We start from the raw sequence: 144,179 nt of genomic DNA, 5'->3' as shown, positions 1-144,179 counted from the left end.
TCTTGGAGAGATTTAGGTAGGAATGAGGATCCGTATCCCAGGTCAAACATTCTGCCCCAAATGTTGTATATCATTTAAACGCCCCAAAATAGGATCAAATTGCCTGATATAACAAGCAGTAAAACGAGAGACTTCCTCCGGCTCTCCATCTCTGGGTCTCTGATGTTCTCCCCGGTGCTGGAGGACCGCAGCCTTCTTCGGGCTCTGCTGGTCACGAGTACGTGTCTAATCGTAAAGACATTAAGCAGCAAGATAAGACAAAATGGAACTCCCGGGGTGAGGAGAAAATGGAAGCATTCGATCACTGCCCAGACTGGTGAGCGCAGAACACCGTCTCTTTCCCTACAAAACCAGGGGTGATAGTACAGGTGGTATTCGCCTGTGAACATAAAATACCAGAAAACATTTTTTAAGCAGCTCAGCACCATCACTGACCCCAGAGTCACGGCCGCCGTTCTACCGGAGCAGTATTTTGTTCTCAGCTTCTGACAACAAATGTGCACGAATCTATCAAAGGTGAAAGCGACCGTGAACCAGACAGAACAGTCGGTGGCGGCGTAGAGCAGGACGGCGTGAATGTTACACACATGGACGTCCAACAGGAAGCTGAACTGTTCCCGGTAGGCCATGGGTATCTGCTTCAAGACCAAGTCGAGGACAACGACCATTAGATCCGCCGCTGCCATCGACACGAGGTAGTGAGTGACGCTGGTCGAGAGACCGCACCTACCCCGGGACAGAACCACAATCGTCAGCACGTTCACTGTGCGGAAGGAAAGCAACAGGAAAATTAATCTTCACGTTGCGATCAAGGTCATCAGATTGGTTATTGACGAATCAGGATTTACAGGTCTATCTGGGTATACAGTGACACAAAACAAAAACGGAATCCCGTGTACCAATTCGATAGAAATTTAACTTCGAGCTGGGATTTGCCATGGCGGGGGTGGGGGTAACGGTAGCCTAGCTCGGGGCGTGGGATTCGGGGTTCTCTTACGGGTCCTCTGCAAGGCGGCTGTACGTCCTTGTGAACGTACCGGTCATTAGGTTAATTGGTAATTGTAAATTGCCCTCTGATTAGGCTATTGTTAAACATGTCTTTTGAGGGGAACTTTACTTTGGGCCATGCTGTATCTCTAAATAATATAAAATAAATCGAAATAATATTAATGAACATTAACTTGCAATAACTCGAGCTGTCTAATTTATTATAAGCTGTCTCCATGTTGCACATAATATTTCATCGTCCCATGACATAAGGAGCGTAAAAGGCAGTAATGACAATATGAGCAATGTTTCAGCTGGAGCTCAGTCCGAACTCAGCAAATGACGAGGAGTGTTGATAGAGGCTTATCCAAAAGGAACACTGAAGTGACTCTTAAGATGTCTATATTAACAAGAGATAAAAACGGCGAGTTATAGGGTCTGTTCTATCGAGGTGCTAGATGTTCTCTGGTCGGCAAAATATCGTGGACTGAACGGACTGCACGGTGTTGTAGCGTTCTATGTGCATTATGGTATTGGGTCTGCCGCTCTGTGTCACTGTATCACTTTCTGTGCCAGCTGGTTCCACGAGAAGTGAGAGCAGAATTAAGTCATTTGGTCTTCCGTCATGCTGATGTTCATCCGTCTTAACACGAAACTGTCATACAAACAAAGCGCACTACATGTGTCAGATTTAGAGTCTCTATATAAGTTTGACTTCCACGGGGCGGGGGGGTGGTTGACTCTGTAAGGGCGATGGTAGCGTAGCTATTTTGTCTCGTAACAATTGCCGCCCTGAATAATTGGAGTTATTACCAATAACACCCTTGATACCGATCTCAGACTCTTTTCGAAAACAGGCAAATAGAGTCTTACTGAACTGATGTGACCGTGGCAGCGCAGACCTATTGTAATTTTACCATACGGCTCGTTTTGATTAATTCCACACCGGACTCTTCAGAGAAGCATGTTCAAAGAGCATGCGATATTCAACCGCGTAGCCTGATTTGTGGGAGCTGAGTGTGTGGAATTTAAGGCAGATGGGGAATTTACATTGAGGAAGCGATCGAGATCACGTCTTGCGGATAGTTCACAAAAAAATGGTCCACGTGGTCCATTCGGAACCGCAGAAAATATTACACTTACAAACAGAATACACAGTCAGAGAGAGAGAGAGAGATGACTGTATATTTAAGCAACATGCAGACGATGGATGGGAGGGCTTACCAGGAACAGCAACCAGAGCCACGATGGGATAATATACGGGCTGTATTGTGAGGAGTACATACCAGACCCTATCGTCTGGTGACAGCCAGTAATAATAGGCAAACAAAAATTCAAAATCCGAGAAGATATTTCTCTCCATTTCTCTACGACTGACCAAGTTCGAGAGTCCAATCATTCTTCTCCGTTTCTATAGAACTGTTGTTTGATTTACCAATGGTAGCCGCTGCCCTCCTTACTGCAATGGTTTCTTTCTTTCTTCCTTTTTCTTTTTAAATCTTTTTATTGAATAAGTATACAAAAAAGGTAAGCCATATAAACATTAATACCATGTTAAAGTATAATAAAATTCCAAAAGGTATCAATACCAAAAAAAAATACTACAAACAATGTAATTTAAACATAAGAAACCAAGATAACATAATAGTATACTAAATTTTATATATATCAATGGAAAAAAAAAGAAAAAAAAAACCCAAAAAAACCCACCGTGCAACTAACTAAAAACAAAGCAAAGCAATGGGCTAACTTGAAACCAAACAGAGTTAAACTTAAAATCACGTCCTCAATCCCGACCTCCATTAAAAACAGTAAAAAAAAACAAGAAGGGTAAATATTACATTAAATGAAAATATCGAATAAAAGGTCCCCAAATCTGTTCAAATTTAAATGAAGAATCATAAAGGTTACTTCTAATTTTCTCCAAATTCAAACATAAAATCGTCTGAGAAAACCAAAAAAAGGTATTACTGCAATGGTTTCAATCAGTGGAAGTTATGCCTCATTAATAGAAAGAGAGAATTCTCAGGTGTTAAGATCGGAATCCAGGGAGGCTTATGTTTGTTATACTCAATGAACAGACAGGATGAGTTAACACCTTCCTGCCCAACACCCTCACCAGCACGATACAATGGATTATTTACCATTGTTGGGCGATGGGAGTGAAGTTTACTTTCGAGATACACACAGTGGACAGAGAGCAGTGTAGCACAGAACGAGACATTCGCCCAGGATGTTGTGCCAAAATACTTAACCTTCCCCACAATCAATCATAAGACCATAGAACGTTGGTATAGGAGAGGCCAATCATCCATCGAAATTGTTCCGTGGTTGATCCCTCATTGTTGATCCAGGATCGCACTCAACCACATACACCTGCCTTCTCGCCATATACGTTGATGTCCTGATCAACTGCCGCTTTAAGTATAGCCATAGACTTGGTCTCCACCCGAAGCTGTGGCAGAGCATTCCACAGATTCAACCTTTCTGGCAAAAAAAAAAAAAAAAATCATCCTTGCCTCTGTTCCAAAAGGTCGCCGCACAGTTTGAGGGTCTGCCCTCTAGTTCTGGATACATCCACCATAGGAAACGTCCTATCCACATACACCCTATCGGGTCCTTTCAACATTGGGTGCGTTTCAATGAGGATTAGCCACATCCTCCAAAATGTCAGTGAGTGCAGGACAAAGTGGACAAACGTTCCTCATGTGTTAACCCCAATCATTTCCGGAATCATACTCGTGAACCCCCTCCGGAATTTTTTGTGTGAAAACGCATCCTTTCTGAGATGTGGGGTCCAAAACTCTTCACAATACTCCAAGTGCGGTTTGACTAATGTTTTATAAAGATTCAGCATTATTTCCTTGCTTTTATATTCTACTCACAGTGCAATGTATAACAACATTGATTTTCCTTCTTTACCCAAGTCTCAGCCTGTAAGTTTAATCGTTTGGGAGTCTTGCAGGGGGGCTCCTACGTTCCTCTGCACCTCTAAAGTTTCACGTGGATAATAGTTCGAACTATTATCCCTTTTACCAAAATGCTTTATCATGTATTTCCCAGCACTGTATTCAATCTGCCACATTTTGCCCATTTTTCCAGTTTGTCTAAGTCCTCCTGCAATTGCAATGCTTCCTCATCACTAGCTGTCCCTCCATCTATCTTAGCATCACCCACAAGTTTTCTCACAAAGTCATCAATTCCATATTCCAAATGTGAAAACTAACAGTCCCAATAACGACCATTGAGAAAGACCACTAGGCACAGACAGCTAACCAGAAAACGACCCTTTCAGTTCCACTCGCTGCCTCCTGCTTGTCAGGCATTTGTCAATCCACACCAATCTAACTATCACGGCATTCAACGACAATACCCCTCAATCTTCTTCCATCTTTTTTCTGATGTAAGAGTCATTTAAATAACTCTCATGTACGAGCCTCTAATATTACCACTGGAAATGCATTCCAAACTCTTGCCACTCTGTGTGTAAATAGCATCTACTTCTGCTATCTCCACTGAAGTCCATCCAGTTAACTCCAAGTGATGTCCTCTGCTATTAGCCATTGCTGCCCTTGAAGCAAAGATTTTGGCCGTCCACTCTTTCCGTATCATTCCTTATACACCTCCTCGAAGTCACATGTCATCGTCCTTCGCTCCAAATAAAAAGCTAGCTCGCTGAACCTTTCCTCATCGGGCATGCTCTGGAATCGGCCTCGGTATGAACATTCACGTTGATTGGGTCTCATTAGACACTACGCGATTCCTGTGCATTTTCGCTATTTCAGCGGCAATATACATTGTTTCGCCGGAATATGTATTGCAAGAGCATTGTGTTCAACACCCAGGAGCATACGGGCATTAGGGGTGCTGTCCGTGTTTACAATGGAAGAGCTTGTCATTAGAATACGTGTCTTCCTGCGGGATATAGGAGCATGTTACGAGTCATCTTCTTTAGAGATCACCACGTGCATAAACTCCAAATTTCACAGATGCTTTGCGATAGGTTATCAGGGGGTACAGAAGAACATTCGACTGTACGTTTTCCTACAGCGTGATGTCGAAGTCTGTTGAGCAAAGCTACAAGCCCTCCGCCCTCAACGTCGTGTTGCAACAATTAAATTTGTGTCAAAGCAAAATTTTAACAAACCGGATCCTTACACATAGACTTTTAACCAATCCTAATCCATACCCTGTTGGGGGTATTCTATAGGCCCTCCTGGTAGCCGCAGAGATACAGAGGAGCAGATTGGGAGGCAGGTTTTGGAAAGGTGCGAAAATAACAGGGTTGTTATCATGGGTGACTTTAACTTCCCTACTATTGATTGGCACCTGACTAGTTCCAAGGGTTTAGATGGGGCAGAGTTTGTTAGGTGTGTCCAGGACGGATTCCTGTCACAGTATGTGGACAGGCCGACTAGGGGTAATGCCATACTAGATCTAGTACTAAGTAATGAACTGGGTCAGGTCACAAATCTCTCAGTGGGTGAGCATCTGGGAGACAGTGACCACCACTCCCTGGCCTTTAGCATTATCATGGAAAAGGATAGAATCAGAGAGGACAGGGAAATTTTTAATTGAGGAAGGGCAAATTATGAACCTATAAGGCTAGAACGTGCGGGTGTGAATTGGGATGATATTTTTGCAGGGAAATGTACTATGCATATGTGGTCGATGTTTAGAGATCTCTTGCAGGATGTTACGGATAAATTTGTCCCTGTGAGGAAGATAAAGAATGGTAGGGTGAAGGAACCATGGGTGACAAGTGAGGTGGAAAATCTAGCAAGGTGGAAGAAGGCAGCATACATGAGGTTTAGGAATCAAAGATCAGATGGCTCTATTGAGGAATATAGGGAAGCAAGAAAGGAGCTTAATAAGGGGCTGCGAAGAGCAAGAAGGGGGCATGAGAAGGCCTTGGCGAGTAGGGTAAAGGAAAACCCCAAGGCATTCTTGTCATAAGGGCGTTGGCTAGGAACGGACCCAAGTGCAAGACATAGACACTGAAGTACTAGGGGTAGGACTAGGATACAGGGCGATGGCAAGGACTTGGACAAGAAAACCAGGAACCTGGAACAGGACTGAACAAGAGAGGTAAGAGCCCGGGCTTGGACGCCCAGCCAGAGACTGGACAAGGACCCAGTACCTGGGTCTTGCATCTGGCTCGGACCCCAGAACTAGGCAAGGACGAGGTCTGGCAGGCAGGCAGGACGAGGCTGGAGTCTTCAGGCTAGAGACTAGAGACTTGGCTTGGCTTGGTAAGAGGCTAGAGGCTAGAGACTAGAGTCCACAGGCTTGAGGCTAGGCAAGAAACGAGGCGAGGCTTGGCAGGAGGCTGGAGACTTGAGGCGAGGCGAGGTGAGGCTGGAGGCTGGAGACTTGAGGCGAGGCTGGAGGCTGGAGCCTTGAGGAGAGGAGAGGCTGAAGGCTGGAGGCTGGAGACTTGCGGCGAGGCGAGGCTGAAGGCTGGAAGCTGGAGACTTTAGGCGTGGCGAGGCTGAAAGCTGGAGGCTGGATACTTGAGGCGAGGCGAGGCTGAAGGCTGGAGGCTGGAGACTTGAGGCGAGGCGAGGCGAGGCCGAAAGCTGGAGGCTGGAGACTTGAGGCTAGGCTTGGCAGGCTCCTCCTAGGCAGGGCGTGGATCACCTGGGCAGGGCACCGATGACCTGCGAAGGGCACGGATCACCTGGGCATGGCGCGGTTCACCACCCGACAGAGGCAAGGGACAGAACCAACCCCAGGTAACGGCAAGACAGCCTGGCTTACCTGGACGGAGGCAAGGGACAGGAAGGGACAGAACCAACCCCAGGTAATGGCAAGACGGCCTGGCTTACCTGGGCGGAGGCAAGGGACAGGAAGGGACAGAATCAAACCCAGGTAAAGGCAAGACGGCCTGGCTTACCTGGGCGGAGGCAAGGGACAGGAAAGGAACTAGGTACAGGGTGGCTCCAGGACCAGACAGCAAGACAAGGCAAGGCTACTAGGCCACTGGCAAAGCAAGGCAAGACGAGAACTTCAGGTGAGGCGAGCGTTACCGGCAAGACAAGGCAGGGCTTCTGACAAAGCAAGGCGAGACAGAACTTCAGGCGAGGCGAAAGTTACCGGCAAGACAAGGCAGGGCTTAAGGCGAGGAAACAGAAGGCAGAGGAAGGGATCCAAGGAGTAAGGACAAGAACAATCCAGCAGCCATGCCCTGGTCTCTGAAGGTATTTATGCAACCTGACCCAACTAGCATCAGCTGCCTCAATTATCTCAACAAGGACAGAAACAGGGTAGATAGGAAAACTCGGAGCAAGGGTCGATGGACCGGACCATGTACCGGAATATGGACTTCATGGACCGGACTATGACAATTCTTCAATTATGTGAAGGAAAAAAGGATGACAGGAGTGAAGGTAGGACCGATTAGAGATAAAAGTGAGAAGATGTGCCTGGAGGCGGTGTAAGTGAGCGAGGTCCTCAATGAATACTTCTCTTCGGTATTCACCAATGAGAGGGAACTTAATGATGAGGAGCAAAATATGAGTGAGGTTCACGTTCTGGAGCATGTTGACATTAAGGGAGAAGAGGTGCTGGAGTTGTTAAAATACATTAGGACGGATAAGTCCCCGGGGCCTGACGGTATATTCCCCAGGCTGCTGCACGAGGCGAGGGAAGAGATTGCTGAGGCTCTGGCTAGGCTCTTTATGTCCTCGTTGTCCACGGGAATGGTACCGGAAGACTGGAGAGAGGCGAATGTTGTCCCCTTATTCAGAAAAGATAGTAGGGATTGTCCGGGTAATTATAGACCAGTGAGGCTTACGTCTGTGGTGGGAAAGCTGTTGGAAAAGATTCTTAGAGATAGGATCTATGGGTATTTAGAGAATCATGGTCTGATCAGGGACATTCAGCATGGCTTTGTGAAGGACAGATCGTGTCTAACAAGCCTGATAGAGTTATTTGAGGAGGTGACCAGGCATATAGATGAGGGTAGTACATTGGATGTGATCTATATGGATTTTAGTAAGGCATTTGACAAGGTTCCACACGGTAGGCTTATTCAGATAGTCAGAAGTCATCCGATCCAGGGAGGTTTGGCCAGGTGGATTCAGAATTGGCTTACCAGCCGAAGGCAGAGTGTCGTGGGGGAGGGAGTACATTCATATTGGAGGATTGTGACTAATGGTGTGCCACAAGGATCTGTTCTGGGACCTCTACTTTTCGTGGTGTTTATTAACGACCTGGATGTCGGGGTTGAAGGGTGGGTTGGCAAGTTTGCAGATGACACAAAGGTTGGTGGTGTTGTAGATATTGTAGAGGATTGTCGAATATTGCAGGGAGACATTGATAGGATGCAGAAGTGGGTTGAGAAGTGGCAGATGGAGTTCAACCCGGAGAAGTGTGAGGTGGTACACTTTGGAAGGACAAACTCCAAGGCAGAGTACAAAGTAAATGGCAGGATACTTGGCAGTGTGGAGGAGCAGAGGGATCTCGGGGTACATGTCCACAGATCCCTGAATGATGCCTCACATATAGATAGTGTAGTTAAGAAAGCTTGTGGGGAATTAGTTTTCATAAGACGAGGGATAGACTTTAAGAGTCGCGATGTAATGATGCAGCTCCATAAAACTCTGGTTAGGCCACGCTTGGAGTACTATGTCTAATTCTGGTCGCCTCACTATAGGAAGGATGTGGAAGCATTGGAAAGGGTACAGAGGAGATTTACCAGGATGCTGCCTGGTTTAGAGAGTATGCATTATGATCAGAGATTAAGGGAGCTAGGGCTTTACTCTTTGGAGAGAAGGAGGATGAGAGGAGACATGATAGAGGTGTACAAGATAATAAGAGGAATAGATAGAGTGGATAGCAAGCGCCTCTTCCCCAGGGCCCCACTGCTCGATGCAAGAAGACATGGCTTTAAGGTAAGGGGTGGGAAGTTCAAGTGGATATTAGAGGAAGGTTTTTTACTCAGAGAGCCGGTGCTGCGTGGAATGCACGGCCTGAGTCAGTGGTGGAGGCAGATACACTAGTGAAGTTTAAGAGACTACACGACAGGTATATGGAGGAATTTAAGGTGGGCGTTTATATGGGAGGCAGGGTTTGAGGGTCGGCACAACATTGTGGGCCGAAGGGCCTGTAATGTGCTGTACTATTCTATGTTCTATAGCCGTCCAATTTTCTCACATTCATGTGCCTATCTAAATGTCTGCTAAAAGTCTCTGATGAATCTGTCTGTCGCACTGCAGCAGCAGTCAATTACAGGCACCCACCAGACGCTGTGTAAAGAACTTGCCCGCCACCCCCTCCCCCGTAATTTCTTTGAACTTTCCCCCTCTCTTAAATACAAGTCATGTGGACCTAGACATTTCAATCCTGGGGAAAAGATAGTTTCTCCACCCTGTCTATGACTCTCATAACGTTACAAAACTCTTTTCGATCTCCCACTGCTTCTGTCGACCAGAGAAACAACCTAGGTTTGTTGCCTAAAAGCACTTGCCCTATCATCCAGGCAGCCTCCTGATGACCCTCATCTGCACCCTCTCTAAATCCCCAAGATGTTTCCTCTAATGGAGTGCCCAGAACCATTAACAATGCTCCAGAAGCCGCAAAATTAGTATTTGCTTTTTAAAGTTGCAACAAAACCTCCTGATATTTGAACTCAAAGCCTTGAATAATAAAGGCAAGCCATTCCTATAACCTCTTAACAACGCTGTCAACTTGTATAGCTACTTTCAAGGAGCTGAGAAGTTGGACCCCAAGATCCTCTCATCCTCAGCACTGTTAAGGGTTTTGCTTCTCAGATATACGGCTATGGCACAATACGGTATACAGATTCATTGGCAGCAGACACTTTGGAAACCAAGTGCACTCTGCTCAGGACACTTCCATAACAGCTACATTCTCTGTCTCTCTCTCTCTCTTTCTCTCTCTCTCTCCTCCAACCATCCTACCATCTTCCACTACTGTCACCAACAATCGCTCCCTAATCCTCCTCTTTACCGAAGCTCTCTCTAGCTCTGTCACTCTCCAGCTCTCTACCTCCCTTTCTCCCTCCCTCTCTTACAGTATAAGGTCCCTCTCCTTCTCCCTCTACTCCTATCCTTTTACACTTCCAGTCTTTCTCACATTCTCTCTCTCTCTCTCTCTCTCTCTCTCTCTCTCTCACACACACACACACACACACACACACACACACGTCCAGGACAGGGAAAATTACTTTCTTTCTTCCCCTTCCCCTTCCATATCCCGCCCTTCTCCGCAACCTCACCCCCCCCCCCCCGTCACGGCCTCGCTGGATTATTTTGTCTAAGCTTGTCTGTCTGCCTGTATCTCCCTCGCAGGGCAGGTCACGATGTATCTGTGCTTCCCTCTTTCTTCACAGTGAGGGGTCATTGACTCTCTCTCTCTCTCTCTCTCTCTCTGTGCTTTTACAGATAGTGGAGAATCTTTCTATGTCTCCCCAAGGAGGGGAGTGTCTCTGTGTCTGAGTTAATAGTCACGGTCTCCGTCTCTTCCTCAGTCACGGATGTCTCAAGCAGAGATCAGGAAGATCGTGTGAAAAAATGACGGACATACACGGGAAAGTGCAAGGCGCCTGGCTTCTGGCAGGGGGAGTGAACCCCGCAACTCAGTGCAGCAGCAGCGGACGAGGCGCCAGGTTTTTGTCTTTAGTGAGACAGATGCGGGTATCAGAGGAGAGCGGGTGAGTGAGGAGGCGGGCTGCGAGATGAGACGGGAATGAAAAGAGCGGTGGGGTCGAGTGGAGAGGAGAACAAGAGGGGTTGGAGGGGAGAAAGTACAGAAAACCTCCTACTATTGGAATTATACACTGCATCCGCGTCCTACAAAATTCGATATGCTTCAATGAGATTCTATTTTATTTTTTCTAAACTCCAGGGTGTGAAACATTCCACACACGTTACCGTTTTCATTCCCCTGGTCAGTCTTGTAAAACTCCCCTGGGTCCTCTGCAATGCCAGCACATCATTATTTACTTACCGATCCCAAACCTGCTGCAAGAGCCGTCGACACAATGTCTTGTTAAGCGTTAGCATTGCATTCGTGCTTTAGAGTTCTAATCTCTGTGAATAAATGCTAACTTTCATTTGTCTGACTTTCTGTCTCAACCTGCAAGTTTACTTTGAGGATATCCTGTACTTTTGCACCTTCGATTTTAGAATTTGCTCCCTGTTTAGAAGATAGACTCCGCCTTTATTCCTTCTACCAAAATTAATTACCATACGTCTCCCTACATTCTACAATGCTGAATTGCGTTGCTTTTCATTATATTAGAAGCCAGTTGTGAGTCAGTGATGGGAGTTGGTCAATGGTTAAGTTTCAAGTTGAAACTTCGAAGTGAATAACTATATTATCTAAGTCCGCACATGTATGTAAATGCAAAGGAAAATTGCGGAATTAATGAAAAACCGCCGACAACAAAACGGTTAAACAAAATTCTGCGTGGGCGATACCCTGCATTAATTTTAAAACAATTTATATCAAGAACGTTTGAAGAATAACATTCGAAATGCGTGAGCCCAGAGTTTGTCAGAAAAGCTCAGGTTGGGGTGCGTGAAGGTGAGTGAAGTTATACCCTCTGGTACACTCAGGTTGCGAGTGAGGGTCGAGAATGAGTGAGGAATGCGGTTCACTCTGTCAAGGTCCGGTCCGTGAATTCCTCATTCCGGTTCACGGTCCGTTCCCTGATCCTTATTCTAGGTTTCCAGATTTCCCCAGTTTCTTTTGAGGCAGCTGATTCTCGTTTGTGCTTGTTTCATAAATAGCTTCAGGATTCAGTGTCTGGTTCCTGGATTGTTCCCGTCCATAGCCCCTGTCTGAATCCCTTCCCTTCCCCTTCTTTCTGTTGCCTCGTCTGTAGCCTTGCCTCGCCTGTAACCCTCACCTGCACCGCTGTCAATTTCAATCGCCGGAGCAAGATAAGGAACAGTCTATCGTTTTTTTTAACTTCTCTGTGTCCTCGCCTTCGCTAGGTAGGTCTGGCTGTTTGCCGCTACCTAGTGTTGGGAACCGTCTGTGTCCACACCTTCGCTAGGTAGGTCCGGCCGTCTGCCGCTACCTTCTGTTGGGAACCATCTCGTCATATTATGCATTCTGTGTAATGAGTCCCGGCCCTACGTCCTGCACCCAAGTAGGGGTCGCGGCTCTGTGTTCTGTGTATGAGTCCCGGCCCTATGTCCTGTTTCCAAGGAGCGGTCCCGGCTCTGTGTTCCATGTCCCTGTGTTCCTCTGTCTCATGTACAAGTCTCAGTGTTCCCGTGCCCTCGACCAAGGTTTTGCGTTCCTGTCTCTCCCTCGACCAAGGCTCTGCGTTCTTGTCTCTTCCTCGACCAAGGATCTGCGTTCCTGTCTCTCCCTCGACCAAGTGAAGACTTCCTGCTTGTCTTCCGAGCTTCTTGTTTTCCCGAGACCACTTCATGTCTTCGCCTAGTTCCGGAGTCCAAGACCAAGTCAAGACCCAGGTTCTGGGTCCATGTCCAGTCTCTGGCTCAGAGTCCAAGCCCAGGCTCCTAGTTCCTAGTTTCATGTCCTGGTTCCGCCAGCCTAGTCAAGTCCTAGCCCAGGCCCTGAATCCTTGTCTCGTCCAGGGCCTGTGTCAATGTCCATTGTCATTTCTTCCCCTCTTCCCTTGCTTCCTTGTCACGCCTAGTCTTGTTCCTAGTGCTTCAGTATCTGTGTCTTGCATTTGGGTCCACGTCCCAGAGCCCCCATTATGGCACACATTTCATTGCAGTTTAATGTTTGCCTGGTAGTTGTATGCGGTGGCATGCCCTTTTATCCTCGCAGCTAAGCTCCGTCATAGAGCAGGAGTGACCGAGACCTTTGCCCCACCCAGAGTAGACCACAGAAACCGGGAGATCGACAACTGTTGCTTCAGACGCCTATGTTCCCGTTGGCTTGTCACTATGACTTTGTGGACATGTAGTGTTACCTGATGCTCTGGATCCGCCTGCACCACGTGACACCATCAGAGCCAGACTATTCGACTTCCCGATGACGTATTTCAGCAGGTGTTGAAATGCTAGGGGTCTGCAGCAACTGTCCCACTGTTCAGTGAAGGATCGGAATGGTTTTGGAAGGTAAAATGAAATGTCTGGACAGTGATCAGGCACTGCTCTCTATGAACGTGTCACGGCACTCCGTAGGTCTGTGTCCTACATGGACGTTGTGTCCCTCCTCTCTACGTTTTACGCAGGCCAAGGTAGTACGATATGGAGAGCAGGCTGTTTCCCGAGGCGCAGTCCCCCGCTCTCCACGCACCTGATGAATCCAACGGAAAGGCAGAGACCGATGTAGTTTGGCAGCAGCGGCATTGCAGAAGTTGCTTGGCACCATTGAACCCCACATCTGACTGTCTTGTATGATCCAGCTCCTTATTTTTCCTCGGTGTTTATTCCCAAAGCCTTACCCATGAGTGGGTAGAGGAACAGTGCAGTGGAAGTTTGATATCAGAGATTCCATTCCCCAAGATGAGCTGCAACCACGGCTGGTTAGCCCCATCTGCCTGGTTTTATGTGCCAGAAATCCGCCCTTGCTCCTTCGCCTGTCAGTGGAAACGATTCCACCGGGATAAGTAGCAAAGCCAGTCGTAACAAAAGCACTGAGAACTTTTCCCCACTACACACCCTCCGGGCATAACGAACTTAAGCAGACATCCCATCGGTCACGGTTGCGGATTCAGGAGCAATCACTTACTGGCACAGTTCTCTATCTGAGTCATATCCCAGACCATTCGTCGCGGGTGCAAAGACAGGGAGGCAATCAGTCCCTCTTTCATTCAACCAGATGTCAGAGGACATGTATCAAGAGCAAAAAGCACTCGACCCAACCATCATACCCCACCCAGTCAATCGCACCGCTCTTCGCTTCAGAAACCGAGATCGGTAGACAGAAATTAGATTCTGGAATGGAGATGGATTCAGATATTTAAAGGCCTAGATACAGCGTAGAGGTTGTTTTCAGTCATGAGCGAGTCTGGGACCAGGTGGCACAGCTTCAGAAAGGAAGAATAGAGAGGAGGAAGAGGAATTTCTTTAAAAAGAGAGTGGGTAATGTGTGGAATTCATTACCAGGCGGCCGTGGAGTGTAAGTCATTGGGTATATTTAATGCGGCGATTGAGAGGTTCTTGATTAGTCAAGGTGTCAAAGGTTATTGGCAGAAGTCTGGAGAATGGGATAATAATTCATCCTTGCTAAAAATAGTGGCAAGCTGAAGGGCCAAAAAGCATATTTCTGCCTCTATGATTTATGTTCTTATAGGTTTGGCTTCCCTAATCTCGGGACCAGAAAGTGACCACCGCTAAATCATCTTCTTCTGTGAATCCATGTGTCAGAATTTCAAAATCACTGGCACAGGTTGCTTAAACCCTTTACTACCAACCTCAGGTATCCCGGAATAGGAACACAGGCTGACGTTATCCCCGCCCTTAACAAATCATACAGAGAATTGAAGGAGGAATCCGAGCAGGGTTCCGTGCTGCCGTTCACGGAAGTCATTAGGAAATCGTAGTAATAACCCTTACAGAAAAACGTCCTTCCCTCCACTTCTGAAACGTATTGCATACAAATTATAATACACAAGAATGACCGGCTTCTGTGCTCTTTACATCAACTAATCTCTGACTACGTTTAGTTTGGCGTGAATCTCGGTATCTTTTCCCTACGCTGGAAACAGCAAAGTCCACGATATCTTGAAGTGGGAAGGTGAACAGCCAGAAGTCGTGGTGCATATTGGAACCAACGACATAGGGAGGAAAAGGGAGGAGGTCCTGAAAACAGACTTTAAGGGAATTAGGAAAAACGTTGAGAAGCAAGCCCTCAAAGGTAGTAATCTGGGATTACCCCCTTGCCACGTGACAGTGAGTATAGGAATAGAATGAGATGGAAGATGAATGCGTGGCTGAGGGATTGGAGCAGGGGGCAGGGATTCAGATTTCTAGATCATTGCGATCTCTTCTGGGGCAGGTGTGACCTGTAAAAAAGGACGGGTTGCACCTTAATCCCAGGGGGATAAATATCCTGGCGTGAAGGTTTGCTAAGGCTATTGGGGAGAGTTTAAACTAGAATTGCTGGGGGGTGGGAACCGAACTGAAGTGACGGAGGAAAGAGAGGTTGGCACACAAATAGAGAAAGCTTGGAGACAGTGCAAAGGGGCAGATAGGCAGGTGACGGAGAAGGGACGCGCTTAGACCAATGGTTTGAGATGTGTCTGTTTCAATGTGAGGAGCATTATGAATAAAGTTGATGACCTTAGAGCGTGGATCAGCTCTTGGAGTTATGATGTAGTGGCCATTACAGAGGCTTGGATGGTCCAAGGACAAGTGCCAGGATTTAGATGTTTCAGAAAGCTTAAGGAGGGAGGCAAAAGTGGTGGGGGCGTGGCACTGTTGATTAGAGATGGTGTAATAGCTGCAGAAAAGGAAGAAGTCATGGAGGGGTTGGCTCCGGAGTCTCTGTGGGTGGAAGTTAGGAATAAGAAGGGGTCAATGAATCGACTGGGTGCTTTTATGGACCACCCAATAGTAGTAGGGACATCGAGGAGCAGATGGGGAGACAGATTCTGGAAAGGAATAATAATAACAGAGTTGTTGTGGTAGGAGATTTTAATTTGCCAAATATTGATTGGCGTCTCCCTAGAGTGAGGGGTTTAGATGGGGTAGAGATGCTGGTGTGTTCAGGAAGGTGTCTTGGCACAATACGTAGATAAGCCTGCAAGAGGAGAGGCTGTACTTGATCTGGTCTTGGGAAATGAACCTGGTCAGGTGTCAAGTCACTCAGTGGAGGAGAGCATTTTGGAGATAGAGATCACAATTCTATCTTCCTTACTATTGCATTGGAGAGATATAGGAACGGACAAGTTAGGGAAACGTTTAATTGGAGTAAGGGGAAATATCAGGCTATCAGGCAGGAATTTGGAAGCATAAATTTAAACAGATGTTCTCAGGGAAACGTACGGAAGAAATGTGGCAAATGTTCAGGGTATATTTGCGTGTGCGTTCTGAGTAGATACGTTACAATGAGACATGGATAGGGTGGTAGGGTACAAGATCCGTGGTGGACAAAGGCCTTTGTAAATCTAGTCAAAAAGGAAAGAAGAGCTTACGAAAGGTTCAAAAAACTATCTAATGATAAAAATCCAGAAGATTATAAGTCTAGCAGGAAGGAGCTTAAGAATGAAATGAGGAGAGCCAGAAGGGGCCATGAGAAGGCCTTGGTGGACAGGATTAAGGACCCTCCCCCCTACCCCCGCCCCAAGGCATTCAAGAAGTATGTGAAGAGCAAGACGATAAGACGTGAGAGAATAGGATCAATCAGGTTTGACAGTGTGTATGGAACAGGAAGAAATAGCGGAGGTACTTAATGAATACTTTGCTTCAATATACACTACGAAAAAGGATCTCGGCGATTGTAGGGATGACTTGCAGTGGAGGAAAAGATTGAACATGTGGATATTAAGAAAGAGGATGTGCTGCAGTTTTGGAAAGCATCAAGCTGGATAAGTCACCTGGACAGGACGGGATGTACTCCAGGCTACTTTGGGAAGCAAGGCAGGAGATTGCTGAACCTCTGACAATGATCTTTGCATCATCAGTGATGACGGGAGAGATTCCGGAGGATTAGAGGTTTGCGGATGTTATTTCTTTATTCAAGAAAGAGAGTTGGAATAGCGCGGGAAATTATATGCCAGTGAGTCTTATTTCAGCGGTTGGTAGGTTGATGGAGAAGATCCTGAGAGGCAGAATTTGTGAACATTTGGAGAGGCATAATATGATTAGGAATAGTCAGCATGGCTTTGTGAAAGGCCGGTCGTGCTTTAGGAGTCTGATTGAATTTTTTGCTTCTTTCTTTTTCAATATTTTTATTGATCTCTTACAAAAAAGAATACAGAGTACAGTAGCATATGTAATATATATCTATTACGATATATTGGAATCACAATTATATTCTTATTACTCCATATCCATATAAATTAAATTTAAACATAATATTGAAAAGAGATAATTTCATTATACAAAAAAAATCTCAATCCACGACCAGATAAAAAACTGTTTCGTTACAAAAAAAGAGAAGAAAAAAAATCCTTATCATATAGTACAACATATTATTAGCCAATATCTGTGCTTAATAGCAAAACAAAGATGTTAAAACTAAATCAAGAAAGGTCCCCACGATGTTAAAAAAGAATCTTGTCTGGGTTCAGAAATTGAACAGCGAATCCTCTCTAAATTTAAGCATGACATAACATCATTTTAACCAATGAGTATGAGTAGGCGGACTGGCATCCTTCCACTTAAACAACAATGCCCTCCTGGCTATAAGAGAAATAAAGGCCAAAATGTGCAAATCATGCGTCTCCAAAATAATGTAATTTCCTCCAACAATACCAAATAAGGCCGTCAAAGGTTTAGGTTTAAATGTCACTCTTAAAAAGCACCGAAAACGTTTGGAATATTTCCTTCCAATGTTTTTCAAGACTGGGACAAGTCCAAAACATATGAATTAGTGAGGATTCTCCATGATTACATCGATCACATTAGGGAGATAAGTCCGAATAAAAACGAGACAGCTTATCTTTAGTCATGTGGGCCCTATAAACCACGTTAAATTGTAGAGGGGAATGACAGGCACATAACTATGGGGTATTAACCAACTTAAAAATTTCATTCCAAGTATCCTCAGAAATTGGAATCTGTAAATCTTGCTCCCAGACATTTTTAATTTTGTCTAAAGGAATATTTCTGATTCCCAACAACATACCATAGATATTAGATATAGATTCATTACGGAAACGTTTCAAATTAAAAATTCCATCAAGTAAATTCTTATCTGGATTTTTAGGCAATGTATGTACTCGAGTACGCAAAAAGTCTCTAATTGGTAAATCTAGAAAAAAGTGCGTTTTGGGTAGGTTATACTTAGCTGACAGTTGTCAACTGAAGAGAGACTATCTCCATCAACAAATCCTCAAAACATTTAATACCCAATCTATTCCACTCTTTAAAAACTACATCAGTCATAGAAATGTTAAAAATATAGGAGGAGATTTTTTGGGTGGGAGGAGATTGCTGAACCTCTGGCAATGATCTTTTCATCATCAATGATGACGGGTGAGGTTCCGGAGGATTGGAGGTTTGCGGATGTTATCCCCTTATTCAAGAAAGGGAGTAGGGATACCCAGGAAATTATAGGCCGGTAAGTCTTACTTCAGTGGTTGGTAAGTTGATGGACAAGATCCTGAGAAGCAGGATTTATGAACATTTGGAGAGGTATAATATGATTAGGAATAGTCAGCATAGCGTTGTCTAAGGCAGGTCGTGCCTTATGAGCCGGATTGAATTTCTTGAGGATATGACTAAGCACATCGATGATGGTAGAGCTGTAGATGTAGTAAATATGGATTTTAGCAATGCATTTGATAAGGTACCATCCAAGGCTTATTGAGAAAGTCAAGAGACATGGGATCCAAGGGAACATTGCCTTGTGGAACCAGAACAGGCTTTCCCACAGAAGAAGGCAGCATACATGAGGTTTAGGAAGCAAGGATCAGATGGGTCTATTGAGGAATATAGGGAAGCAAGAAAGGAGCTTAAGAAGGGGCTGAGAAGAGCAAGAAGGGGGCATGAGAAGTCCTTGGCGAGTAGGGTAAAGGAAAACCCCAAGGCATTCTTCAATTATGTGAAGAAAAAAAAGGATGACAGCTGTGAAGGTAGGACCGATTAGAGATAAAGGTGGGAAAATGTGCCTGGACGCTGTGGAAGTCAGCGAGGTCCTCAATGAATACCTCCTTTCGGTATTCACCAATGAGAGGCAACTTGATGATGGTGAGGACAATATGAGTGAGGTTGATGTTCTAGAGGATGTTGATATTAAGGGAGAGGAGATATTGCAGTTGTTAAAATACATTAGGACAGATAAGCCCCCGGGGCCTGACAGAATATTCCCCAGGCTGCTCCACGAGGCGAGAGAAGAGATTGCTGAGCCTTTGGCTAGTATCTTTATGTCCTCGTTGTCCACGGGAATGGTACCGGAGGATTGGAGGGAGGCAAATGTTGTCCCCTTGTTCAAAAAAGGTAGTAGGGATAGTCCGGGTAATTATAGACCATTGAGTCTTAAGTCTGTGGTGGGAAAGCTGTTGGAAAAGATTCTTAGAGATAGGATCTATAGGCATTTAGAGAATCATGGTCTGATCAGGGACAGTCAGCATGGCTTTGTGAAGAGCAGATCGTGTCTAACAAGCCTGATAAAGTTCTTTCAGGAGGTGACCAGGCATATAGATGAGGGTAGTGCAGTGGATGTGATCTATATGGATTTTAGTAAGGCATTTGACAAGGTTCCACACGGTAGGCTTATTCAGAAAGTTAGAAGGCATGGGATCCAGGGAAGTTTGGCCAGGTGGATTCAGAATTGGCTTGCCTGCAGAAGGCAGAGGGTGGTGGTGGAGGGGGGACATTCAGATTGGAGGATTGTGACTAGTGGTGTCCAACAAGGATTTGTTCTGGGACCTCTACTTTTCGTGATTATTAACGACCTGGATGTAGGGGTAGAAGGGTGGTTTGGCAAGTTTGCAGTCGACACAAAGGTTGGTGGTGTTGTAGATAGTGTAGAGGATTGTCAAAGATTGCAGAAAAACATTGATAGGATGCAGAAGTGGGCTGAGAAATGGCAGATGGAGTTCAACATGGAGAAGTGTGAGGTGGTACACTTTGGAAGGACAAACTCCAAGGCAGAGTACAAAGTAAATGGCAGGATACTTGGTAGTGTGGAGGAGCAGAGGGATCTCGGGGTACATGTCCACAGATCCCTGAAAGTTGCGTCACAGGTGGATAGGGTAGTTAAGAAAGCTTATGGGGTGTTAGCTTTCATAAGTCGAGGGATAGAGTTTAAGAGTTGCGATGTAATGATGCAGCTCTATAAAACTCTGGTTAGGCCACACTTGGAGTACTCTGTCCAGTTCTGGTCACCTCACTATAGAAAGTATGTGGAAGCATTGGAAAGCGTACAGAGGAGATTTACCAGGATGCTGCCTGGTTTAGAAAGTATGCATTATGATCAGAGATTAAGGGAGCTAGTGCTTTACTCTTTGGAGAGAAGGAGGATGAGAGGAGACATGATAGAGGTGTACAAGATAATAAGAGGAATAGATAGAGTGGATAGCCAGCGCCTCATCCCCAGGGCACCACTGCTCAATACAAGAGGACATGGCTTTAAGGTAAGGGGTGGGAAGTTCAAGGGGGATATTAGAGGAAGGTTTTTTACTCAGAGAGTGGTTGGTGCGCGGAATGTACTGCCTGAGTCAGTGGTGGAGGCAGATACACTAGTGAAGTTTAAGAGACTACTGGACAGGTATATGGAGGAATTTAAGGTGGGGGCTTATATGGGAGGCAGAGTTTGACGGTCGGCACAACATTGTGGGCCGAAGGGCCTGTACTGTGCTGTACTATTCTATGTTCTATGTTCTATGTAAATCAGTCAACATCGGGTTTCACCGATGTAGAGACCGCAGCAGGAGCACGGATACAATGGATGGCCCCGGAAGATTCCCCCATGCAGTGTCGCCTCACCCAGAAGGACCGTTGCGGCCGTGAGTATCATTGAAATGGGAGGTAAATGAGAAGGGACAAACGCCAGAAGGGAGACAAGTTGGGCGGGACGACTGGACAAGAAAGTGACAGAGAGAGCGATTCCTGCGGTAAACCAAGAGTGAGTGAGGTTACCGGAAAGTCATAGCCATCAATTCTCCAACAATGGAAAAACAGACTCTTAATTTAATCTGTATCTTAAAAATAATTTCCGATGCACAATGACGGGATAGTGTGAAATTCAAGTTAAGTCTCGGATTTCAAACAAAGTTTATTTGTGGCTCAACGGAACGAATTTGTACATATAATACATTTTTTGCAGGAACCTGCTACTTCCGCGACGCAGTTAACTAATATGAATGTGACACAGCACACGGGAGTGATGGGGTGGAGACTACCGGGAAAATAAATAGCGGGAATCCAGTTCAACATTGCGGTGCAGATAGTTACCAGAAGATCCGTCTCCGCCATGGACACGAGATACCGGCTGATTCATCTGGACACGCCGCAGTCTCTCGCATCAAGATCGCAATCGCCACAATATTAACAGTGGTAAAACATTGGAGGTTAGTGACAGAACACACTTGCAGCAGAAGCAATGCAACAATTTGAATTTGTTTCGGTAAGTCACCAAAAGTACTTAGACCAAATTCTATAGTGCTCAACATTGGAGATGATCCCAGTTGGTTGTATCAGGACCTGATATGGGAACACCAATACACCGGAACGAAAACAAGCAGCGAAACAGCCTTGTGTGCTTGATTATTTTACGTGCGATATTCAAAAATACTCTCTGGGGCTACCTTATTAGGCATACCTTTACGTCTGCTCATGGATCATGTGGCAGCAACTCAATTCATAAAAGCGTGCAGACGCGGTCAGGAGGTTGAGTTGTTGTTCAGACCAAATATCACAATGGGAAAAAAAGTGATCGAAGTTAATTTAACCGTGCAATGAATCTTGTGACAGAAAGGGTGGTTTGTGCATCTCAGAAACTGCGGATCTCAAAGGGTTTTCACGCGCAATAATCTCTACAGCAGAGTTCCTATCCTTTTGATGTCATGTACCAATACCATTAAGCAAGGGATCCGTGGACCCTAAGTTCGGAACACTGAAGTATACAGTTTATAGAGAATGGTGCGAAACAGAAAAAAATAAGTGCACTGAGCAGCAATACTGCGAGTGATAACGCCTTGTTAATGAAAGAGAATAGAGAAGAATGACCAGACTGATTCAAGCTGACAGGAAGGCAACAGAAACTTAAATAACCACGCGTTATTTCAATGCACTCAGATATCTGTTAAGCTTCCGTACCTTTTTAATTTTGACAATGTTTTTCCCGAGTATCCCAATTTTAAAAATGTCTGTGAAAAATCCTCAGTGGCATGCAAATGTTTGGGCACCAGTGGTCAAAATTTCTGTTACTGTGAATAGCTAAGCGAGTAAAAGATGACCTAATTTCCAAAAGGCATAAAGTTAAAGATGACACATGTTCCCCGTGCCACTGGTTGCAACACAAGCCCAAAGCATGATCGATCCACTCCCGTGCTTAACAGTTGGAGAGGTGCTCTTTCCATGAAATTCTGCACCCTTTTTTTCTCCAAGCATACCTTTGCTCATTGCGGCCAAAAAGTTCTATTTTAACTTTATCGGTCCACAGGACTTGCTTCCAAAATGCATCAGGCTTGCTTAGATGTTCCTTTGCAAACTTCTGATGCTGAATTTTGTGGTGAGGACGCAGGAAAGGTTTTCTTCTGATGAGTCTGCCATGAAGGTCATACTTGTGCAGGTGTCGCTACACAGCAGGAGAGTGCACCACCACTCCAGAGTCTGCTAAGTCTTCCTGAAGGACTTTTGCAGTCAAACGGGGTTTGCCTTTCTAGCAATCCTACGAGCAGTTCTCTCGGAAAGTTTTCTTGGTCTTCCAGACTTCAACTTTACCTCCACCGTTCCTGTTAACTGTCATTTCTTAATTACATTACGAACTGAGCAAACGACCACCTGAAAAACTTTATTATCTTCTTATAGCCTTCTCCTGCTTTTGCCTGGTGCTCCTTTCCTCTTTTTTTTCACTCTAAAACTGTACAAAACAAAAATAATAACCTAATCTTGCTTAAAATGTTGAAAAGAATTTTTCATCTTTAACTTTATGACTTTTGGAGATCAGTTCATCTTCTACTCGCTTAACTATTCACAGAAATTTGACCAGAGGTGCCCAAATTTTTGCATGCCACTCTATAAGGCTTTAAACTGAATAAATATTTGGACCAAATATCAATACTGCGTAAAGACAGTGAACTCATTCGCAATATATTGAAAATAACTTATTTACTTCATTACCCGCCAAAACTAATGCATTCCGATCACACTTGCCATTCCTACCCTGTGCGCCTTGCCATGCCGTTTCAATTGACTTTGCTATGCCAAATATAGAGCTATGAATTTTATAATTTTAATATACCAGTCATATTTATATATTACGTACGGTACTGTGCAAACATGTGAGACACACATGTGACGCGCTGTAAGCTTTCAATGCTAATGTAATGGTGCCTCCGCAGCACCAATGTTTGGGCTATGACTAGAGATAACGAAAGTTTTGGAATGTGCGCCATCGAATAAGAGGCGTGTTGTTCTTTCTTGTGGGTCTGAGAGCAGGGATTTCGCCGTCTTTTGTCGGCTAGAATTGAAGAGAGAAGACGCGAGTGGAGAGAGTTGATAGACTGCCGAACGGAGTGGACTTGGAGCGAGGATCCGAAGGTCAGCGACGCTCGGAGGAGGTCGATGGGGAACGAATGAACGGAACCTTGAGCTCCAACGTGCGCATTAGATGTTTCATTAAAATAGGCCCGTTTTCTTTTCATTTTCTATCCGAACCCTATAGTCAGTTTAAGATTTATAAAATTCAATCGTTTGCATGTGTGTACTGTCTGATATTTTGCGGTTCGGATTTGTAACCAGACAACACATCACAGAGCATCCAGAGAAACTAGATTTCTCAGTCTGGCTGGGTCGCAGGCTGTCTTCCTCTAGAGCAACACATGTTGTGCGAACCTGAGGGTTACAATTGTGGGGGCTGGTCCAAGATTGATTTCGTTGGCTGCTGCGTGAGTTGGTATCAGCCCTTACCTCTCTGGCGAATAAGTGACCCAGTACACAGGCAGATGGTCTCCTCCAAAATTATCTAGGGTTACCCATAGCCCTCTATTTTTCTAAGCTCCACGTAGCTATCTTGGTGTCTCTTAAAAGACCCTATCGTATCCACATCCACCAGTGTCAAGTCAGCCTATTCCACGCACTCACCACTCTCCGCGTAAAAAACGTACCCCTGAGATCTCCTCTGTATCTAATCCAAAGCACCTTAAAACTGTGCCCTTTCGTTTTAGCCATTTCAGCCCTGGTTTAAAAAAAAGCCCCTGACTATCCGCACGATCAATGTCTCCCATCAGCTTATACACTTGAACAGGTCACCTCTAATCCTCCGTTGCTCCAAGGGGAAAAGGCCGAGATCAGTCAACCAAGTTCAAGGAAGCTGGGATCATCACCGAGTCCGAAGCCCCTAGGCGTCCCCAATAGTAGTGGCCCGAACGAAGAATGGGAAGATACGGATGCGTGTGGACTATAGGGCTCTGAACAGGCGTACCATCCCTGACAAGAATTCGGTCCCGAGGATCGAAGATGCGCTGGCCTGTCTGAATGGTGCGAAGTGGTTCACTGTGCTGGATTTGAGGATTGGATATTACCAGATACCCATGAATGATGCTGACAAAGAGAAGACGGCATTTGTTATGTCCCCTGGGATTAATCTAGTTCGAAAGGATGCCCCAGGGCATATATGGAGTCCCTGCCAACTTCGGCGTGTCATGGAGAAGACCGTGGGAGATATGAACTTGCATGAGGTATTAGTGTACCTGAATGTCTTCATAGTGTTTGGGTCCACCTTGAAAGAACATGAACGGAGATTACTCAAGGTGCTGGGCCGCCTGAAAGCTGAAGGGTTAAAACTTTCCCTGGACAAGTGCTAGTTCTGCAAGACGTTTGTTAGCTATAATAGGCACGTATACTCACGGGATGGAGTAACTACAGATTCGGTTAAGTTAGAGGCTTTGACCACTTGGCTAAGATCTCAGACTATGAGGGCTCTGCGCTCGTTCCTCGGGTTTTGTTGTTAGTATCGGCGGTTCGTGAGGGGCTACGAAAAAGTGAGTCACTCGTTCAATCAGTTCCTATGCAGTAACCCTCCCTTGGGGAAGAAAGGGAGGGGAAAATGGACAGGAAGGTGAAGAGTATCTTAGGCTGTCGGAGCCCTTTGGACCGAGGTGGGATGCAAAATGAGAGGAGGCCTTTCAGTCGCTGAAGGAGCTGCTGACCCAGGCACCTGTGCTGCTTTTTCTGCACCCGCAATTGCCGTATGTACTGTACACGGATGTCAGCCGACAGAGCTTTGGGGAGCTCTCTATCACGATCAGAGCACCGGTCTGAGATCCGTTGCGATTGTCAGCCGGAACCTGTGCCCTCCGAGAAAAACTATCCCAGGCACAAAATGGAAGTCCGGCGATGCAATGGGCGGTGGTGGATCAGCTGAGTGACTATAGTTATGGGGCTGTTTGAGGGGAGGACGGACAACGACCCCCTACCTTATATCCTGACCTCCGCGAATCTGGATACCACAAGCCATCGGTGGTTGGCGGCGTTGTATGCCTATGATTTCAGCGTGAAGTACCGAACGGGACGCAGGAACATTGATGCTGATGCTTTGTCTCGACTGGCGCATTAGGGACTGGACGGGGACGAGGAGTGGGAGAGCTTTCCTGCTCCAGGGATGAAGGCCATGTGTCAGTTTGCTCTCACCGTGAAGGCAAGAGAAAGGAGGGGCTTGATCGAGCGGTCGGTCAATTGGGAGCTTCTGAAGCCGCCATTCCCCACGTTTACAGTAACCGACTGCTCTGAAAACAAATCAGCTGCCGGAATTCAGTTCTGGGGAAGTGGCAGCTGCTCAGCGAGATGACTCGGACATTGATACCATTTGGTCACTGGTTGAAAACGGGGCTATGGCTCAGGCACAGCAGACGAAACACGCACCGACGCCACCATGACTGAGAGAATGGCCTCGGTTAGAGTTGCGGAACCAGATCCCATACCGGGTCACGTCATCTCCGGACCGACCTCGGCGTTGCCAGCTGGCTCTGCCTGAGAAGTATCGGAGGATTGCGTTGAAGTCACTTCATGACGAAAGCTAAAAAGTAGGACTAAGCAGAAGTATCTGGATTACTGCTTGTGCCACGTTCTAGTGACGGTAAGAATAGAATGATTTGGAAGATGAACGCTTGGCTGACGTACTGATGCAGGGACAGGATTTCAGATTTCAGGAAATTTGGGATCTCTTGGGAAGAAAGTATGATCTGTAAGTAAAGGACAGGTTACCACTGAACCCGAAGGGGACCAATATCCTTGCGAACAGATTTGCTGGAATATTTAGGAAGGGGTGAAACTAATTTGGCAAGAGATGGGAACCGAAGTAATACGCCCGAGGATGGCGAAATTGGTATGCAAGTAAATTCAATGTGAGGAAAGACAGGCGGATGATTAGGCAAAATTGCTGTCAGTGAGATGAGGTAAAGTCATAAGGCGACAACATCAACAAGTTGATAAGCGTAGTACTGAAAGTGCTATATCTGAATGCACGCAGTATATGGTAAAAGGCAGATGATCTTGTACCGCATTCAGAGATCGGCAGGTACGATGTTCTGAGCATCTCCAAGTCAGGGCTGAAAGAAGATCGCAGTTGGGAGCTTAACATCCAAAGATACTACATTGTGTGGTAAGGACAGGCAGGTAAGCAGAGGGGGTCCGGTAGCTCTGTTGTTAAAAAATAAATAAATAAAAGCGCAAGAAAGAGGTGTCATAGGGTCGGAAGATGTAGAAGTCTTGTGAGTTGAGTTCTGAAACTGCAGGGGTAAAAAGACCCTGATGCAAGTTATATATAGGCCTTCATATACCAGCTACCTTGTTGGCTACATATTATAACGGGACATAGAAAAGACATATAAAAAACGCAATGTGGAAGTTATCTGTCAGTTAGCCTGAAGGATGTTGGAATCTATTATTAATGATCAGGTTTCGATGCACTTGGAGTCACATCAAATATGGCAAAGTCGGAGTGGTTTTCTAGGAAACTCCGCAGTTGCCCCGCAGGAGAAACACAGAGCGACCCGGAGATGGAAAGCCGCAGAAAGTCGATCATCCTGCTCTTGCAATCTCGGGATGTTTCATCCTTCTCTGGATGCCGTATGTTGTTCAATTCTTTGTAGAGCGATTTCAAGTTGGTTATGCAGTTAATGACTACAGCGATCCCAGATTCATCCTGATGGAAAGTGCCAATGTGCTTCAGATGTTGAGCTGCTGCACAAACACGTTTATCTACGCAGTGACTCAAAATAAATTCTGGAAAGAGTTGAAGGTTCTGATGAAATTTCCGTAGTACGTTGCCCGTTCGTTGGCTAAGTAGAGGATGTAGCAGGTTCCTTGAAAAGAAAAATTGTAAAATTGAATAATCGAAAATTAAATGTGTCAAATTGTTCTGTTTAGGCCAGTGATCCCCAACCACTGGGCCGTGGACCGGTACCGGGCCGCGAGGAAACGATATAATTTGGCGATATGAGTCAGCTGCACCTTTCCTCATTCCCTGTCACGCACTGTTGAGCCATTACACATGCGAGGTCATTACCCGCGCGTCATCCATGTCAGCGTGGGAAGGAGATCAACTCCTCGAGCTTGCAAATGACGGTGGGCTGAAAAGTATGTTTGACATAACATCTCTGCCGGCATTCTGGATCAAAGTCAAGGCTAAATATCCTGAGATAGCCACGAAATACTGAAAATGTTGCTTCCATTTCCAACATATCTCTGCAATGAATGCAACGAAAACTAAATTGCGGAATAGACTGGACATAAGGAACCCCCTTCGAGTGTTGCTGTCTCCCATCACCCCTCGATAGGACCGTCTTGTTGCAGGGAAACAAGCCCAGAGCTCCCACTGATGCAGCGATATTGGTGTGTTGCAATGATTTTATATGTTCATACAGGGAAAATATGTGCTGTGTGTTTAATATCCAAACGTTACTTAAAATGTTATGAAGCTATTGACTTATAAGTGAATTTTATAACCATAGAACAATTACAGCACGGAAACAGGCCATCTCTGCCGTTCTAGTCCGTGCCGAACGCTGCTCTCACGTAGTCCCACCGACCTGCACTCAGCCCATAACCCTCCATTCCTTTCCTGTCCATATACCTAACCAGTTTTTTTTTAATGCTAATATCGAACCTACCTCTACCACTTCCACTGGAAGTTCGTTCAACACTTGCTTCAAGCTCCGTTGTCCTCCCCTGATAATTGACTTATCACTATATTCATGCGAGGAAAATATGCGCTGTGTGTTTAATATTAAATTTGATAGATGAACCCTTTTAGAAACGAAATTGAGTGTATTAGCCACTTATCACCTATATTATGGTCGTGATTATGATTAACACCCCCCCCCCGAACAGAATCGCCAAAAAAGATTTATGGGGTGGGGGGGGGGGAATCGGCACGTACACGCATGCGCAATGGTGCCCGCGCAAGGCTTCATGGTCAATGTAGTCTTTCTCGGGGTAAACCCAACGTATTTGACTGCTATTCTTGTCCTTTGGCAACTCTACCCCCTTCCCCCCGCCCCCGCCCCGGTTGGCCCGTCCACAAGAATATTGTCAATATTAAACCGGTCCGCAGTGCAAAAAAAGTTGGGGGCCCCTGGAAAATAGGATTTGTCTCTATATAATCCAAATAAGTCTTCATTTAAGGCTGCTCATCCCAACAGGGGCGAAGGCCACCGACAGCAACCCGCCAGAGTCCTCTGTTCTGAGCGAGACTTCCAAGTTATCCCCAGGTGTAACCCATCTTTTTGGGATATCTTTCCTCTTCCAGGTATGAGGTTTTTGGAGCTTCTGTCGGCGTTTCCTTATCTCTGGGCTTTTACGGGATGGGGTTGCTAGCCCCATGGCCAACCTTCCTCCTTTCTCAGCCGGGCTTCGGACTGGCCGTGACGGAGTTAATCCAACTACTCTGCATCTCGTGTTCTAGATATAAATTGCTTCTAGAAATAATTATTTATTATTATTTTTATTATTGTGTCTGTTTATTTTTCTTGTGGTATTTGTGCAATTTGTTATCTTTTGCACATTGTTCGTTTGTCTGTATTTACTTTGTGTTGATTTTTCCTTGATTCTATTGTGTTTATTTGAATTTGCTGCTAATGCCTTCCGGGTATTATAGAGTGAACATACTTTGACAATAAATTTATAATAAATTTACTTTGATAATAAATTTACTTTGAATTTTGAAATAGGTAGTCTACTTAAAATAAAACAAATATATCTACTGATTGTGTTTCACAACTTGATTCCACTGTGGTTGATCTATGCTACAAGGTACAGTAATGTGCTTAAGTCTATAAGACCATAAGATACAGGGGCAGAATTAACCCATTTGGTCCATCGAGTCTGCTCCGCCATTTCCTTGTGGCTGGTCTATTTTCCCTCTCAGCCCCAATCCCCTGCCCTCCCTCAGTATCCGTTCGTACACTCACCAATCAGGAATCTATAAAACTCTGCCTTAAAATAGATAAACGTACAGCTGTCTGTGGCAACGATTTACACTGATTCATAAAAACATAGAAACATAGAAAATAGGTGCAGGAGTAGGCCATTCGGCCCTTCGAGCCTGCACCGCCATTTATTATGATCATGGCTGATCTTCCAACTCAGAACCCCGCCCCAGCCTTCCCTCCATACCCCCTGACCCCGTAGCCACAAGGGCCATATCTAACTCCCTCTTAAATATAGCCAATGAACTGGCCTCAACTGTTTCCTGTGGCAGAGAACTCCACAGATTCACCACTGTCTGTGTGAAGAAGTTTTTCCTAATCTCGGTCCTAAAAGGCTTCCTCTCTATCCTCAAACTGTGGCCCCTCGTTCTGGACTTCCCCAACATCGGGAACAATCTTCCTGCATCTAGCCTGTCCAATCCCTTTAGGATCTTATACGTTTCAATCAGATTCCCCCTCAATCTTCTAAATTCCAACGAGTACAAGCCCAGTTCATCCAGTCTTTCACCACTCTCTGGCTAAAGAAATTCCTCTTCATTTCTATTCTAAAATGACGACCTCCATTTTGACGCTGTGTCCTCTAGTCAGACACCTCCACTATAGGAAACATACTATCCACAGTCGCTCTATCAAGGCTTTTAATCATTCGACGTTTCAATTAGGTAACTTCCTGGAGACATTGTCCTGAATCTTCTTTGAACCCTCTCCAGTTTTAGCACATCCTTGCTTGGATAAGTGGCCCAAACATGCTGACAATACTCCAAAAGAGGCCTCTCCGGTGCTTTATAAAGTCTTAACATCATATTCCCTGCTTTTATATTCTAGTCCTCCTGAAATGAATGTTAACATCGCATTTGCCTTCCTCACCAACCTTTCAATTCGTAAGAGGCCCAAAACTGCTCCCAACACTTCAATGCACTGTAACCAATGACTTCTAAACCTTCAGCATTACGTTCCTGCTTCCGTATTCTATTCTTTTCAAAATGAATACTGACATTGCATCTGCCTTCCTTACCACAACTCAACATAAAAGTTAACCTGTGTGGAATCCTCTACTATAACAGTACTATTCCCTCCACCTATCTTCATATCGTCAGCAAAATTGGCATCAAAGCCATCAATTCCTTTATCCAAATCATTGACATATAAGGTGAAAAGAAGCAGTCTCAACAGTGGCCCCATGTGGAACGTCACGAGCATCTGCAGCCAACCAGATAAGGCCCCTTTCGTTCCCATCTTTGCCTTCCGACGTTCATCCGACCTTCTATCCATTCTGGTACCCTTCGCGTGGGCTCTTATTTTGGTATGTAGCCTCGTGTGCAGCACATTGATAAAGGCCCTCCGCCAATCCAAATAAACGACATCCACCGTCTTCATTGTCTCCCCTGCCTGCTACTTCCTCAGAGAATGCCAGTAGATTTCTTAGGTAAGAAGTCCCCTTTGGGAAACTCTGGCCTATTTTATCATGCGTCTCCAAGTACGCCGAAACTTCGTTCTTAATAAACGATTCCAACATCCTTCCAACCACAGAAGTCAGGCTAACTGGCCTATAATTTCTTTTCTTCTGCCTCTCTCACTTCTGAACGAATGGAGAGACATTTGCAATTTTCTGTCGTCAGAAACTATTTCAGAATCTAGTGAATCTTGAAAGATTATTTCCAATGCCTGCACAATCTCTTCAGCTAATCTCTTTCTTAATACTGGGGTGTCGTCCATCTAGTCGAGGCGACTTACCTACCTTCAAACTTTTCAGTTTCCAAAGCACGACAATCACTTCTGTCCCCTAACACTCTTACATTTCCAGCAATCTGCCAGTGACTTCCACAGTGGAGACTAACGCAAAATTCTTGTTGTTATTTCGCCATTTCTTTGTCCCTATTTCTGCTTGTCCAGCGTTATTTCTGCGAGATTGAATATCTACTCACGTCTTTCATTTACTGCCTATATACCTGAGAAAGACGCTGAATCTTTTTTGTATATTATTCGTTACCTTACCTTCATATCTCATCTCTTCTCTCGTTATGGCTTTTTAATTGCCTTCTGTTGGTTTTTAGAGACTTAGAAACATAGAAAACCTACAGCACTATACAGGCCCTTCGGCCCACAAAGCTGTGCTGAACATGTCCTGACTTACCTCAGAAATTACCTAGGGTTACCCATAGCCCTCTATTTTTCTGATCTCCATGTACCCATCCGCCTCCACCACCGTCGCCGGCAGCCCATTCCATTCATTCACCATTTTCTGCGTAAAAAACTTATCCCTGACATCTCCTCTGTACTTACTTCCAAGCACCTTAAAACTGTGCCCTCTCGTGCTAGCCATTTCAGCCCTGGGGGAAAAAAGCCTCTGATTATCGACATGATCAATGCCTCTCTTTAAAAACTTCCTACTCATTTTTGCAATATTATATTCCATCTCTTTAGCTTTTATGCTCTCTTTGATTTCCCTTCATTGCCTCATCCTCCCTTTAAAACTTTTCCTCATCTTTGGGATGTTCCTTTCCGGTGACTTCCGAATTTCTCCCAAAACATCATCAATTGCAGTTCTGCCGTCATCCCTGCTAGTGTCCCCATCTAATCAAATTTGATCAGCTCTTCTCTTATGCTTTCCTTTCCTCCACTGTAATACGGATATATCTGATTTTCAACTCTTCTCAAACTCCAGGTTGAATTGTATCATAATATAATCATTAAGGGTTCCTTTATCTTTAGCTGTTTAATCAAATCTGAGTCATTACGTAACACTAAATCCTGAATTGTTGTTTCCGTAGTGGCCACAACCACAAGTTGCACAAACAATGATCTCCTGCAGCACATATCGGATTTTCCAATCTACCTGCATATTCAAATGTTCCATAATTAAAGCAATATTGCCCTATTTACTCACCTTTCAATCTCCTAGTATAATCTCTTATCTACTCGCTAACTACTGTTCGGCGGATGATATATAACTTCCATCAGGGTCTTTTTACCCTTACAGATTCTCAACTCTACACACAAGGATTCCATGTCTTCCGATCCTATGTCACCTCTTTCAAAGGAGTTAATTTCATTTTATACCAATAGAACCACCCCACCCACTGCCTCTCCTTTCAATGCAATGTATATCCTTGGCTGTTTAGTATGCAACTATGATCTTTTGTCAGCCACGACACGAAGATGCCCACACCATCATACCTGCCCATCTCCTTCCTTCTGGTAGGCCCTTTAGATCACTGTATGCCAGGACAAATAGGTACAAAAACAATTTCTTTCCGTATGCCATCAGTCTTATGAATACTATTATAAACCAAGTCCACCTGTACATACACAGGTATACCTTATTGTATAAAGTATTTTGTTTGCTTTTTGATTCCGTACAGCGAGAGCTCAGGGAAACCGGCATCAAATTCCCTGTACTTGGCGATAGTAAAGGATTCCGATTCTGATTCTGTTTCTGATTCTGATCTCTAATTTGCGGCACAAATTCAAATACCTTGTTCCGTAAATTGCCTGCATTCAAATATAACACCTCTAATCTTGTATTTGTCACCCTTTTTAATGTTGGCCGCCTGTTACACTTTAACTCATCCCACTGACTGCAATTTTGCCCTTTCCTCTGTCTGTTCTTCCTCAGTCTCACTACACAACGCACTTGCTTGTATACCAATCGCACCATTCTCGTATTTGTGCCTCCAGTTCCCATCCCCGGCCAGATTAGTTCACACCCTCACAAACAGCACTAGCAAACCTGCCGCAAAGATATTAGCTCTCCTCGTGTTCATTGTAACCGGACCTTTTTGTAAAGTCATATTTGTTCCCAGAAGAAATCCCAATGCTCCCGAAATCTGAAACCCCGCCGCCTGCACTATTTCTTCAGCCACGCGTTCACCTGCCAGATCATCCTATTCCTACCTGCACTGGAGCGTGGCACAGACAGCAATCCAGAGATTGCTACCCTGGAGGTCCTGCTTTTCAACTCTCTACCCAACCCCAATTTTCTGCCTTCATGACCTCCTTCCTGTTCCTCCCTATGTTCTTGTTACCAAATATGTACAACGACTTCTTGCTGGTCGCCCTCCCCCTTTAGGATGCCGTGGACGCGATACGACACTTTCCTGACAACGGCACAAGGAGGCAACATATCATCCAGGTGTATCACGTGCACAGCATCTGCTGTCTCTTCTTCTAATTATGAAATTCCCCATCACTGGTGTACTCCTTTCACCCCACTTCTTTTTGCATCGCAGAGCAAGACTCAGTACCAGAGACCTGGTCGCTGCGACTTTCCCTCAACAATATCCATAGCAGTTTACTTAGTATTGAGGGGAACGGCCTCAGGAGGACTCTGCACCGGCTGCCTACTCCCTTCCCCACTCCTAACAGTCACCCAGGGTCCTGCCCTCTGCGACTTAGGGGTGACTACCTCCCCGTAGCTCCTATCTATCACCTCTTCATTCTCCCGTATGGCCTGGAGGTCATCACGCCGCAGCTCCAATTCCTTAACAATGTCTCTAAGGAGATGCACTTCGTCGTACTTTGTGCAGATGTAGCTATCAGGGATGCTGGAGTTTTTCCAGATTTCCCTCGAGGAACGCACCACTACCACCGGATCCATTCTCAGCTCACTGGCTATTTACAAACAGAAAGAAAGATAACATGGAAGTCAATGAAACCTCTAAAGGGCCTTTCTTTCTGGTTAAAATGCACGTTGAGCATTTGATGGATTTGGGCCTGTAGTCGTTGGAGTTTAGAAGAATGAGAGGGTATCTCATTGAAACCTATCGAATATTGAAAGGCATAGATACAGTGGGTGTGGAGAGGATGTTTCAGAACATAAGCAAGTCCCTTTAGAACAGAGTTGAGGACGAACTTCTTGAGACAGAGGAAGATGAATCTCTGGAATTTATTGCCACAGACGGCCGCGGAGGACAAGATATAGGGTAATTTAAGCAGATGCCAATAGATTCTTAATTGGTCAACGGAGAAGGCAGGAGAACTGGATTGAGAGAGTTAGAAAATCCGCCATGATGGAATGGTGGAGCAGAATCGACGGGCTGAATGGCCTAATTCTGCTTCTATCTCTTATGGTCTTATGGTACTTTTGAATTGAGTTCCTATCACATGAATGGCTGATTGGATATTTGTATTAACCAGCAGGTCTACAGATGTACCTCACGAAGATGTGGCCACTAAGTCTATGTATACATTAAATGTATTTTAAAAATGTAATAGCCATTTTATACATATAATGTATAAGTATGATTTGAATTAGTGTCATATATAGTCATACCCGTGTGTTCAACAGGACAAGGCTGGAGAAGCGTTAAATATTGAATTCTGAGGTTTGAAAATATGTACAATACCTTCCCCCTCCCCTCCACCACCTCCATCTCATCAAAAAGCGAATGGAATTACATCAGTTTCCAAATTTGCGAAGTCACTCTAATTGGATTGTTACCAAATCTGTTTGCTCGTTAGCTGCTAGCACTGGTAATTGTGACGTCAGCTATTATTGTTGCTCAGGGACTGCATCTTAAATTAATGGCATTCCACGTGATTGAGTTGCAAACAACATGACATTATCTAACTGACTTTCAGTGTTGGACACCAGGTATATTAACTACTCATTTCAAAAACAACAAAAGCGCAGCTGGTGTTAGGAACAGGTCTCGCAGACCCTCGCGGAAAATGCACGCCCCTCCTAGAGGCTTGGTGTTTGCAATTTATTACACGGCTCTTGCAGCGATCGCGGTTCCAGGTAATGCACTTCTTACTAATTAAATGTCGGAGCTGTTAATTCTAATGGTCTTATGATCTTTATGAATTGAATTGCTGCCACATAATTGGCTGAGGAGATATTTGTATTAACGAGCAAGTCTACATGTATCTAATCAAGTGGTCACTGAGTGCATATATACCGCACTTTGCAAAACAGTTCGCACACAGTATCTACCAAGTATTTACCATTATTAATAAAAATTTAAGACCAACAGATACTGCTGTTTCAAAGGCAAATTGAATTAGAGATGAATGTCCTTCCAGGTTGTGTCCCGAATCAAATCAAAATCAACCCACGCAGGAAATGGCATATAAAACAGCTTACATGGTTGCGAAAATGTCTTACGTACCGTAGCTATATAGAAAAGTGCCTAAGACCTTTGCACAGCTCTGTTCATAATGTATAAATATGACTTATGCATTAAGTTATATAAATTCATACTGCTGTGTTTGACGTTACAAGGTCTATAAGAATGGCATGACAATGTGTAGGAGGTAGGAAATGAAAGTGTGATCTAACTGCATTACTTTTAGGTAGTTAACTGGACGGATTTCTTGACACAGTAAAGGTGTAACAGATATTTGGCAGAGAAGAAAATAATTAAGTCACATTTTTAAATGTTGCTGATCTTCCGCAGCACGTGTAACAAGAGTGAATGGGTTCACTGTCTCTCCCACTCTGTATTACCGTTTGATCCAAATTTTAATTCTACTTATCCACGGATGCTGCCTTATTTTGGACGAATGCCGACATTTTCTAAAGTTGATTACCCAGGGATCAAATATTCTCTGCCTTTGATAGACGCAGCGCGTCTGGCTGCATTGTGTTAACGCGTGGTTATTTGAGCAGGTGGGAAGGAATTTCCTCCAAATTATTCTGTGCCTTTCCTTTCACTCCCTAGCCTCAGTTCTTCCCCTCTCCAATCTCTCCTGTCTGTCACTGTTGTAACGCGTGGTTACTGTCGCATTCCTGTCAGACTGAACCTGTCTGGTCGTTCTTCACCGATCTCCCTTATTAATAAAGCGTTCTTCCTTACAGACTGCCGCTGACTGGATGGTTAGTTTTGTTATTTCTCGTAACATTCGCTAAAAATGCTAGACTCTAGAATTCCCAACCTGGAATCCACGGACCACTTGCTCAATAGTATTTGTCCATGGCATGGAAAAGATTGGGAACCCCTGTTCTAGAGACTGTTGTGCGTGGTAAAACCCCGGGAGATCAGCAGTTTCTCAGAAACTCAAACCACCAATCTGGCACTGCCCATCAATCCATGTTCAAAGTCGCATTTCTTCCCCATTCCGATGTTTGGTCTGAAAAACAACTAAACCTCTTGACCATGTCTGCATGCTCTTTATGCATTGAGTTGCTGCTACATGAACAACGAACAGATGTATAGGCGTTGCTGATGAAATGGGCATTGAGTGCATATTTGATTATCGTGTGTAGCTATTCAAGCCCAGAATGCTTTTTCTGTTCTCGCTTTAGTTCCTGAGCATTGGTGTTCCCATACAGGTCGAAATACAACCATCTCGATCACCTCAATTGTAAAGCAGCTATAGACGTTTGTCACAGAGTTTTGGTGACATGCCGAAATGACACAAACTTCTGAGTTTAAGCTTCTGAATAGCATCTGCTCCATGTGTGTTCTATCACTAATCTCCAGTGTTTCTCCCACAGTTAATATAGTGGCCATTGTGATCCTGTCCCGAGGAAACTGCGGTCTGTCCAGATGTATCAGCCGATACCTCGTGTCCATGGCGGCGACGGATCTTCTGGTAATTATCACCGCCGTGATATTAAACCGGATTCCTGCTATTTATTTCCCCGGTAGTTATCTCTCCATCACTCCCGTGTGCAGTTTCAGCATTGCATTAATTTACGCCGCCAGGGACAGTTCGGTTTGGTTAACGGTCACGTTCACGTTTGATCGATATGTCGCCATCTGCTGGCAGAAACTCAAAGCAAAGTACTGCACCCACAGAACTGCCGGCATTGTTGTCTCTGTCGTCTGTATTTTGGGCTGCTTGATCAACATTCCCTGGTACTTCTTGCATGAACCAATCTACATCATTGACAACGTGCCCTGGTATTGCAAACGGAGGGATATCCGTTATTCTTTTCTGCTGTGGACAATATTTGATTGGACCGATCGCGTTCTGACTCCTTGCCTCCCGTTCCTGCTTATTATCTCGTTCAACGCTCTGACTGTCAGGCACATTTTGGTGGCCAGTCAGGCCCGTAGGAGACTCCGCAGTTGCCCCGCAGGAGAAAAACAAAGCGACCCGGAGATGGAAAGCCGCAGGAAGTCGATCGTCCTGCTCTTTGCAATCTCGGGATGTTTCATCCTTCTGTGGATGCCGTATGTTGTTCAATTCTTTGTAGAGCGATTTCAAGTTGGTTATGCAGTTAATGGCTACAGCGATCCCAGATTCATCCTGATGGAAAGTGCCAATGTGTTTCAGATGCTGAGCTGCTGCACAAACACGTTTATATACGCAGTGACTCAAAACAAATTCCGGAAAGAGTTGAAGGTTCTGATGAAATTTCCGAAGACCTTTGCACTTTCCTTGGCTAAGTAGAGGATGCAACAGGTTCCTGCAAAAGAAAAATTGTAAAATTGAATAATCGAAAATTAAATGTGTCAACTTGTACTGTTTAGACCACAAATAAATTTTGCTCGAAACTCTAGACTTAATGTGAATTACACATTATCCTGTCATTGTGTATCAGAAATCATTATTTAACCTAAAGAATTATTTAATAGTCTGTTTTCTATTGTAGAGAACTCAGATATCTATGACCTCCCATTGCCCCAACACACCGCTTCCCGCAGGGATCGTTCTCACCGTGATTTCCTTATCAATTCGTCCCACCCACTGGTCTCCCTCCTCGCACTTATCTCCGTGCGTGGAAGAAGTGCTACACATGCCCATTCACTTCCTCCCTCATCACCATTCAGAGCCCCAAACAGTCCTTCCCGGTGAGGCGGCATTTCACCTGCAAGTCTGCCAGAGTCATCTACTGTACCCGATGCTCTAACTACAGCTTCATCTACATTGGTAAGCCACGGCATAGATTGGGGGGCCGTTCACTGGGTCGGCAACGAACAGAATTTCCCGGTGGCCAACCACTCTAAGTCCACTCCCCATTCACATTCGGATATGTCGATCAATTGCTTCCTCTAGTCCACGATCAGGACACTCTCAAGTTGCGGAAGGAGCGCCTCATATTCTGTCTGGATAGCCTCCAGACTGAAGGCGTGAACGGATTTCTCTAACTTTCTGTGATCTCTCCCCATTTCCCGATCCAGTTTCCCTCTTCCCTCCGCTTCTCCTCACCTGCCCGTCACTTCCCTCTTGTGCCCTCCCTCCTTTCCGTAGTTCACTCTCTCCTCCTATCAAATTCTTTCTTCCTCAGCCCTGTACCTTTTCCACCTATCACCTCTCAATTTCTTACTCCATCCACGTCCGCCATACTTGAGTTCATCTATCACCTTCTATCCTGTGCTCCTTTCCGTCCCCAGCCTTTTTATTCTAGCTTCTTCTCCCTTTCTTTTCAGTTCTTATTAGGGGCCTTGCCTGATGAAAGGCCGCGTCAACTATTTATTCCTTTCTACAGATCCTGCTTAACCTACCTACAGCATTTTGTGTGCAGTGTTCAAACTTTCCAGCAAGTGGGCAAACACATGGGTTTAAGAACTACTTATTGATGTTCGAACCCAATGAAGTATCTCACACAGTCGCCGGATCATAAAGCAGCCGGTGAGCACACAGCGTCCGCACACAAAATGCAATTGGACGATGATAGCGTGACAGTTGGTATGATTCCAATTTCAGCATGGCTACTCGGCATCTCTGATCTAATGCCTCTAGTCTGACATTTCCACCCTGCGAAAGAGATCCCATAAGACCATAAGACCATAAGACAAAGGAGCAGAAGTAGGCCGTTCGGCCCATCGAGTCTGCTCCGCCATTTTATCATGAGCTGATCCATTTTCTCCTATTTAGTCCCACCCGCTCGCCTTCTCACCATAACCTTTGATGTCCTGGCTACTCAGATACCTATCAATCTCTGCCTTAAATACACCCAATGACTTGGCCTCCACTGCTGCCCGTGCTAAGCTAAGCAAAGACTATTGGAGTAGTTACTACCAGGAGCGCAGGAACAGACCAATATTGCCTTTATTAATTTTATCTGCAGTATTGCGCTAAATCTCTCAGAAACACACACACTGAATGGCGAGAGTGCAGCGCCGCAAGAGGGGTGTGGGACAGGTGGCAGTGAAGGTATATCGGGGGCGGGTGTGGCGCGGGTGTCGACTGCTTTATTGATCGTTGTTTCTCTGGTGCTTCCCACTCCCTCCGCTCTTCTTTCCGCTTTTCCCAACCATGATTTCCCTCTCCGTGCCGGCTCCACACACCAATCCACGACAGAGACCCATATTAGAATTAGGTTCATCATCACTCATGTACGTCATGTTCATTTTTTTGCGGCAAAACTCTTTTATTTTATTGCCAAACTCTCTCATTCAGACAGCAATCCGACGAACATCTTTTTCCACATTCTCCCTCTAATGGGGTGGTTAAGACGTACATTCGACGTTTTAGGAACACCTTTCCCCATCCTTTCCTCCCTGACATCCGCCATCAGATTTCTAAACGAAGGATGAACTAACCCATAAACAAAACCTCACAATATTTTGTATTTTGCACAGCTTGGGACGTCCAAGTTCAGAGTTCAAGTTCGGCGGCCTCTGCAGTGAGTCCCTTTACGCTTTCCCCATGTGCTCAGGTTTCTTCCTACAGTCTAAGGACGTAGCGGTTCGTAGGTTAATTGGCGTTTGCACATTATTCTGTAATTGAGCCAGGTTAAGATTGGGGTTTGTCTGGGATTGCTGGGTGGCGCGGCTCGGTGGGCTGGAAGGGAATACTCCTCGCTGTATCTCTAAAGAAAATAAATAAATTCTATGCACTGTACATAACTTAAACTTTATACAGTTAAGCATAACTTCCTGACCCTTGAACTGAATGCCACGTTCAATGAATGCAAACGTGCCGAATGCCTTCTTTACCACCCTATCTGCTGAATCCTACCTTTCGGGAGAGGTGTGGGCCCCCCAAGCTCCCTCTGTGTTATTTACTTATTACTTTTTTGCAGTTAGTTGTCGTTGGATAGATGGATATATTGACTGAACGATAGGTATCACATAGAATGCATAAAATAATAATAATTCAACAATTTAACAAGTAAAAAAATATAATATTCAGTAAATGTCCAAGTTGCAATGAAGTGCACATCGGACATTTGGCTGCCACGGTAACGTAGCCGACAGCGCCACATTATTGCAACACTGGAGTTCAGAGTTGAAAACCGGCGCAGTCTGCAGGGAGTTTGTACGTTCTCAGTTGGGCCGTGTGAGTTTCCTCCCAGTGCTGCGGTTCCTCCCCACCCCCCACCCACCCCCCCCCGACCCCTCCACCTCCATATCCCCAACTACAGTTCAACAATATGTGGATTAGCACGTAAATTGGTCATCTTAAAGTGTCCTGTGACACTAACGTTGAATAGGTGGGTTTTCATGGCTGTGTTCGCCGCTGTGTCGCTAAATAAATTCAATAAATAACCGACATACAGTTAAACATACAACAGGATAATGGTTCTGGTGCTGACATAAGAAATGGCGGGTAGCAAGGCGTTCACGGCCTTGCAAAAAGCTGTCACCCAACCAAAGAGTGTTTATTCTTATACTGTGTTAACTTCTGCCTGACGGTAGGAGGTCAAAAGTTTGTGGGACGGATACGACGGGGTCCTTCACAATGCTGAGGGCTCTGCGAACGCAGAGCTTCTGATGCACATCCTGGATGGACACAAGATTTCGATTAAATGTTGTACTATAAACTCTGTTCGGACATAGTGAAGTGATTAAGTGTTGCTCAGTGGTCCTCGCGGTCGATGATGAATCGTTGTTCTAATGTCAAAAAGCGGCGGGTGATGTGCTTGCAGCAAACTTCCAAAGTTTGCGAAGGAGCGAGGTCAAGAAGAGTAATTGAAATCTCTTCCTGTATAACATATTACTGGGAGATATTGTAAGTCACCATAGCCTGTCGATTCGGTATTTGTTTAATGACCGGTCCAACAACACAGCACGCCAATCCTACCCAAATTCTCATCAATTGTCCTCATTCAGAAGTTCAAAGTAAATTTATCATCAACGTTCGTATATGTCACCATATACAACCTTGAGATTCATATTCCTGCCTAATCGATGAAAAACTGCACACCAACAACAATTGTCAAACACGCTGGACGCAAAAAAGAATGCAAACTACGTAAATACAAAAAAAATGAATATATAATTTCCAGATCATATTGAAAACATGAGATGTAGAATCGTTGAATGCGAGTCCACGATTCATAGCTGATGTGTTGGATTGGGTTGAGAATAGGATTTGTCTCTACATAATCTAAATAAGTTTTCACTTAAGGCTTCTCAACCCAACTGGGGCGAAGGCCACCGACAGCAAATCGCCAGAGTCCTCTGTTCTGTGCCCGTCTTCCAAGTTGCCTCCAGGTATAGCCTATCTTCTTGGTATATCCTTCCTCTCCCAGGGATAAGGTCTCCAGAGCCTCTGTCGGCGTTTCCGTACTTCTGGGTGTTTACGGGATGGGGTCGCAAGTCCCCGTGCCCAACCGTCCTCCTTTCTCAGCCGGGCTTCCGAGTTAATACAACTACTCTGCGTCCCATTCTCTAGATATTTATTGCTTCATTATTTATTGTTATTCTTATTGTTGTTATTTTGTGTTCTTATTTCTCGTTTTGTATTTTTGTATCTCTGTTTGTTATCTTTTGCACATTGGTCGCTTGTCTGTCTTTGCTTTGTGCAGATTTTTCCTGGATTGTGTTACATTTACGTGAATTTTCTACTAAATCCTTCCGGGTAGTATATACTAAACATACATGCATTTGAAAATAAATTTGCTTTGAACTTCGAAATAGGTAGTGTGCTTAAAATTAACCAAATATATCTACAGATTGCATTTCGTTAATTGATTCGAATGTGGTTGGTCAATTCTGCAAAGCACAGTAAAGCATTGAAGTCTCTATGACCACAATACCATAAAATACTGGAGCAGAATTTGCCCATACTTTCCATCAAGCCTGCTCCGTCATTTCATCATGGCTGATCCATTTTCCCCTCTGCCCCAATCTCTTGCCTACCCCCAGTATATCTTCATGCCCTGACCAATCAGGAATCTATCAACCTCCGCCTTAAAATACCTAAATGTACAGCTGCCTGTGGCAACGCATTCCACAGGTTCACTACTCTCTGGTTAAAGAAATTCCTCCCCATCTCCGTTCGGGATGACGCCTCTCTATCCTGAGCCCTCTATCCAAACCCACTTTAAAGTCTGGCACACTCCAAAAGAAAGGCCGCTCCGCTTGTAATTGAACCTGATTTTCATATGGGACCCTACTGTCGACTGAGCACGGGAAGGGTGCAGGGAGAGTTGGGATCGTGGTTGGGAAAAGGGGAGGGGAGGAGGAAGGAGCGGGAAGCACTAGAGAAACATTCTGTGATGATCAGTTAATAAGTTTGGTTGGAATCAAATTATTTTGCCTGGTATCTCAGGGATGGCTGTTTCTGCACTCGCGCCAGCCCCCGCTTCTGGCATTCCTTCTCCGCCAGTTCTGCCTTCGGCGACGCCCCACCTTCGGCATTCTGCTCCCTACTGATTTACAGACTCGCTCTCCGCTCTCCGTTAACAAATACATGTCCTGTGCAAATGTTGTAGGCACCCTAGCAATATATAAGAGACTTTTTGCACAGTAAGATAGACTTCAGGATCTGTTTCCATAACAAATCCCACAATAAATTTCTACTACCCCACTAGAACGGGCATGGAAATTACGCGCACATGAGTGCGTGGCGGAATGCCGTTTACAAATTCCAAGTTTGGTCCTAAATTTTAGCTTTAAAGATGGAAAGGCAAGTTTTGAAACTTGGCATTCAATAAACTGCATGTGCGTCCAAGCTTCTGTGAATTCGAGAATGGTTCCGACATGTTGGAATATAGTTCATGTCTCCCTATTACTTAAATAACGATGAATGTGAAGGGGAAACGACAGCAGAAAGAACCAGAATCGGAAACGGCGCACGGTGGCATAGCGGTTAGCATTAGGGCACCAGAAAACCGGATTCAATTCCAGCTGCAGTCTGTCAGGACATTTTACGATACGTTCTCCCCGTGACCGAGTGGGTTTCCTCCGGGTGCACCTGTTTCCTCCCATAGTCCAAAGACGTACAGGTTGATAGGTTAAATTGGTCACTTGGGTGTTTCGGGAGTGGACATCGGACCACTGAAAAACGATGCTGAAAAGGTACGACTGGGGCAAAAGGAAATGACGGACGAACTGATTAAGTATTTTTGGATCAGTCTTCCATGTGAAGGACACTAGCAGTATGGAGGAAGTTCCAGGTATCAGGGGACATGAAGTCTGTGAAGTTACCATAACTGGAGAGAAAGTTCTTGGGAAACTGAAAGGTCTGAAGGTAGATACGTCTTCTGGACCAGATGGTGTACACCTCAGAGTTCTGAAAGTGTGGGCTGAAGAGCTCGTGGAGGTATTAGTAATGATCTTTCAATAATCACTAGATTCTGGAATGGTTCTGGAAGACTGGAAAATTGCAAATACCATTCCACTCTTCGAGAGGCCAGAGAGGCAGAAGAAAGGAAATTATTAGTCATTCGGTCTGACCTCAGTGGTTGGGAAGACGTTGGGGTTGATTACTAAAGATGAGGTCTCAGGGTACTTGGAGGCACTTGTTAAAATAAGCTATAGTCAGCATGGATTTCTCAAGGTAAAATCTTCCGTGACAAATCTGTTGGAATTATTTGAAGAAATAACAAGCAGGATTGACAAAGGAGAATCAGTTGATGTGTATTAGATTTCCAGAAGGTATTTGACAAGATGAAAACACCTATAGCTCAACATTTAATACCATCATTCCCACAGTCCCGATTGAGAAGCTGCAGAACCTGGGCCTCTGTATCTCTGCAACTGGGTTGTCTACTTCCTAACCGGAAGATCATAATCTGTGCAGATTGGTGATAACATCTCCTCCTCGGTGACGATCAACAATGGGGCACCTCAGGGGTATGTGCTCAACCGACTGCTCTACTCTCTATATACCCATGACTGTCTGCACAGGCATAGTTCAAATGCCATCTATAAATTTGCTAATGATACAACCATTGTTGATAGAATTTTAGGTGGTGGCGAGAGGACGTACAGAAGCGAAATATGCCATCTAGTTGTGTGGTGTCGCAGCAACAACCTGGCACCCAACGTCAATAAGACGAAAGAGCTGATTGTGGACTTCCGGAAGGGTAGGGCGAAGGAACACATACCAATCCTCATAGAGGGTTCAGAATTAGAGAGAGTGGGCAGTTTCAAGTTCTCTGAGGGTCTAACCTGTTCCCAACATATCGATGCAGTTATAAAGAAGGCAAGACAGCGGCTACTTTATTTGGAGTTTGAATAGATTTGGTATGTCAACAAATACACGCAAAAACTTCTATAGATGTACCGTGGAGAGCATTCTGACAGGCTGCATCACTGTCTGGTATGGGAGGGGTTGGGGGCGGGGGAAGCTACCGCACAGGACCGAAAGAAGCTGCAGGGTGTTGTAAATTTAGTCGGCTCCATCTCGGGTACTAGCCTACAAAGTACCCAGGACATCTTCAAGGAGAGGTGTCTCAGAAAGGCAGCGTCCAATGTTAAGGACCTCCAGCACCCGGGCATGCCCTTTTCTCACTGCTACCATCAGGTGGGAGGTATAGAGGCCTGAAGGCACACGCTCACTCGTTCAGGAACCGTTTCTTCCCCTCTGCCATCCGATTCGTAAATGGAGTTGAACCCTTGTACACTACCTCAAGTTTTCAATATATATTATTTCTGTTTTTTTGCACGGTTTACATCTATTTTATACGTATACTGTAATTAATTTAGTTACTTATTTTTTATTATTATTATTTTATTTTGTTTTTTTTCTATATTATGTATTGCATGGAACTGCTGCTGCTAAGTTAAAAATATCACGTCACATGCCGGTTATAACAAACCTGAATCTGATTCTGATTCTGATGAGGCTGCTTAACAAGCTACGATCTCAGATTATTACAGTAAAGATTATAGCATGGATAAAACAGTGGCTGATAAAGAGTTGGAATAAAGGGGACATTTTCTGGTTGGGAAGATGATACTTCCTATGGTGGGACAGACGAAGACCACAGCCTCAGAATAGAGGCGCTTCCTTTAGGAACAGTGATGAGGAGGAATTTCTTTAGCCAAAGCCTGGCAATTCTGTGGTATTCTTTGCCAGGAGCAGCTGTGGAGGCCAAGTCTTTGTGTATATTTAAGGCAGAGATTGACAGATTCTTGATCTATCAGGGCATGAAGAGATATGGGGATAAGGCAGAGACTAGGTCTGAGGGGAAATCGGATCAGCCGTGATGAAATAGCGGAGCATACTCGATGAGACAAATAGTCTAATTCTGCTCCTTTATCGTATAGTCTTATGGTCATTTGTCCTTAATGATGGATGCTACCTTTTGAAGCATCGTGTTTTGAAGGTGTCCCTGATGCTGGGGAGCCCAGTGAACGTGATGGAATTGGCTGTAATTGCAACACTCAGCTGCTTTTTCGGATCCTGTACAGCCAAACCTCCATACCAGACAGTGCTGCGTCCAGGCAGAATGCTCTCCAAGGTACGTCAGTAGAAATTTGCTGGAGTCTTTAATGACATACCAATTCTCCACTAGCTCCTACTGAAATACAGCCGCTGTTGTTCCCTCTTCGTAATTGCATCAATATGTTGGGCGTAGGATAGACCTTCAGAGAAACTTGAAGCTGCTCACTCTTTCTACTGCTAATATCTCGCTGACGACTGGTTCGTTCGACTTCACTTTCCTGAAGTTCACAATCAAAAAGGATATACTAGGATATTTCACAGCATTTATCAACTCACCTAAGAAGGAGTAAAAATCGCTGTGTATCTATGGAAGAGTTGCCACGTTTGTTGCAATTACGGAAGAATTATGGAAAAAAAATAATAGTGTCCTCGTGGAAGCAGAGTATTTGTAATTTCAAATAGTTAGTAGTTTTGTTTGCTGCCAATACGTCGTCACTGGGCATCACCAGCACTGTCTTAAGCCGAAAACTGCTTACAAAACTACATATATCTAATCCCTTACAAAATGCAAGTAATAATCAGGGATTTACAAAACTATTTATAATTTCAAATTAAAATACGATTACTATCATCTCTAGTACAATTCCTTTGGGAATTGCACTATTCACCCGAGCTAAAAAGGGGTTAGGGCGAACAGTAGCAGAAATACGCCATTTGGCACATCAAATCTGCTCCTCTATTCTATTATGGTTGATTTATTTTTCTTCTCAACCTCAGTCTTCCGCCTTCGTCCTTACTAATCAAGAAACTATCAGCTTGCGTTTTAAATATGTCTACCGACTTGTCCACCACAGCTGAGTATGGCAATGAATTCCATAGATTCTTCGCCCCTTGGCTAAAGAAATTCTTCCTCATTTCTGTTGTAAAGGGGCGTCCTTATGGTCTACGTCAGAGGCCTCTGGTCCTGGCTCACCCACTATAGGAAAGGCTCTCTACATGTGCTGAATGTACAAACTTCTCACAGACAGCGGCGGAATTGAACTCTCAACTCCTGAAAGCGAGTTGTAGCAGAGCTGCGCTAACTTGCTACGTTGCCGTGGCACCCCTGTCCCTCCAAAAGTTGATGAATCCTCTCCCTCAGAATAACCTCCTCAAGTTACGCTCCACCAACGTAACATTCACAAGCGTATCTTGTCCGTTTTTTCCGAATCTATAAAACTTAAGACTGGTTAGCACCTCCACCCCTCTAAACCCGAACCACGACTACTTTATTAATTCCTGTCAGAGTCACCTAAGGTGCAGATACTCCTGTGCCTAACGACACGTTATGGACATACGATCAATCAATGTATATGAGCTATCTTATGTGTTTATCTGGGTGGCGGGGTGTAAGGCGCACCTTCCCTCCTGCAGGTCACCATTGGGCAAGCTGTAGCACCTGCTTAGCCGTTCGCTCCACACCGCCCCCTCCCCCGATCAGGGGCACGTGAAGACATGGAAGGGCAGGTGGGGGATGAAGGTCTGCGCAGCTGGTGGAAGGCAGAAAATCTCCGACAATGGCAGGGGTCGCCGGTCTTGTAAAGCCTCTGCCGAGAAGAAGGCAATGGCAAACTATTTCTGTAGAAAAATTGCCAAGAACAATCATGGTCATCGAAAGACCATGATCGCCCAATCATACAAAACAGCACAGAATTATAATGATGTATTTGTATTTATTGTGTTTTTATTGATCTGTTCCTTATCTTAGCTAGATCGGATCTCCCTTACGCTTCTTCACTAGAAATGAAATTAAATAACCATGAATCTTCGATCTTCAAATACGAATGGATTACTTTGATAATCAATAGACCGACTAGCTTCTCTTTTGACGGTCAATTTGCCCTAAAGTGCAGATTGAACCCCGTTTCGTTATTTCTGAAGATTGATCTATTTCCAGTGAATTAATCTGAATTATTAGTCGGTAACCTTGATAATTTGCATGGGATGTGCTATTCAGGAAATGTGCTCATTCTTTGTTCTGACTTTGTTGTTATGACACGTCCAGGTGTGTTTGAACCAGCTGGTGTTGCCCATAAATCTTGACACGGCTGAGGTATCCCGGATCAAACATAATCAAAAACATTGTTGTTCTCTTGCTGAGACAGAAAAAGTGCACGCAGGACTTATTGGACATTGCCCAGATGCAAAATTATGATAATAGTTGCAATTATTATTAAAATAATCAAGTAGCAAATATCGTTCATCAAAATTTCGCTTTAAAATACAAACTCATAAATGAAATCACACCTTACTATAAGTACAAGCCTGATCCAATTTTAGAGTCAGAATACCACAAATTATGTTATGACTGATCAAGTTATTACTGATAGGACAATCCATAATAACCATCCAGATATAATACAGGATAAAAAAACAAAGACAGCTTATTTAATATATATAGACATTCCAAGCACATAGTTTATAAAAACCAATAAAGGAAAACACTAGATATATGCTGAATTTAATTGAATATGGTATACATTGTCCCGTTAGTAATGTCTGCAACTTGGTATCATCCCAAAAGCACTTCAGAATAGCATTAAACAATTAGGGCGACAGGGAAATATCAGCGTAAATCCTCAGAAAGCCACAATACTAAACATCACTAGAATAGTCTGAAAGTTTCTAGTAATTGAGCGTGCTGGGCAATACCCGTACCTCAGGTTTTACCAGCTTGAGATGAGATAGATAGATAGACAGATAGATAGATAGATAAATCAATCTATCAATCATACTAGAAAGTGTGCTGAAAGAAATACCCACAACTAGAAAAGTAATGGCAGTGGCAATATTCGTCATTATTGGTATAAAAAATTTACTTGTCTACAGCCGTAACTATTAATGCATATTAACAGTTTTCTTTATAATCCTGAAAAAGAGGATGAATTTTTGACAGAGAATAAAACATGTCTTTTGCCTTAAGGGGAAATCACAAAAGATCCATCAAAATATCACAATTGGTGATCTATTGTGGCACAATCATGAGGTGGTGAATCTAGATGTTCAGATGGGCATTCTGAAAAAGGCGGCTGGCTTTAGTGTAGAACAGGGGGGAAATGAAGAACGGGATTCCGTAGGAGAAGGACTTCCTACAGAAATTGACAAGGTCCAGGAATTTACACATCTGAGACAGCGTAGTGCTTTAACAAAGGGGATTAATTAGCACAGGTCAAGGGCTGAATCTTGTTCCTTCTGGTCCATTAAGATTTGTACTACATTAGTTCCACACTGGATAACAAAACCTTTTAAAAACAAATAAACCTTTCTTTCTGACAAACTAACATACTGGATTTTTAAAGTATAATGCAGTGTCCTTATATTTGTCCAGAATTGGACAAAATCAAAAATCGACCTTTCCTCACAAGGAAAGAAAACAAATACTAAAATATAGAAGATTGGTCTAGTCACCCACTGAAAATTAAAAAAAAACGTTTTTCCCTTTTAACTATCTGTACTAACAATCTGTAGCCTCTGTGGTTTGCTTTATAAGACTGAACTACGACATTTCTTTCTGACAAGGCTACAGATTGTTAATACAGCTACAATGATAAATAATGAACGTCTTTATCTGATTGACAGTTTTCCATAGAAATACTTTGTCTTTGTGAACTACTAACTAATTTTGAATTGCTTCCTGAAGCTGGAGTGGATTGTCACCAGTTCATATTGTTGACTTTAACCCTGTCCGCCATCTTGCTAGGCAGGGCTTGGAGGAGGAGATCACAGTACTGTGGGGATTGGCTCCCTGCTGCATACAGTGGATATCCCGACCGTACAGAATAAACGGCATTTAAGCGTTCCGGAAAATCATCATGAGTTTCACCTTTTCTGGGTTTACACTCTAAGACCTCAGTTACATCTATGGAGGGATCCAGAACGTGGGATAAAGCGTCCAATATGTTTTCAATCATCCGCGGTTTGGTCACGATTAACTGGTCGTAGTTGCCATGTCCGAGCCGAGTAGTGAATCGTGCCTGATCAGTGAGAGTAAGGGCGGCCATAGCCAGAAGGAACAAATCTCAGGAGGTAGCGGAATAAATAGTTAGGACAGTTCCTAAATAAGTACAGAACCCTTGGGGGTCAACGTTTTTGTCAGGGGCGGCATTCAGTAAACCACAGAGTTCTGAAGGGGTCCAGTGCTTATGGATTTGCCACTCCGGATTGTGGGTTAGAAACGGTCCTCATGGGCAATTGATATTGAGTCTATATCGGTCCCGGTAAAACCAATGGCCCTTGTTCAGGGGTCCAGCCCGGAAGACGTCCAGTCTGACTGTGCGTGCGGGCAGAAACGGGTATGGGGCTTCCCAACCGTCCTGCAGTGACCACATCGGTCGGTGGCGATGCAATAGCTGTCGAGTTGGCGACTGAGGCACCAGGGCGAGAACCATATGGGGATGGGGAACCTGACCATGGTAAAATAGCCGCCGTCGCAGTTATGGATAGCACGGCGGGATTATTAGGCCGCCTTACCCCTTTCCCAATCATCAGCAGTATCATTTGGGGAATCGGTCGGTATGTCTGGATAGAGGCGGGGTACCCCAAAATTATTTTTATTTTCCGTTTCCCTTCTCCCTTTATTTGTTCTTCCACGGCCAGTATCTTTTGTCTCTGATACAATTTCTTTCCCAGTCTCCTTTGTCTGTTTCAGTCCCTTATCCCATACATATATCCCACATCCCATAATCGCTCTCAACTCTTCCCAGCTCCTCGGATTGCCTCTTTTATCACGTACGGCTATCCTTCTTCGATTAGCGTTATCGGTCCAACAATTTAATTTATGTCTGTGTTTTACTTCTGCCTCTTGTCGCCATAGGCCAATCAGACGATAATACTGTTTCCCTGCCTTCCCTTTCTATATTAAATTTAAATCAAGTATACCTACTGCAGGCCAATTGTCTTTACTCAAAAGTTTGGACAATTGGAACGACATTTGTCTCAGTTTCTTTCCATTGTCTGGATATTTGTCTATTATTTTCTGTTACGGGCTACACCACCACCACCCCCCCCCCCCCCCCCCCGCAAGTAGCCATGGAGTCTCGAACCACCCGTCTTGACTTACTATTCCGGGGTACGAACGGTCCGTCTTGATTTACTATCCCTTTGGATCCCGACAGTGGATTTTCCCCGCCAAAAATGAGGGAAGAAACAGAGTGGTCAGAGAGCAGAGAGGAGCCCAGGTTAAAGCTTATCTTGTGGGCCCGTTCGTCTCTGATTCACCCCTACGGTCCGTCCATCTACTTATTCATTTTTGGTGAGGCGTCTACCAATAATTGGAACCCTGCTCGCAGCGCCAATATGTCGATCTGCCTCTCTAACAGAGGCCTTCATGTTCAGACCCAGGGAATGACTGTCAAACACAGTTTACTTAAAAGTACATACTGTTTATTAACAAGCTTGCGTTGTCAGTTGGCAACAGAGTCTCTGCTCACCGAGTTTGAGAAATTCTGCAGCCAAGTGAGCCAAAATACTGTTTGGAGCTGCAGGTCTACATTATTATCACATATTTTGATAAGGGTAGACTGAGAAGCTTCTCGTGGAACAAACACCTCTTTGTTCGTACATTAATCACACAGAACGACTTGTCAAACTGCCAATAAGTCAATAAGGTTTTAACCCTTTTAATTCTGCATTATCGCCTGAAGATTTTGTACCGAGACCGCTTCAAAGTGTTTCGTCTGAACAGGGGATTATTTAAAATGTCAGATCGGTGTGTGTGTGTGTGTGTGTGTGTGTGTGTGTGTGTGTGTGCATGTATGCGCATGAGTATATTTGTGACTGTGTGTGCGCCTCCGTGTACGTGTGTCTATTGTATGTGTGTGTCTGTGCGTGTGTGTGTGTCTGACTGTCTGTCTGCGTGTGTGTCTGTTTCTGTAAGGGTGTGTGTGTGTGTGTGTGTGTGTGTGTGTGTGTGTGTGTGGTGTGAAGGTGGTGCGGGATTTCTGGACTTCATGCACTTGGCATTTTTGTGCAGCGTTTCTGAATCTTCACCGAGGATCGTCTCCTTGTCGTGCTGGGGAGGCTATGAGTCCCTCTCGTCCTGAGCGATACCGTTACCATCTGGAGCGAAGCTCATGGTACTGTCACCCAAGGCGGTAAGGACAAGGGGGGGGGGGCTAGTTGCATAGAAAAAAAACGGTCCAATCAAGACGTAACGGTGGAGCTGGCGGATGATAATAGCAGTGAAGGCAGAGGAAGGCCGAAGCACTGAAGGGTTATACGTTTCACGCCACTCGACTCTGACACCGATCAGTCAAGGACCCCACTGGATCCTGACCCCGATCTCTCTAGGGCAGGTGTGGCGGCTGCCCCTGTATCTGACCTCCCATGTTAAATAAACTTACGCACAGGAATAACCCCTTAGGAGACAATCACACGGGACTCGAGTGATTGCACTACTCGCACTACGACACCAGAACCAGGTTAAACGGCATGGATAACTAGGGTCCTGTGTAATAAAGACTGTCAGGCGCTGGTATGAAGATAATTACAATTCCACTCACTAAATCATTGGAGATTTCCAATTAAGTCTCAGTTAAACTCATTGTGGCTGTTTACTCTTCATTCCAATTATGTGAAAAAAATCATTTGAGTATCACTTCACGTGTCGGTCCCTGGGGAGATCTCGCAACATTTATTGGACAGCATGCGCTCAGAATTCTGATCATAGAGGCTGGCTGAGAAACGAGGAGGGCGAAACTTACTGAAGGACAATGTTGCAAACATTTTACGCTGCGAAAACAATATTTTACACGATACTGGCATCCATTGGTGTCCCCAGTAAGTGACGATGAACACTTAGGTTCCGTAGTCTTTTTGCGTTTTTTACTGATTTAGTTACGAATTGCATTTTTACTGGAACTTGGTCTATGAAAGTGTCATTCAACACACGGGGTCACGAAGTTACAAACTACTTCCAGAAAGCGCCTGAAATCGAACCCAATTCACTGGTGCTCTAATACCGGTACTGTAACCCCTAAGTTATCGCTAATGTATGAGAATCTTAGTCCACCAACAGCTTTCCATCACCTCCCTATGCTTTGACGAACTTTGCAAAGAAGGCGTTTGGCAAGCTGGTCGTAGTCATTCGCCACATTGAACATACAAGTTGGTACATTATGTTGAATTTGTGCAAGACGCTGGTGAGGCCACACTTGAAGGATTGTGTCCAGCTCCAAAGATACACAATATTGTTGCTAGTACTTGGGAGATTGCCTTTTCTGGAGAGGTTGACCGCGAAGGGACTTTATTTATTGGAGAATAGGAGACTGAGGAGTGATTTTATAGACGTGCATGAAATTATGAAATCATGAGGGGTGAATTCACATAATCTATTTTCCAGCTTTGGAGATTAAACACTACAGGGGAAAGATTTAAAGTAAGAGAACAGTGTTGTATAGAAACCTGAAGAGCAACAATATGTGGCAACGAACTGGCAGCATAACGTGAAGAACAAAACTGTAAAAAGTGAGACTCTCCGTTGGTGAGGTTGACCATGGTTATGGCGTCCTCGCTGTCCACATTACTGTGCAAAAGCCTTGGGCAACAAAGAAATTTTTAATATAAATTTTGTTTTAGATGTTTATTTTTGTCGTCTGCATTAATGTGTGAATAGAAAAGATTTCCCAACATTCGTTTTCCAAAAGAAAAAGAATTACGGAATTTTTTTTTACAATTTGGTAAAGAAAGTAACATATTAAGTCATAGACCAGTTTTCAAATAAAATTTGATTACTTTATTGGTACTGTATATAGCCCGGTGCATCATTACTAACAATTAGATCAATGACATAATCAGTTGAATGAACTGAGCTGATTAACTGAAACAGTTAACTTGATTAACTGGGCGTAGAGGGAATTAAACCGGGCGAAGGACTACTATACTAAAAGGTAATGCTGCGCATATGTGACACTTTAACCTTCATGTCATAAATTCTTGTACCTTGGCAAGAGTGAGCATGGCAAGTTCTCCAAGATGTTTGGAACAACATACCAGCCAATTATCTTATGAAACTGCACGACAGTGTACCTAAGAGATTGGTGCAGTTTTACAGGCAAAGCGTGGTCACACTAAATATTGATTTGATTTAGTTTTTGTTATTGTTGATTGCTCCTGTGGTATTTTTTGATATTAAGGAAATTTCCATCTACTTACTTTTGAAGCATCTTCAATCTACATTTTTTTTACATGTGCTTAAGAATTTTGCATAACGCTGTCGGCGATACGCAGGCCATGGCAGTACGATCTGGAGAGCAAGTTGTTGCCCATACAATGGGGTCTACCTCTCTACGCAGCTGATAAATCCAAAGGAACGGCAGAAGCTGTACAGTTTGGTACCAGCAGCGTCGCGGGAATTATCAGTCAGCGTTGACCTCGATTTAGAGACTCCAGCTCCGGATTATCCTCGTGGTTTCTTCCCGGAGTCTTTCCGGGAAGAATGAGTTGTATAGCCGCAAGATTTGAGATAAAAGTTTCCTGTGTCCTAGATGAACTGCCAACCACGACTGACGAGCCCTATCTGCTGGGAACAATTAGTTTTCAGGCGCCAGTAAGCCGCATTTATCCTTTCTTCTCCTGCCAGTAGAAACTCCCGCCAGGTTTAGTAGCTAAGCCACACGTGAAGGCCAGGAGTTTTATTTGTCAGGATGCATGCCTTTGGGACATTTAATAGGTAGTGGAAGCTTATCCCTGCTACACAAACCCATCCCACTCCCCCACCACGGCTGTAACAACCTTAAAGAACCCTATTGCATATAGCACAGGGTGAAATTAGTTGGTCTGCAGCAACAATAAAATGCAAAAACATAAAATCTCTATGAACTTTAGTGATAACTAAGTAGTGAAAAATTACGGAGTGGAGTAGAGGTAGGGGGGTGGTCCTTGATCTTGTTGGCGACGTTCCTGAGGCAGCGAGAACTGTAGATAGAGCCAGTGGGGAGGTGGTGGGCGATTTGTTTGTCTAATATGTCCACCGCGCGTAAGGTTTCTTAGAACCGGTCCCATTCCAGGCCTGTGATTTTTCCTGCTTTCCGGGAAAGCTCGTCTCACTCTCAGGGTTCCAAATCTGTCCCAGCATGAAGTCGTCGGCCTCCAATCTCAATCGTCGTTTCCTCTGTACGTATCAATTCCGGATTGTTTAATATCATTTGCAGTACACAGGTTTAAAGGAGAACGAAATAGTTTTTACTCCGGAACACAACAAGATAGAGCACAATAAATATAAATACATAAGGTAGCTTATATGCATAGATTGATTATGTGTCTATGTAGTGACGCTAGACCCAGCAGTGTCTGTACACAGAGTCACTGAGAGGAAATGATAAGGTTATATTTATATTGTATTTATTTAGCGATCCCCTTCCGGCCCTTCGAGCCACGCCACCCCAGCAATCCCACAACCCCGATTAATCCTAACTTAATCTCGGGACAGTTTCGAATGACCGGTTGACCTGCCTGGTACGACCTCGGACTATGGCAGGAAAGCAGAGCACTTGAAGAAAACCAAAGCATTCCACGGGAAGAACGTACAAAGTCTCCTTCAAGAGGACACCGGACACCAAACTTCGGAAAGCCTCGAGCTGTAATAGCGTCGGGCTAACCGCTCCGCTAGCATGGCGCCCGAGGGTGTGGCGGGGGGGGGGGGCGGGTGGTTAGTAGGTGAAGACGTTCATCGGCCTTACTGAGTAGGTGAAAGTAGCTTTCTTCAGTCTGGTAGTCCTGGCGTGGATCTAATATTGAATCCTCTCCGATGGGAGTGGGACATAGAGTTCATAAGGAGGGTGGGTGGGACCCTCTATGATGTTACTGGACTTGATTCGGGCACCATTCTGTATATATGTCTTTGGTGGTTGGTAGGCCGGTGCCAGTGATGTGTTGGGTAACTTTGATTACCCATTGCAAATCCTTCCTGCCCGCTACAGTGCGGTTTCTGTACCATACAGTGATGCAGCTTGTTCGGATGCTCTCTACTCTCATCTATCAATGAGGTGAACATACAACCCTTTTGTTATCTGCTCTTTTATAAGTTCTTTTCTTCTTCTTCTTTTGCAGTAAATGTAGCGGCGATTTTGATTCTGTCCGGCGGAAATTGCGGCCTCTCTGCCTGCACCACTCGGTATCTCACGGCGATGGCGGTGTCGGACCTGCTATTGGTGGTGACTGATGTCCTACTGTGGCGGCTCAAGGAGTACTACTTCCCGGGAACCTTCCTGGATCTCACCCCTGGGTGCAGTGTGCGGAGCGTGCTCAGACGTGCGGCGCTGGATCTCTCAGTCTGGTTCACGGTTGCCTTCACCTTCGACAGGTTCGTCGCCATTGGTTGCCCCAAGCTCAGAACGAGCTATTGTACCGAGAAAACGGCAGTGACGTTGCTCGTGATAACCGGTGTTCTGTTCTGCTTGAAAAATATCCCATACTACTTTGCCATTATACCTATAATAACCATCAACGGGGTACCCTGGTACTGTATTCCAAAGCCAAGCATCTACACCAAGGCGGCATGGCGGGCTTTTGTCTGGCTTGATAGGACTCTCACCCCGGTGCTCCCCTTCGCCTTAATATTCCTGTTCAATGTGCTGACGGTCAAACACATTCTGGTGGCCAGTCAACTTCGCAAGGGTCTGAGGGGTCAAAGCAACCGCAGTGACCCAGAGAGACAGAGGGGTGTAAAGTGAGGGTAGAAGCAAAAAGTACAAAGGAGAAAAGTAAAAGTGGCAGGCCGACAAATCCAGGGCAAGCATTAAAAAGGGCCACTTTTCAACATGATTGTGTACGGGCTAAGAGAGTTGTAAAAGAGCGCCTGAAGGCTTTATGTGTCAATGCAAGGAGCATTCGTAATAAGGTGGATGAATTGAAAGTGCAGATTGTTATTAATGATTATGATATAGTTGGGATCACAGAGACATGGCTCCAGGGTGACCAGAAATGGGAGCTCAACGTTCAGGGATATTCAATATTCAGGAGGGATAGACATGAAGGAAGGGGAGGTGGGGTGGCGTTGCTGGTTAAAGAAGAGATTAACGCAATAGAAAGGAAGGACATAAGCCGGGAAGATGTGGAATCGATATGGGTAGAGCTGTGTAACACCAAGGGGCAGAAGACGCTGGTGGGAGTTGTGTACAGGCCACCTAACAGTAGTAGTGAGGTCGGAGATGGTATTAAACAGGAAATTAGAAATGTGTGCAATAAAGGAAGAGCAGTTATAATGGGTGACTCCAATCTACATGTAGACTGGGTGAAGCAAATTGGTAAAGGTGCTGAGGAAGAGGATTTCTTGGAATGTATGCGGGATGGTTTTTTGAACCAACATGTCGAGGAACCAACCAGAGAGCAGGCTATTCTGGACTGGGTTTTGAGCAATGAGGAAGGGTTAATTAGCGATCTTGTCGTGAGAGGCTCCTTGGGTAAGAGTGACCATAATATGGTGGAATTCTTCATTAAGATGGAGAGTGACATAGTTAATTCAGAAACAAAGGTTCTGAACTTAAAGAGGGGTAACTTTGAAGGTATGAGACGTGAATTAGCTAAGATAGACTGGCAAATGACACTTAAAGGATTGACGGTGGATATGCAATGGCAAGCATTTAAAGGTTGCATGGATGAACTACAACAATTGTTCATCCCAGTTTGGCAAAAGAATAAATCAAGGAAGGTAGTGCACCCGTGGCTGACAAGAGAAATTAGGGATAGTATCAATTCCAAAGAAGAAGCACACAAATTAGCCAGAGAAAGTGGCTCACCTGAGGACTGGGAGAAATTCAGAGTTCAGCAGAGGAGGACAAAGGGCTTAATTTGGAAGGGGAAAAAAGATTATGAGAGAAAACTGGCAGGGAACATAAAAACGGACTGTAAAAGCTTTTATAGATATGTAAAAAGGAAAAGACTGGTAAAGACAAATGTAGGTCCCCTGCAGACAGAAACAGGTGAATTGATTATGGGGAGCAAGGACATGGCAGACCAATTGAATAGTTACTTTGGTTCTGTCTTCACTAAGGAGGACATAAATAATCTTCCAGAAATAGTAAGGGACAGAGGGTCCAGTGGGATGGAGGAACTGAGCGAAATACATGTTAGTAGGGAAGTGGTGTTAGGTAAATTGAAGGGATTGAAGGCAGATAAATCCCCAGGGCTATATGGTCTGCATCCTAGAGTGCTTAAAGAAGTAGCCCAAGAAATAGTGGATGCATTAGTGATAATTTTTCAAAACTCGTTAGATTCTGGACTAGTTCCTGAGGATTGGAGGGTGGCTAATGTAACCCCACTTTTTAAAAAAGGAGGGAGAGAGAAACTGGGGAATTATAGACCGGTTAGCCTAACGTCGGTGGTGGGGAAACTGCTGGAGTCAGTTATCAAGGATGTGATAACAGCACATTTGGAAAGCGGTGAAATGATCGGACAAAGTCAGCATGGAGTTGTGAAAGGAAAATCATGTCTGACGAATCTCATAGAAGTTTTTGAGGATGTAACTAGTAGAGTGGATAGGGGAGAACCAGTGGATGTGGTATATTTGGATTTTCAAAAGGCTTTTGACAAGGTCCCACACAGGAGATTAGTGTGCAAACTTAAAGCACACGGTATTGGGGGTAAGGTATTGGTGTGGGTGGAGAATTGGTTAGCAGACAGGAAGCAAAGAGTGGGAATAAACGGGCCCTTTTCAGAATGGCAGGCGGTGACTAGTGGGGTACCGCAAGGCTCAGTGCTGGGACCCCAGTTGTTTACAATATATATTAATGACTTGGATGAGGGAATTAAATGCAGCATCTCCAAGTTTGCGGATTACACGAAGCTGGGTGGCAGTGTTAGCAGTGAGGAGGATGCTAAGAGGATGAAGGGTGACTGGGATAGGTTGGGTGAGTGGGCAAATTCATGGCAGATGCAATTTAATGTGGATAAATGTGAAGTTATCCACTTTGGTGGCAAAAATAGGAAAACAGATTATTATCTGAATGGTGGCCGATTAGGAAAAGGGGATGTGCAACGAGACCTGGGTGTCATTATACACCAGTCATTGAAAGTGGGCATGCAGGTACAGCAGGCGGTGAAAAAGGCGAATGGTATGCTGGCATTTATAGCGAGAGGATTCGAGTACAGGAGCAGGGAGGTACTACTGCAGTTGTACAAGGCCTTGGTGAGACCACACCTGGAGTATTGTGTGCAGTTTTGGTCCCCTAATCTGAGGAAAGACATCTTTGCCATAGAGGGAGTACAAAGAAGGTTCGCCAGATTGATTCCTGGGATGGCGGGACTTTCATATGAAGAAAGACTGGATGAATTGGGCTTGTACTCGTTGGAATTTAGAAGATTGAGGGGGGATCTGATTGAAACGTATAAGATCCTAAAGGGGTTGGACAGGCTAGATGCAGAAAGATTGTTCCCGATGTTGGGGAAGGCCAGAACGAGGGGTCACAGTTTGAGGATAGAGGGGAAGCCTTTTAGGACCGAGATTAGGAAAAACTTCTTCACACAGAGAGTGGTGAATCTGTGGAATTCTCTGCCACAGGAAACTGTTGAGGCCAGTTCATTGGCTATATTTAAGAGGGAGTTAGATATGGCCCTTGTGGCTACGAGGGTCAGGGGGTATGGAGGGAAGGCTGGGGCGGGGTTCTGAGTTGGATGATCAACCATGATCATAATAAATGGCGGTGCAGGCTCGAAAGGCCGAATGGCCTACTCCTGCACCTATTTTCTATGTTTCTATAGCAGGCAGAAGGAAGTCTATTGTTCTCTTGTTTGCCATCTGCGGTAGTTTCGTTGTTCTATGGTCATTGTACGTTATAAACTTCCTGTATTATAACGTGAGAGGGACCAATTACAATGACTCCGAATATATTTTCCGACGCGTCGGATACATATTCCTGAACTTAAGCTCCTGCACGAACTCCTTTATTTATGTGGTCACCCAGTCCAAGTTCAGGATGCGCCTCAAACTTGCCTTGAAATATCCGTTCATCCTAATTATTAAAATATTAAACAGACTTAAGTCGCAGAAGTAACCGGGTTGGGCTCCATGCCGGCCTCTAGGTGTATAAGTGTGTAATGAAACATGTAGCTTCTGTAAATAGAAACCCAGAGATAAGCTCTAGTGATCTCTATTTTCGAGTTTGTCTGAATAACTGTTCCACTAGTCACTGTTGGCCCGGAGCATTAAACAGTCAGTTAAGAAGGAGTCTTGAGTCATACTCCTTCTGAGTATGTTAGACGTTGTTGCATTGTCTTGAACACTCTGTGACCACTTTCCTAGATATCCCCTGCACCTAATAAAGTGACCACTGCGTGTTTGTGCGTGGTCTTCCGTTGCTGTAGATCACCCGCTCCAAGATTCAAAGATCAAAGTAAATTTATTATCAAAGTGCATATATGTCACCATACAGAACCCTGAGATTCGTTTTCTTGCCAGCATACGCAGTGGTAGAACCATAATAGAATCAATGAAAGACCGCATACCACAAGATGGAAAACAAACCTATTTGCAAACAGCAATAAACTGTGCAAATACAAAAGGAAATTAATAATACTGAAACCGATCTGTTATTACAGATAGGACAATCCATTAATAACCGTCTGGATATAATAACAAAGGATGAATTAAAAGAGGAAATTGAAAGACTTTGGAACATTGTCTCAATAGTAATACGTCCAACTGTTATCGCCCAAAGGCACTGCACAATAGCATTAAACAATTAGGGCTACACAGTAATATCTATACAAAATTTTTTCAGAAAGCCACAACACTAAACACCACTAGAATATTCCAAACATTCCTAACAATTGACAAATGAGTGTTTCAGATTGTTTCCCAATGTTCACCACTCTCTGTCACACTACAGATTTGTTTTATATACTTACGACGTCGATTACCTGTCCCAGTCTGGTTCTATCCGCCCGTTACTTCTTCCCTAATGGTTCCTTATCACATTCCTTGATAATCGGAGTCCAGCCCTGGGAGACTTTGTAACCCCGTTTATCACCCTCGAGCATCTGCCCCGATGTCTTTTGGATTGCTCTTTTGATGATCTATCATTATAACATTTATCCGTGCAAATATTCTCCGATTCAAAATCAGAATCAGGTTTATAATCACTGACTTAGATTACAAGAAATTTGTACAACGACATAAATTTACAAATAATACGTCAGAAGGTGTAGCAGTTCATGGTTCATAAACAGTTCAGAAATCTGATTGTGAAGAGGCAGTAGTTGCTACTGAATCGTTGAGAGTGGGTCTTAGGGCGTCTGTTCCACGTCACCAGAAGCGTGAATGCCACAAATGTCCTCAATGATAGATGCCGCCTTCTCCAGGCAACGTCCCTTGAGCCTGCCTCGATGGTGGGCAGCTTTCCACTCTTATCGAGGGAGAACAAATTTCCTGACACCAGAGTTCAAATACAATTGGTAGCTTCAAACAACTCCTCACTCCCACACCCTTTTGAATACATGATAAGGCTGACCTTAATGTATAGACAATAAAAGTAAAAATGATCATTCCTCTAATTAGTTGCTTCACCGTTTGTTATTTGTGTATCCCAAAACCCAATAAACTATGCGTGCTTTAACTATTCACGTGACTTCTCTTCCTTTACTCCTTTCTTTCTTAATCTTTTTATTAGTTTCATAAAAATAAACATAACATGGTGGTAGTACAAAGTTATTGGGAATATATTGTTATAATTAGAGTAAGTGATTATAAAGCCAGATAACACTTAAATAATAAAACTCCTAATTATAAAGGATACAAATGAATATAAACCAAAGAAAAATATCTAAACAAAAATGAAAAAGGAAAAATAATAAACCCCCCCCCCCAAGAAAAAACTAATCTAAACAGAATTAATCAACTAAACTAAAAAAAAAAAGACATGGGCTGTTTTGTAACATCGGAAAAGAGAAAAGAGAAAACCACAACTCCGTCCCTCTCAACCAATATTACAAAGAAGTAAAATCATTTAACCTCTTCAGCTCGTCGGATGATTGCATTTCTTACTTTAATGGCTAGAAGATCCAGTTTGCTGAATTGGAAAGAAGTTAATCCTCCTACCACATGTCATTGATTTTCTCAAACTATGCTGTGTTTAAATTTGGAAAAAAAAATAGAAGTGTTGTTTATGATCCCTCTATTAAATTCGAAAAGTCTTGGAGGTCATTTATTCAACATTTTCATATGATGTAATTTGACCATTTCCAAACTTATTTTACTTCTTTGTATTACTGGTTGAGAGGAACGGATTCTCTTCCTTTACTCCTGGTATGATTTTGGTAATGGTATTTTGGGTGGCGAGGTGGAGCTACATCTCTAAAGGAGGTGTAAGGTGCTTCTTCCCTCCGCTAGCCTGCAGGTCACCCTTGTGCAAGGTGTAGCACCTGCTTCGCCCCCGATCAGGGTCACGTAAAGACACGGCAGACGGTCGGATGAGCAGCTGGTGTATATCATAAGTCCTGGTTATGCGACCACTGCTGCCAGGCAGACAATCTCTGAAGAGCATTGCCAATGGGTCAGGTCACCCGTCTTGTAAAGACACTGCCCAGAAGAAAGCAGTGATAAACTGTTGTAGAAAAAAAATTGCAAAGAACAATTATGGTCTTGAGACCATGATTCCCTATATTATACGACACCTAACGAATATGGTGAATGGTATCTGTCAAATAACACGAATATGGCCCAAGTGCAGAAAGACCGGGAGACACTGAAACAGGTCAACAGTTCACTAACTTTAATAAAAACCGTTGCAGAGCTTGAAGGGAAACAAAAACAATGAACGCTAGTCTTCTTTCTCGGACGAGGACGAAGTGAAGCAGGGAGCATAAACGTTGATGTGCTTTTGGTCAAGTCTCGGTAAGACTGGAATGAGAGAAAGTGAGTTAAACCCCAGCACAATGAAGAACTAATTGTGCTCGTGAGCATGCTCGTGCATACTCACGAACTCACGAGCAGAATTGCTGAACCCATTCCGCAGCCCGCCTGCACTGGCGTGTCAACGCCACAGCGGAGTCCATGGCTCTAAGATATATTCAATAGTTCCATTTAATATGAGAGAATGTATACAATATACAAGCTGAAATTCTTACTCTGCAGATATCCTCGAAACAGAAAAATTGGTATTCTTATTGATTTATTATTGTCATATGTACTGATACAATGAAAAGTTTCTTGCATATTTTTCATGCATTACATCGTGTATGAAATAAAACAAAATAAAAACAATAACAATACTATAGAACGTCATTAAGCATCTGATCAACTGGACTAATTGAGTGACTTCCTCCATTCTCCATAGATTTCCACTGTACCATTGAGAGCATAGTCACCAACTGCATCTCAGTGTGGTATGGCAATTGTCCCGTATCGGACCGCAAAGCACCCCAGCGTGTGGAGAAAACTGCCCAGCGGATTATCGGCACCTAATTGCCCACCATTGAGAACATCTACCATAAAGCTGCCTGGGCAGGGCGAAAAGGATTATCAAGGATGCATCTCACCCTAACCATAGACTTTTTACTCTCCTCCCATCCAGTTGGCGCTACAGGAGCCTCCGCTCCCGCACCAGCAGGCAGAGGAAAAGCTTCTTCCCCGAGGCTGTGACACTGCTGAACCTCTCATCACTGCGCTAAGCAGTAGCAGTTGGTGAGCACGCTCTTGGACTAATGTATACTGCTACATACCTCGTGGGTATCTTGTGACTGTCTTATGATCATGATGTAATTGAGTATCTTGTGAGCATGATGTAATGGTCTTATGATTATGGGGTGATGTAATTTTCCGACCAGCGTGAAATCACGTGATGACATGTACTCAACAGGTATATAACGGGAAACTACTGTTGTTACGCAGTTAATTCGTTGTTTAATTCGTCAGTTATTCCGTTGTGCTGCGTATTCGTCTCATTACGCAGTTTCGTTTTAAAGTGGTGTTTTACTTTCTATTGCAAGTCTAGTATTGGAGAGTGAAGACCTTACTAAACTACGGGAACCCGAAGGATCGAGTAAAGTTGGTGTCGTTCGGCAGTTTCATAAAGGATCGACCTTCTTGAATCTTCGTTCAGAAATAGTGACCTGCATCTGAGATAACCCCTGTAAGATCAGGAAAGTTTTTGCAGTGATCATTCTCCAGGAAAGGTGCAGTTCCTTTAAGTCATTTTATTTCCTTCGTCGTGAATCCTTTGGACAGAATCAGCAGAAACTTCGAAGAAATCCGTTTCCAGAGAGTTCTCTCCTGGTTGTATAAATCATTTGGACTTTCGAATTTACTACTTTAAGACTGTGTTCGAATTTACCACTTTAAGAACTGTTCCAGAGTTGCCGTATAGCAGTTAACTTCCGGTTAAGTTAGTCGTTTGAATACCTTTCGCTATTGTTGAGCAGAGTTTAATAAATGTTTATGTTTGTTTTTAAAACCTGACTCGATTCTATCGTCATTGTTGCTGGTCGCGTGACAAAATAGTTTTGGTTGCCAATTTTTGGAAGAGGCAGGGTTAAACTTTAATGAACAGCTTATGGAAAACATTTATGAGCATATTGCCAGAACTAGCAGGCCGCGGATGCATAGCAGAGGTTCGCCGGGATAGATCTTGGAATATAGGAGAATGATCAGCGACTTGAGCGAAATGCTTAAAGTTGTGAGAGACATTTATAAAGGGGATCATAACAGTCTTCTCCCCGGGGTAGGAGAATCCAAAACTAAGACGAACAGGTTTATGCTGAGAGGAAAAGATTTAATGAAATCCCAAAGGTCAATTGTATCATCCAGGGGGCGGCGGGTCTATGGAGCGAGATTCCAGAGGAAGTGGCTAAAATAGATTAAAAAGTATCATTAAAGCAGCGTTTAGATAGGCACAGTGAGATCGCGTCTGCCGTAGACCTATAGTGGTGATAGGCAAATTGCAATAGGCCCAGGTCCTTGCTGAGGAATAAGTTGATTTTAGCCATAACCAACCACTCAGGCCATTTCATCACCGTAGGTGTTACTGCTACTGGATGATAGTCATTGAGGCAGCTCACCCGGCTAATCTTGGACACTGAGATAATTGCTACCCCGAGCTTGGACCCCGAGTCAGAGACTGGACAAGGACCAAGAACCTAGGTCTTGCCTCGGGCTCGGGCCCCAGAACCAGGCAAAGACATGACATGACCACAGGACTGGAGGCTGGGGCCTTGAGGCTTGAGCTTGCAGACAGGCTGGGGCCTTGAAATGCGGAGGCTGATAACTCGGAGGATGGAGCTCGGAGGCAGACTGGGAACTGCACATCAACATAGAGCCGGGACTTATCCTTCGAAAAGCCGGGACTCATCTTTAACACGACACCAACATGAGATAGGACCATCCGTCGGGTAACGGCAGAACTACCGGACTTGCCCAACAGAGGCAAAGACAAGACAAGACAGGTCCCTCCGCAGGGCAACGGCAGAACGGCCTGACTGACCCCACGGAGGCGAGGACAAGAAGAGACAAACACTGAAGAACGACAGACAGTTCCATCTCTGCATCAGGGTTGCTCCAAGTCGCAGTTACGGCCAGCGACCTCGGCTGGTTATGGAAACAGCCGGATCCCTACCTAGCTCGGAGTGGCTGACGGCCACTCAGCTGGCGCAGGAAACGGCCGAATCCATACCGCAAGGACAGCTCCGACTACTGACTGCAAGGCTCCATGAGGGGATGGTTCCCCCATGCGGCCCAAAGATGGCAAGTGGCCACCCCAGCCTTCCAGCAGGTTGCTCCCAGGAAATCTTGACAAGACAAACTAGCAAGCCCACACTCGACCCCAAGGCCACGTATATCCCAAGCCCCAAGATGGGAATCAGGTGCCTCTGATTAACTCAACCAAAACAAGGGAGAGCTGGAAGACTCGGAGTCCTGAATCCACGGATCGGACCGTGAACCGGAATGCGGACTTCACGGATCGGTCCATGACAACAAGAACGCGAAGAGACGGTACCACACAACGATAGGCATTTCATACCTTGACATGAAATGGCTCCAAGTATTGGCAAGCCCTTGATGCGGCCCAGGAACTACAGAGAGCGGCTATGGTCTCAGTCCGGCGGGTTAACTTGACAGACCCGCTCCGGCGAGGTAGCTTAGCGGCTCCATCAGGCAAGGTAACTTAACAGGCTGGTTCCAGTGAGGAAAGGCGACTTACTGGCACTCGCTTCGGGGAGAAGACTTGAGTAGCTCCGGCAATGTAACCTGGCTCGTTCTGGCAGGGTGCCGTCCGATGGCGATCTCGCACCGAGCAGCTCTGAGCCCGACAGTAAATACTGCCCGTTCAGCTGAGACTCGTGTCTTTAATTACAGAGCCCAAGAAACACTGGGAAACAATGAATTAAGGAAAACAAGCAGTCAACGGTCCTGATCGTGACACAAAGTAAATTTAAAGGTACCCAAGGAATAACCGATGAGGACCGTGACATTTTAATTACATCACTCAGGACATTTAGAGCCTGCTTGACATTGGCCTGAGGAGGGATGTGCACCGTTACCAAAACGATTGCTAAAATATGCGGCAGGTAAAATGGACAACATTTGATCGCGAGGTGCTCTAGGTCTGGTGAACAGGACTGGAACTCCACCGCCGCGTTTGTACACCACGAGGAGTTGATCATGAAGCACCCTCTTCCACCCTTGGTTTTGAAAGACTTGGCATTTCTTTCCTGGCGGTGTATTGCGAATTTGTGTAACTTTCTAGAGATTTACATCACTATTGCTGTGTAGACTTAATTCTTTAATGTTATTGTGTAATAACTTTGGGTTGATACCAGTAATAGATATTACTGTTGGGGCAATGGATACCCTGTTCCTGTTCCATAGTCCTTCAATTTCTTCTTTTAATACAACATATTTCTAGTGTTTTTCACGTTGATTTTTGTAAGTTATGTATGCTTGGATTGGCTATATCCAATAAGTAAGATGTTGTTGCTTGTTTAACCTGTAATATTAAATCTGGATGGTTATTAAGGCTTGTCCTATCAGTAAATAATGGATTGTAATGTAATTTGTAGGACACTGACTCTAAAGCTGGATCAGCGTTGCATTATAGTAAGGTATGATGTCTTTCATGAGTTTGTATCTTAAAGCAAAATGTTAGTGAATGATGTTTTCCACGTGATTGTTCCCGCGTAAGTAATCAGATTGAGTTGAATTACTGCAGCATTCTGTAACGTGTTGGATTGTTTCTGGTTTCTCTTGACATTTTCTGCATTTATCGTCTTGAATTTTTTAATCTTTTATTATGCATTTTAATATTTTTGTGTTAAACGCCTGGTCCTGTATTGCCACACAGGACACCCCCCCCCCCCCCCCGTTTCTGGGAAGAAGTCTCCAACTCTGAGCCGGGTGACGCTTCCTTGTCGACATCTACTCTACTCAGGTCGTGGGGATCTTCCATGGAGGATCATGCTCTTCCACTGGTCAACCCTTCTTTCTGTAGTGATAATTTCTTATGGCGATTGAAATTATTATTATTGTTATCGTCATCACCATCACCATCCCCATCATCATCATTATCATCGTCATCACCATCATCATCATCATTATCATCGTCATCACCATCATCATCATCATCATCATCAACACCATCAACACCATCATCATGCAGAGCCTTAGCACAATAGACAGGAAGAAGATATTTCCATTTGTGAGGGGTTGAGTACAGCAGTTGGGGCAGAACGAAGACGGTAAGACCGTAAGATTTAGGAGCAGAATTAGGCCATTCAGCCCATCGATTCCTCTCCATTGTTTTAAGGTAATAAATTATGGATCAAGTGGGAGCATGGTATAACATAATTCGTGAAAGATATTAATGAAATGGACAAAATACACGCACATTTTTTTAAATATGAATTCTTAGAAGGTCTACACGAATGTGGGGACAGCCATTATCATGGGGAAACAACATATACATAACTTTTCAGAAGTTACTGGATGTAGAGCCTTTTATCCATCTAGCATATCCAGAGGGTTCCCCGACGACGTCTTGTGAATGACCTTTAAACCTTCGTTCGGTTTAATTTCACCCTTGCCTACCGTCCTGGCAGTAAGAATACCAAGGTCGTTGCTTTCTCCCGCCAATTTGACATCTCAGAAGACAATGCCAATCCAGAGCCCATCCTTCCTCGCTTGTGCATTGCTCCTCGAATGATCTGCGCAATAGAGACGGCGTTGAGGACTGCCCAACTGTCTATTTGACCCTGCCACGGTGCGCCCCAGAGTATTGGAATGGGATCACTCGTCCCATCTGGTTGGACGTACAGGGTTTTTACGGATCCTGCCATTTATCGAGAAACGATTTTTGGGGCATGCACCTATGTCCCAGGGCGTCCACAACTCCGTCCCGCCTGCCCCAGTTGTGGCCAAAACAAGACGTAACGTCAGCGCCCTGCGGGTCTGCTCTGTCCGGTGCCTGTGCCTCACTACCCCTTGTTCTACCTCTCGGTGGATTTAATCACTGCTCTGCCCCCCTCTGATGCATAGTCTACCAGTCTGGTGGTTGTGAACGATTCTCCAAGGCTGCCCACGTCACTGGATTCCGTGAGCTCCTATCGGCTCGCCAGACTGCCATTCCCATGTTTCAACTCGTGCTGAGTCTGCACGGCTTCCCTCGGGACGTAATGTCCAATAAAGGACTGTAGTCTCGTATTTGCAAAGCCTTCTGTTCTCCTGTGAGAGCCACATCCAATCTTTTAACTGGTTTCCACTCCCAATCTAACTGCCAGACTGAGAATGAATCAGGAGTTGGAGACAACCCTGCGCTGCCTTGCCTCTTCCAACCCCAAGCCCTGGAGCTCCCAATTGTTCTGGGCAGAGATTACCACAATAACCTCTAGTCATCCTCCATTGTCATGTCCCCCTTTGAATGCCAAAAGAGGTTCCAGCCACTGCTCTTCCCTGACCAATAGTTTTGACGCGGGAGTCCCTGCTGGTGAACAATTGGTTGAACGCTACAAGCGCTGAAGAGTGTTGATAATGGCTAGGGTCATCCGTCCTGGAACGAGAGTGCCCAGAAGAAGGCAATGGCAAACCACTTCAGTAGAAAAAAAAACTTGCCAAGAATAATCACAGTCATGGAAAGACCACGATCGTGAATATCATAGGACACGGCACATAACGAACAAATGAGAAATGTCAAATACTAGAGAGCACGTGTTAAAGACGAACGGGGGAAAGTTCAGAGATTTGCAGGTAATGTTGTTCTTATTTATATAGTGAATGGTGATTGCCTTGAATGCGCTGCCAGGAGTGATGGTGGAGGCAGATTCAACAGTGTCTGTAAGAGGTATTAAGGCTAGGTGAGAGTAAGAGTTCGGCAAGTACTAGAAGGGCGGAGATGACCTGGTTTCCGTGCTGTAATTGTTATATGGTTACATAATGAAGGCTGATACACGAATATGAAGGAAATGCAATGATATGGACCACGTGCAGGAAGACGAGATTAACTTAATTTGGCATCATCGCTGGCACAGACGGGCCTACTCATCTGCTGTACTGTTCAACGTTCTATTCAGCAGAGGGTCGCAAAGCAGCACCCCTAGACTGTACGACGTTATAATGTAGATGTTCTATGCTCTCTTGCCTGTGTTGCAACGCAGTCACTCTGAGACGGGGATCTGCACTGAAAATTATTTTTAAAAATCATTCTGTGCTCTTTTCTGATTCAGCTGAAGGTGTCCGCAAACAAAAGGGAAACACTGCACACGTGATAAAGAACAAGGAAACGGTTTATTAGAAATAGCATTACTTCAAATAAAAAAGAAAAACAAGTGTCTACAGTAGTAGCAGTACAGAAATCAAAATACTGTTCATTATCCACTGAGCGAGCGACAGCCTTCTCTCCCTCTCTAACTCTGACTCAACATACTCTAACCCCGCTCGACATACTTGTCCCTGTCCTGACCTAGTCTAATACAACGCTCTCTCCCTGCGCAAAAGAAGTGCCCTTTTTTAGACTCTTTAGATTCCTTCAAAGCATAATTATCACCCCAGCACTTTCCCGTATTTGGTACCTGCGCCTGCACAACGATCTCATCTTCCTCAGACAAACCTGTTTTTTCACCAATCTCCACTATTAATTCTGTAGGCTTGAGGGTTCTCAAAACATTCTTGCGGAGTGTTTTTTTTTAATTTTTTTAAGTTATTTACTTATTTACTCCCGGCCCTTCGAGCACAGCAATCCCCTGATTTAATCCGAGCCTAAGCATGGGACAGCTTATTATGACAAATCAACCTACCAACCGGTTCATCTTTGGACTTTAGGAGGAAACCGGACTCAGAGGAAACCCAGGGGATCACGGAGAAAATGTACAGGCAGTGGCGGGAACTGTAAAGCGTGTGATAACCACTGCAGTACCGTGCTGCTTGTTCTACGGTAGTTTTCTTGTACCTACTCAAAACAAACCTACTCCAAACCTACACCATTTTGTCTTGTAGACTTCCATTTTATGTTAGCATATATACCAAGGAAAAATCACCTTTAATCTCTTTCCTTATCTTGCGATGTGGGCATTTCGAACCCTATCACTGTTCCTCTGGCCCTCAGTGAAACATCATCCGTGTCCGCTCGTCCCACAATGAACGGGTTGTTACATCTCAGCAGCTCCTCAGACCACTCTGTTTGAAATCTACCAACCGGAGTCGCCACTGATCACGTTGAAAATTAACAAGAAACTGAACCTTCTTCTTATGCATACTTTAGTCCATGTACGCTCGATAGCATCTAATAAAGTGCAATGGAATGTAATTCCGCACGTTCGTGGTCTTCTGTTGATATAGCCCGTGCAATCCAAGGTTGGACGCACTGTGCGTTAAGAGATGGTCTTCCACACACCACTCTGTAACGTGTGTTCAACTGAGTTGATGCCGCCTTCCTGTTACCTTGAGCCGGTCTGGCCATTCTTCCCTCATTAACGAGGCTTTTACGCCCACAGAACTACCGCAGCCTGGATGTTTTCTTTTCGCACCATTCTGTGTAAATTTCAGAGACCGTTGTGTGTGAAAAATCTTTGGAGATCAGCAGCCTCTGAGATAATCAAACCATCCCGCCTGACACCAACAATCATAACACAGTCAAGGCAAAGTAGATCACATTCGTTTCCATTTCTGAAGGTTAGTCTAAACAACAAGTGAACCTCTTGGTCGTGGCTGCATGCTTTTATGCATTCACTCGCTACCACATGATTAGCTGGTTAGATATTAGCATTAAAGAGCAGGTGTACAGGGGTAGCTAATAACGTATCCACTGAGTGTATTACAGGGAGTACAAAAATGACATTGCAAAAACCACAAACAAAATTTCCATCAGAAAGTCAGAAGCTCCCTGAAAGCTGCAACACAAGTGGCCACAGTGATAAAGAAATCAGACGGCGTGCGGAGCACTGAATATAAACATTAGCAAGTCATGTTGCAACTGTATAAAACTTTGGTCAGGCCATATTTAGAGTATTGTGTGCAGGTCCGGTTGCCCCATTACAGGGGGTATGGGGTGTGGTTGCCCCATTACAGGTGGGGACAGGGAGCAGAAGAGGTTTAACAGGATATTGCCTGCATTAGAGGGTTTGTGCGAAAAGCAGAGGTTGGACTACTTGGATTGCTTTTTCTAGCACGTCGGAGAGCTGATGGAAGGAAATAAAATGATAAATTGATCGACTAATGCTTTGGGTCATTCTTCTCCTCTCTTTGCAGATTCTAATCCCAATTCTCAGTCATTGTAGATTTGCATAAACCTCACTACCATCCGTATCAGTGTTCTCGTAAATGGCAGGGTATTGAATCTGGTGCTGTCTTGACCTGGTGTCCCGGTCTTCAAACACCCTCTTCTGGAATGGAAAAAAGCAAAAGTGAGAGGCACAATTATTTGAGTAATGACACGCAAGAGAAATGACAAGGAAGGCACGATAGTGCTTCTACTTCCTCAGAAGGTTGCATAGATTCGGAACGTCATCTAGAACTTAAACAAATTTCTATAGACGCATATCGAGTGCAGGAGTCAGATGGGTATGTTGCGCTGTATAAAGGTTTGAGAAATACACACTTGGTATGTAGTTCTGGTCACCCATTGTAGGAAGGATGTGAAGGCTTTGGACAGCATGCAGAGGAGGTTCACCAGAATGCTGCCTGGTTTAGAGGGTATGAGCTATAAGGAGAAGTTGGACAAACTTGAGCTGTTTTCTCTGGAGAGGCGGAGGCTGCGGGGAGGCCTGATAGAGGTTTTTAACAAATAAGGGGCACAGATTTCTACAAATGTACCGTGGAAGGTGTTTTGACGGGTTGTATCATCGACCGGTATGGCTGTGCCAATGCACAGGCGCTCCTTCCCACGGCTAACGTGCAAGTCACCCTTGGGCAAGGTATAGGCTTAGCCTTCCCCACCCCCTTGATCAGGATCATGTGAAGCCATGGGAGGGAGTGGTGGTTGTCATATGAGCAACTGGTGCATATCACAAATCCAGGTTATGCGACCTCTGACGCCAGGCAGACCATCTCTGAAGAGTATTGATAATGGCTGGGGTGGGGTGGGGGGGGGGATCATCCGTCTTGTAAAGACATTACCTAGAAACTAAGGCAGTGGCAAACCACTTCTGTAGAAAAAAAAATACCAAGAACAATTAGGTCATAAGCCCATGATTGCTTACGTCATACAACACGGCACGTAATGATGATGACAGTAGTGATGATGAATGTAGAGAAGTGAAAAAGCTGCAGAGGGTTGTATACTCAGCCACCCCATCATGGCCACAACCCTCTCCACCACACAGGTAATTCCTCGGGATGGCGCCATCCATCATGATGGACACTCGCCATTAATGGCATTCCATCTTTTAATTACCACCATCAGGAAGAAGGTACAGTAGCTTGAAGACTCACATTTAGTGCTTTCGGAGCAGCTTCTCACTTTCACCATCAGAGTTCAGAGTTTTTCATGAACCATCAACACTATCTCACTCTTCTGCTCTCAGTTTGGCACTGTTTCATTTTGTAGATAAATTCTTATTTTAGCTTACAGCAGTGGAATGCCCTGGTTAACATGGTTCGTATTTTTTTCTCTGTTATGCTTTTCTGTTCCCTGTGTTAAGCTGCTTGTTTGGGTTACAATTGAAGGTAAGAGATAGGAGAAATGTGTGCCATCCATTTGGGATGAACCGATTCGGGGGAGGTTTCTCTGGTGAGGGACACTAAGGTTGGGCTGGGGCTTTTGCGAGGGAAGAAGAGAGAAGACGCCGGAGAGAAGAGGTCGGAGGAGTCAACACGGAGTGGGGGAGAGATTCAGTGAAGATCAGGGAGATCAAAGGAGGATCGGTGAAGGGGAAACCGTAATCTCCAACTTGTGTGTATTGGACTGTTTCATGTAAAATGGGCCCTTTTCTTTCTTTCTTTTTTTTTTTGCTTTTTCCTTACTAACCTTTTAATCAAATTAAGAATTATAAAGCTAAATATTTTCACTGTATGTGGCGTAGTGTCTGTTATTTCATTGTACTTATTTGTAACAGGGTAACAAATCATGCAGCATTCACAGAAACAGGAGATTTGAGGGGCTTGCACTTCAATCTCCCACATTTGGCGAAGCCTTCCCTAGACTTACACAGCCGACAGAACCAGAGTGTCACAGAAGTTTTATGTATTGCTCTTTACCACTTCGTAAATCGACAAATTTCACATCATATCTCAGTGTCAATCAACCTGATTCAGATTGAGTACACAGTCACATCCTTCCCGGGTGGAAATCTCCAATGTTAGAAAGCACAACTTTCAGGTAAGTGTGAGAAGGCTTAAAGGAGATGTTGGGGGCAAGGTCTTTGTTTTACACAGAGGGTAGTGGTGCATCGAATGTGGTGGAGGCAGATACGATAGAGACATTTAAGAGGCTCTTAGATAGGCATATGAAGATGCAGAGGATGCAGGGATATGGACATTGTGTAGGCAGAAGGGTTTAGTTTACGTTACATCATTAGTTTGATTCATACGACAAGATCATAGACTGAAGGGCCTGTTCCTGTGCTGTACTGTTCTATGTTCCGTTGTCTATTTTATATGGATGCATGAATACAGACCAACTGCAGGCAGATGGGATTCGTTTAATTTGGCACTGAGGTCAGCACGGACATTGTTGGCCCAAAGGCCTGTTCCTGTCAGTTTCATGTTCTATAGACAAGCACAGCAGCGCTTCCATACACTGATGTGAGCAAAATCCCCCTCCCCTATTCTAACCACATTCCACCGCAGCACTACCGACAGTGCTCTGATCAGCTGCATGGTATGGGAACTGCAAGGCATCGCACAGCATCGGATTTTGGGGACTGCTGAGAGCCCCATCGGGATCTCTCTAAACCGATGTTTCCCAACATTCTCTATGCCCTGGACCCTTACCATTAACCGAGGGGTCTGTGGACCGCATGTTGGGAACCCCTGCAATCCCATCCAGGACATACACTGTGAAGCACTGCAGACCCCTTTGCATTGTCAAGTACCTGTCCCATCCGTTCCACAACCTTTTTGACCTCCTACCATCAGACAGAAGGTACTGCCGTACATGAACAGTGACTGTTAGTCCGGATAAGTGTATCTTCCCCCAGTCTGTGAGACTTCCAAATGCCTTGCTACCACCCAGTACGCACTATTTAGGAAAGTACCAGTACCTACATGTGTTTGCACCATAAGTCAGCTTGTACATCTACAGAATATATTTTATTATCTGTTAATATTATTTTGTGTGGGCACGTGGCCAAGTGGTTCAGGCATTGGACTAGCTACCTGAAGGTCGTGAGTTCGAGCCACAACCGAGGGAACATGTTGTGTCCTTGAGCAAGGCACTTAACCACACATTGCTCTGCGACGACACCGGTGCCAAGCTGTATGGGTCCTAATGCCCTTCCCTTGGACAACATCGATGTCGTGGAGAGGGGAGACTTGCAGCATAGGCAACTGCTGGTCTTCCATACAACCTTGCCCAGGCCTGCGTCCTGGAGAGTGAAGTCTTTCCAGGCGCAGATCCAAGGTCTCGCAAGACTAACGGATGCCTTTAAAATATTATTTTATGTGCAGTATGTAATGTGTTTTGCCCTTTGGTTCCAGAGGAACGTTGTTTCCTTTAGCTGTATACATGTGTACAGTTCAATGTGAAGAAATGTGAACTTAACACATTCATGCAGATATATGAGTAGAGCTTAATTTGCAATCTAGGCCAGTACAGACATTCTGGACTGAAAGGCCTGCACAGGACTGTTCCCTGTGTTCACCAATTTCTAGGTCGCCCTTTGTTGCTATTTTAAAAGTTCGACTTTGTTGGATCGTAAGGCACTAACTGGAGCTGCACAGAAAGTGAGAATTTATACCCAACGGATAAACATCTCCACTTGTTTGGCGGTGTGACCAAGGAATACTTGGCGCACCGGCATCTCTTAGGGAGACAACAGTTACCTGACGCCTGGCAGTCTGCTGGTCGTACTCCGATCCATATTTCTTGCCCTCCTTGTTCTCCTTCCCCGACGTCATTTCAAGCCCATCCTTTGCTTCCAGAGAAGTTCTGAAACCGGTTCAAACAAAGAATTATTCTCGGAGGATTGTATAGTCGCAAGCTATTGAGAGTCACAGTGCGGAAAGGGTGCATCTCGCAGTTTTAAGTCACAGAGGTGATACAATCGCCGTTCTTGATTTTTTTAATTTAAATAATTGTGTAGAGCACTCAGTCCTTCATAATTAATATCCTCCATTGGTCAGAATCGACCGTGGATTCTTGCGTCCTATCTATCTATGTGATATACAAACCAGGGCAGTTCCAAATATCGCTGTGATGATTGTACGTTCTAGTATCAATTGTTTGACGACAATAAAGTATAAAGTATATTTACATGGGGAGAAAATTCAAAATGCAGAGATGCAAAGGGACTTGGGAGTTCTTGTGCAGGATACCCTGAAGGTTATCCTCCAGGTTGAGTCAGTGGTGCAGAATGCGAATGCTTAGTTGGCATTCATTTCTAGAGGTATAGAATATAAGAGCAGAGTTGTGATGTTGAAGCTCTATAAGGCACTCGTGAGACCACACTTGGATTATTGTGTACAGTTTTGGGCTCCTTATTTTAGAAATGATATACTGACATTGGAGAGGGCTCAGAGAAGATTCACCAGAATAATTCCAGGAATGAAAGGGTTACTGTATAAGGAACGTCTGGCAGCTCTTGGGCTGTATTCCCTGGAGTTCAGAAGAATAAGTGGTGTTCTCATATAAGCATTCCAAATGTTAAAATGCCTGAACGGATTAGATATGGCTAAGTTATTTCTCATGGTAGGGGAGTCCAGGGCAAGAGGACACGACCAAGAATGAAGGAAGTCGATTTAGAACAGAGATGCAGTAAAATTACTTTAGTCAGAGGGTGGTAAATCTGTGGGATTTATTGCCATGTTTGGCTGTGGAGGCCAAGTCATTGTGTGCATTTGAGTGAGAGATAAATAGGTTATTGATTATCCAGGGCGCCAAACGGTATGGGGAGAAGGCAGGGAAGTGGGGATGACTAGAAAAATTGGATCAGCCCATGATTGGGTGGCAGAGCCGACTCTATGGCCGAATGGCCTACTCCTATATCTTATGGTCTTAAAAGTAGTGTGTCTTACTGGTAAGAGTGTTTTGCCTTCGGCTATAGATAAGAGGCCACGTTGTCCAACTTAGAAATGTTGTGTCAGCCAATCAGGATTGGTGGATGTAGTGAAAGTTCTAGAGAGCTAGGCAGGAAGAGATTTCTGAAGGGAAGTTTAGTTTGGGACCCTTTTTAGCGGGAGCTGCAGAATAGAGAACAAGGGAAGATGACGCAGAATGGCGTTGGAAGGAGAGTTGCCGTTGCAAGAAGTTCTTTAAGTGGATGAATGGCTCCAAGGAAGAAGGGGCAATACTCCTGAGAGAGTCAGTTCATTTGAGATGGTCTTCAAAGAAACTTCAGACTGTGCTAGAGGCTTTCATGCAGACTGTGCGTCAACTGTGTCAGTAAAGCGATGCACCCCCAATTACTTCAGAAATGAGCTCCAACGTTTATGTGCACATTGGGCTGGTTTAACTTTTAATAGCCCTCTTCCTTTTTTTTGTAACTGTAAATTTGGTAAAAATACTTTATAATTTAATGGTGGCATTCACTATAGGAGTGTCCACCATGGGCACTACCCTCCCTGACATCAAGGACATCATCAAAAGGCGATGCCTCAGGAAAGCGACATCTGGCATTAAGGACCCCTCATCGCCTGGAAACATGTCTTCTTCTCATTGCTGCTGTCAAGGAGGAGATACAGGAGCCTGAAGACACACACGTACTCAATATTTTAGGAACCACTTCTTCCTCTCAGCCATTAGATTTCTGACTTGTTACCTCATTATTTTGCGCTCTTTGCCTTTTACTGATTTGATTTAATTTAGAATTATATAACCTTGTAATTTAGAGTATCTTTACAGCTGCCCTAAAGGAAAATATTTCGCGGTATTTGCAAGGATGTTGCCAGGACTGGAGACGCTGAGTTATATGGAAAGACTGAATACGTTTGGACTTTATTCTTCAGACCATAGAAGACTGAGGGGAGATTTTATAGAACTATAGATCGGATAAATGCAAGCTGGCTTTCTCTTCTGAGGGTGGGTGGGACTGCTACTGAAGGTCATAGGTTTAGAGTGAAAGGTGAAAAGTTTAAGGGGAACATGAGGGGAAACTTCGTCACTCAGAGAGTCGTGAGAGTGTGGAATGAGTGCCCACGTCAGTGGTAAAAGCGATCTTGGTTTCAACGTTTAAGAGAAGTTTGGATAGGTACATGGATGGTAGAGGAATGGATGACTGTTGTCCCAGTGCAGGTCGATAGGAGTAGGCAGGTTAAGCGGTTTGGCATGGGCTAGATGGGCCGAAAGAGCCTATTTCTGTGCTGTACTTTTCTATGACTCAATATGCCTGTGATTTTAAATCTGATTCTGATCTAAAACAAAGAAATGCCATATTCACTGAAAACCCTACACACAAAGACTGATAAATAACAGATGTACAAAAGTGTTTGTGTATGCAGCTGCAAGTGGAATTGCACACTCTTCCTGTGACTTTCTGACTCATCCCTGGTGCTCACGTTCCATCCTACATCGCACTGAATGTGTAGGTGCGGTGAATTTATTGCCTCCCTCCTCCTGTACGCCGTGTGTGGCAGTGACGGGGAGAATCTGGGGGAAGGGTGTTGATGAGGGAGGAAGTGTGATACTTGGATTGGAGCAAATGGGTGGGTTAACACTCTGTCCCCAGGGCACTACAGGCACCTGCATCCAGATTTCCCTGGTATCTAACAGGTTTGACGGGAAGGACTCCAAAGTTGGCAAGACCCTGTGGGTTTGTTGTGGAACAGACGGACCTAGGGGTACAGGTAGATGCTTCCCTAAAAGTGGAGACACAGGTAGATAGGGCAGTTGTTGAAAAAGATGTTTGGCATGCTGTCCTTCATCAGTCAGGACTCAGAGTACAGGAGTTACAAGACGCTGGTGAGGCTGCACAAGGAATATTTTGTTCAGTTTTAGTCATCCTGCTATAGGAGGAGTGTAGAAAAGATCTATGAGGGAATTACTCAAAGGGCTGAGTTATAGAGAAAGGTTGGACTGGCTAGAATTTATTTCTTGGAGCACAGGAGACAGAGGTGTTTAAAATATTGAGCATTACCTTATTACCCACCAATCACCGGACTCCTGAGACAGTGTGGATAACTTCACTCACCTCAACAATGAACTGATTCCACAACTCACTTCCAAGGACTCTACAATTCACGTCCTCAGTATTATTTATTTATTCCTTTTTGTCATTGTAAAACTTTTATGTTTCCTTTTGTACTTGCATGATTTGTCTTCTTTTGCACATTGGTTGATTGTACGTAGTTTTTCATTGATCCTGCCCACAGGAAAATGAATCTCGGGGTCGTATACGGTGATATAAATGTACTTTGATAATAAACTTACTTTGAACTTTTGGACTTTGAGGGTCACAGACAGGGTGAATGCAGTCCCTTTCCCCAGGGTCACGGAACCGAGAAGTTTAAGGTGAGAGGGGAAAAATTTAGTAGGAACTTGAGGGGCAACTATTTCACTCAGAGAATGGTCTGTATTTGGAATAAGGTGATAGAGGAAGTGGTTGAAGGTATGTAAGTTAACATTTCAAGAGGCACGGATGAGAAAAATTCAGAAGGTTATCGGCTACACCTAGGGCTGGAAGAGATGGGAAGAGGGGTCAGCATGGACCGGTTGGGCTGAAGGGTCTGCTTCCGCACTGTGTGACTCTGTGACTCTACTCACTTGTCAGATCTCCGGCGCTGCTTAACAATGACACAAACAGTGAACAAGATGATAACCAACACGGCACCTCCCACTGCAGCGAAAGGGACTATGGTGATCTTCTGTGAGAATCCGGGATCTGAGGGAGGAGCTGGAAGTGAAGGAGTGATAATCAGAGCCAAGTCTGAAGCTATTTCCTAGTAGTATTGACTTTAGAGCATTGAACATATACTCAAGTGGCTACTTTATCAGTTATCCCTTGTGCCTAATAATGTGGCCACCGAGTGAGTGTTCGTGGTCTTCTGCAGCTGTAGCTCATTCACGTTAAAGTTCAATGTCCTGCATTCAGAGGTTCCCTTCTGCACACCACTGCTGTAACGCATGGCTATTTGAGTTACTGTCGCCTTCCTGTCAGCTTGAACCAGGTTGACAATTTCCTCCCGACCTCTTTCATTAACAAGGCATTTCTTGCCAGCAAGAGTGCCACTCTTGAGATTTTCTTTTTTTTTGTTTGTTTGTTTGTTTGTCTTTGAGCACCATCCTCTATAAACCCTAGAGACTGCTGTGTGTGAAAATCCCAGGAGATCAGCAGTTTCTGAGATACTCAACCCACCCCTTCTGGCACTGATAATCATTCCATGGTCAAAGTCACTTGGATCATCTTCCTTCCCCGTTCTGATGTTCGGTCTGAACCTCTTGACCATGCCTGCATGCTTTTATACATTGAGTTAGTAGCACCTGATTGGCTGATTACATAATTGCATTAAGGAGCAAGTGTGCAGACCTACCTCATAAGCTGGCCACAGAGTGCAGAGCAGTGCTGCACAGGGACTTCTGCCCATGACTTTGTGCCAAACTATTTGATCTAGTAATTAAATGCCCGACTATTCTAATCCATTCCCCTTGTACAGTGTCCATATTGCTCCATTCCTGTGCAAGAAGGCAGAGCAATGCCTCCACTTCCGAAGGAGATTGAGGCTCCCTCCCCCTGCCCCATCTTGACTGTATTTTACAGGAGCACCATTGAGAGCATCCTGACAAGTTGCATCTCCATCTGGTACAGGAGCAGAGCATCGGACCGAAAATCCCTACAAAGGACTGTGAGAATGGCTGAGAGGATCATAGGGATCTCCCTACCATCCATCGGGGACATTTATCAGGAGCGCTGTGTACGCAGGGTCCTTACTATTATCAATGATCCAACCAATCCATCCAGCATCCTCTTTGACTTTCTACCATCAGGGAGGAGACTCTGATGCATAAAAATAGGAACGGTGAGGATGGGAAACGATTTCTTCTCTCAGGCCATTAAGCTTCTGAACTCCCTGCTGCATTGCATTTGAAGTGTCACCAGTTAATCTGTTCTGTGCCTTACAATACTTAATTTATGCACTTTATTTGTTTATATATGTATAACTCATCTGTAGATTTTATCCTTACTTTCCGTAGTTATTGTGTGTTATGTGTATGCACTCCTGTGTTTTACACCCTGGTCTGGAGAAACTTGGTCTCATTTGACAATATACATGCATATAGTTAAATTACAATAAACCTGACTTAAGTTGATGTAACTTGATTTCATCGGCCTGTCCTGGGCCTCTTAAATTTGGCTTTTCTCTTTGGAGTAAAGGGGATGAACGGTGACTTGTAAGTGGTTGTAAGGCCACAGGAGGCAAGTGCAGAATGGTTATCGACTGTCTCCCAGGGTGGTAAACGATAATATAAGAGGGCATACTTTTATGGTGATAAGAAGAAAGTATATGGGAGATTCGGAGGTACTTTAAGAAAAAGAGTGGTAACTGAATGGAATACACTACAGTGTTAGCTGTAGAGTCAGATATATTTGGGCCTTTAAGAGAATCTCAGATGAGCACAGATGAAAGAAAAATGGAGGGCTACGTTGGAGGGAAGGAATAGATTGATCTTAGAGTAGGTTAATATGTCATCACAGCATTGTGGGTCAAAAAGCCTGTGTCGTTTTGTGCTGTTCTTTATTCTCTATTCTATGTTCTAAACACCTCTATCATATCTACCTCCATCAACTCCACTGGAAGCTCATTCCGGACACCCATCACTGTCTGAGTAAAGAACTTGCCCGACACATCTTTAAATGCATGGCCACTCGTTTTAGACATTTCTACCTTGGGGACAAAGATACCTGCTGTCTACTCCATCTACAGATTGCCTCTCGTAATCTTATAAACCTGTAGCACGTATTCTATCAGCCTTCATTGCTCCAGGGGGAAAAACACAGGTTTGGCTAACCTCTCCTTATTGATCATACCCTCTAGTCCTGGCAGCATCCTGGTGAAACTCTGCTGGACCCACTCCAAAACCTCCACATTTTTCCTGAACAGAAATAAATGCAATGCTCTGGACTTCATTCTCTCCCCGCCATTGAGCACATCTACATGAAATTCTGTTGCGGGAAGCAGCATCCATCATTAGAAACCTCCACCATCCAGGACATGTTCTCTTCTTCCTCTTGCCATCAGGAATTTCTGCCTCCCGTTGTAATTTTTAGGCCACATCCCTACTACTATTTGGGGGTCTGCATACAACTCCCATTAGGGTATTTCACATTTGCGCTTGCTTAGCTCTATCCACAATGACTGAATGCCTTCTGACCCTATGTCACCTCTTTCTAATGATTTGATTTCTTATTTTTACCAACACAGCAACACCACCACTTCTGCCTCCTGCCTGTCCTTTCGATACAATATGTATCCTTGGACATTTAGCTCCCAGCTGTAATCTTCTTCCAGCCATGATTCAGTGATACAACATCATACCTATCAATCTGGAATCGTGCTACAAGTAGATCATCTACCTTATTCTGTATACTGAGCACATTCAAGTGCAACATTCTTGCGTGTGAAGGTTATTGAGTCTGGAAGTCACTTGCAACTGTATAAAGCTTTGGTCAGACCACACATGGACTTTCTGTGCAGTTCTGGTTGCCCCATTTCAGGACGGATGTGGAGAGTTTGGAGAGGGTTCAAAATAGATTCACCTGGGTGCTGCATGGATTAGAGAGTATGAGATATAAGGCGAGATTGGACAAACTTGGGCTGTTTTCTCTGGAGCTGCAGAGACTGAGGGCAGACCTGATAGATGTTTATAAAATTATGAGAGGAATCGATTGGGTAGACCATCAAGATACTTTTCCCGGGCTTGAAATGTCAAATAGTAGAGGGCATAGTTTTAAGGTGAGAGGGGGGAAAGTGTAAAGGAGACATGTGGGGCAAGTTACCTTATAAAACACGGAGACTGTTGGGTGCCTAGAATATACTGCCAAGGGTGATGATGGAGGCAGATGCAGTAGTGATGTTTAGGAGGCTGTTAGGCAGACATATAAATATCCAGGGATGAAGAGATAAGAACCAGGTGAAGCAGAAGGGAATTTAATTTAATTCTGCATCTTATCCGGCACTGTCCGTGGATCAAAGGGCCTGTTTCTCTGCTCTGCTATTCTGTATTTTATATTCTAAAATAGGACAATATTTGTCTTTCAATGTCTATGAACAATTCTACCAATCACACTTCCCCAATTCCTGCCAAATAGCCGGCGACCACTCACACCCAGAGGGAAAGACACGCCATCACAGGAAGAAGGGGCAAACTCCGCATATACACACACACACACGTACATACACACACACACAATACACACATACACACACACAATACACACACACACAATACACACACACACAATACAATACACACACACAATACACACACACACACAGGCACAGACAAACACACACATGTCAAGCATAGATATATATGCATGCAGATACACAGACACTCAAAAAGTGACACACATACAGAAACATACACACACAAACACACACACACACACACACACACACACACACACACACACACACACACACACAACTAGAGCTGGTAAATGAATTCTGACACCTCATAGCCCTGACCCCACCCCGAGACCCAACAGCCCTTTACCCTGCCACTGAGACTCAACCCTCACCATTTCCCTTGCCGCCGTCAACCAGAACCTTCAATTCCATCTTTGAGGGAGGTAACCCGTAAGGGTTTGCCACCGAGCAGTTCACAGTCCCCAACGTCTGGTTCTCCCCATGGACAGTCAGTGCGCTGGTCACCACGGAGCCGGGGCCCCAGCTCTGCATCTCGTTGTCGCCCTCTGTCTCGCCCACCATCAGGTTTTCCCAGTGGATGTTCAGCGTCTTGGTCACCAAGGAGCCGGCACGAGCACCCTTCGTCTCCAGCATCTGGCCCAGGAGTCCCCAGGTTGTGTTCACCGGGGAGATGGACTGTATCATGCAGAAGCAGGTCACGTTGGTGGGATATCTGGTGCAGCTCGAGGAGGGAAGGATGATGGCTTCATCTACAGCACACAAATGACAACACATTGCAGTGTGGGAGGGGAGAATCAGGCCTTTTGGCCCATTCTGTCTGTACTAGATACAATGCTGAATCAAATTCAATCTCTTCTGCCTGCGCATGACGTACATCTTCCCCATTCCCTGCATGCCCAACCATAAGTACAGGAGAGAATTAGGCTATTCAGCCCATTGATTCTATTCCATTCAATCACAGCTGATTTTTTTTCTCAACGCCATTGTAACTCCCTTTTCCAATCAGGAGCAGATCAAAAACACAAGAGTAACACACAGAAAAATGCCAGGGTAACTCAGCAGCTCAAGCAGCATCCATGGAGAGGAATAAAGAGTCGACATTTCGGGCCAAGACCTTTCATCAGAACCCAGGACTTAAAAACACAAGAGGTACTGCAGATGCAGAAATCCAGAGTAACATGCACAAAATGCTAAAGGCACTCAGCAGGTCAGGCAGCATCTTTCGTTGTAGCACTTTTGCACTATGTTGGTAATTGATGCAAAATTATGCATTTCACTGTACGCTTCGATGTATGTATGATGAAGAAAGCTAATCTTTAATATCTTTAAATGCAGCTACTTAATATATAGCAATGGGTTGGAAGAGACTGAGTGAAGAGTAGGGCCTATTCCTACACCACACAACTTTCTTAACATATGAGCAGCATTTGCAACCTCTGATATCTACTCAGAGGAGTTCAGAAGCAGGATCGGGGTGGATGGTAGACTTTCAGTGAAAACTATTGGATTCCGACAGGCCTAGATAGAGTGGAGATGGAGCAGATAAAGGAGAGAGTGCACAGTTTCAGAATAAATTTAAAACAGAGATGAAGAGGAATTTCTTCAAGCAGAGGGTAGCGTATCTGTGGAATATGTTGCTGCAGACAGCTGTGGAAGCTAGTTTACTGGGTATATTAAAGATAAAGGTTGATAGATTTTGAAACAATGAGGGGTTAAGGGTTATAGGGAGAAGGCAGGAGAATTTTTTTTTAAATCAGCTGTGTTTGCATGATTGATGAGCCCAATGGCCTGATCCTGATTCTATATCATATGGTCTCACCATCTATCCTTCAATACAGCCTTTGACTCATCTCATTACTCATATTCTCAGCATTACTTTTACTTGTTTGTCTTCTTTTGCATTTTTTGTCCGTCTCTGTCGATTTATGTAGTTTTTTTCGTAAAACTCTATTTTATTTCTTTTTTTTTTAACCTGTAAATGCCTGCAAGGTCAAGGTACTGTATGGTGGCACTGGTGACAAACATGTACTTCCTGCCCACCTCCTCCCACCACTCAATATTTATTATTTATTGTTATTATAATTGTATTTATATGTACAATTGTTTGTCTGTCTTTGCATGCAGTTTTTCACTGAATTTGTTGTGTTTCTCTGCACTTACTTTATTTACATTATTATGTACTGAGACACAGCGTGGAACAGGCCTTTAAGCCGCGCCACCCAGCAATTCCCGATTTAGTTCTAGCCTAATCACAGGACCAATTCACCTACCAATCTTTGTACTGTGGGAGGAAACCCACGCGGTCATGGGTACACATTCCTTACAGGCAGCGGCGGGAATTGAACCCGCGTCGCCTGTACTGTAAAGCATTGTGCTAACCACTACACAACTGTGACGTGCCCAGGAAAATGAATCTCAGAGCAGTATATAGATTTCAATCAATAAGTTTCAATAGGTAGTACCAGAGAAATGGATACAATATACATCCTGAAATTCTTTTTCTTCACAAACACCCATTTATGCAATTTATAATATTGTAACTTTAAATTACAATGTAATTTATATGCTCATGAAATTAAATATTTTTTCAACTTTAAACCCTCCCTCCATCTCCCTCTTCTCCAGTCGTGAGGATTGGCAGTGGTGGGGTTGTTGGTCACATACCTTTTCACTTTCCACTGACTGCTTTCCCCAGTAATACTCACTTTGCATTGGGATTTGGACGGACGGGGACCGAGAGCTCCCGACAATATTTGTTGCCCTGCAGTAGTAGGAGACGGCTTCCTTCCTGGTGGCAAGGCCAACAGTAATGGTTTCATTGTCCAGTTCCAGGTCAGTCTCCTCTGTGCCAGAGACCTTGAACCAGGAGAAGCCAATGGCGCTGGGGTTGGCCTCGCTGGAACAACTCAGAGATATAGCGCCAATTCCACGTAAAGACATCCGTGCCATGGTCTTCTTGGGGGGATCTTTGAAACACAATATTATTGGCATATTAGTGATGAAAGTACAGGCGCTATACTGCTGCCACAACACAAGAGAGGTCATGACACTTGCCTTGTACATCTCCTTTGAACTTTCCCCCTACCTCTTTAATGCACGCAACATTTTGACCCTGGGAGTAAAAGATCAATTATCCACTCTATCTACGCCTCTCAACATTTTGTAAACCTCCATTAGGACTCCCTTCAGCCTCTGCTGCTGGAGAGAAAGCAACCCACATTTGTCCAATCTCTCCTTATAGCTTATATCTCTAGTCCAGGCAGTGTCGAGGTGACGAACAAAAGAAAATCTGCAGACGTTGGAAGTCCAAGCAACACACACAAGATGCTCGAGGAACTCAGCAGACCAGGCAGCATCGATGGAAAAGAGTGAACAGTCAACGTCAGTCCTGATGAAGTTTCTCAACCCGAAACGTCGTCTATTTATTCTGCCGCCTGGCCTGGTGAGTTCCTCCAGCACTTTGTGTGTGTGGGATCCTGGTGAACACTTCCTGCAGCCTCTCCAAGTTTTCATATCCTTCCTGTAACAGCAGACCATTCCAGGTGCCGTCTATTCTCTGTGTAAAAATAAAACAGGCCCCTCACACCTCCTTGGAATTTACCGCCCTGTCACCTTGCATGCATGCCCCCAGTGCAAGACATTTTGTCCCTGCGGATAAAGATGCCAGCTTTCTACTCTACTGTACCCCTCATATTTATGAAAACCTCTATCAAGTCCATCCTCAGCCTCCGCTGCTCCAGGGAACACAGCCCAAGTGTGTCTGATGTCTCTTCATATTATGTCCTCTACCCCAGGCAAGGATCTTGGTGAACATCTTCAGCATCCTCTCGAAAGCCCCAACACCCTTCCTGTAAAGGAGTGAAAAGAAATGCACACGGTTCTCCAGATGCGGCCTTACCAACGTTTTATAAATCTGTAGCATCACTTTCCAAGTCTTGAACTCAGCTCCTTGACTGAATGCATGCTCACCGTGTGCACAGGCTTGGCCCTGAGCTGTCTGCAATGCCCCATCCAACACGGATTCACAATTACTACAAAAAGGCGGCCTACAGAGAGGAAGCTAAAGAAAGCTGGGCGACGCACATCCGTGCCCTCTGTCTTCTATAGTGGGCATGGCTGAGAGCTTCCTAACATAGTGCATCACTGCTTGGCACGCAAACTGCACTGCAGTGGATAGGAGGTTTCGTCAAAACTGCCCAACACATCACCGACCCCCACCTACTCGCCATCTATGTCCCGTGTACAGAAAGGTGCCGATCACCAGCATCATGAAGGATCCCGGCCACCCTCCTGCTTGTCCAACTCCCATCAAGGAGGAGGCTATGTAGCATCTATGCCAGGGCCATGATCATCATCATTATGCATGACGCAGCCAGTCATGGTCTTTGACCATCATTTTCCTTGGCAATTTTCTTTACGAAAGTTGTTTGCCATTACCTTCTTCTGGGCAGCGTGTTTACAAGATGGGTGACACCCCCCCCCCCACTCCCCAGCCATCATCAATACCCATCAGAGATTGTCTGCCCGGTGTCAATGGTCACATAAGTGACTGCTCATACGACCATCCACCACTTGCACCCGTGGCTCACGTGATTGGAGGGGGTGGGTCGGGGCTGCTAAGCAGGTGCTACACCTTGCCCAAGGGTGACCTGCAGGCTAGCAGAGAAAAGAACTACCTTACATGTCCTCTGGTGGAGACATCTCTCTACCCCGCCACCCCATGCCAAGACTGCTAGACTCAAAAACAGTTACTTCCGCCAAGCCGTCACTTCAACCCATTAACCCTCCCCACCAAACCCCAACATCACTACATCTACATCATTCATTCCTCTGCAAAGCCCCTCAGCACCCTTCATTGCCCAATGCACCTCTACTTTACATGTGCATTGTGTTTTATAGAATTTATTGTGTCTATTGTGTTGCATTGACACGGAGCAACAATCATTTTGTTCTCCTTTACACCCAGGTACTGAAGCGTGACGATAAATAATCTTGAGTCTTGAATCTTAACACTTTATAACAGACACTTACATCTCACGTTCAGGATGATGGAGCTCTCCAGTCGATGACTCGTCTCAAAATAGTCCACTGTACAGCGAATGGTTTGCCCGTGGTGAGCAATGGACGGAGTGAAGGTCAGCACAGTGGAGATCTCCCTGCTTGCCTGCTCCCCAAGCTCGCTGAAGGTGGAATTGGCCAGCTTACTCCAGGTTAGAGAGGGACGGTGGTCAGGGCAAGTATAGAGAGCTTTGCAGATGATATTCACCGGGGTGCCTTCAGTTAGAGTGTCCGGCAGCAGGATCTCTGGTTTGTCAGGAACCTCTGGGGAACAGAAAGTTCTGGAGAATTACCACACAGAAAAATCTGTGAGTCATCCAAGGAAGACTTTTTTTCTTTCTCCCCCATCTCCAACAAACTACCTAAGGAGTTGGTGGACGCCAGGAAGGCTCACCACTTCGAGGGAACTGGACGAGCAGGCCGAACACTTTCTTCGCCTCCCTGTCTACCTGCGTCAGCACTTTCAAGAAACCATGGAGGGTGATCACAATAATAAGCCTTAAAGGTAACACAGTTGTGACAGTTCACAATTTCACCACCAATATTGACTGGGATCTTGACTCTTCCCACCCTGTTGCTTGTAAAAATGCCATTCCTCTTCCTCGTTTCCCCTGTCCCCACCTCATCTGTCCTCGGAATGGCACTTTCCATTCCAGAACATCCAAGTAGAGGAGTTCCTGAGCTTTCTTGTCGACATGATTGGATGAGGATAGACTTTGGGTGATGTCACATGGTAGATGGGATAAGGCAGAAAACAATTTCAGCACAGACTAGATGGGCCAAAGGGCCTATTTCTATGCTGTAGTGTTCTATGACTCTAAGCCTCCATGATTCAATGTGCCAATCCTCTCCTTAAGAGCCCCATGACTCTATTGCCCCACTAAAGCTCCTGTCCGTTGATAACCTCAGCACTCCAGATGCTCTTGAATGAGTTCAGCTGGAGATCCTGCCATTCAATGTGGTCGGTGATGCCACACACTATCCACAAGAGCAGGGCTACTGGGTCCTTAGCTAAGGGTCCCTTATCTTGAAAGGTGGTAATGATGTTCTGGCATTGGAAAGGGGCCAGAGGAGGTTCACAAGGAGTGAAAGGGTTAATGTATGAGGAACACTTGATAGCTCTGCGCCAGTACTAGTTGGAATGAAGGGGGATCTCATACAAACTTATTGAAAATTGGAAGCCCTCGATAGAGTGGACATGAAGAGGATGTTTTCTATAGTGAGTGAGTCCAGGACCGGAATGCATAACCTCAGAATGCAAGGGTGGCAATTTAGAACAGAGATGAGGAAGAATTTCTTTCGCCAGATGGTGGTGAATCTGTAGAATTCATTACCACTAGATAGCTGAGGAAGCCAAGTCATTGGGTATATCTAAAACAGAGGTTGATTGGATCTTAATCAGCAAAGGAGCCAAAGGTTACGAGGAGAAGGCAACAGAATGAGGTTGAGAGGGATGGTAGATCAGCCATGATGGAATGGCAGAGAAGACCTGATGGGTTGAATGGTCTAACTCTGCTTAAAGTTTTGGTATTGAGATGCGATCACACGAAGAAACCATGTACCAACACTATCTTCTGTATTTCTATGGAAAGAGTCTCACCAAGAACCTGGAGTTGGACAGGTGGTTCATAGGTGTGAGAGTTGAACCCTTCCAGTTCCACGTAGAAGTAGTAGACGTCACTGTCCTTGGGTCTGAGGTTATTGATCCTCAGCGAGCAGTCCTTCTTGCTCAGGTTTCCCACAATCTCAGCTCGCCCTATAAATTCGGACATCCTGTAGCCGGGGTCTTTTGTGTAATAGACAGTGTACTTCCAGGAGTACCAGTACTTGAACCAGGCCCCGTGGATGGACAGGTAAGGGTTCGAGGGGAAGTCGAAGGAGCAGGGGATCACCACGCAAGACTTGCTGATGGCGCGATGAGGGAGGGCCCTCATGGTCCATTTGCCCGACAGCACCCCTGGAATGGAAAGGGGACCAGAAAAGATGATTCAAGATTCAAGATTGTTTAATGTCATTTTCAATACAGAATTGAAAGGGAGAATGAAATAATTGTTACTCCAGATCTGATGCAGTACAAAAAAATACAATGAGATAAAGAACACAATAATTAATAAAGCACAATAAATATAAATATATAAGATAGCTTCTGCACTTAGGTTGAATGTATGACCATAATGTGATGCTAGGCACAGGAATCTCTGTACATAAGGTGACTCTGGCAAGAAATGATAAGGTTGTGGTGGTTGGTGGTGTGAAAGGGTATGTTAGTGGGTGGAGATGTTGATCAGCCTTACTGCTTAGGGAAAGTAAGTGTTTTTGAGGCTGGAGGTCCTGGAGTGGATGCTAAGTAACCTCATTCCTGATAGGAGTGAGACAAATAGTTTATGAGTAGGGTGGGTGGGATCCCTCATGATGTTACTGGCCCTTTTCTGACACCTTTCTGTATATATTTGAGGTCTGATCCATCTCCCCGGCAACCGTTGTCATCTCACCCATGGTGTCCTCTACCTGACGATGAAATGAGTTACCTGTTTGGTCTAATAGAACCATGCTTGTTTTATTTTTATATACACCCAGTTGCCACAATTTTTTGTACCTCCTGTAGCTACTAAAGTGGCCACTGAGTATATGTTCATGGTCTTCTGCTGCTGTAGCCCAACCACTTCAAGATTTGTCGTGCTGTGCATTCAGAAATGCGCTTCTTCATCTGTTGTAAGGCAAGTTTATCTGAGTTACGGTCACTTTCCATTCAGTTTGAACCAGTCTGGCCATTCTCCACTGACGTGTGTCATTAACAAGATTTTTCACCCACAGAACTGCTGCTCACTGGACGCTTTTGGTTCTTGCCTCACTCTCTGTAAACTCTAGATACTGCCGTGCATGAAAATGCTCGGAGATCAGCAGCTTCAGACAACCCTGTCTGACGCCAAAAATCGTTCTACAGTGAAAGTCACTAGGTCACATTTCTTCTCCATTCAGATGTTTGGTCTCAACAGCAGATGAACCTCGTGACCATGTCTGCATGCTATTATGTACTGAGTTGCTGCTCATTGATGGATTGATTAGATATTTGCATTAATGAGCCAGTACACGTAATAAAGATGCCATTGAGTGTATACAACATCTTGGATGTACAAGACATAGGACACAGGTCTGCAGATGATATGGAAGATGGCATCGCAGATGGTGTAAATGGTGATTGCAATTCATGAAAGGAACTGGAAATTAAGTTTATTTCAGACAAGTACGAGGCATTGCATCCTGTGGAGTCAAACCAGAGTAGGACCTCCACAGTGAATGGCGAGGCCCTGGCCAATATCAGAGAGCAGAGGGACCTCGGGGTACTGGTCACATGATCCCTGAGAGTGGCTTCATAGCTGGATGGGTCAGTGAAGAAGGCATTTGGCACACTGGCCTTCATAGGTCAGGGCACTCAGTACAGGAGTTGAGTTGGACAAGATGTTGGTGATGCCGCACCTAAAGTATTCTGTTCAGTTTTGGTCACCCTGCTGTTGGAAAGATGCCAGTAAGCTGGAAAGAATGCAGGGAAGATTAACAAGGGTTGCAACGACTCAAGGGACTGAGTTGTAGGGAAAGATTAGGCAGGCTGGGACTTTATTCCTTGGATCAGAGGAGATTGATGAGTGCATAAAATCATAAGGAGCGTAGATAGGGAAAAGGCAGTCACTTTTTCCCCAGGCTTGGGGAATTAAGAACAAGAGGGTACAGATTTGAGATGCGAGGGGAGAGATTTAATGGGAACTTGGTGGACAACATTTTCAACCAGAGGATTCAGAAGATTCAGATGTAATATCACCAGCATATGTCGTGAATCAATACCAAGAAGACAGAAAGCATGGTCATCTCCAGAAAGACAAACATCCCACAATGTGTGATCAAGATCGGAAATACAAACATCAAACAAGTCAAAAAATTCAAATATCTTGGCAGCCTAATAACAAGTAATGGCAGGTGCAACACAGATATCAAATACAGAACAGCAATGACGAAAGAAGCTTCTCAAAAAATGAAGACCATATTAACAGACAGAAAGATGAGCATGTACACTAAAAACAGAATACTACAGTGCTACATTTATTCTATCCTGACTTATGGAAGTGAATGCTGGACCATTTCTCCAGCAATGGAAAAGAGACTAGAAGCAGCTGAATTATGGTTCTACAGGATAATGTTAAAAATATCATGGACCACACACACATCAAATGAAGAAGTTCTCAGAAGAGCCCAAGCGGTTCGATTACTCATACCAACAATGAGAGAAAGACAACTCAGATTCCTAGAACATATCATGCGGAAAGATGAACTGGAAAAACTCATACTCTCTGGAAAGATCGAGGGGAGCAAACCTAGAGAAAGACCTCGGCTTATGTACATCAAAAGCATAGCCAGGTGGCTACACTTCGAGGAAATGGAAGTCATCCAAAAAACGAAGGATGGATCTATATGGAAAACCATGGTCACCAAAGTCCGCATCGGATATGATACCTAGACAGACATATGTCGTGAAAATTGTTGTCTTTGTGGCAGCAGTACAACATAATACATAATAAAAGGAAAAGAAAAAAACTGAATTACTGTATGTGTGGAGTTGAATTAAGTAGGTAGTGCACTGTTCATGGGTTCAATGTCCATTCAGAAATCGGTTGGGGGAGGGGAAGAAGCTGAAGGTGGTCCGTATATGGAATGAGCTGCCATTAGAAGTGGTAGGTGCAAGTACATTAATTTTTAGAGGACGCTTGGATGGGTACACAGATAGGAAAGGCTGGTAAGAGTATGGACCAACTTTGAGCGAAGGGAGTGAGATTGCATGAGCATCCTGGTTAGTGTGTTTGGAGTCCAAGAGCCTCATGCAAGGCAAATGGGAATCGCTTGGAAAGACTCCTTGCACAGCACGGAAGGAAAGGGGCTGTTTCTGTGCCGTGTGACTCTATAATGCTGGGGCCTCAGATTTAAAAAATGGTCACATGGAGTCATTCCTGGATTAAAAAGGGAGACACGGGATCTGCAGTGTTATGAGCCCCGCCCCCAGTGTTTCTCTAGGCATTTTCATTTGCGAGGGTGCTCAGTTGCAATGATACCTTGGAGAAGGGACAGGAGCAAGAGAGACTTCCCGACCATCGTCCGCTCCTGAGTACGCTGTCAGTCACCCGCTCCCGGGGGCTCTGGAAGAGAGAGCTGTTCAGTCAGGTTCAAGTTTATTCCCATTCAACTGGGCACATGCATACAGCTAAATGAAACAATATTCCTCTGGAAACAAGGTACAAAACACAGTATATCACACACACAGCACATAAATTAATTACACAGAGTATTAAAAAATATTCTGTGGACGTACATGTTGACATAAAGTGCATGTATACAACATTTTTACAGCTACTGGTGCTGTCATAAATAATATGTACTGGGTGGTAGCAAGGCATTCAGCCTGGGAGAAGAAGCTGTTACCCAGCTTAACAGTCCTTGTTCTAACACTATAGTACCTTCTGCCTGACAGTAGGAATCAGAGAAAGTGGGACAGATGGAAGGGGTCCTTGACAACACTGAGGGGTCTGCAAAAGACAATGCTTCTGAGGTATGTTCTGGGGGTAGGAGTAGAGAGACCCTGATGTTACCCTTAGCAGTTCTTACAATCTGTAGCAAGGTCTTGTGGTCAGATGCTTTGCCATCCCCGTACCAGATGATGATACAGCTGGTCAGAACCCTTCCTGCCCAGAGACTGGAATAGAGACACAAAGCCATCAAGTGTTTTTATTTTTTGTAATTAACCGCTTCATCCCTGGATCATTCCTTTGAACCTTCTCTCAAACCATTCCAATGCCAGAATATCCTTCCTTGGATAAGGGGCCCAAATATGCACAACAATCTCCAAACACCCGACCAAAAGCTCAGCATTACATCCTTGTATTCTGTACTAGATATTGCAGTAGTAATTCATCTCCCTCCCTCCATCCATCCCTCCATCCAACCATGATAAAGTAGCCCATGAGCTAGATTGAATAGAGACTGAACAAGTTCTTTCCAAGGTTGAGTTGAGGCCACGGGCAACAGCAGCCATTCCAGTAGCCAAGCAGAATGGGTCTCTCAGGGTCTGTGGTGAGCTTAAGGTCACCATCAACCAAGTACTAAAAGTTGATCAATACCCTCCGCCCAGGATAAAGGATACTTTTGCAAACTTTTCTGGAGGGAAAAACTTCAGCAAAGTCAGCTTAGCTGAGACCTACCTAAGATGGAAGAGGAGTTGAAAGTGTTTCTCACCATTAACACTCACAAAGATTTTTTTCACTACAATAGGCTTATCTTTGGAGTAACATCTTCACTTGCACCGTGGCAGAAATTTATGGACCAGGTGCTGCAAGGCTGTCCAGGTATTCAGTGTTACTTTACTTTATTGTCGCCAAACAATTGATACTAGAGCATAAATCGTCACAGCAATATTTGATTCTGCGCTTCCTGGTTGATATAATTGCTTCCGGTAAGGATGACAGGGAACAGCTCCAAAATCTCAAGACAGTGTCAAAACATTAGAAAAATATGAGTTCGAGCACAACAGAACTAGTGTGAATTCTTTAAACCAAGTATCACTTACTATGGTCACACAATCGATGCACTGGGTTAACATAAGAGTGCTGAGAAAATTGAAGCAGGGGTAGATGCCCCAAAACCAAATGATGTGTCACAGTTGCGGTCCTTTTTTAGAATTTGTCAATTACTATAACAGATTCCTGCCAAACCTAGCTATTGTGCTGCCCTCCCTTGAACTCTTCACTACAGATCAGGAAGAAATGCCAGAGGGCAAAGCAGTGTGAGGTGGCTTTGAAGTAAATGGGATGGTAGCGTCAGGCACTGTACTCATACATTATGATCTAATGTCAGTGAATTTTGCCACATCATCCAGTGAAGCTTGCCTGTAGCGCCTCACCTTATGCTATAGGTGCAGACATGCTACATGATATGAATGAAGGAAGTGAATGCCCCATAGCCTGTGCATCATCTTCCCTTACTGCTGCAGAGAAAATTTATGTACAGATTGACAGAGAGGCCTTGAGTCTAGTTCAGGGTGTAAAATGTTTCAACCAGTACTTGTGTGGGAGAGAGTCGACCCTCATTACTGATCATCAACTGCCAGTGTCCATTTTCAATCCCCAGAAAGGTGTTCCACTAACAGGAGCCACACCAATGCAGAGATGTGCTCTGTTTCTTGGAGGACACAGTTATAATATTAAATTCAAGAGGATGACCAATCATGGAAATGCTGATGAATTGTGCCTTTTAACTTTGGAAAAGGAAATACCTGAAAAATTTACAAAAGAAGACATTCCTTAATGCAAATCAAAAGTCTCCCTATTACAGCAGGGATAATCCAAAGGAAAACCAAAAGAAGACCTCACACTGTCTCAGGTCTACATGGCAAATCAAAGTAGCTGGAATGTGCAGCAGAAGCCCAACTTTTTATGGGATGGGTTTGCTAGCCCCATGCCCAACGCTCCTTCTTTCACAGCTGGGCTTGGAAATGTCCATGGGGGGGGAGGGTTGAAAATAACTCATGGTCTTACTATTTAATATCATTATTGTTACTTTTTCTCAGCTCAAGCTGATAAAACCTAAGGTACAGGCATAGACAAGCACGCTTATTTCTCAATTGCTAGGAACTTTCAGATTATTCTGGTAGTGTTTAGTATTGTGGCTCTCTGAAGATTTACACAGATATTGCTGTGTAGCCCTAATTGTTTAATGCTATTGTGTAGTGCCTTTGGGATGACACCAGTTGTAGATATCAGGATAATGTATAACTTATTCATGTTCCATAGTCTTTCAATTCCCTCTTTTAATTCAGCATATTTCTGGTGTTTTTCACATACTGATTTCTGTAAGTTGTGTCTGTTTGGAATGGCTATGTCTATTAAGTAAGTAATTCTTGCATGCGTACCCTGTATTATTATATCCGGACTTTCATTATGGATTGTCCTATCTGTAATAATGGATCGATCGTTTTGGTGGGACTCTGATTCTACAAATGGATCAGCCTTGTATTTATAATAATTTGTGATTTCATTTATGAATTTGTATTTTAAACAAGATTTGTTTGAATGATGATTGCCATGGTTGCCTGCATAAGTAATCAGATTAATTAAACTGCTAAAGGATCCTGTAATATCTTGGATTGTTTCTGGTTTCATTTGGCATTTTCTGCATTTATCGTCTTGAATTTATTGGTCTTTTATCATGTATTTTGATCACTTTCTGCGTCCCGTATTGCTATTACTATTCCCTTTTTCAATTTGCATAACTTGCCTTTTGCACATTGGTTGTTTTTTGTTGCTAATATTGTTAATGTGCCGTTTTCCATTCATTCTAATATGCTTTTTTTTTACTATTTACTGTGAATGCCCTCAAAAAGAATGCAACTCAGGGCAGTCTATGGTGACATGTACATTATGTACTTTGATAATAAACTTACTTGAATCTTTGAACTTTGAAAAGAATGCCAGTGGATTGTGGCTATGGTGAACTGTCAACGACATTGTGCAGAAGATATACTTACTTAAGGCACAAGACCACAAGAGGAAGCATGATTCATCTGTGCCTGAAATGTTTTCAACAGAACACATTTGAATAATAACATTTAAATTTACCGGAAATGGCAGTCTGAGGATTGGGAGCACATGGAACTTAGTCATGCAATCACAGCTTTGCAACAGGCCATTCAGCCCGGCTAGACCATGCCAACCAAGATTTTCTTAAACCAATTCAGCACCTAAAATCTGCTCCGCCGTTCAACCATGGCATTTTACTTATTAACCTCATCTCACATCTTCTCCCCGCAACCCGCAACCCTATTTCAAATTAGCAATCTCTGCCTTAAATGTGACTGCTTTGAATTGATGGAGTGGACTGTATTCAGGGATTCATCTTCGAATCTGGATGAGTATGCTGCAGTGGCTGCCGACTTCGTTAAAACCTGTGTGGACAAGTGTGTGCCTACAAAGACTTACTGTACATTCCCAAACCAAAAGCCGTGGATGAACCAGGAGGTACGTCATCGGCTGAAGGCTAGATCTGTGGCATTTAAATCTGTATCAGAAAACCAAGTATGATTTGTGGAGGGCTAGTTCAAGGGTGAGGAGACAGTTTTGAATGAGGTTGGAGCTGACATTGGATGTACAACAACTCTGCCGGGGTTTGCAAGACATTACTTCCTACAAACGACACAGAATAGCATGAATGGTAGCGATGCTTCACTACCAGATGAACTCAATGCCTTCTATGCCCACGTTGAAAGGGAGAATATAATTACAGCTGTGAAGATCTCTGCTGCACCCGGTGACCCTGTGATCGCTGTCTCAGAGGCCGATGTTGAGCTGTCTTTAAAGAAGGTGAACGCTTGCAAGGTGGAAGGTCCCGATGGAGTACCTGGTGAGGCTCTGAAAACTTGTGCCAACCAACTGGCGGGAATATTCAAGGACATTCTCAACCTCTCACTGCTATGGGCAGAAGCTCTCACTGCTTCAAAAAGGCAATAATTATACCAGTGCCTAAGAAGAATAATTGTGAGCTCCTTAATGTCTATCACCTGGTAGCACTCATATCTCTAGCGCTGGAATGCTTTGAGAGGTTGGTCATGGCTAGACTGAACTCCTGCCTCAGCAAGGACCTAGGCCCTTTGCAATTTGCCTATCGCCGCAATAGGTCAATGGCAGATGCAATCTCAATGGCTCTTCACGCGGCTTTAAACCACCTGGACAACACAAACACCTATGTCAGGACGCTGTTCATCGACTATAGCTCAGCATTTAATATCATCATTCCCACAATCCTGATTGAGAAGTTACAGAATCTGGGCCTCTGTACTTCCCTCTGCAAATGGATCCTCAATTTCCTAACTAGAAGACCATAATCTGTGTGGATTGATGATAACATCTCCTCCTCACTGACGATCAACACTGGTTCGCCTCAGGGGTGTGTGCTTAGCCCACTGCTCTACTCTCTCTATACCCATGACTGTGTGTCAAGGCAAAGTTCAAATACCATCTATAAATTTGTTGATGATACAACCATTGTCGGTAGAATCTCAGATGGAGATGAGAGGGCATACAGGAGCGAGATATGCCAACTAATGGAGTGGTGTCGCAGGAACAACCTTACACCCAACTTCAGTAAGACGAAAGAGCTGATTGTGGACTTCAGGAAGGGTAAGACGAAGGAACACATACCAATCCTCATAGGGGGATCAGAAGTAGAGAGAGTGAGGAGTTTCAAGTTCCTGGGTGTCAAGATCTCTGAGGACCTAACCTGGTCCCAACATATTGTTGTGGTCATAAAGAAGGAAAGAGAGTGACTATACTTCATTAGGAATTTGTAGAGATTTGGTAAGTCAAAAAATATACTGGAAAAGCTTCTATAGATGTACCATGGAGAGCATTCTGACAGGCTGCATCACTATCTGGTATGGGGGCGGGGGAGGCTACTGCTCAGGACCAAAAGAAGCTGCAGAAGGTTGTAAATTTAGTCGCCTCCATCTTGGGTACTAGCCTACAAAGTACCCAGGACATCTTCAAGGAGCGGTGTCTCAGAAAGGGAGCGTCCATTATTAAGGACCTCCAGCACCCAGGACATGCCCTTTTCTCACTGTTACCATCAGGTAGGGGGTACGGAAGCTTGAAGGCACACACTCAGCGATTCAGGAACAGCTTCTTACTCTTTGCCATCAATTGCTAAATGGAGATTGAACACATGAACACAACCTCACTTACCTTCCTGCCTATCCTTCCGTATTACATGATATCCTAGATATTTAATTCCCAATCCTCTCCATCCTGCAACCATGTCTCTGTAATGGCCAATAAATCATATCTCTTTGTACTGGTCTGAGCCACAAGTTCACTGACCTTGATTCAGATACTACGGGCATTCAAATAAAGTGCCCTTACACTCATTGTGCTTTTAAAATCTTGTAATCTTTTACTCTTTTGCACTTGACATTTCTTCACTCCATAGTTACTTCTCTCTCTTTTATCTTTTGCTTTTTCTTTATCCACACTTTTCATTTTTACGTTATCCATACATCTTCAATCTGTTGAACTCAGTCACCACCACCTACCCCACCCACCCCCGCCCCCCGCCAGATTTAGTTTAAAGTCCTACCTACAGCCCAAGTTATGCGATTCGCTGGGATCCAGGTCCCAACACGGTTCAGGTGAAACCCACCCCATTGGTACAGCTCTTTCCTTCCCCAATACGGGTGCCAATTTCCCATGAATTCAAACCCACTTTCCCCCACACCAATCATTGAGCCACGCATTTAATTCTCTAATCTTCTTGACCCTGTGTCAATTTGCACGTAGCTCGGGTAGATTACTCCATTTTTGGTTCTGCTTTTTAATTTAGTCCCGAGCTACTCAAATTCCCTCAGCAGAACCTCCTTCCTTGTTCTGCCCATGTTATCGGTACCCACACGAACCACAACAACTGGATCTTTCTCCTCCCACTGCAAATTCCTCTGCAGGTCAGATAAGATGTCCAAAGCCCGGGCACCAGGCAGGCTACACAGCCTTCAGGATGCTCTATCCTTAAGACAGAGAACTCTGTCTATTCCCCTGACTATACTATCCCCTATTTCTCTTCTTCCCCCTTCTTGAATGGCTCCCTGAACTACGGTGCCACAGTTAGGATGCTCATCCTTCCTACAGCCCCGACTCTCACCCACACAGGGAGCAAGAATCCCAGACCTGTTGGACAAGCTCAAGGGCTGAGGCTCCTCCAGCACTGTCTCTTGGATCCCACCACCCACCTCACTCGCAGTCCCTGAGCACAAACCAAATTTGAGGCAGTTAAATCCAGGCAACTCTCCCCCTCCCTGATGCGCCGCAGTGCTTGAAGCTCAGATTCCAGGTCATCAACTTTGAGCCTGAGTTTCTTAAGCCGCCAACACTTGCTGCAGATGTGGTCAGCAGGGACCACAATGGTTCGTGGTCACCTCATTTTTCTGAATTCAGAGAGTCGAGGTCCAGAGCCATCCAACACTCCTTATATGACATACCTGTCCAAGTACCGTCCTGGATACTGTTGGTGGGGACAACTGACCAGGTGTGAGCCACTGTGGCAGGGCCTCCAGCACTGAGTCTGACCCTGTGGTGCAGAAGGGTGGGACGGAGAAGAGGAGAGCTGTCGTCATTGGAGACTCTATAGTCAGGGGAGCAGACAGGAAATTTTGTGGACGTGAGAAGGACACCCGCATGGTTTGTTGCCTCCCGGGTGCCAGGGTCCGGGATGTCTCTGACCGGGTGCACAACATCCTGGTACGAGAGGGAAAGCAACCAGAAGTCGTCATACATGTTGGGACCAACGACATAGGCAGGAAGAGGGATGAGGTCCTGAAGTGTGAGTTTCGGGAATTAGGCAGAAGGCTGAAGAACAGGACCTCAAGGGTGACGTTCTCAGGATTGCTGCCAGTGCTACGTGACAGTGATGGTAAGAATTGGAGGAGATGGCAGTTGAATGCGTGGCTGAGGAGTTGGTGCAGGGAGCAGGGTTTTAGATTTTTAGATCATTGGGATCTCCTCTGGGGAAGGTGGGACCTGTACAGATTGGATGGGTTGCACCTGAACTCGAGGGGGAGCAATTTCCTTGCAGGTAGGTTTGCTAGCATGGTTCGGGAGGGTTTAAACTAATTTGCAAGGGGGATGGGACCCAGAGCCATAGAGCAGTGAAAGAAGTGCATGGAGCCGGATCTAACATACAGAGGCTTTGAGGAAAGAGAAGCAGAATAAACGGTGTAGAGGCAGTAAGGTAGAAGGGCTGAAATGTGTGTACCTCAATGCAAGAAGCATCAGGAACAAAGGTGGTGAACTGAGAGCTCGGATACATACATGGAATTATGATGCAGTGGCCATTACAGAGACTTGGCTGGCACCAGGGCAGGAATGGATTCTCAATATTCCTGGATTTCAGTGTTTTAAAAGGGATAGAGAGGGCGGAAAAAGGGGAGGAGGGGTGGCATTACTGGTCAGGGATACTATTACAGCTACAGAAAGGGTGGGTAATGTAGCAGGATCCTCTTTTGAGTCAATATGGGTGGAAGTCAGGAACAGGAAGGGAGCAGTTACTCTGCTGGGGGTATTCTATAGGCCCCCTGGTAGCAGCAGAGATACAGAGGAGCAAATTGGGAGGCAGATTTTGGAAAGGTGCAAAAATAACAGGGTTGTTATCATGGGTGACTTTAACTTCCCTAATATTGATTGGCACCTGATTAGTTCCAAGGGTTTAGATGGGGCAGAATTTGTTAAGTGTGTCCAGGACGGATTCCTGTCACAGTATGTGGACAGGCCGACCGGGGGAATGCCATACTAGATCTAGTACTAGGTAATGAACCGGGTCAGGTCACAGATCTCTCAGTGGGTGAGCATCTGGGGGACAGTGACCACCGCTCCCTGGCCTTTATAATTATCATGGAAAAGGATAGAATCAAAGAGGACAGGAAAATTTTTAATTGGGGAAAGGCAAATTACGAGGCTATAAGGCTAGAACTTGCGGGTGTGAATTGGGATGATGTTTTTGCAGGGAAATGTACTATGGACATGTGGTCGATGTTTAGAGATCTCTTGCGGGATGTAAGGGATAAATTTGTCCCAGTGAGGAAGATAAAGAATGGTAGGGTGAAGGAACCATGGGTGACAAGTGAGGTGGAAAATCTAGTCAGGAGGAAGAAGGCAGCATACATGGGGTTTAGGAAGCAAGGATCAGATGGGTCTATTGAGGAATATAGGGAAGCAAGAAAGGAGCTTAAGAAGGGGCTGAAAAGAGCAAGAAGGGGGCATGAGAAGGCCTTGGTGAGTTGGGTAAAGGAAAACCCCAAGGCATTCTTCAATTATCTGAAGAAAAAAAGGATGACAGGAGTGAAGGTAGGACCGATTAGAGATAAAGGTGGGAAGACGTGCCTGGAGGCTGTGGAAGTGAGCGAGGTCCTCAATGAATACTTCTCTTTGGTATTCACCAATGAGAGGGCACTTGATGATGGTGAGGACAATATGAGTGAGGTTGATGTTCTGGAGCATGCTGATATTAAGGGAGAGGAGGTGTTGGAGTTGTTAAAATACATTAGGACAGATAAGTCCCCAGGGCCTGATGGAATATTCCCCAGGCTGCTCCACGAGGCGAGAGAAGAGATTGCTGAGCCTTTGGCTAGGATCTTTATGTCCTCGTTGTCCACGGGAATGGTACCAGAGGATTGGAGGGAGGCAAATGTTGTTCCCTTGTTCAAAAAAGGTAGTAGGGATAGTCCGGGTAATTATAGACCAGTGAGCCTTACGTCTGTGGTGGGAAAGCTGTTGGAAAAGATTCTTAGAGATAGGATCTATAGGCATTTAGAGAATCATGGTCTGATCAGGGACGGTCAGCATGGCTTTGTGAAGGGCAGATCGTGTCTAACAAGCCTGATAGAGTTCTTTGAGGAGGTGACCAGGCATATAGATGAGGGTAGTGCAGTGGATGTGATCTAGATGAATTTTAGTAAGGCAATTGACAAGGTTCCACACGGTAGGCTTATTCAGAAAGTTAGAAGGCATGGGATCCAGGGAAGTTTGGCCAGGTGGATTCAGAATTGGCTTGCCTGTAGAAGGCAGAAGGTAGTGGTGGAGGGAGTGCATTCAGATTGGAGGATTGTGACTAGTGGTGTCCCACAAGGATCTGTTCTGGGACCTCTACTTTTCGTGATTTTTATTAACGACCTGGATGTGGGGGTAGAAGGGTGGGTTGGCAAGTTTGCAGATGACACAAAGGTTAGTGGTGTTGTAGATAGTGTAGAGGATTGTCAAAGATTGCAGAGAGACATTGATAAGATGCAGAAGTGGGCTGAGAAGTGGCAGATGGAGTTCAACATGGAGAAGTGTGAGGTGGTACACTTCGGAAGGACAAACTCCAAGGCAGAGTACAAAGTAAATGGCAGGATACTTGGTAGTGTGGAGGAGCAGAGGGATCTCGGGGTACATGTCCACAGATCCCTCAAAGTTGCCTCACAGGTGGATAGGGTAGTTAAGAAAGCTTATGGGGTGTTAGCTTTCATAAGTCGAGGGATAGAGTTTAAGAGTCGCGATGTAATGATGCAGCTCTATAAAACTCTGGTTAGGTCACACTTGGAGTATTGTGTCCAGTTCTGGTCACCTCACTATAGGAAGGATGTGGAAGCATTGGAAAGGGTACAGAGGAGATTTACCAGGATGCTGCCTGGTTTATAAAGTATGCATTATGATCAGAGATTAAGGGAGCTAGGGCTTTACTGTTTGGAAAGAAGGAGGATGAGAGGAGACATGATAGAGGTGTACAAGATAATAAGAGGAATAGATAGAGTGGATAGCCAGCGCCTCTTCCCCAGGGCACCACTGCTCAATACAAGAGGACATGGCTTTAAGGTAAGGGGTGGGAAGTTCAATGGGGGATATTAGAGGAAGGTTTTTTACTCAGAGAGTGGTTGGTGCGTGGAATGCACTGCCTGAGTCAGTGGTGGAGGCAGATACACTAGTGAAGTTTAAGAGACTACTAGACAGGTATATGGAGGAATCTAAGGTGGGGGCTTATATGGGAGGCAGGATTTGAGGGTCGGCACAACATTGTGGGCCGAAGGGCCTGTACTGTGCTGTACTGTTCTATGTTCTATGTACTTTTAAACCCTTGTTTGATCATGATTTGTTTTTCTGTCCTGTTGCATGCAGTCTTTCATCGATCTATTATGGTTCTTGGATTCACTATGCCCCGAAGAAAATGGATCTCAGGGTTTTATATGGTGACATATATGATCTTTGATTATAAATTTACTCTGAACCTTGATAATGAACAATCATTCGGAGAGAAAGGGACAGTCAACACATTGGGTTGCGATCCTTAACCTGTACTAGATGGGACATAGAACAGTACTGTGAAAGAAATCAAGCCTTTCAGCCCAAGATGTTGTGCTAAGCCAGTGCCTGACTATACTAGTCCTTTCTGCTTACACAATGTCCATACCCTGCCATGCCCTGCACATTCATGGACCTATCTGAGATCCTCTGAAAACAAAACATGCAGCACGGTGGAATCTTACACTCTGAGACGCCTGGTGCAGAAATGCTGTGGAAGTTACAGGACGTGGAACTGACCAGCATAGTCTCATTAAAAAAAAAACATAGCAAAAAAAAGTTGGAATTTTATATGCTGAGAGGGCTGATGTTGAAACCTGTGGAAGGCACAGAGAGTGGAAAATGTACAAGTATTTACATCAGTCTTCTGACATCAAGGATGAAATCACCGCTTCTTCTTTTCCAGAAACGAGAGTGCAGAGATATGGAAGGACATTGATTGGCTTTGAACGTCTCTCGGAAGTACTGCTGAAATCATTCAAAGGGTCATCACACAAGGTCGCAGGGAGCAGCGGGTTTAAACGTGCCCCAGCTTTCCTTGTGAGTGGCCAATCTATCAGTGTCCCCCACTTTTCACTTCCAGTTTCCTGTCACCCTCCAGTCTTCCATCCTCAAGCACTTCTCTATCGCCACCATTATGTCCAATGATGCCCCTCCACCACCATTAGTGAGGAGGACAGAAATCTCTGAGGAGTTATAACAAAATTGTACCCACCTCTACCACTTCCTCTGACAGCTCATTCCATATACACTCCACCCTCTATGTAGAAAAGTTGCCCCTCAGGTCCTCTTTCAATCTCCCCCCTCTCACCTTAAACCCATGTCCTCTAGTTTTAGACTCCCTTCCCCTGGGAGAAAGACTGTGACCATCCACCTTATCTATGCCCCTTGTGGTTTTATAAACCTCAAGAAGGTCACCCTTCAGTCTCCTTCGTTCTAGGGAAAACTGTCCCAGTCTGTCCAGCCTCTCCTTATAACTCAATCCCTCCAGTCCCAGGAACATCCTGGTGAATCTTTCCTGCCCCCTCTCCAGCTTAATGACATCCTTCCTATAGCTGGGTGACCAGAAATGCTCACACTACTCCAAGTCCATCACGTGCAGTCGCTCCTGTTTCAATATCGGTCAGTCATTATGTGCCATGTTGTATGACATGGGTAATCATGGTCCTTCCACGACCGTGATTGTTCTTGGCATTTTCTGCTGTACTGGTTTGCCATTGCCTTCTTCTGGACAGTGACTTTACAAGACGGGTGACCCCAACCATACTCCTCAGAGATTGTCTGCCTGGCGTCAGTGGTCGCATAACCAGAATTTGAGAGATGCACCAGCCGCTCATATAACCATCCACCACCAGCTCCCATGGCTTCACGTGACTCTGACAGGGGGTGGGCGGGGGAGGCTACACCTTGTCCAAGGGTGACCTGCCAGGCTAGCAGAGGGAAGGAGCGCCTTACTTCTCCTCTGTTAGAGACGTATCTCCACCCCGTCAGCCTGTTTTAATATAGCCTATATCCCTCTCAGCCCCATTCTCTTGCATTCTCCCTGTAACATTTGACCTCCTCACTAATCAAGAAACAGTCAACCTCCACTTTAAATATACTCAATGACTTCATCTCCACAGGTATCTGTGGCAATGAATTTCTTAGATTCACCACCCTCTGGCTAAAAAAAAATCCTTCTCATCTCTGTTCTAAAGGGACATCCTTCTAATCTGAGGCTGAGCCCTCACCAGCCTCTGTTTAAATAAATGTTTTCCTCATCTCTGATGTAAATGGATGTCTCTCTATTCTGAGGCTGTGCCCTCTGGTCCTGGACTCCCCCACTATAAGAAACACCCTCTCTATGTCCACTCTATTAGGTCTTTCATAATTCAATAGGTTTCAGTGAGATCCTCCCTCATTCTTCTAAACTCCCCGGCCCTGGACCATCAAAGACTCCTTATACGTTATTCCAGGATTATTCTCCTCTGGACTCTCTCTAATGATAGCACATCCTTTCTTAGAAAAGTGGCCCAAAACTGCTCACAGTACTCCAAGATCAGTCTGACCAATGCTGCCTTCTTCTTCTTCATCTTCTTCTTCTTCTTCTTCGTCTATTACAGGCCTCCGCAGGATGTATAATTAATTATAGAACTTCAAGGAACTCAAATTCTCGAATACAACCTAGTCTCATGTATAAGCTGAATAATAAACTCTTCAATCAGATTTTGATTCTCTTCATGGCCAAACAAAGATGCAATAGAAAACCAAAATAAATTTAAGCCAGATAGCCTCTTGAACAACATGCTTCTTTCAATTTTGTATCGATTACAGCTCAGCAAAACATTCTGGACAGACAGTGGACTACCACAGTCACATAATCCAGTAAGATGTTTTCCTATTATCTTTAAATAATAGTTTAACCCACAATCCCCCAACCCAAGCCTTGTTAATTTCACCATACCTCTACGACTTAAAAGGTGACAGTCTGAGACCTTTTTAAACTTGTGAGTGTCTAGAAAAATACTGCCTGCCCCTTAATTCATTTTCCAATCCTCCTGCCACTTCTTCTCTATACCTTTTTTAATCCTACTTCTCAATTCTGCTCTGCCTAGGGGAACTCTAATTTCTACTTGCCTGCTCTGTAAGGCTTTGCAATGCCATCCACAATTTCATTTCCCTCCACCCCAGCATGCCCAGGTATCCATGAAAATCTAACTGCACAACCCATCTTCCCTACTCTAAACAACACTAAGAGAATCTCAATAACTATGTCAGGACGAGCTTTTGATTTATTCTCTCTTATAGCCTCTAAGGCAGCAGCAGAATGACACCCCTACATGGTCGAGAGTCTTCTATACACCATAAGGCCCAGATGATTGCTAAGACAGAAACACCATCTGAAACCCGGTGACCAATATTAACTCCAAGTTGAGACACATATAACCCAAATCCTGCCCTACTGCTCTCTGGGTCCACTGAGCCAACAGTAAAAATCTTCAGATAAGATCCCCATTTATTATTTAAATATTCATTTGTGATCAACGCTGATGAAATTGCACTGCTTCCTTGCAGCTGAAAACAGAGGACTATGTCTACTTCTGGTTCTGGAAAGAGCCAGAAAGGGACGGGTGGCAAGCAAATTTGGTCAACTATGTCTTCCTCAGTCAGTTTCAATTTCACAGCCCAGTTATTAACCAAATCTAAAAATGCGTATCTTTCAATTTTACTTTGGCACTCCGAACTCCCCTGCAAAAGACACTTTGGCGGACAGCTGTGATTGAATCTATTTAGTTTTGCCCAATACTGAATTCGTCTTAAATGTAGAGGCACTTCTCCCATCTCCACACATAACGCCGGGACTGATGTTGTTCTAAAAGCTCCACAACAGAGTCTAAGTGCTTTGGACTGCACAGTGTCTAGTTTTCCAAGCACTGCTGTACCAGCGGAACCATAAGCAATTCAACCATAATCTGTAATTGATCTAATCATAGCTAGATATATTAAGTACATAGTTTCCCGCCCTGCTGCCCAGTCGTATCCAGCAATACTTCTCGTAACATTTAAAACTTTCTCACACTTTCCAGTTGTTATATCTATGTGAACCCTCCAAGTAAGTCTTTCTTCAAACCAGGCAAATAAAAACTTGAATACCTTGACTTTTTCTAGTGGAGAATCGTATAGATACAATTCACAATCAGGAATCTTCCTTCTAAGCCGAAAATCATATATTTGGACTTAGAAGCAGAAATTCTGAAACCCCATTTATTAGCCCAGTTTTCAACTGACCTTAAAGCCTTTTGTACCTGCCTTAATATATACTTGACGTTTCTTCCTCTTTTCCAGATTGCACCATCGTCTGCAAACAATGATTTGCCAAATCCTGTCCCTACCTGATCAAAGGTATCATTTATCATGACATTAAAAAGAACTGGACTAACGACACTTCCTTGAGGGGTACCATTACCTATTTTAACTGACTTGGAGCTTGTTCCGCCTATTCTTACTTGAATTGTCCTTTCCTTAAGGCAATCTTTGATCCAATTAAACATTCTACCTCTAATTCCCGCATCATAGAGTCTAATTAATAAGCCATCCTTCCACAGTGAGTCATATGCTCTTTCAATATCTAGAAATACACATACCATTACTGCTCTATTTGAAACACTTTATTAATATCATGATCTAAAAGCGCAACAGATTCCGTTGCTGATCTTCCAGTTCTAAAATCATTTTGATAGGCAGCAAAATGTCCCTTATTTTCCAAAAAATGAACAAGTCTGTTGGTGACCATTCGTTCCATAGTTTTACAAAGCACTGATGTTAAAGCTGGAGGCTGATATGAACTAGGACTAGACGCGTCCTTAACTGGCTTTAAAACTGGAACTACCACCGCATGCTTCCATTCTCCTGGTAATTTTCCTTCTTTCCACACTGAATTAAACAGAGCTAGTATTTCGATTAATACAGAGTCATCTAAATGCTTAAGCAATTCATAACGCAGTCCGTCCCTACCAGGAGAAGTGTTTGAACCTGATTGGACAGCTTCCTGCAATTCCTGAAGGGAGAAAAACAAATTTTGGAGCTATTATCATCCAAACTCCTGTACAATTTCCAACTTTCCTTTAACATAATTTCCTTTCTCAAATCACCTAGCTCTCCAGAACTGTGTAATGCTTGGAATACCTCTACAAACATATCAGCCTTTTCCTAATTGGTTACAGCTTCAATATCTCCTTCCAGCAAAGCTGGGACAGATGGTTTCCTATATATCCCTCACGTTCTGTGAATGATCATCCATAGCTGCTTTATGGGTGCCTCAGGGCTCAGGGTTCCACAAAATCTTCTCCAACTATCTCTCTTTGCATTTTTAATTACTCTCCTTGCTACTGCTCTTTCCTTTTTATACTCCATAACATTATCTAACACTGGGTACTTTCTTAATTTCCTGTAAGTTCTATTTCTGTTCCTTACTGCTATATCATAACTTCTATTCCACCATGGAACTAGTGCTCGAGCCTTAGGAACATTCCATAGTGGAATAGTCAACTGAGCAACTTTATGAATTATAGAACAGAGGGATTCATTCCAATCATCTGTGGAACCCTCACTATTAATCTCTTCTATTATATCCACAGCTGTCTCCTGGTACTCATCCCAATGGGCCAAAGAAAAATTATACCTAGCAGACCTCTCCTCAACATCTACTATCAAATTTCTACCAAATCTACATAACAAAGGTAGTGATCACTTCCTAGTGTGTATCTGTGCATAACATCCCATTCCCCAACCCTAGCTAAGTTTGAGGAAGTGATAGATAAGTCTAAGTGACTACAAGTATTCTTTACAATATTAAATCTTGTAGGCCTTCCATCATTTATCAGTACCACGTTGTTTTTATCTAGAAACTCCTCTATTACTGCTCCATTACTATCTTTACTTTCAGTATCCCATATAGGATTATGGGCATTGAAATCTCCAACCCAGATTACTGGGGATCTTACCTTATTCATAATTTCATCCAACTCTGATAACATCATCTTACCTGGATTATAAAAGTTAATCAAAGTTATTTGACCACAAGAGCTCCAAAACTCCTCAGCCACAATTTCAAGGTTAGATATAAAATCAAGTCTTGTAAACTGGAGTCCTGTTTTTATGAAAGTTGCACACCCTCCACCAGATTTACCCATTCAGTCAGCTCTCAAACTACCATATCCAGGGATCACAAATTAAAATGAGGCTTTAACCATGTCTCCTGTATACAGATCAAATCAGGCTTGTCTCTAAAAGTTCCAACAAATCTTTTTAATTCTTGACCATTTGCAGATAAACTTCTTGCATTCCATTGTCATATTAAAAACATCCAAATACTAAGTATTGCCCTCTTCATCCACATAAAGCTCCTCCATTCTCTCTGACCCCGACAACTGGGAAGTATTCAGTGATTGTTTGTCTGTCATATACTCATGTAATTTCTCTGGCAAATTCTGTTTTATATAAAGGAATCTCTCTGCAGCTCCAACAACTAGTTTTATCATATCCAATCTCCTGGCTGTAGTTTTAGCCCTGACCAGTACATCAACAACAAACACCAAAAAAGACTCTTTAGTCATCAACAACATGCCTGAAGGAACCATAGTTGGAGAACTCAGAATGAACTGACTCCCCATCATTCTAATCTTTTATTTACTTATCCTTTGCTCTCTATCAACTTTCTTTACTACCTCAGTATATGATATTTTTTGTTGGGTACTAACATCCTGAATCTGCTTTGCCTTACTAAATTACTCACATCCTCTGAACGCCGCTATATGGTCCCCTCCACAGTTACTGCATTTAGGCACGGCTGCCTTACATGCTTTAATATCATAATCCTTTCCACATTTCATACATCTTCTTTTACCTCGACGTGAACCAGCAACATGTCCAAATCTCTGGCAATTATAACAGCACAAGGGAGGCCTAATGTATTCTCTAACTTTATAAGACATGCACCCAAGATAGACTCTAGTTGGAAGAACATCACCTGCAAAAACCAGAGGAACAGGGAAATCCCAATTACCACCTTCTCTCGATTTTAATCGTTTGGCTTCAATCACTCAACCACCTTTAATATTGTCCAAAATTTCCTTTTCAGTCATGCCAGACTGAATACCATACACTACCCCACCCCCCAACTCCCTTCCTTTCTTTCGGAGTAATACACTCCACTTTCACAACCAACTTTCCCACTATTTTAGCACTGTTATATCGGTCAATAGCTTTGCAACAAATTTTCAGCAATCCATTAGACAAAATCTTGGCCTGGAATCCTTTACCTATTTGGTTCTCTAATGCTGCTGCCACTTTCAAAGGATTAAGGGTTCTAAACCTCCTTCCCCTTCCTTCTGACCTTTAATTTTATACAGAAAAATTAATTCCTCCAATTCACCCATTTTCCTCAATTTGTTGTCCCCCATTGTTTCTGGTCTTTCACTTGATGCACCCCTTTTTTCACTACCCTTACTTCTGGAGTATTCCACAGTCTCCAATCCTCCTCCTTCAATCTCAAACCGCCACGCCACGCCACGCCACGCCACGCCACGCCACGCCACGCCACGCCACGCCACGCCACGCCACGCCACGCCACGCCACGCCACGCCACGCCACGCCACGCCACGCCACGCCACGCCACGCCACGCCACCTTTTGCAGCCACAGGCTACAAACTAACCCTTTCCAAACTACTAGGCTCCTCCACTCCAAAGTCCCCACCCACTCAATCAACGGCCCCAACTGCCAGTCTGGCCCAACCCCAACTCCCAGCCGGCAGCCCAGCCACAACCAAGAAGCATGCAGCCAGCCCTCAGCCCTTCGACCAATGCCTTCAAAATCATCTTTGTTTTTAAAGTGTAGACTGAAAGAAACTTGAACTGAAAGTTAACAGCGCTAAATACATCAAGCTGTGTCCAGTCGAGAACTCGTGCGTGCCCGCAGAGAGTTGCGGAGGGGTTTAAGTTCAGGCACCCTTTACCTTACAACCAGGGAGAGAAAAGAAAACTACGGTTTGACATACCGGCAGTTCCAGGTAAGTGCGCAGGAGGCGCACGGCGGCGGCTCGGCCCAAGAGGCGCGATGGGATCCCAGCAGCGCCGAAACGGCAATTGAAATGAATCTGCAGAGGCAGAAAGAGGAAGAGTGATGTCACTGTCAGCAGCTGCCGGCAGAACAACGGGTTGTTTTCTGAGTCTTAGGGCTGCTATCCGGCATTATAAAGCGATTGTTAAGAGAGAGGTGTGTGCCTGCAGATTATACTCGCTTAAGGCGCTCGTACAACGTACCCTACCAACCCCTTTCAGATGGGGAAGTACATGAAATCCACTGAATTCTCTCTGACTCCCAAATGGGTATTTACAGGATGGGGGCAGCGTTACATCTTGTTAATATTTCCCACAAAGGGCTGCAGGAACGTAGCGGGCCAGGCATAATCTACGGAGGGAAACGGACAGTCGGCGTTTCATGCCGAGATCCTGCCTCCGTGCAAGATGAGACCTAACGAAAATAGTCCGAGGGAGAAGGCAGGAGAATGGGGTTAGGGGTAGGGGAGGGTATTAAATCAGCCGTGGTGGAAAAACGGAGCAGACGGGATGGACCAAATGGCCTTATTCACCATGTCTTATGGTTTTCATTGGTCATGGTCGGGAGAGCGATGAAGCAGGCCACTCGGTGTGAAACATCCTGAACCTACACTACTGCAACAACACAGGGGAGGACAATGACTTAAACGTTTATGATGAAAGTTCAAAGTAAATTTATCATGAAAGGACAAAATACTTGTTTGTCAACATATATACAACCCTGAGATTTGGCTTCTTGCCGGTATACACAGAAAATCCAAGAAGCACAACAAAAACAATTAAAAGACCGCACCCAACGGGGCGGACAAGCAGCCAATGTGGTGAATCGGCCTCTTAATTGTTCGCACACAGAATGCCGCCTATTGGATTTAATGTTGTTTTTTTCGCACTTTAGAGACTGTTGTGTGTGAAAACACCAGGAAATCAACAGTTTCTGTGATACTCAAACCACCCCGTTCGGCAGCAACTCAAGCGTAAAAAGTATGCAAGCTGTTCAAACATCAGAATGGGTGACTTCGACAGTGGGATGATTGACTGGGGCCGGACGGGGTGATATCAGTATCTCGCAAAATGCTGATCTCCCGATCACGCACAACAGTCTCTAAAGTTTACAGAGAGTAGTAGGGCAAACACACAAAAAAAAACATCCAGTGAGCGACAGTTCTGTTGATGAAATCGCCTTGTTAATGAGAGAGGTGAGAGGAGAGCGGCCAGGGTGGTTCAAGAGGACAGGAACTCAAATAATCACGCATTTCAAGAGTGGCGTGCAGAGGGGCATCTCCGAACGTACAGCACGAGGAGCCTTGAAGTGGCTGGGCTACAGCAGCAGAAAACTACGAACATACTCAGCTGCCACATTGTTAGGAGCAGAGCATAGCTAACAGAGTGAGTGCATTCTGTGCATGGTAGGGCACTAGGGAATGCTGTACAAGAGAGGGACCTTGGGGTACAAATGCATAGCCGTGCCATGGATAGATAGGGTTTGAAGGAGGCACTTGGCGCACAGTCCTTCATGAGTCAGGGCATCAAGTATAGAAACTGGGGTGTTATAGAGTCATAGTATAGCACAGAAACAGGCCCTACAGCCCATCTAGCCCATGCCAAAGCATTTAAACTGCCCACTCCCATCGACTTGCACCGGGACAATATCCCACCGTACCCCTCCCATCCATGTACCTATCCAAACTTCTCCTAAACATTGAAATTGACCTGTCCTGAAACTGTTAAGTTGCAGTTGTATGAGAGCTGGTGAGGAGTCTTCCTCCGAGTTTGTCTGCCAAACACATAATGGGACCAAGCCACAAACATAAAACTTGCTGGTGAACGCAGCATCTCGAGGAAGAGGTACAGTCGACGTTTCGGGCCTTGACTGTACCTCTTCCTAGTGATGCTACCTGGCCTGCTGCGTTCACCAGCAACTTTTATGTGCTTTGCTTGAAATTCCAGCATCTGCAGAATTCCTCGTGTTTACATAATGGGACCATGTTAGATGCTCGGAGATGTTGCCACCCAAGAACTTGAAAGAGCTCACTGCAAGGACCACAGTGTAGGTTCTTCTCCTACTGGAGAGGGAGGGGCCGGGTTGAGCAAGGAAGCCCCCCAGAGGCCACATTGAGTGGCAACAGTGCTATTGATACAGTAGAGAAAGCAATGATTATGAATGCAAATAATAAAAAGGCATTGTACGGTTTATTCTTGTAAATATTTTTTATTATGCATAAAGTCAAGTCAAGTTTATTGTCATTTAACTATACACATGTATAACCGTCAAACGAGACGATTCTCTGATGCTGGGTGTAAAGCACAGTAGTACATACAACACATAATAATTTATGAAATTAAGGAAGAAATCTACAGATGGATTACACATATGCATAAATTAAATTTTGTCGTATTCAAAACGGAATAACCGGTGATCTTCAAATGCAATGCGACAGGGAGTTCAGAAGCCTTACGGCCTGTGGGAAGAAACTGTTTTCCCACCTTGACCATTCTTGTCATTGTGCATCAGAGTCTCCTGAATGATGGTAGAAAGTCAAGGAGGATGCTGGATGGATGGGTGGGATCCTTGATGATATTAAGGTCTATGTGTGTGCAGTGCTGCTGATAAATGTCCACAGTGGGTAGGGAGAGCCCTGTGATCCTCTCAGCCATTCTCACTGTCCTTTGTAAGGACTTCCGGTCCCTACAAAGTATGTTTTGTAAAAAAAATAAAGACACTGATGAGGCATCATGTGGAATGCCACATTCATGTGGTCCTCCTTTTATTGGAAAGACATGTTAAACTGGAAAGAGTGCAGAAAAGGTGTACAAGGATGTTGCCAGGACCACAGGTCCTGAGTTATAGGGAGAGTTGGCCAACTTTGGTCTTTATCCACTAGTACACAGGAGAATGAGTGGCGAACTGGAAGAAATGTTTAAAATTATGGGACACATTATGGGTGGATGGTAGGGGAGAGCAAAACTGGGGGCATAGGTTTAGGGCAAGAGGGGAAAGGTTTAAAAGGGACATGGGGAGGATGGCTTTTTTCACAAAGAGTGTGGTGAGTGTATGGAAGGAGCTGCCAGAGGAAGTGAGGCAGGTACAGTGGTATCATTTAAGAAGAACTCGGGTAGGTGCATGGATGGGAGGGATTTAGAGCGATTATAGGCCGAATGCAGGACAGTGGGGCTAGCTGGGTGGGTGTGGGGTGGTTCTGCTCGCAGCTCTGCCAAGTTCACTCTGCTCTTCGCTGCACTGAGGCTGAGGCTCCGGGCCTGCTCCAGGGCTCCGTGTCTGAGGACTCACTTTCATTCTAAATACTATTTGCTTATTTCTATTGTTTGCACGATTCGTTCTCTCTCTCTCTCTCTCTCTCTGTCTCTGTCTCTGTCTCTGTCTCTGTCTCTCTCTCTCTCTCTCTCTCTCTGTCTCTCTCTCTGTCTCTCTCTCTCTCTCTCTCTCTCTCCCTCCCTCCCTCCCGTCATTGGGTGTTTGTCAGTCTTTTTTGAAAATGGGTTCTTTTGGGTTTCTTGTTTTCTGAATGCCTGTAAGGAGACAAATCTCAGGGTTGTATAATGTATACATACTTTGATAATAAATGCACTTTGCACTTTGAACTTGACCAGTTGTACCAAAGGGCCTATATCCTTGCGGTAATGCCCTGCGATTCTATGACCTTCCTGTGCTGTGTGGATCTCCCTTACCCTGAAACACAGCGTAAAGCAGCTCCTGACACTACATAGCTCAGATGCGCAGTTGTTCATATCATACAATGGAATAACGTTGTGGAAATCACAGTGAGGCAAATGAAGAACTTACTGACAGCCCGGGTTACTTGTCAAAGAATAGCATTGGTGGTCTCTGCAAGTAGAAACCCAAGCGATGTGCCTTAACACTTTTTTTTAAGAATTTCCGCAAACTTCTGCTCAAGTGGTATCAACAAGCTTGAAGGAGTGCAGGGAAATTTTACACAGACATTGCCAGGACAGACCCGATGGGTCAAATGGCCTACTTCTTCTCCTTTGACTTTGTTTTGTCTTATGGACATGACGACTTGTATTACAGGGTCAGACTTTATTCCCAGGAGCGCAGGATAGTGCAGAGTGGTCTTCTGGAGGTATACAAAATTAAGAGGGGTGTAGAGAGGGTAAATGCAAGCAGGCTTTCTCCACTGAGGCTGGATGAGACTGGAGTTAAGGGTAAAAGGTGAAATGTTTAAGGGGAACAAACTCCTTCGCTTAGAGGGTGGTGAGAGTGGGGAACAAGCTGCCAGGACAAGTGGTGGATGCAGGTTCCAGAAGGATCTGGCGGGCTTTGGAGATGGTGCAGAAGAGGTTCACTGCGACTCTGCCTGGAGTGAAAGTGGAGGTCGGACAAACTTGAAGATCAGTCTGCTCACCGAAGCATGGAGCTGAATACAAATTAGAGAGGAGAAGGTGCTTGTAGTATTGAGGCAAATTAAGGTGGATAAGTCCCCAGGGCCTCAAGGCTCCCCCTCGGATCTCGTGGGAAGCTGGTGCAGCAATTCCAGGGGCTCTCGCAGAGGTATTCAAAGCATCCTTTGTTACAGGTGATTCGAGTATAGGAGATGTGATGATGTGTTGAAATTGTACAAGACATTGGTAAGGTCAATTTTAGGATATTGTGTCCAATTCTGATCATGTACCTACAGGAAAGATATTCATGAGATCGAATAGAGTACAGAGAACATTTACAAGGATGTTACCAGGACTTGAGGACCTGAGTGACTGGGAAAGGTTGAATAGGTTAGCACTTTATTCCCAGGAGCGCAGGAGAACAAAGGAAGCTCTTACAGAGGTATACGGAATTACGAAGGGTATGGATAGATAGAATATAAACAAGCTTCTTCCCCTCAGGTTGGACAAGGCAAAATGTAGAGGTCATAGGTTTGAGGTGAAAGGTGAAATGTTTAAGGGGAATCTGAGTGGGGACTTCATGACTCAGAGGGTGCTGAGAGTGTGGAATGAGCAGCCAGAAGAAGTGGCAGATGTCAGTTCAATTTCAACATTTAAGAGTAGTTCATTGATTGGAGGGGTTTGGAGGGATATGGTCCAGGTACATAGAAACATAGAAAATAGGTGCAGGAGTAGGCCATTCGGCCCTTCGAGCCTGCACTGCCATTCAGTATGATCATGGCTGATCGTCCAACTCAGAACCCTGTACCTGCCTTCTCTCCATACCCCTGATCCCTTTTGCCACAAGGGCCATATCTAACTCCCTCTTAAATATAGCCAATGAACTGGCCTCAACTGTTTCCTGTGGCAGAGAATTCCGCAGATTCACCACTCTCTGTGTGAAGAAGTTTTTCCTCATCTCGGTCCTAAAAGGCTTCCCTTTTATCCTTAAACAGTGACCCCTCGTTCTGAACTTCCCCAACATCAGGAACAATCTTCCTGCATCTAGGCTGTCCAATCCCTTTAGAATTTTATACGTTTCAATAAGATCCCCCTCAATCTTCTAAATTCCAGCAAGTATAAGCCTAGTCGATCCAATTTTTCTTCAGATGAAAGTCCTGCCATCCTAGGAATCAATCTGGCGAACCTTCTTAGTACTCCCTTTATGGCAAGAATGTCTTTCCTCAGATTAGGGGACCAAAACTGCACACAACGCTCCAGGTGTGGTCTCACCAAGGCCTTGTACAACTTCAGTAGAACCTCCCTGCTCCTGTACCAGTGAATAGGATCAGGTCAGCCTGGACTAGATGAGCTGAAGGGCCTATTTCTGTGCTGCAGTACTATAAGACTCCACGACTCTATCCTGTGCTATAAGAATTTGTCCTATAGAGTCAAAGAACTCTACACCATGAAAACAGGCCCTTCAGCCAACTCATCCATGCTGACCAAGATGTCTGCCTAAGCTGGTTCCATTTGCCTGTGTTTGCCCCACATCCCTCTAAAGCTTTTCTGTACACCTACCGTACCTGCCAATTGCTTTTAGAAGTGTTATTGCACCTGCCTCAGCCTTTCCTCTGGCGGCTCGTTCCATATACAGTACTGACCACCCTCTCTGTGTGCAACGTTGCCCCGATGTCTCTGATAAATCTCTCCTCTCTCCCCTCAAACCTCTAATTCTTGAAGAAAAGACTGTCTGTATCCACCCTCTCTACATCCCTGCACTCCAGTGTCAAGTCCCACCCTGCTCAACCTCTCTCCATAACTTCCTCCCTTGAGTCTTGGCAACATCCTCACAAATCCTCACAAAAATACTGCAGTTGCAGCCTCACGATATATCTCCAACACCTGCAACATAAAGTCCCAGCTCCTGCACTCAGTGCCTTGACTGATAAAGGTCAGCGTGCCAACCTGCCTTCAAGGTTAAAAGGTTCGTTTTAATGTCAGAGAATGTATACAGTGCACAGCCTGAAATTCTTACTCTTCTCAGACATCCATGAAGCAAGAAACCCATAGAATGAATGAAAGAAACATCAAAGCTCCCGAAGACCCCCCTCATCGCGTCTAACTATCTCACCCCTTCAGGGGAGGCAGGTACCTGTACCCTTGGTCCTTCTGTTCTACAACACTCCCCAGGGCCCTGCCGATCACTGTGGAATTCCTACTCTGTTTTGATGATCCCATCATAAAATTATGTAACCAGTGATGGTGTTCCAGTGATGCAATGTGCAGAGACGCCACCTCTCAGCTCCAGAGATTTACGTAGTTTGCATCCAGTGTATCCAGGGTTTGCATTACATTTACAATTTAGATCGCAACGGAGAGTATCCTGACCTTTTGCACCATGGGCTGGTATAGATACACCAAAGTCCAGGAACAGAAAAGGTTACAGAATGTAATGAACATGGCGCAATCCATCACAGGATAAGCCCTCCCTAATGCTGAGCACATTTACAAGGAGTACTGCCACAAGAAAGCAGTGTCTATCATTGAGAACACCACCCCCGACCACTACCCACCATCCAGGCCATTTCCTTTGAGGCAGGGGGTATAGGAGCTTCAGGTCCTACACCACCAAGTTCAGGAACAATTACCCTTCAACCATCAGGCTCCCAAACCTAGATGGGTAACTTCACTCACTCAACACTGAACTGATTCCACAACCTATGGACTCACTTTCAAGGACTCGATAACTGACATTCTCAGTACTATTCAGTTCAGTTTTTAAATTAATATTTACACAATTTGCCCTTTTGGACATTGGTTATTTGTCAGTCTTTATTTATGTATAGGTTTCACTGATTCTATTGAACTTCTTTATTTTCCTGTCAATACCTGCAAGAAAATGAACTTCAGGGTTGTATACGGTGACATATATGGTATTCTGCACATATATATAGCTAGGGTGCCTAAGAACTTTGCACAGTACTGTATTTGTCGACATAGAGTGGACAACAAGTTTGTAAATCTAGCAGGAGCAAATAATGTTGGGAACAGTGAATGGTGAAGGTGGTGCACCACAGGAGGGGTGTGGGACAGGAGGCAGAGAACGAGTGCCAGGGGCGGGGGGGTGGAGTGGTGGGGGTGCAGCCACACCCAGCCTTGAGACACCAGGTGAGGTCATTTGATTTCAAACAATTGGTTTATTGATCATTACAGAATGTCTCTCTGGTGCTTCCCACTCCCTTCCCCTTTTTCCCAACCATGATACCCTTCTCCCTGTCCCCTTCCCACTCTCACTCTACAACAGAGCCCCATATCAGAACTAGGTTTATCATCACTCACATATGTCATGAAATTTGTTTTGTTTTACATAAAATTACTACAGTACTGTGCAAAAAGTCTTAGGCACCCTAGCCATATATATTTGTGGGCACATGGCCAAGTGGTTAAGGCATTTGACTAGTGATCTGAAGGTCGTGAGTTCGAGCCCCAGCCGAGGCTACGTGTTGTGTCTTTCAGCAAGGCACTTAATCACACATTTCTCTGTGACAACACTGGTGCCAAGCTGTATGGGTCCTAATGCCCTTCCCTTGGACAACATCGGTGGCGTGGAGAGAGGAGACTTGCAGCAAGGGCAACTGCCGGTCTTCCATACAACCTTGCCCAGGCCTGCGCCCTGGAGAGTGAAGACTTTCCAGGTGCAGATCTATGGTCTCACAAGACTAATGGATGCCTTAAGTATATATATATATATATATATATATATATATATATATATATATAGAACAGTACAGCATAGGAACAGGAAATGCAATACATCATGTTATGCTGATGTAAGTTAGTAATTAAATGTCTGACTAAACTAAACTAAACCCTTCTGCCTACAGAGCGCCTGGGTACCTATGTATCCATCTAAAAGCCTATTAACTGCCTCTGTAATATCTGCCTCCTCCACCACCCCTTGAAGCACATTCGAGGCACCCAGCACTCTGTGAGGACTGGAATATAAAAGCAAGGATGTAATGCTGGGGCTTTATAAGGCTTTAGTTATACCCTACCTGGAGAATTGTGAGAAACGTGTTGGGCCCCTTATCGAAGAATCAGAATCAGGTTTAATATCACCGGCCTATGTCCTGAAGTTTGTTAACTTTGAGGCAGCAGTACAATGAAATACGTGATAAATATTTTTTTAATGAATTTGTGTATATTAAATAGTTAAATTAAGATTAATGCAAAAACAGAAATGTTCTAAAAAGTAGTGAGGTAGTCTTCTTGGGTTCAATGCCCATTTTGAAATCGGCTGGCAGAAGGGAGGAAACTGTTACTGAATCACTGAGTGTGTGCCTTCAGGCTCCTCGTCCTCCTTTCTGATCTTAACAATTAGAAAAGGTCATGTCCTGGGCAGTGGGGTCCTTGACGATGGAATCCACCTTTCTGAACCACCGCTGCTTGAAGATGTCCTGGATACTATGGAGGCAATGATGGAGCAGACTAATTTTATAACCCTCTGCAACTTAACTTCGATCCTGTGCAGTAGCCCCCCTCTCCGCACCCCCCCCCCATACCAGATGATCATGCAACCGGTCAGAATGCTGTCCTACATCTGTAGAAATTTTGGAGTGTTTGAGGTGACAAACCAAATTTCCCTAAACTCCCGACAAAATATAGCTGCTGTTTTGCCTTCTTTGTAGCTGCATCGATACATGGGACCAAGTTAGATCCTCGGAGATATTGACACCCAGAAACTTGGAATTGCTCACTCCCTCTACTTCTGATCTCTTTGTGAGGATTGGTATGTGTTCCCTCTTCTTATCCCTTCTGGAGTCCACAATCAGCTCTATGGTCTTACTGACACTGAGTTGTTGCTGTGACACCAATCAACTAGCTGGTATGTCTCACTCCTGTATGCCTGCTCGTACCATCTGAAATTCTACTAACAATGGTTGTATCATCAGCAGAGTTATAAATGGCATCTGAGCTATGCTGAGCCACAAAGTCATGGGTGTAGAGAGAGTAGAGCAGTGGGTTAAGCACACGTCCCTGAGGTGTGCCAGTGTTGATCGTCAGCAAGGTGGAGATGTTATTACCAATCCACGCAGATTGTGGTCTCTGGTTAAGAAGTCAAGGATCCAGTTGCAGAGGGAGGTACAAAGGCCCAAGTTCTGTAAATTTTCAAGCAGGACTGTAGGATCAGTATCTGTTTACAGTTATTATTCTATAGATTTAGTCAGTATGCCCGCAGAAAAAAAATCTCAGGGTTGTATGTGGTGACGTGTATATGCACTAATAATAAATTTTACTTTGAACTTTAGGACTGAGCTATAGTCAATGAGCATCATCTTGATGTAGGTGTTTGTATTGTCCATGTGATGCAAGACCATGTGGAGAGACAGTGAGGTCGAGCCGTTCTAGACCTATTGTGGCGATAGGCAAATCACAGTGGGTCCAAATCCAAAGCTGAGGCAAGAGTTAATTCTAGCCATGAGCATCAGAGAGGCACTGGAGAGATTCCACATGAGGTTCATGGGAATGATCCTACAAATAAAAGGGTTAATGTGTCAGGAGAGCGTGATGGCTCTTAGCCTGTTCTTGATGGAGCTTAGAAGGATGAAGAGGATCTCATTCAAACATATCGAACGTTGAGAGGCCTTGACTGAGTGGACGCAGGGTAGTGGATACAGCCCAGTGCATCATGGGTAAAACCCTCCCCACCATTGAGCACATCTATATGGGGTGCTGTCGCAGGAAAGTAGCATCCACCACCCAGGCCATGCTCGCTTCTCGCTGCTGCCATCAAAGAGGAGGTACAGGAGCCTCAGGACCCACCACACCAGGTTCAGGACAGTTATTACCCCTTAACCATCAGGCTATTGAACCAAAGGGGATAACTTCACTCAACTTCACTCAACTTCACTTCCCACAACCCATAGACTCAAGGATTCTTCATCTGATGTTCTCGATACCTATTGTTTATTTAATAATTATTATTATTATTTCTTTTTGTATTTGCACAGTCTTCTGTAGTCTGGTTGAACGCCTGAGTTGATTCGGCCTTTGATTCCGTTAGTTATTATTCTATAGATTTGTTGAGTACATCCACAAGAAAATGAATCTCGGGGTTGTATATGGTGACATATATGTACTTTGATAATAAGTTTACATTGAACTTTGATGTTTCCTTTAGTGGGTGTGTCTAGCCTCTTGCACGCGTCTGTCATATTTGCCTCTCCTACCATCCCTGGCAACACAGTCCAGGCACCCACCATTCAAAGTGTGGAAAAAAAACATATCCCTCGGATTTTCCTCCTTTCATCTTCCAGTGGTATGTTGGTAAATAGTGTTTTTTTTTATTATTTCCACGTCTGCAGTGAAGATCTTGTTTTGCATACTATCCACAGATCAATTCATCAGGAGCCATGTATCTGTTCTCTATCTGCATTGTATTTAGTGCAGCACGTCTGTTATGCTTATTCCGGTAGTTAGTCACGTAGGTGGGGGCATGGTAAAAGTGAAGAGTTTAGTAACTTTGTCTTTAACAAGAGAAAGTCTGCAGATGCTGGAAATCCAAACAAGACACACAAAATCCTGGAGGAGCTCAACAGGTCAGGCAGCATCTATGGAAAAGAGTACAGTCGATGTTTCGGGCCAAGACCCTTCAGCAAAACTGGAAAAAAAAGTGGAGGAGTTGATATAAAAGGTGGGGGGAGGGGGAGGGAGAAACACAAGGTGATAGGTGAAACTGCGCGGGGGAGGGATGAAATCAAGAGCTGAAAATTTGCTTGGTGAAAGACATACAGGCCTGGAGAAGGGGGAGTCTGATAGGAGAGGACTGAAGGCCATGGAAGAAAAGAAAAGGTGCGCGGAGCACCAGAGGGAGGCAGACAAGTAGATAAGTTGAGAAAGGGTAAAGGGGACGGGGAAAAGGTGAAGGAGGTGGGGGGGGGGGGCATTACCGGAAGTTCGAGAAATCGATATTCATGCCATCAGGTTGTAGGCTACCCAGACGGAATACAAGGTGTTGTTCCTCCAAACTGAGTGTGACAAAAGAGGAGGTTATGGATTGACATATCGGAATGGGAATCAGAAGGTGGCCACTGGGAGATCCCACATCTTCTGGCAGACGGAGCGTAGGTGCTCGACGAGGCAGTCTCCCAGTCTACGTCGGATCTCACATCGGATCTAAACAGGAGGCCACACCGGGAGCACCAGATACAGTATATGACCCCAACAGACTCACAGGTTAAGTGTCGCCTCACCTGGAAGGACCGTTTGGGGCCCCGAATTGTAGTGAGGGTGGAGGTGTAGGGGCAGGTGTAGCACTTGTTCCACTTGCAAGGATAAGTGCCAAGAGGGAGATCAGTAGGGAGGGACAAATGGACAGGGGAATCACATAGGGAATGATCCCTGTGGAAAGCAGAAAGTAGGGGTGAGGGACAGATGTGCTTGGTAGTGGGATCCCGTTGGAGATGGCGGAAGTTCTGGAGAATTATGTGCTGGACACGGAGGCTGGTAGGGTGGTAGGTGAGGATGTGAAGGCAGGTGAGGATGCGGAAGCTGGTGGGGAAGTAGTTGAGGACAAGAGGAACCCTATCCCTGGTAGGGCGGCGGGAGGGTGCGTGAAATGGAAAAGATGCAGTTGAGGGCAGCATTGATGGGCAAGGAAGGGAAGCCCCTTTCTTTGAGAAAAGAGGACATCTCCTTCCTTCTGGAATGAAAAACCTCATCCTGAGAGCAGATGCAGCAGAGACAGAGGCAGTGAGAGAAGAGGATTGTGTTTTAACAAGTGACAGGGTGGGAAGAGATATAGTCTATGTAGCTGTGAGAGTCCGTGGGGTTATAATAGATATCAGTGGATAAGCTGTCTCCAGAGATCCAGACAGTGAAATCAAGAAAGGAGAGGGAAGTGTCGGAAATGGACCAGGTAAATTTGAGGGCAAGGTGGAAGTTAGAGGCAAAATTGATAATGTCGATGATTCCACATGGGTGCAGGAAGCAGCACCAATGCAGTCGTCGATGTAGCGTAGGAAAAGAGGGGGACTGAAAAGTGTAGGTTTGGAACATAGTCTGGTCCACATAGCTGACAAACAGGTAGGCGTAGCTGGGACCTATGTGAGTGCCCCTAGTTACACCTTTTGTTTAAATGAAGGAGGAGGAGCCAAAGGAGAAATTATTAAGAATGAGGACATTCCACAAGATGGAGGAGCCTGGTGGTGGAGGGGGCCTAGTTGGGTCTGGTGTCCTGAAAGAAATGGAGAGATTTGAGACCTTTCTGGTGGGGGTGTATTGGGACTAGACATCCATAGTAAATATAATATGATGGGGCCAGGGAACTTGAAATTATTGAAAGCATCCAGAGCATGTGAAGTGTCATGGATGTAGGTAGGAAGGGACTGAACTAGGGGGATAAAACAGAGTTGAGGTGTGCAGATATGAGATCAATGTGGCAGGAACAAGCTGGAAAAAATGGGTCTACTGGACAAGCGGGTTGTGGATCTTGGGTAGGAGGTTGAAATGGGAAGTGCGGGGTGAGGGAACTATGAGGTTGGTGGCAGTGGATGGGAGATCCCCAGAGCTAATAAGGTCAGTGAAAGTGTGGGAGACGATGGCCTGGTGCTCCTTAGTGGGATCCTGTTCGAGGGGTAAGTAAGAGGTGTCTGAGAGTTGTCCCTGGGCCTCAGCAAAGGCCCCCCTTCACCATTATCTCCTTATCCCTCCTTCAACTGATTTCTTTACCTGCCTATTGCCTCTCTCTGGTTCTCCTCCCCCTTTTCCTTCTGCCATGACCTTCTGTCCTCTCCTATCAGACTCCCCCTTCTCCAGCCCTGTATCTCTTTCACCAATCAACTTCCCAGCTCTTTACTTCATCCCTCCCCCTCCCAGTTTCACCTACCACCTTGTGTTTCTCCCTCCCTCCCCCCCCCCTCCCGCCCCACCTTTTAAATCCATTCCTCGTCTTTTTTTCCTCCAGTCCTTCCAAAGGGTCTTGGCCCAAAACGTTGACTGTACTTTTTTCCATAGATGTTGCCTGACCTGCTGAGTTCCTCCAGCATTTTGTGCGCTTCGTCTTCAGTCAGAGTATAGTTAGTCAGTTAGAGGTAGATATCTTTTTGTTGACCATTTAATTCTGCTTAATATCACTTAATATAATTTAATTATGTTTAACTACATTGAAGAAAGCTTAACTACATTTTTATTCAGTATTTATTTATTGAGATACAGTGCAGAATAGGCCTTCCAGCCCTTGGAGCCATGCCGCCCAGCAGTGCCCCGATTTAACCCCAGCCGAATCGCGGGACAACTTACAATGACCAATTAACCTACCAACTGGCACATCTTTGGACTGTGGGCGGAAACCGGAACACCTGAAGGAAAGTCACGTGGTCACGGGGTGAACGGACAAACCTCTCACAGACAGTGGCGGGGTAGCTGGTACTGTAAAGTGTTGTACTAATGACTATGTGACCGTGCTATCCGATACCTAAGGGTGTTTATTTTGCTATATCGCCAGTTTAGTTTGTTTAGTTTTTATCACTTCAAGATGGTTTGTCCTGCCAGTTGCTTTATAAAGAGATGCTTTTCCACTTTATTATTCAGAAGGTGAATCAAACAGGATTAACTCTACGGGATTAGTCGCTAACCCACAGCTCCAGTCTGCTCATTAAATTTGCTGACGACACTACACTGATTGGCCTCATGTCAAATGATAATGAGGCAGCCTACAGAGAGGAAGTCATCACCCTGACACAGCGGTGTCATAAAAGCAATCGCTCCCTCAATGTCGCAAAAACAAAGGAGTTGGTTGTGGACTACAGGAGGAATGGAGACAGGCTAACCCCATTGACATCAATGTATCTGGGGTTCAGAGGGTGAACAGCTTTAAATTCCTTGGCATACACATCACCGGGGATCTCACATGGTCTGCACATACTGGCTGTGTGGTGAAAAAGGGACAACAGCACCTCTTTCACCTCAGGCGGTTGAAGAAGTTTGGTATGCCCCCACCCCCACATTCTAAGAACTCTACAGGGGCACGATTGAGAGCATCCTGGCTAGCTGCATCACTGCCTGGTATGGGAACTGTACTTCCCTCAATCGCAGGACTCTGCCGAGAGTGGTGCGGACAGCCCAGCGACTCTGTAGGTGTGAACTTCCCATTATTCAGGATAGGTGTGTAAAAAGGGCCTAAAGGATCATTGGGGACCCGAGTCACCCCAACTACAAACTGCTCCAGCTGCTACCATCCGGGAAATGGTACCGCAGCATTAAAGTCAAGACCAACAGGCTCCGGGACAGCTTCTTCCAGCAGGCCGTCAGACTGATTAATTCACACTGATGCAACTGTATTTCTATGTTATATTGACTATCCTATTGTACATAATATTCATTATAAATTACTATAATTGCACATTTAGACAGATGTAACATAAAGATTTTTGCTCCTCGTATATGAAGGATGTAAGTAATAAAGTCAATTCAATAACCACAGTGTTGGTTTCTTCAAGCAGCTGCCACAACCATAGTACATTTATGTTAGGTTAGAGTGCAGAATGAAGTGGAACAGTTCCAGAGAAAGTGCAGTGCTGGCAGTAGATAGTAAGGTGCAAGACTACAATCAGGTAAATTGTGAAGTTAAGTGTCCAAGTTATCATAGTAGGGGACCATTCAGTAGACTTACAACAGCAGGGTAGAGGCTGTCCTTGACCCTGGTGGTACGTGTGTTCAGGCTTTTGCAGGAGTAGAAGAGAGAATGTCTGTGATGGGTGGGGATCTTTGATTATGCTGGCCACTTTACTGAGGCAGCAGGAAATGTAGACAGAGTCTGTGGAGGGAAGGCTACTTTCTGTGATGTGCTGAGATGTGGTCAACGACTCTGCAGTTTCTTGGTGCATCGTGACTCGTCTATATAGGAAGCTTTCTGCAGCACATCAGTGTCAGAATCAGAAATAGGTTTAACATCACTGGCACAGGTCATGAAATCTGGTGTTTTGCAGCAGCAGTACATAATTAGAAAACTAAACTACAATATGATAATAATTACAATTAAATAAGTAGCGCAAAAAAAAATGAGTAATGTACGTGGTTAATTGTCCATTAAGAAATCTGATGGCAGAGGGGGTGAAGCTGCTCCTGAAATAATGAGGGCATGTCTTCAGGCTCCTGTACCTCAAAGTAAATTTGTTATCAAAGTACCATATCAAGGTCAAGTTTTCAAATTCACCCATACACATCTATACAGCTAAATGACGGGACAATGAATTCCAGTTAATTGGGACACATTGGGACCAGTGCATTTTGACCCAATTAAGTAGCTGCCTCAATTAGCTGACCTTTCAATGAAATAGTTAAAAAGGTATTTAAAAAACCAAACTAATTTTAACTAAGTAACAAATTATGTATTTAAATGAATACAGAACAAATTAAAACTCTATTAATACTATGACAGTACCATAAAACTTTATTAGTTCCTAATAGTTATTGTCAGAGGAATTCAGTGTATGCTGCTGTGATCTTTTGATTAACTGCAAATGAACAAAATCGGTGTAGTTAATGCACTGCCTTCATGGAATGCATTGCCGATTGCATACTCCAAAATTTCATTTTCATTGTAACATTCAAGTTGATTGTCGATACCTTCAAATTCTTTGCATTTCCTAACTTGCTAAAGTAGTGAAATCATTTCAACAAGTCTTTTGTCCCAATCAAGCCACATAGTGTCCCAAATAAATGAAGGGAATCCTGCCTATTTTCTTGATTAGTTTTTGTTCTCTAAGAGTGGAAAATTAGTCGCTGCCCCAATTAACAGATGGCCCAGTTAAACTATAATCCACTGTATATGTCACCATAAACTACCTTTTTTTATGAGCTACACACATCAAAGTTGCTGGTGAATGCAGCAGGCCAGGCAGCAACTCCAGGAAGAGGTACTGTCGATGTTTCGGGCCGAGACCCTTCATCAGGACTAACTGAAGGAAGAGCTAGTAAGAGATTTGAAAGTAGGAGGGGGAGGGGGAGATCCAAAATGACAGGAGAAGACAGGAGGGGGAGGGATGGAACCAAGAGCTGGACAGTTGATTGGCAAAAGGGATATGTGAGGATCATGGGACAGGAGGCCCGGGGAGCAGGAAAAGGGGGAGGGGGTGAAAAACCCAGAGGATGGGCAAGGGGTATAGTGAGAGGGACAGAGGGAGAAAAAGGAGATAGAGAGAAAGAATGTGTGGCCCATCCTCTGGGTTTTTCCCCCCTCCCCCTTTTCCTGCTCCCTGGGCCTCCTGTCCCATGATCCTCTCATATCCCTTTTGCCAATCACCTGTCCAGCTCTTGGCTCCATCCCTCCCCCTCCTGCCTTCTCCTATCATTTTGGATCTCCCCCGCCCCCTCCCCCTCCCACTTTCAAATCCCTTACTAGCTCTTCCTTCAGTTAGTCCTGAAGAAGGGTCTCGGCCCAAAACGTCGACTGTACCTCTTCCTAGAGATGCTGCCTGGCCAGCTGCGTTCACCAGCAACCTTGATGTGTGTAGCTTGAATTTCCAGCATCTGCAAAATTCCTCATGTTTGCCTTTTTTATGAGGCTGAGTTGCTAGCTTGACGCTCAACCCAGCACAGGTGGAAACCGTGCAAGGACCCGGCCAGATTCAAACTCAGACCTTTCACCCTGAAGTCCAGTGCTGATGCCACTACACCACCAGCCAGCTAACACAGAGACTGACAAACAACCAATGTACAAAAGACACACTGCAGATATAATAAAAAACTTGTTAGTAATAAACAGACCAACAAATAAATATTGAGAACATGAGTTGTAGAGGCCATAGGTTGTGGAATCAGTTCAGTATTGAGGCAAGTCAATTTATTTAGATCAGGAGCCTGACAGTTGAAGGGTAATAACTGTTCCTGCACCTGGTGGTATGAGACCTGAGGGTCATGTATGTCCCACCTGTTGGCAGCAACAAGAAGGCTTGGAGGGTGGGGGTTCTAACTGATGGACGCTGCTTTCTTGCAGCAGTGTTTCTTGGAAATTGGAGCGGGTTCAAAACGGACATGCAGAATTTATTTGTCAGGAAGAGGAGGCACTGGTGAACTTCCTTACACTTGGCGTCTATGTGGTTGGACCAATAGCGATGGATCATTCCTAGGAAGTTGAAAATATCATCCCCCTTGACCTCAGCACTGTTGATGTAAAGAGGAGTGTGTGCACTGCCTCGCCCTTTCCTGAAATCAATGACCAGCTCTTCGGTTTCGCTGACATCCAGGGTAAGTTTGTTGTCATGACACCATGTCATTAAGCTCTCCGCCACCTTCCTGTACTCTGATTCATTGTTATTTGAGTTGCGGCGTACTGCAGTGGTGCCATCTGCAAACTTGCATATATGGGGGTTGGAGCAGAACCTGGCAACACAGTCGTGAGCGTACAGGGAGCAGAGCGGGGAGGGGGGTGGGCGCTGAGGACCCAACCTTGGGGAGCACCAGCGTCAAGGATAATCATGCAGGAGGTGTTGCTGTTGGTCTGTTGGTCAGGAAATCAAGGATCGAGTTGGAAAGGGAGATGTTGACCCCCCAGGTTTAGGCACTTGGAGGTGGGTCTGCTTGGAATTATAATACTGGAGGCAGAGGTGTCATCAATAAAAAATAGTGTGACATGGGGTCCAGACAAGGTTCATGAGAATGATCCCGGGAATAAAAGGGTTAGCGCTTGATGGCCGAGGGCCTGTATTCTCTGGAGTTTAGAAGAATGAGGGGGATCTCCTTGAAAAGCTGAGATGGAGTGGACATGGAGAAGACTTTTCCTAAAGTGGATGAGTCCACTTTAAAGATAGCGGAGTGAAGGGATATGGGGAGAAGGCAGGAAAAGGGTACTGATTGTGGATGATCAGCCATGATCACAGTGAATGGTGGTGCTGGCTCGAAGGCCTGAATGGCCTACTCCTGCACCTATTGTCTATTGAGTCTAGGGCCAGAGGGAACAGTCTCACAATACAAGGGTGTCACTTTAGGACAAAAATGAGGAGAAATTTCTTCAGCCAGAGGGTGGGGAATCCGTGGAATTCATTGCCACAGGCGGCTGTGGAGGTCAAGTCATTGGGTATTGTTAAAGTAGAGTTTGATAGGTTCTCGATCAGCCAGGACGTCAAAGGTTACAGGGAGAAGGCAGGAAAATGGGATTGAGAGGGATAATAAATCAGCCATGATGGAATAACAGAGCAGACACGATGGAGTGAATGGCCTAATTCTGCTCCGATGTCTTATAGTCCAATTGACTTATCTATGGTGGCGGGGAGATACAAGCAGAGAACGTTCAGGCTAAGACCCTTCATCGAGACACAGGTGTGAGCCACATTTTGGCGAGGCAGAGCACACCGCAGTCCCTTCGCTCTCTTTAGTCCAACGCCTTTATTCTGGATGGTCTGGATATATAGCTAGAAATTCACTGGAGGGGTGGGAGGGGGGCGCGGGATTTGAACAGGCTGCTTCAGCCTAACCTGCAGGCCAGTCCTCTCAGCAGGATTCCCAGGTAAACATAATCTCAAGAGATTCCGCAGATGCTAGAAATCTTGAGCAATACACACGCACGCACCACTATTCATCTATGGAGAGAAGTAAATAGACAATGTTCGGTCCTCAGCCGAGAACCTCGACTGTTTATTCCCCTCCATAGACGCTGCCTCCAACGTTTTGTTAAATCCCGGATGGCCCCGGAAGAAGCCTCAGAAGATTGTGAACACAGCGCAGCACATCACACAAACCAATTTTCCGTCCCTGGACTCACTTTACACCGCACGCTGTCGGAGCAGTGCTGCCAGGATAATCAAGGACACGACCCACCCAGCCAACACACTTTTCATCCCTCTTCCCTCCGGGAGAAGGCTCAGGAGCTTGAAGACTCACACGGCCAGATTCGGGAACAGCTTCTTTCCAACTGTGATAAGACTGCTGAACGGCTCCTGACCCAGATCTGGGCTGTACCCTCCAAATATCCGAACCCGCCTCTCAGTTTTTTTGCACTACCTTACTTTCCATTTTCTATTTTTGATTTATAATTTAAATTTTTAATATTTACTATCGATTTGTAATCCAGGGAGCGGGAAGCGCAGAATCATATATCGCTGTGATGAGTGTACGTTCTAATATCAATTGTTTGGCGACAATAAAGTATGAAGTATGTCCTGGAGTGGATCCACCTGGACTGGAATGCAAGTGACCTGGAAAACCTGGAGTGGATTCAGTCAGCCTGCGAAGCTGCTTGCCATTCCTCACCGATCTGGAGGTCCTGAAGAGAAGGGGGTTGACACAGCAGGTCAGTGGCTGGAAGTGGGGGAGTGGGGGGAGGGAGAGTCCGTGAAGCCTCGGCTTCGGTACTGGGGCCGAGGCATACGGTGGGGCTTATGCTGGATGGGCCTTCACTCCGGCAGCTCCTCGGACTCCAGCCGGGGTCTGAGAGTCAGCTCTCAGCATCGGAGGCTCCAGCTGGAAGTCAGGAGTCGTATCAGTCGATCAATCCCTTCTGGAGGTCAGGAGATGGTCAGACCTGTAAGTAGATTTTTGAAAAAAACATTATTGGTAATCCTTAGAGACATATAATTTGGGGTCAGAGAGCGGGAAAAGAGTTTGCCCTCTAGTCCATACCGAACTGTTTATTCTGCCTAGTCCCATTTGTTGTGTTCTTTATGCGTACCGTGGGTTACCATATTCTGGAAGAATTAAAACTATAACTTTTATTTACAACTACTCAAATCACATTTCTTACAGTCATGTTCTGGATCATTCTCTGATTTCTGCGCATGCTCATAACACTGTCCAATCACGTTCTTATACGTGATATCACCACATCCTTCTTTCCTTAAAAAGAAAAACAATTAGCAACATTAATCAAAGGAGAAGGAGGAAGCAGGGAGAGGAGGAGAGGTTAGGTTGAGAGGTTCCTGACTGCAAGGGAGTTGGAAATATCTTACCCAGATTCAGCCTAGTAGTTTGGAAAGGGTTAGTTTGTAGCCTATGACTGCAAAAGGGGGGGGGGGTTGAGATTGAAGGAGGAGGGCGGGAGACTGTGGAATACTCCAGAAGTAAGGGTAGTCAGAAAAGGGGTGCATCAAGTGAAAGACCCGAAGCAATGGGGGACAACAAATTGAGGAAAATGGGTGAATTGGAGGAACTCAAACAACAGGAATTCTGCAGATGCTGGAAATTCAAGCAACACACATCAAAGTTGCTGGTGAACGCAGCAGGCCAAGCAGCATCTGTAGGAAGAGGTGCAGTCGACGTTTCAGGCCGAGACCCTTCGTCAGGACTAACTGAAGGAAGAGTGAGTAAGGGATTTGAAAGTTGGAGGGGGAGGGGGAGATCCAAAATGATAGGAGAAGACAGGAGGGGGAGGGATAGAGCCAAGAGGTGGACAGGTGATAGGCAAAAGGGGATACGAGAGGATCATGGGACAGGAGGTCCGGGAAGAAAGACGGGGGGGGACCCAGTGGATGGGCAAGAGGTATATTCAGAGGGACAGAGGGAGAAAAAGGAGAGTGAGAGAAAGAATGTGTGCATAAAAATAAGTAACAGATGGGGTACGAGGGGGAGGTGGGGCCTAGCGGAAGTTAGAGAAGTCAATGTTCACGCCATCAGGTTGGAGGCTACCCAGACGGAATATAAGGTGTTGTTCCTCCAACCTGAGTGTGGCTTCATCTTTACAGTAGAGGAGGCCGTGGATAGACATGTCAGAATGGGAATGGGATGTGGAATTAAAATGTGTGGCCACTGGGAGATCCTGCTTTCTCTGGCGGACAGAGCGTAGATGTTCAGCAAAGCAGTCTCCCAGTCTGCGTCGGGTCTCGCCAATATATAAAAGGCCACATCGGGAGCACCAGACGCAGTATATCACCCCAGTCACCCCATTGGAGAAACTTATAGTTCTGTATAAAATTAAAGGTCAGAAGGAAGGGGAAGGAGGATTTAGAGCCCTTAATCCTTTGAAAGTGGCGGCAGCATTAGAGAACCAAATAGGTAAAGGATTCCAGGCCAAGATTTTGTCTAACGGATTGCTGAAAATTTGTTGCAAAGATATTGACCAATATCACAGTGCCAAAATGGTGGGAAAATTGGTTGCAAAAGTGGTGTGTATTGCTCCGAAAGAAAGGAAGAGAGTTAGGGGGGTAGTGTATGGTATTTGGTCTGGCATGACGGAAAAGGAAATTTTGGACAATATTAAAGGTGGTCACGTGATTGAAGCCAAACGATTAAAATCAAGAGAAGACGGTGATTGGGATTCTCCTGTTCTTCTGGTTTTTGCAGGTGATGTTCTTCCAACTAGAGTCTATCTTGGGTGCATGTCTTATCAAGTTAGAGAATACAGTAGACCTCCCTTGCACTGTTATAATTGTCAGAGATTTGGACACATTGCTGGTTCATGTTGAGGTAAAAGAAGATGTATGAAATGTGGAGAGGATCATGATATTAAAGCATGTAAGGCAGCGGTGCCTAAATGCAGTAACTGTGGAGGGGACCATATAGCGGCGTTCAGAGGATGTGAGTATTTTAGTAAGGCAAAGCAGATTCAGGATGTTAGTACCCAACAGAAATATCATATGCTGAAGCAGTAAAGAAAGTTGATAGAGAGCAAAGGATAAGTAAAGAAAAGATTGGAATGATGGGAAGTCAGTACATTCCGAGTTCTCTAACTATGGTTCCTTCAGGCATGTTGTTGACGACTAAAGAGTTCTTTGGCGTTTGTTGTTGATGTATTGGTCGGGGCTAAAACTACAACCAAGAGGTCGTATATGTTAAAAGTAGTTGTTGGAGCTGCAAAGAGATTCCATGATATGAAACAGGTTTCGCCAAAAAAATTACATGAGTATATGACAGACAAACAATCACTGAATACTTCCCCATTGTCGGGGTCAGAGAGTACGGAGGAGCTTTATGTGGATGAAGAAGCCAATAATTAGTATTTGGATGCTTTTAATATTACAATGGAATGCAAGAAGTTTAACTGCAAATGGTCAAGAATTAAAAAGATTTGTTGGAACTTTTAAAGACAAGCCTTATTTGACCTGTATACAGGAGACATGGTTAAAATCTCATTTAGATTTTGTGATCCCTGGATATGATAGTTTGAGAGCTGACAGAATGGGTACATCTGGTCGAGAGTGTGCAACTTTCATAAAAACAGGACTCTAGTTTAGAAGACTTGATTTTAAATCTAACCTTGAAATTGTGGCCGTGGAGCTTTGGAGCTCTCGTGGTCAAACAACTTTGATTGACTTTTATAATCCGGGTAATATGATGTTATCAGATTTGGATGAAATTATGAATAAGGTAAGATCCTCAGTAATCTGGGTTGGAGATTTCAACGCCCATAATCCTATATGGGGAAGTAAAAGTAAAGATAGTAATGGAGCAGTAATAGAAGAGTTTCTAGATAAATACAACATGGTACTGCTAAATGACGGAAGGCCTACAAGACTTAATATTCTAAAGAATACTTGTAGTCACTTAGACTTATCTATCACTTCCTCAAACTTAGCTAGGGTTAGAGAATGGGATGTTATGCACAGATACACACTAGGAAGTGATCACTATCCTATATTATGTAGATTTGGTAGAAATTTGATAGTAGAAGTTGAGGAGAGGTCTGCTAGGTATAATTTTTCTTTGGCCCATTGGGATGAGTACCAGGAGACAGCTGTGGATATAATAGAAGAGATTAATAGCGAGGGCTCCATAGACGATTGGAATGAATCCCTCCGTTCTATAATTCATAAAGTTGCTCAGTTGACTATTCCGCTACGGAATGTTCCTAAGACTCGAGCATTAGTTCCATAGTAGAATAAAAATTGTGATATAGCAGTAAGAAACAGAAATAGAGCTTACAGGAAATTAAGAAAGTACCCAGTGTTAGATAATGTTATGGAGTATAAAAAGGAAAGAGCAGTAGCAAGTTGAGTCAGTAAAAATGCAAAGAGAGATAGTTGGAGAAGATTTTGTGGAACCCTGGGCCCTGAGACACCTAAAAGCAGCTATGGACGATCATTCACAGAATGTCAGGGATATATAGGAAACCATCTATCCCAGCTTTGCTAGAAGGGGATATTGAAGTTGTAACTAATTAGGAAAAGGCTGATATGTTTGTAGAGGTGTTCCAAGCGTTATACAGTTCTGGAGAGTTAGGTGATTTGAGAAAAGAAATTATGTTAAACGGAAGTTGGAAATTGGACAGGAGTTTGGATGATAATATTTCTCCCTTCAGGAATTGCAGGAAGCTGTCCAATCAGGTTCAAACACTTCTCCTGGTAGGGACGGACTGCATTATGAATTGCTTAAGCATTTAGATGACTCTGTATTAATAGAAATACCAGCTCTGTTTAATTCAGTGTGGAAAGAAGGAAAATTACCAGGAGAATGGAAGCATGCGGTGGTAGTTCCAGTTTTAAAGCCAGGTAAGGACACGTCTAGTCCTAGTTCGTATCGGCCTCTAGCTTTAACGTCAGTGCTTTGTAAAATTATGGAACGAATGGTCACCAACAGACTTGTTTATTTTTTGGAAAATAAGGGACATTTTGCTGCCTATCAAAATGGTTTTAGAACTGGAAGATCAACAAAGGAATCTGTTGCCCTTTCAGATCATGATATTAAAACGTTTCAAAATAGAGAAGTAATGGTAACTATATTTATAGATACTGAAAGAGCGTATGACCCACTATGGAAGGATAGCTTATTAATTAAACTCTATGATGCGGGAATTAGAGGTAGAATGTTTAATTGGATCAAAGATTTGCTTAAGGAAAGGACAATTCAAGTAAGAATAGGTGGAACAAGCTCCAAGTCAGTTAAAATAGGTAATGGTCCCCCTCAAGGAAGTGTCATTAGTCCAGTTCTTTTTAATGTCATGATAAATGATATCTTTGATCAGGTAGGGACAGGATTTGGCAAATCATTGTTTGCAGACAATGGTGCAATCTGGAAAAGAGGAAGAAACGTCAAGTATATTTTAAGGCAGGTACAAAAGGCTTTAAGGTCAGTTGAAAACTGGGCTAATAAATGGGGTTTCAGGATTTCTGCTTCTAAGTCCAAATATATGATTTTGGGCTTTAGAAGAAAGATTCCTGATTGTGAATTGTATCTATATGATTCTCCACTAGAAAAAGTCAAGATATTCAAGTTTTTAGGTGCCTGGTTTGAAGAAAGACTTACTTGGAGGGTTCACATAGATATAACAACTGGAAAGAGTGAGAAAGTTTTAAATGTTATGAGAAGTATTGCTGGATACGACTGGGGAGCAGGGCAGGAAACTATATACTTAATATATCTAGCTATGATTAGATCAGTTATTGATTATAGTTGTATTGCTTATGGTTCCACTGCTAAGACAGTGCTTGGAAAATTAGACACTGTGCAGTCCAAAGCACTTAGACTCTGTTGTGGAGCTTTTAGAACAACATCAGTCCCGGCATTATGTGTGGAGATGGGAGAAGTGCCTCTACATTTAAGATGAATTCAGTATTGGGCAGAACTAAATAGATTCAATCACAGCTGTCCGCCAAAGTGTCTTTTGCAGGGGAATTCGGAACGCCAAAGTAAAATTAAAAGATATCCATTTTTAGATTTGGTTAATAACTGGGCTGTGAAATTGAAACTGACTGAGGAAGACATAGTTGACCAAATTTGCTTGCCACCCGTCCCTTTTTGGCTCTTGCCAGAACCAGAAGTAGACCTATTCCTCCTTTTTCAGCTTCAAGGAAGCAGAGCAAATTCATCAACGTTGATCATAAATGAGTATTTAATTAATAAATGGGGATCTTATATGAAGATTTTTACTGATGGCTCAGTGGACCCAGAGAGCAGTAGGGCAGGATTTGGGATGTATGTGTCTCAACTTGGAGTTAAGATTGATCACCGGGTTTCAGATGGTGTTTCTGTCTTTGCAACAGAATTACTAGCGATCCTCTGGGCCTTATGGTGGGTAGAAGACTCTCGACCATGTAGGGCTATCATCTGTTCAGATTCTACTGCTGCCTTAGAGGTATAAAAGGGAATAAATCGAAAGCTCGTCCTGACATAGTTATTGAGATTCTCTTAGTGTTGTTTAGAGTAGGGAAGATGGGTTGTGCAGTTAGATTTTCATGGATACCTGGGCATGCTGGGGTGGAGGGAAATGAAATTGTGGATGGCATTGCAAAGTCTTCCTTACAGAGCAGGCAAGTAGAAATTAGCGTTCCCCTAGGCAGAGCAGAATTGAGAAGTAGGATTAAAAATCGGTACAGAGAAGAAGTGGCAGGAGGATTGGAAAAATAAATTAAGGGGCAGGCATTATTTTTCTAGTCACTCACTAATTAAAAAGGTCTCAGACTGTTACCTTATAAATTGTAGAGATATGGTGAAAGTAACAAGACCTCGGTTGGGGCATTGTGGGCTAAACTATTATTTAAAGATAATAGGAAAACGTCCTACTGGATTATGTGACTGTGGTTGTCCAGAAACAGTCCAGCATGTTTTGCTGAGCTGTAATCAATATAAAAGTGAAAGAAGCATATTGATCAAGAGGCTGTCTGGTTTAAATATATTTTGGTTTTCTATTAAATCCTTGTTTGGCCACCCAGAGAATCAACATCTGATTGAGGAGTTTATTATTCAGTGTATACATGAGACTAGGTTGTATTCGAGAATGTGAGTTTCTTGAAGTGCTATAATTAATTATACATCCTGCGGAGGGCAGTAATATGCCTAGATGCGTCTAAACTGCCGGAAATAGAAGAAGAACATTAATCAAGACAAATCTGCATCAGATAACTGAAACTCTGAGGTTGGCTCTTTCTTAAGGTCTTTGCATTTTCTTCTTAACACTGCTCCTTCTTCTGTTTGGACTATGTATGATCTGGGTTATACTTCTTCAAGTACTGGAGCTTTCTTAATTCCTTCCACTTCCATTTGTAATGAAATACGAATCTTCTTTTCTTCATCTAATTCGTTTATTAACTGTGTAATCTCTTTTCCACGCTGAGACTTCATCATTTCAGTAAAACTTCTCAATTCCTTCACTTGTGCTTTCACTTCTTCAATTGGATCCTGATTCTTGTCACTCTTTGGCTTCAGATCAGGAGATTCACATTCCACTGCTTCCTTATACTGTGCCCACTGTGAGCGTTCTTGCTCTAGACGGTGATGAAACTGAATCGAACATTCTCTCAGAGTCTCTTTCATTATCGCTCACATTGAAGCAATCTCCTCCTGCCCTTGCTTTTTCACATCATCAATTGCCTCCTGTTTGGTCGTCTCGGACACTGCAGCTACTGCTTTTATATTCTCCATGTCAGCGTTTGCCTCCATGAGCTGGACCTGCAGTCGAGTTACATCACCTTCTGCCGACTGTAATGCTACATTCTGTCGCTTCAGCTCTGTGTCACTATCCAAGACAAAAACTCTTTTCACCAAATCCAGTCTCTCACGGGCAGATAAACCAAGTATTGATGGTACATTCTTTGGCACGACCACAGATGAAACCGTGTGCACCATATTTTTGTGTGATACTTTTGCCACATACGTTCTTTGACTCGAATGTCTGCACCTGAATACCCAGTCACTTTTATATTTGTCTGATGTTGATAGAATGAAGGGATAAGTAAATAGGGGGAAAACAGAGGACAATGATTAATTAATGATCAATCACCTTATGGACGCCTTAGCTTACTGTTTTGGACAGTCAGAAAGAAGCTTTACCCAGTAAACTGTGATGCACTAGTCATTGTTCTCTAAAGATAGGCAAAGGCTCAAATAAGGAACTACTTGATCTTACAGAAGCAGCTCAAGGTATAGCTAAAAATATGGGAAGGATGAGGTAACGGTTAGAATGTTCGGGAGAAAAGTGGAAGGGTCCAAATGAGGAACTGATGGACTAGCTTTGGCTTAAAAAATTATAACCAACTGACCAATGATTATCTTACATCTAACTGTATCTTAGCATGTGATTGAAATGATTCTAATATTGTCTAAACCTGTAATCGTAAGATTTCCTGCTACCTGATCAATGTTATTAACTTTGGAGAATTGTGTAATTCAGGGGCAGTTTCTGGACTGGCTCTTTTGGGAGATCAGTCTGTAACTTCCCCCATAGCATGCTATGAGTAGAGAATAAAGGTTTGAAAGGAATTACATGTGTCAGTGTATTTGTGGTACAATTGCTATTGCATCGGGTCCAATCGAGTACGACAATGTAACTTTGGTCTTGGCTTTAATGCATTAAACTCAGATTCTGCAAGAACATTTACGTGTGTTCCAGCATCAAGTTTAAATGGTATATTGTTTTGGTTCACTTGCAATGGAATAGTCCAGTCATTCTTACTTTGTTTTCACAAAGCACATCTGTATAACATTCCTCATGTTCATTTTCAAGCACTGCATTTACATGTTTTATTTCCTTTCTACTTCTGCAACAGTGTGAAAAATTAATACTCTTACCGCAGTCATTGCACATTTTACCATACGCTGGACACTTTTTTGCCCGGTGCTGCCGTCCGCAACGATCACATAATTTTTTTCCTCTCAGATGACGTCTTGCTCTCTGTCGGTTTCGTTGCTGCTGCATTATTTTTTCTAATATGTTTGCGCTTTACGGCGTCTACGCAGCAGTTCTCGATAAAAAGCTCTTTAGCCTGTGACATCAGGGTCTCAGATGCTTTTTCCAATTTCAAATCTTGTTCTAACAGTCTTTCTCTCAGGCCATTATCCAGAATGCCGCAAACAATTCTGTCTTTAATGAGAGAGTCTGTAAGCTCTGCAAACTTGCATCTTCTACTGTGATTTCTCAACTCCGTAACAAATTGATCAATCGTTTGACCACCCCTCTGCCGACAGGTAAAGAATTTGTACCTTTCAAATGTCACATTACACTTTGGTATACAAAATGCTTCAAATTTTTCCATAATCGCTTTTAGATTTAAATTATCTCCATTTTCAAAAGTAAAATGGTTATATACCTCAATTGCATCATCCCCTATTACGTGGAGTAGAATTGCAGCTTTCGATTTTTCCATTTTATTATCTCCTCCGATCGCCGTTAAATAAATTTCAAAACACTGTTTAAATCTTTTCCAGTTTTCAGCTACATTTCCAGTCAGCTGAAGCGTCAATATGGGTTGCAAAACTTCCATTTTTAAATCTGTTATCAAATAACGAAAAAGTTCGCGCTCTTTTTTTTCGATTATCTTCGCTTCTCCCGTGTTAGTGAAACGTATTATTCTTCCAGACCAACTTCTGACACCATGTTGTCTTCTTTATACGTACCATGGGTTACTAAGAACAAACCATATTCTGGAAGAATTAAAACTAGAACTTTTATTTACAACAGCAACTACTCAAACCACGTTTCTTACAGTCATGCTCTGGATCAGTCTCTGATTTCTGCGCATGCTCATAACACTGTCCAATTACATTCTTACAAGTGACACGTGATATCACCACACCATTGACCTGCATGTGGACCACAGCCCTCCATAACCCTCCCATCCACGTACTTATCCCAACTTCACTTCCACTCGTAACGCACCTCCCCTCCCCCTTCCGTTCCCCTTAAATATTTCACCTTTCACCCTTAACCTCTAGATCCTCAGTGGAAAAGCCGACTTGCATTTTCCCCATCTATACCCGTCATAATTTTATATACCTCTATGAAATCTCTCCTCGTTCTCCTACACTCCAGGGAATAAAGTTCTAACCTATTCAATCTTTCCTTATAACTCAAGTCCGGCAAAATCCTTGTAAATTTTCTCTGCACTTTTTCAATCTGTAGGCAGGAGACCAGAACTGCACACAATACTCCAAATTTGACCCTACAGTATAACATCCCTTCTGTACTCGAATCACCTGTGGCTAAAGACATCTTAAATCCCGATGCGAGGGCCCCTGCAATGGCTACACCAGCCTCCCACGAGATCTGAAGAATATATATATTCTGCATTAGGGTATTTTATTGATATTCTATATGAGTTTGTTAACTTATATGCGCAAAGACTGGGCATCAAGCTGCAGGGGGTTGGTTAGTGGGAGTCCTTCATTCTGTGAATGTGTTCTTGTGTGTGATTCTTGGTAATGTATTTTCAAAACCCCATAGTGACGCTGTCTTGTCTGGTTGTAATTATTAGTATTCATGTATGGTTGACCAGCAATTAAACATGAATTGAGTTGAACTACTTTTGCTCAGGAATAGTACTTTAAAGAGGACACAATAATGAGCCTGATAATCTGCTGGACTAGAGATAATTTCCAAACAAGAAGCAATTTGTGATGTGTTCTTTGGTACAATAGGGGAGTCTATGTCTGAGCTGATTAACTCAAGCCCCATTTTCTGCTCTGATTCAGAACAAAGAGACATAGATTAAAGGTTGTCACTTGTGAGAAAAGCAATCTTCTCCAGCCCTAGAACCTTGTCCACCCACCTAGCCATCTATCACCTTCCAGCTAGCATCCTTCCCCCTTCCCCCATTCTTTTATTCTGGCGTCTTCCCGTTCCTTCCCAGCCCTGAAGAAGGGTATTGGCCTGAAACGTCGACTGTTTACTATTATCCATAGATGCTGACTAGCCTGCTGAGTTCCTCCAGGATTTTGTGCAAGTTGCTTTAGATTGCCAGCATCTGCAGATTTTCTTGTGTTTGAAATCATGAGACACATTGATAGGTTGTAATAGCCGGGGGACGTAATGGGGACAAGCTCCCACTACCTATTAAATGTTCCCAATGGCCTGCAACTCATATAGCCTCTGACAACCAAGTCCAGCTCCTGACCTTCATGTGTGGCTTAGCTACTAAGCCCGTCAGAACCATTTCTACTGACAGGAGAAGGGGAAAAGGCAGGCTACTGGCGTCTTAAACCCTAGTCACTCCGGGCAGTGGGTGCCCGTCGGTCATGGTTGGTAGCTCATCTAGGAGAAGGAAAATTCTGATCCCAAACATGTCGCCTGGCAGCTACACCAACAGACAGGGAATTCTTTGGGAGTAAACCCTGAAGGAAATATCAAGAGCTGCAGTCCCTCCACTGAGTTCAAAATTGACTGGCAACTCCTGAGACACTACTGGTGCCAACTTATATGGGTCTGTTCTGTTCCTTTGGGTTTATCAAACTAATTTTCATAGGAACACCGTCCATCGCTGTCTAGTATGGGAGTTACAAGGCATCTGACCACAAGACCCTACAAAGAATTAAAAGGACTTCTGAGAGGATCATCAGGGTCTCTCTTCCACCCACCAGTGATATTTATCCAGAGCAGTACTTACACAGGGCCCGTAGCATTGTCATTGATCCCTCCCATTCATCCCACAATCTCTTTGACCCCATACCATCAGGCAGGAGGTACCATAGCATTAGGACAAGAACTATTGGGATGGGAAACAGCTTCTTCCCCCAGGCCGTGAGACTACTAAACTCCCTGCCACCACGCAGGAGCATTAAACTGTTAACTTTTTAACTTGTTTGTAAATGCATCTTATGCTAAATGTCAATCTTCTGTAATATATTTTGTTAATTTATTTGTGGTAATATCACTTTACATGTTGCGTGTGAATTATATGCACTGTGGTCCAGAGGAACGTTGTTTTGTTTGGTGGTATGCATGCAGTATCTACAATTGAATAACAATAAACTTGAACTTGATTTGGAGATGTGGTCAATATGAATCTGTATGGATAATAGTCATGAGCCTGTTACTTCCACCCCAGGTAGCAACACTAACCTGTTTAACTAGGGAAACTGAGCCAAGCACAGGTGATAAGGGTCTTCCATTCATAGAACCTCCAACCACCACCCAGATCTCATCATGTATGAAGCGTCAGTAGTGTTTACACTGTTCACTTTTTAACTTGCGTCGCAAATGCAACTTATTACCCATTAATGTATTAGTGGTAATATTATTTTGTGTGTTGTGTGTGTGTGAGTTATATTGTGCAGCTTGGTCCAGAGGAACAGGCAGTATACATTTGTACAGCTGAACAATAATAAACTTAACCTTGAATAAAAAAGAACTTTCCCAACAAATCTGCTTTAAATTTTCCCCCTCTCGCCATGGTATGTAGAACGCAGAACAGTACAACAGGAGGGGAGGGAGGTGGAAAGGGGGTAGGGAACGGAAGTGGGGAGAAAAGGGGAAATAACATCGGCACAATGGAGGCACACATTTCCCAGGGATCATCGCGGAGCAGAGAGTGCTCTATCGGCGCTGCTGGTGAGAGACGGCGCATGCGCGCTGGGGTGGCTGCGGACCTGGAGCTGGAGGCCGGAGATCGGTGGAGGGTAAGTGGGTCCCCGTTTGTATCCGGTCCCCCGATCACCAACCTCGGCCCCACCGCCCCCTCACTCTCTCCCCCCACCTCTGCTTCGCAGTGATCTCTCACCCGATCACCACCCCCAACACACACTCTCACTATCGCACCCGCATCCACTTCCCCACCCCCACCGTGCAGACCATCACACACTCTCCCCCCTCTTCCCTCCTCTTTCCACCCGGCATCCACCACTATATCGCAACCCTCCCTATCACAACCCTCTCCTCTCTGTCTCCTCCCCCACTGTCTCGCGCCCTCCCATCGAGCCCCAGGTGGCGCCTCCCCTCTGTCTCGGAACCGCCGTCTCGCCACCCCCCTGTCCCAGACCCCACTGTCTCGCCCCTCCTATCGCACCCCCTTGCTCCCACCTAATGTCCCCCTCCCCAGTCGTCACCCCATCTATCATCTCCCTTCTCCGTCATGTCCTTCACACCAACCCCTTTACGGCCCTCTTCTAACAACCCGACGCCTCCCAATCTGACGCGCTCCCCCCTCCCCGATGTCCCCCCACATGACGTCCCTCAGCGGCCCCCTCCTCCGATGCGTCTCTCCGTGGACCCCTAAGTCGTGTCCCTCCGTGGTCTGCCCCCCACCCCGCATCGTGATCTTCCCATATGTCGCATCCCCCATGTGTTGATCCTCGCCCCCAGGCCCTGATGGCCTCCCTCCCCCTCCACCCCCCGACGCAGACCCCTCTGGGGACCCACCCCCAGTGCATGTCCTAACGCGCCCCCAACGTCCCGATGATGTTCTCCCCCTCTGTAGTCCCCCATGATATCCCCTCCCCCATCCCCCCCCCCCCGCCGTCACATCCCACCATGGCACTCCTCGTCATGTCCTTCCGTGGCGCCCCCCTCCGTCGCGTCCACTCCGTGGTCACCCTGCTTCACATCCCTCTGTCCCCACCTTAGGCCTAGTCTCTGTCACTCCCCCTTTATTGTGACCCTCTCTTGTCACCTCTGTGTCACCCCACCGTCTATCTCCCCCACCTCCTGTACACTGAATGTCTCATCTCTCCACCCTCCATTGATTACCACCCTTAGTCCCTCACTCTCCGTCTGTTCGCCCTCACCGTCACCCCTTAAGCTTAACCCTTCACACATCATCCCCCACCATACACCCTTGTGCCCCACCCCTCACCCTTGCCCCCATCACCCCGCTCTCCTTCGTCCATCTGTTGCCTCCCCCCTTTCCCATCTTGCCCCCTCCCACCTGTGCAGATCCAGCACTGACAGCCCCCACCTCCTCTTCTCGCAGATGATGATGGCAGGGGTCGAGGAGGCACCAGCGGAGGAAGAGGAGGAGGGGCCGGCAGAGGATGAGGAGGAGGAGGAGGTGGGGCCGCCGGCAACCGCATTTGTTGTGGCAGCAGTCGCCCCCTGCCCGCTGGACGATGATAACGGCGGCCTGGGCGTGG

At 44.6% G+C, this 144,179-nt stretch overlaps 3 protein-coding genes across 3 annotated transcripts in view; 2 read left to right on the top strand and 1 right to left on the bottom strand.

Annotated features, from left to right (window-relative positions):
- Nucleotides 1-34,876: 34,876 nt before the first annotated feature.
- On the top strand, nt 34,877-37,546 carry LOC134338757 (probable G-protein coupled receptor 139). The gene is made up of 2 exons (XM_063034801.1): nt 34,877-34,946; nt 36,645-37,546. Exons 1-2 carry the CDS (start codon nt 34,877-34,879, stop codon nt 37,544-37,546), a joined length of 972 nt encoding a protein of 323 aa, XP_062890871.1.
- A 31,857-nt stretch (nt 37,547-69,403) lies between these two features.
- On the bottom strand, nt 69,404-111,237 carry LOC134338669 (sialoadhesin-like). Its single transcript, XM_063034683.1, has 9 exons — nt 111,074-111,237; nt 92,729-92,812; nt 89,230-89,586; nt 87,603-87,893; nt 85,277-85,537; nt 82,943-83,320; nt 78,967-79,096; nt 75,093-75,198; nt 69,404-71,494 (listed from the first exon to the last, which is right to left on the bottom strand). Exons 2-9 carry the CDS (start codon nt 92,766-92,768, stop codon nt 71,381-71,383), a joined length of 1,677 nt encoding a protein of 558 aa, XP_062890753.1. The 5' UTR covers nt 92,769-92,812; nt 111,074-111,237; the 3' UTR covers nt 69,404-71,380.
- A 31,364-nt stretch (nt 111,238-142,601) lies between these two features.
- LOC134338756 (zinc finger protein 771-like) overlaps nt 142,602-144,179 on the top strand; it is a 2,295-nt gene continuing 717 nt past the window's right edge. Inside the window, exons 1-2 of the mRNA XM_063034800.1 lie at nt 142,602-142,730; nt 144,020-144,179. The exon at nt 144,020-144,179 is cut by the window's right edge and continues 717 nt beyond it. Coding sequence (XP_062890870.1) covers nt 142,602-142,730; nt 144,020-144,179 — 289 coding nt within the window. The remainder of the gene's footprint in view (nt 142,731-144,019) is intronic.

This window comes from Mobula hypostoma, chromosome 28 (genome assembly GCF_963921235.1).
Source record: "Mobula hypostoma chromosome 28, sMobHyp1.1, whole genome shotgun sequence".
Taxonomy (NCBI): Eukaryota; Metazoa; Chordata; class Chondrichthyes; order Myliobatiformes; family Myliobatidae; genus Mobula; species Mobula hypostoma.
Note: the sequence above shows the minus strand (reverse complement) of the source record. Positions and strands in the feature narration are given on the sequence as shown.

Bases quoted from the DNA above. Each gene is read 5' to 3' on its own strand.
- LOC134338669 (XM_063034683.1), bottom strand. From the start codon at position 92,768: ATGGTCGGGAAGTCTCTCTTGCTCCTGTCCCTTCTCCAAG. The intron at 87,894-89,229 runs GTGAGACTCTTT...TCTGTTCCCCAG, and splicing joins TGTCCAACTCCAGGTTCTTG to AGGTTCCTGACAAACCAGAG. The intron at 85,538-87,602 runs GTAAGTGTCTGT...TGTGTTTCAAAG, and splicing joins CATCATCCTGAACGTGAGAT to ATCCCCCCAAGAAGACCATG.
- LOC134338757 (XM_063034801.1), top strand. From the start codon at position 34,877: ATGCACGCCCCTCCTAGAGGCTTGGTGTTTGCAATTTATTACACGGCT. The intron at 34,947-36,644 runs GTAATGCACTTC...TTTCTCCCACAG, and splicing joins TGCAGCGATCGCGGTTCCAG to TTAATATAGTGGCCATTGTG.